General features: G+C 36.1%; 1 protein-coding gene and 2 pseudogenes across 1 annotated transcript; 2 read left to right on the forward strand and 1 right to left on the reverse strand.

The window, feature by feature from the left end:
* Positions 1-634: 634 nt before the first annotated feature.
* On the forward strand, positions 635-76,917 carry GFRAL (GDNF family receptor alpha like). The gene is made up of 8 exons (XM_037056631.1): positions 635-767; positions 3,425-3,577; positions 11,317-11,373; positions 12,417-12,747; positions 23,415-23,665; positions 76,070-76,122; positions 76,348-76,473; positions 76,759-76,917. The coding sequence occupies exons 1-8, from the start codon at positions 635-637 to the stop codon at positions 76,915-76,917; spliced, it is 1,263 nt and encodes a 420-aa protein (XP_036912526.1).
* On the forward strand, positions 73,565-73,664 carry LOC118994491 (uncharacterized; annotated as a pseudogene).
* Positions 76,918-109,899: 32,982 nt separating the features above from the next.
* On the reverse strand, positions 109,900-111,854 carry LOC118994085 (myotubularin-related protein 7-like; annotated as a pseudogene).
* Between the last annotated feature and the right edge of the window lie 32,325 nt (positions 111,855-144,179).

Consider the following 144,179-nt stretch of genomic DNA (forward strand, 5'->3'; position numbering starts at 1 on the left):
TACATTTGAGAATCATGAGTCTAGAGGTGTTAGTTGAACCATGAGAGTACATGGAATTATCCACAGAGAATGTGTACAATGAGATTGGAAAAAGTGTGAGGACAGGACCTAAGCTAAAAATGTACGTTAACAGAAGAGTAAGAGGATCCCAGGGAAAATTCTGAGTGGTCAGAATATGTCAGATCAATAAATATCAAGAGAACTAGAGGAGAGCCTTACCAAAGGGAAGGTGAGTTTGAAGAACAAAATGATAACAAATGCCCAATGACAAAAGTAGGCAAGATAAAGTCTTACAACTAGGAAGTGTGATGTTATGGAAATGATTAAGGTAGTTTAAATAGCAGTTTCCATGGAGTAATAGTCATAAAGATAAATTATAAATTGAGAAATAAATAGGCAGTAAATAAGAGAGAACAAATGCAGATTATTTTTTAAGAATCTTACGGAGAAGACATTTAGATCTAAAGCTCCAGAGGAGGTTAAGGTGCCTTCCAGTCTTGTAACAATCTTGTCACATTTTATTTTCCATAATGATGCTCTTTATTATTAATAACTTAGAGTTGAGGTAAATAACTGTTATACTGTAATACTGCAAAACTGCTTTTGTTGTTCTGTTACTGTTGCTGTTCAAGCTATGGGGCTGCGCTCAGAAAATGAATCCGCTTCCCAGACCACTGACTGCACATATTTAAGAGAGCGATGCCTGCGGGGTGAGAATGGATGTAAACAGGCATGGCGAAGAATGGAAGATGGCTGCCATGTTTCAGGTACAACACATTGCTTAAGATACATTTCAGTGACTTCCTTTTACTGAGGTCAGAATAGCATTCAGCATTATTTTTCACTGTCTGAAGCTCTAAGTTCGTCTTGCCCTAAATACTTTACTCGAATGTGAAATTTGAATGATGCACCTGCAGTTGCTTCCTAGGGAATTACAGTTAAAAATGGTATTCTTCTACTACTCAAGGGCCCTAATGCTTTGACAGTGTGGGCAGCTTTATGCAAGATTTCAGTCTACCTTTTTGCTTATCTCATTCTGCATAATGTTACAATTCTATATATGCTTCTCAGAAACATGACCACAATTTTTCAGATAAAATGTTGTTTTACTTATATGTTAATATGTTAATGATAAAATAGGAAAAATAAACTTCGTGATGATCAGATAAATTATTATTTATTTGCATTTATATCATATGTATTCTATATTCTCACAATATATACTGTACACCATTTTCCATTCCAACTGTGTCAAGAACAAGTAAAAGTATGTTATTACTTTTAACTTGTTCTACATTCCAAACATTTGAGGGGGGCCCATAGGGTAGAGAATATAAAGATTAGAGAGTCACTGTTACTTATTTAAAAGGGAAAAAAAATACATTCTACGGACATCAAGTAGCTGAATGAATATCAAATGAGGGCATTACAGGAAGACTCTCTTTACTAGAAGTAGATAAACTGATTATATAATGGGACATTGTTCTAATAGGATCATGACAAAGCTTTTCAAAAAAGTCAAATTGTAACATAATGAATAATGGGACATTGTTCTAATAGGATCATGACAAAGCTTTTCAAAAAAGTCAAATTGTAACATAATGATAATTTTTCATCATGTATATTAATATTATAATATACTATAACCTGATCAACTTTTTGAAATATTTAATAAAAGATATCCAAAAAGAAAATAAAAATATATTCTCTATGACTCACTTTATTTCTCCATTCATTTTATGAGGAGTACATTCTTTTTTTTTTTAAAAGATTTTATTTATCTTTAGAGGGGAAGGGAAGGAGAGAGGGAGAGAAATATCAATGTATGGTTGCCTCTCGTGCGTCCCCTGCCGGGAACTGGGAACTGGCCTGCAACCCAGGCATGTGCCCTGACTGGGAATCGAACCGCGGTCATGTGGTTTGTAAACCCACGCTCAATCCACTGAGCTACACCAGCCAGGGCGTTGAGGCGTACATTTTGTACAGTCAATATCTCTTGCCTATGGGCATATGCTTCTTCTCTCTCCCAAAAGATGCCAGATGGAGAGTGTAGGGTTAAGAGGCAGCAACCTGACAATGCCAGTGTTTACCATCCCTGCCAGCAGAGCTCCAGGAATCACACAGGCTGTGGAAAGGAGAAAGATTTCTTTCTTTTCCCTGCCTGTGAAGGAAGTACATAAAGTGTTCATTTTCCAAAGAAAGTTATAGCTCTCTAATCCAAACATTCTTAATAAAGATTACATTTAAAAAATAAAGTGGAAAAAACCAAAATGATGTATATACCTCATTTTAGCTCAATGTCTTTGGAATGTTCATATTTTGGAATTCTCCATGTGCACGTATTAAAATTTGATTTTCTCCTGGGTTTTTGTTTTATTTTGTCTGCAGTGTTTAGAATAGTAGATATTTATAATAATTAAACTCTTTCTTAATAATTCTATATTTTATCTTTTCAAAGTAAATTTACAGGGGTGAAAAAAGTTAGAGCTCTCTAATCCAACCATTCTTATTACTGTTTAGGAAATGATTTTCAAAGGCATAATTTGCTGAAAGTGACACAGTATTTTTAAGTAACAATGGGGGATAGTGACTAAAAACAATCTGTTATTTGTTTTGATTATGAAACTCCTAGTTACATTTTACACAGCAATTTAAAACATCACATTCATTGTCATGAATTAACTCATATTTATTTATTTCAGTATACAAGTAGCAGTGAACTGCAGTATTTGCATAGTTATCCCATGCATGAAACAGACATAGAAATGTTCTTAAATATACACATGAAATGACCTCAAGTAGTTTTACTCAGAAAATTGCAAAAAAGAAAATTTGGCGTAGATAAATGTAGCTTTTTAAATTAAAAAGAAAATGAATTATTGGTAATTATGAAAGACTCATATTTAATAGTATTTAATGAGTGTTTTCTAAGTGTCAGGACTACTTCAGTTCCCATGCTAATTTTAGAGCTACCTGTACCTCTCTTGTTATAATCAGTATGACGTGCAAAATAAAATAGCAGGTTAAGACAAAATAGCTAATGAAGTAGCTAAAGTGACAACAGAACTAAGATTACAGAGCAGTCTGGTCACCTCCTATAAGGGCAGCCTTGTTAATGAAGAGCAAAAATTGACATTATACATGGGGACAGAGCTATTCTATTATTATTTTTTCTTTTTTTCTGTTCTCTAAAGCTATTTTAATATATGGAAAATTTAAATATATTTTAGAAAGTAAATAGTAGAGGAAAAATACAGTGAAAACATATTTTTGCTTAGAAGTTACTTATATGAACATCCCGCAGCAAGCCCAGAAAATCTTATTATAATAATGAATTATTCAGGTTAATATGTTAAAAGTACTCTGGGTAAAAGTATATTCAAATTAATATCTAGAGTGCTGTATGTTTGATTGTGAACTTCAGGTAACCCCTGTGAGATGAAGGATCCATCAAGCTGTAACCTGGGCATCCGATCCTTAGTGGAAAGCAATTTCCAATTTCAAGCTTGTGTCTGCACTGATGACCTCTATTGCAGTGTTAACAAACTGCTTGGAAAAAAATGCATCAATGAATCAGGTAATACATTGGTAGATGGCACATTTAAAGTCATAAAAAAGAAAATTTAATCATATCCATGTAATTTTATTAACGTTTCCATAATTTGAGCTGTGACTGATATGGCTCAGCTGGCTGAATATCATTCTGCAAGGTAAAAGGTCACCAGTTCGATTCCTGGTCAGGGCACATGCCTGGGTCGCCGGTTCGGTCTCCAGTCAGGTCACTTACAAAGGGCAACTGATCAATGTTTTTCTCTCACATTGATGTTTCTGTCCCTCTCTTTCTCTTTCCCTTTCCCTCCCTCTAAAAATAAATAAAATAGTTAAAAAATAATAATTCGATTAATTCTTCATATAATTTAAGATTCTTTGGGTTGTAGATCTTAGTATATGAATAACATATTTCTGTAATTTCTAATCACAACTTCAAGCTTTATTCAATTATAATTTTTAGAATTATAGTTCACTTATCTGAACCCAATATCTGTGGGTCTCACTATGGCTTTTCATGAGACTAAATGATAGAAAACAAGTAAGGTATTATTTCTGTTGTTAAGAAACTCAGAGTCTCCCAAGAAAGACCAAAATATAACCACTTTTATAGAATTACACTTCCCTTTGACTAGGAGCATTTCATTATTTAATATGCATTTATTTATTTGCCTCTTCAAGGTACCAGGCTAACACTGAAGCAGTGGTAATCAAACTAGGCTGCCTATGTCTGCGAGGGTACATACAGATTTGCCAAAGGATATCAAAGGAAATCAATCCTATAACAACCAGTTTTGAGATCCTCACTGTCCCTCTGTACTGTCACTGAAAAGTGGTAGGTTTGGGAATGAATCTCATCATAGAGTTACTGTGATGAGATTCAGCACTTCTTTCACAATTGACTTTCTCCCACCTTATAAGCCAGATTCTCCCCTCATCTATCTTGAATGGTCCCATTGTCCAGCTCCTCCAGTCATGCATGGTGATCTCATTAAACAATTTTCTGTTCCATAATTTTTCCTTTTCCAGAATTTCATGTGAAGGGAATTATACAACATGTAGCCTTTTGAGCCTAATTCCTTTTGTTTAACATAACGGAGTTGAGATTCATCACTAATTCACATTAAGTTTGTTCCCTTTTCTGAGGAGTAGTATTCCAGTGTATGGTAGACCATAGTTAACCACTTAAAGTCACTTGCATTGTTTCCAGGTTTGTAGAGATTATAAACAAAGCTGCTATATATATTCACAGACAAGATTTGTATAAGTGTAAGTTTTAACTTCTCTTGGGTAAGAAATTGTTGGGTCATAGATAAAGTTTATGATTAACTGTATAAAAAATCTTCCATAGAATATTTCAAATTTGAGATAACCACCAATATATAAAAATTCTAGTCACTCTACATTATTGGAGCACTTGATTTTTTTCCATTCTATTACATATTTAGTGGCCCCACACTATGGTTTTCATTTGCACTTAAATAATAACATTGAGCCTATTTTCATGTGCTTATGTGCCATCTCTGTGTAATATCTCCAAAGTGTCCCTTCAAAATGTTACTCATTTAAAATTATTATTATATAACAAGCACAGATGTGCATATATATGTATGTATACATATGTGTACACACACACACACATACACATATACATAGTCCCTAAACAGATACGCAGTATATTTGTAGAATTAAATTTTCATGAGAAAGTAGGGGAATTATGAAAAAACTCTCTAACAAACGTTAAGATGAAATAATTAAAAAGTTGAGAAACCTGTTAGTATAGGTACATTTCTAGGAGAAAAAAGATTCATAAAAAATTATGTAAGAGAAATGATGGATTATCTTGTATGTATTTTAAATTACACATTACTTTTACCAACCATCATCAAAATATAATGAAAAGACAAAATAAATAATGAGGACAAATATTTTTTAAATTACAATTATATAGTTGCACCAACTATTAAAAATGTTTTATATATCAATTTTTAACAATTAAACATTAGTTGTCATACCACTCTGGGAATAATTTCAATGGTATTTGAAAGACTATAGATATTGACATATACATAAGGTGTCATATACATAAGAATGATATACATGTAAGAATACAAGATGTACCTATATTCTTTTCAGAAAGCTTATTAAAAGGTCATAAGTAAGTGAATTAATTTTTTCATTTATTTTACTTTATTAATAGAAGCATCAGCACTGTCCTCAGATTTGGCTTCAGAATCAAATATCACACAAAGGCTCCATCAGAATGACACATCACGAATGGTGGAAAAAACGAGTGACTGTGTTGTAGCAGCACGTGTCTGCCAGGAATCTGAACATTGCACTCTGTTGTATGAGAATGTTAAGAAAGCCTGTGGGAGGGAATCAGAACAATGCAAGACCCTTGATGGAAGCCACCTGTGCACAGCATTAACAGAAGGTCTGCAGAAAACGATCTTGTGGAATTGTCAGTGCAATGACCCTTCAAAAGCAGAGTGCATTGAAATTTGGAGGAGTTTGTTTGAAGACAATTGCATCCAGGATGCTCAGGTGAATCAAGTTCCAGCCTTCAGTGAAGACTATGAAGATGGATTCAACCAGAACATTGTTTCTGGTGAGTATTCAAAAGAATTTAGGATCATTGATGATGATCACAAATACAAGTTAACTAAAGAATAATTAATTTCTCTTTCCAGTTCTGTCATTTCTGTCTGTGTTTCTTCTAGGAAATTTAAATTTAAAAACTTAATTCTATGACTGTGTCCCCAACTGATTATAAAGTGTCACAAGCATCTGTTTGTCATATAGCCTTTCTTATAGGTTAGCTGAACAACTGTTCAGCTAGTTGCCTGCTGAGCAGCCCTGCACAAAGGAATAGACAAGAGTCACATGCAGTAAGTATGTTATTTGCTCAGCTTTTATTGAATGCAGGTTCACTCAGAGTAGAATATCAACATACATTAATGTCCTACTCACACTCTAACAATCGAAGAGGAATATAACACACACACAGCAATCAATAGGGGATAATGAACCGGAGACCCAGAGTCTCAGTCAGGTCCAGGAGATAGCATGGTGGGCAAGGGAGTTGTCAAGGTCTTGGGAAAAAAGGATCTCAAGCCAGGTGGACAGCAGATGAAGTCCTCAGTCCGGCAGGGCAGAGCCTCCAGTGGTCAATACCAAGGGAGATCAGTGTGGCGTGGAGCAGCAATGGTGTGTGGAGCTTGGCTGTCTCAGCAGCGATCTGGAACCTGCCTCAGTAATGCCTTCAAAATGGTGTATTCCACCCTTCTGGGTCTTTTTGGTAAAGGGCCTGGCACCCCTGATGCAAAGTGTGGAATTTGCTCAGAAGCCTATGGGTGATACATGGCCATTCTGCTTGACATCCCTGCTGGCAAGTGTGGAATTTCCCCAGGAGCCCATCTGCAGGTGGTCTTGCCCTGCAGACATGGCTGCTCTGACCACATGTGCAATGTGCAAGTGTTGTCTCCTTGCCAGACATGTCTGCTCTAACCATGTGGGTAGATATGTCTCCTTGTCAGATATATTTATCTGACTTAGGTAATTTTCCTCTTGAACCAAATTGTCATGGCTGACTGACAGCCATTTTAGTTGACATAAGTGACTACCTTTTGTTTTATATACTTTATGCTATCTTAATTGCACCAATGCCATTTTATTGTTCCCGCTCTCCACATAAGGAAAGAGGCAAATGCTAAAAAGTTGTAGCATACAGTTAAATTTATTCATTCATTGAACAAATACTTAAGGGCCATGTACAACGTGCTAGGTCCCGTGCAGCAGGACAAAAACAAAAACAAAACAGAAACTCCCTCTCCGTGATCAAAGAAGCTCGTTGGTTCTTAGGGAATTTTAAAAATTAAAGACAGAGATAAAAGTGGTAAGCAATGATTATTTACTTATTTAATAAATATTTCTTGTCCTGGCTGGTGTGGTTCAATGGATTGAGCACTGACCTGTGAACCAAGCAGTAGCTGCTTCAATACTCAGGGCACATGCCTGGGTTGCAGGCCAGGTTGCCAGTGGTGGATGAAAGAGAGACAACCATACATTGATGTTTCTCTCCCTCTCTTTCCTCCTCCCTCTCCCTCTGCCAAAAAAATAAATAAATGAGTAAATATTTATTTTGAGTGCCTACCTTCTCCTAAGCATACCCTAAGATGGGATAAAGCAGTAAATAAAGAAAACAAAAATCACTACTGTCTAGGGGCTTCCATTCTAAGTTGAGACAGAGGCTTGCACACAGATAATGTACTGGGCTTAGGTCTTAGGAAGAAAGAAGGAAGTGAGAAAAACAAGCTTAGGTAGAGGAAATTGAAATGCAGTAGTTGTCACAGCAAACTTAGCTGATTCTATGGAAACCTTGGACCTAGAGTGGCTTTTCAGAGGTATCACACCTATTGAGGCAAGGAAGCTGATCTTTAAACCCCTCAAATGGTCTAATGCTTAGATATGAGCTTTGCCCTGGGAATGTCTGTAACTTTGGGCTTGGCAGTGTTCATTGGATGAGGGTAGTGTCAGGAAGAGGACCAGTGTGACCCAGTACCCAAAATACTCCCAGCAGCTGAGGAAATTTATACCCAGATCATCGAAGGGGGACCTTAATAGTAAGAAATGGCATCCAATATGGGGACAAAGAGAAAATTAACAGGATAAATGACTTTAAGATTTGTACTTTAAATACTGTAGGTGCTAAGGAGAAAATTAAATATAGGTAAGGGATAAAAAAAGAAGTCTGAGTCGGCTTTGTAATTTTAATAGGATGGCCAGAAAGTTGCTCTGAAAAAATTAATATTTAAGTAAAGATAGAAAGTGGCAAGGAATGAGTCCCATGAATACATAGGGAAAGAACATTTAAGGCAAAACAAACATCTAACTAAAGGTCCTGGGCTGGGAATATGAGTATGTCCAGAGGTTTGAAGAAAAGCGAAGAGGCCACCAGCTAGAGTTGAGAGACCAATGGAGAGAAGTGTAGGAGATAAGATCATGAAGCATGTTGTCGATCACTTCAAAACTGTTGGCTATACTCTGAGTAACATAGGAAACCACTGAAGAATTTGGGTCAGGATAAGGACATGGTCTGCAATATATGTTTAGCAGGATGGTTCTTGGGTCCGTTTGGTTTTTTTGTTGACTGACTGAATAGGAGGAATGGCCCAAGTGGGAAGACCAGGTAAGAGCTTTTATAATAATGCAGTAAAAAAGATAATGAATGATGAACCCTTATGGAAAGTTGTCAGATCTGGGTATATTTTAATATTAGTGAATCATATGGGAATGCAAAGGAAAAAATAGAAATCAAAGTTGACACCAAAGTTTTTGTATGAAGTATTAGAAGGATGTGGTCACCATTATTTTTATTTACTAAAACAAGAACAACTACAGAAAAAAAAGATGCTTTGGCTGGGAGACAGGGGGAAGGTGAGAAGTGAGTTTTGGGTGTGTTGAGTGTGAAATGTTTATTAGGTATTGAAGTGAAGATACTGAGAAGTCAGTATCATATATGGAATTGATGTCTAAATCCCATGCATGACATGTAGAAGTGAGATTTATACAGAACATATAAATTGGGAGGGTTATTTATTTACGGATGACAAATAAGACCATGGGACTAGAAGACATCAGTAGAAAAAATGTACGATGTCCTAAACCAGAGTGGTAGCAGGGTGAGAAGATATCTGACTTTGCATATATTTTGTTATTAGTAGATCAATAAGAGGAAACTACTTTTTCTTAAGCATATGATCTTATAACTCGGATTTAAGTCTGGTTGTCGTATGATTATAGTTATATCCATGACATATTGCCCTTTAGCTCCTCTTCAGCAATTAAGCTACTGTTTAAAATGTCCTGTGGGAAAAATACATGTGTATATACATATGTATGTACCATATGACATTAGAATTTATGTGCAGAGAGTTTATATAATACATTACTCATAGCATATAAAATAACGTGCATCTAAGATAGACTTAATTTTTCCATGCTAAAAATAACTTTTTTATTGTGTTGGTACTAATTATACATATAATGAGCATATTACTCTGGTTGGGTTGCTGTAACAAAATGCCACAGGCTGCTAGCCTAAACAACAAAAAATTATTTTCTCAAAATTCTGGAGCTTCCTGGTCAAGTTCCATCAGGGTCGGTTTCTGGTGAGAGCTCTCTTGCTGAGTTGTCTCCTCCCTGGCTTCTTGTTATGGCCTCCCACGACCTTCCATGTTGTGTGTGCATGGATAGGGAAGATTGAGTAAAGTCTGTAATGTTCCTTCTTATGAGGACACCAGTCCCTCAGGTCAGATTCCCATGCCTGTGACTTCATTTGACCTCAGTTACTTCCTTAGAGATATGATCTCTACATTCAGCTGTACTGGGTGTTAGGACTTCAACACATGAGATTTGGAGAGCCACAAACATTCAGTCCGAACAGTCAGTAAATTCAATACTTATTTATGTTTCAGTGTTAGTTTCCTGCATGTGTTTTATTCAGTGGCACGGCCATACTAATCAGCTCCAAAGCAGAGGCATTAATCTATAAGAGGAGTTCCTGCCTAGACTTTTGTTTTGGTCATAAAAGTTACATGACTTTTTGGGATTTGCCCATTGGGGTTTACTCAATGTGGGATAGTAGCAGAGAGGAAGGAACATTCCAGGCTTCCTTGGAGACCCACAAGAGTGGACTCTAGAAGAGATGAAACCTCAGCTCAGTGATCTTTGAGCAAAGACTTAGTAAGTAGAAAAATGGGACACTGTCTAGTGCGAATAGATGGAATAAAGCAAGGAGTGTGGAAAGGCTGTGACGCACTTGAGTTTGACAAGAATTTTCTTGTGATTGTACCATCATGTATGTGCAGTAAATGAATAGCCAAGGAGTTTGGACAGACAGCTCAAGTAGGGACAAATTGTATGACAAGGGACAGTTATGCCATAACAGAAGTCAATATGTTAATCAATAACCAAAGAGAAAATTGAATTTGTATTTAAAAATAAAAATCTGATCCTATTATTCCACTCTCACTTTCCTTGTGTGTGTATGTATATGTGTCTATAACATGCATGCATATGACACACATGATATGCACATGGCAATATTTATATATGTATACACATATATGTTTGTGTGTGTGTGTGCGTGCGTGTGTATGTATAATATGTTTTTACTACTTGCCAGGCTTTGGAGGCTCCGGGGCAGGGACTACAGATTGTGTCTTCAATATGGCACCTGATATCGAGGCTTCTTGAATGAAAGATTTTAGAATTACATGGCCACCAAGTTTACTTCTAGCAGTAAGATTCTCCAACTCTGTAATTTTAATTCCTAAGAACGCTGAGAAGCTAAAATAATCAGAGGTGGAAATTAGTCTTCAAATTGCATTTCAATGTATAACACTACTGGGAAGAGTTGTCTTTTTTTTTTTTTTGGTCAGACATTATTCCTTCTGTTTTTTCTCCCCAGACAGATTCTTTGTTTACTTCAGTGCACATGGTGTAGTCATTAGCATTTGTTTAAACCTCCAAGTAACTGAATCCTCCCTCCCAGCAGGGCTGTTTAACTCACTTGAATGATATTTCTGGGGTTTACTTTTCTTCATCTGTGTGTCACTAACTTTGAGTGAGTATCAAGGGTTAAACAAGTATTACATGAGCCTCTATGGTTTTTTGCTTAATTACTCACTTACAGACGTAGTCCGCATTTTCCTGTTAAATTTAGAAAATCGTTCACTAATGAAGTCTTTGTTTTCCTTCTAGATAACATGAGAGAGGATAATAAATTCAAGTGGAATCTAACTACTCTTCCCCATGATGGTAATGTTTCTCATTTATAATTTTGATCAGCATTGTAAATACTGGACAATATAATTTAAAATGTAGTTACTGGAGTTCTTAAAAATATTTCAATGCAAAATAATTTGTGCAGCTCTTAAACAGTTTGAATATTACAAAATACAAAAAAATCATTGCATTTCTTCCACTAAAGTATCAAAGCAACTGGCCCTGGCTGGTGTAGCTCAGTGGACTGAGTGTGGGTCTGTGAACCACACGATCGGGGTTCGATTCCCAGTCAGGGCACATGCCTGGGTTGCAGGCCAGTTCCCAGCAGGGGACTCACGAGAGGCAACCATACATTGATATTTCTCTCCCTCTCTCCTTCCCTTCCACTCTAAAGATAAATAAATAAAATCTTTAAAAAAAGGACTTCATTAAAGTATCAAAGCAACTGATTTTCCCATTTGTCATCAATTTATGTTGTGCTGAGGGATACTTTACAATTAAAACCAAAGACTAGATCTTGGTTAAATGTTATGGGTATTTTGGTCACATAAATTAAGTTGTTCCAGACCAACTGTTTCTGTATTATGTTTATGGGTGTGGGGGGCATTCACATGTACCTGTGTTTTCTAGAATGTGAACAACTATGTGGAGCCTTTATTCAAGATTTCCACCCCCCAAATAAAAAGTGCAACAGAATAAGAATCATTTTGATATGAGCCAGTGAACTCATCATAAGCTATATAGTGCAAATAAAATTTCTGAAGATTTATTGTTTCTATTTGAGAAACTTGGACCCAAGGATTTTTCCTTTGGCTCACTTCTGGCCTACACACTTCCCACCTCCTCTGGATCATCCTATGTTGTATCCAGTAGAATTGAAGGATGATTCAAACAGTCCACTATTCAGGTCTCAGTAAATTCATGTTAACTCTAAAAAAGAAAGAAATGTTTGCCCCAAATAGAACATTACTACAAAGTTGTGTGTTGTTCCTAGACATCTCACAGTGTTTTTGCAGATTCTGTAAGGACAGCTTTATATTTACATTTTCATGACATGGCATGTCATTTGCTTTCAGAAATGAAAGGGATCCAGTCCTGTTTCGAAGTGGCAAAGATGTGTGTAGGGGATGTGGTCTGTAATGCACAGTTGGCCCCTTACCTTAAAGCTTGCTCAGCAAATGGAAATCTGTGTGATGTGAAACACTGCCAAGCCGCCATACGGTTCTTCTATCAAAATATGCCTTTTAATATTGCCCAGATGTTGGCTTTTTGTGACTGTGCTCCATCTGATATACCTTGTCAGCAGTCCAAAGAAGCTCTTCACAGCAAGCCATGTGCAGTGAACACAGTTCCACCCCTGACTTGCCTCAATGTAATTCACAGCTGCCGAAATGATGAATTATGCAGGTGAGTAAAAACACGCATACCTTACTTTCTTATTTCTGCACCTTATTTGTTACAGTCCAGTCCTAACACTTGATCTCATTACATTAGCTGAAGTTCCCACCATTATCCAACGTGATGTAAACAAAGCCAGACAATTTGTATTTTCAAATCTGTGGTACATATGTAGTGTCCTTTTTGAAATTCAAATGCAGAACATGTTTGGAATGAAAAAATCAGTATGTCAGGATTCGGTCACCCTGAAATATTATTACTGAAATTTTATATTCAAATTAGACTAATGAATAAGGAATTTGGTTAATAAATGTATCTTGTATGTCAGTTTTTTAATTTGCTTTTTGGTATAATCATAGAAGGTTGTTGAATGTCAAAGAATTTTTTTAAAGATTTTATTTATTTATCTTTAGAGGGAAAGGGAAGGAGAGAAGGAGAGAAATATCAATGTATGGTTGCCTCTCATGAGTCCCCTGCTGGGAACTGGCCTGCAACCCAGGCATGTGCCCTGACTGGGAATTGAACTGAGATCATGTAGTTCACAGGCCCACACTCAATCCACTGAGCTACTCCAGCCAGGGCTGTCAAAGAATTTTGACAAGGTGACTCTTCAAACTTCAAAATAAATCTTCTGCCTTACACTGATGACGAGGAAGGAGAAGTAGCTTGAGTACAGTTTGGATATCTCCTGTGCACATCTAAGCTGTGATGTCAGAAGTGCCTAGTCTCCTCTTCCTAGCTTTATATTCTTGAACCCAAGGAGAGTAATGTCAGTCATTTATTTATTTAAAAAAAATTTGCCCTGGCTGGTGTAGCTCAGTGGATTGAGCGTGGGCCTGTGAATCAGAGGATCGCGGTTCGATTCCCAGTCAGGACACATGCCTGGGTTGCAGGCTGGTTCCCTGCAGGCCAACTCCCAGCAGGGGACGCAAGAAAGGCAACCATACATTGATGTTTCTCTCCCTCTCCTTCCCCTCTAAAGATAAATAAATAAATAAAATCTTTAAAAAAAAATTATCAGAGTACTAGAAACAAAAATGCCTGCCCTGGAGAACTTATATTCTAATAGAGAACACAGGTAATAAATATAAGAATGAATATTATATTGTGAGGTAATGAGTGCTCTGGAGATGAGCAACAGCAACAATAGCAAAACAGAGTAACTGGGGAGTTGTGAGTGGGCAGAAAGAGTAGCAATGTAAATGGGGTGGTCCCAGCAGAGAGCATTTATCAGAGGTGAGGAAGTGAGGGAAGTAATGAACCTGTCTTAAGAGACATCCAAAAGAAGAGATACCAAACAGACCAGCCATTGTTGAGTAACAAAGGGTTGTGGCGGAGGCAGTGAATGCAAGGGGGAGAGCAATGGAAGAAGTGGTTAGAGCTTTAACTGCAGGGGGACTGGGCCTAGATCTCACATGGGGCCTTGAGGGACACTAACAACTCGGGTTTTGACTCCCAGTCAAATGGAGAAGCACCAGAGGATTTTGAGGAGAGGCATGAATGATCTGGTTTGCTTGTTAAAACATCGGCTTTAGCTGGTAGTGAAGACTAGTCTGTACTTTTGCAGGAAACTACTTCTGTGAACCATAACTCTGATCCGACATTGGCTATTTCTTTCCTCACTGTGGTCATTACTACATTTCCTTGTATATTCAGGATGAATTTATGTTTTATGTGGTAAAAAAAAAAAAATCCACAGTCAAGTGGGCCTCTTTGGACAAGAGTAAGAAAATGGAGGAAAAATGAGAATACTAAATAAATTTCATGAGTCAAACATTTTGTAACATTGATGTTAATGTTGAAGGAGCTTCATTTAATAGCCAGCATTAAATTGTACATATATTTTAATTCTTCTTTTGCTTCTTTTTTGAGTAATTCTTCATATTAAGTCGTTTGCTTGGTATCTTCTATCAGGGGCCATTTTATTTAATTTTATTTAAATGAATATAACTCCATATATAGCAAATTCATTTAAAGATCAAAATAAACATTTAGTGAGAAGGAGTAGCTCAGTGTGTTATAGCTCAGAACATGTGATTGTTCAACCTATCACATTTGTCACCTTGCTTCAACCTCTGGCAAATAAACTAAAAGATTCAATGATAAGTTTCTGAAAACACTGATTCTTGGTAAACTGTTTTCCTTTGTCAAAAGATAACTGTCAACTCTCTTCCCTCCTTTAATCTCAGTCATTATTACTTGAAAATGTAGCTCCAGATCTTGTAAACACACGTCAAAAGAGACAGCTGCTTCCTTCTAATGTGCATTCAGTAAGATAAAGGGTAAAGATCTAAGCAGAATGCAGGGATATTGGCATATTTTTTTGCTTCAACTAATCGTGTAAAGGCCAAAGACCCTAAGAAAGGTTTATTTGAGGATTCTGTCATGTAAATGTTTATCAGTTATTTTAAGGTCTATTAATAACTTCTCTTGAGTAAAAATAATATTAATTATAAATAATATTTTATAATGCCGTTTAAATTTGCCAAGTTCATTGATATCCCCAATGTTCATTTTAGTGAAATATTGTATTCCATTAATTCTAAAATGTAATTTTTTAAATATATTTTATTGATTATGCTATTACAGTTGTCCCATATTTTTCTCCCCTTTATTCCCCTTTGCCCTGCACCCCCTCTCCCACCAGCATTCACCCCCCAGTTCATGTCCATGGGTCATACATATAAGTCCTTTTGTTTCTCCATTTTGCATACTATTCTTAACCTGCCCCTGTCTACTTTGTACCTACTATTTATGCTGCTTATTCCATGTACCTTTCCCGACTCTTCCCCCCTCCTCACTGATAACCCTCCATGTGATTTCTATTCTGTGAATCTCTTCCTATTCTAGTTATTTATTTAGTTTGTTTTTTTAAGGTTCAGTTGTTGATAGCAGTGAATTTGTTGTCATTTTACTGTTCATGGTTTTGATTACATTCTTTTTCCTAGATAAGTCCCTTTAATATTTCATATTATAAAGGCTCAGTGATAATGAACTCCTTTAACTTTACCTTGTCTGGAAAGCACTTTGTCTGCCCTTCCATTCTAAATGATAGGTTTGCTGAATATAGTAATCTTGGAGGTAGGTCCTTGCCTTTCATGACTTTGAATACTTCTTTTCAGCCCCTTCTTGTCTACAAGGTGTTTTTCTTTTTCTTTTTTTTTTTTTTGGAGAAATTAGCTGATAGTTCTATGGGCACTCCTTTGTAGGTAACTGTCTATTTTTCTCTTGCTGCTTTTAAGATTCTCTCCTTATCTTTAACCTCAAGTAATGGAATTATGATGTGTCTTGGTGTGCTCCTCCTCGGGTCTCACTTTATGTGACTCTCTGAGCTTCCTGGACTACCTGGAAGTCTATGTTTTGCCAGATGGGGAAGTTTTCCTTCATGATTGTTTAAATACGTTTTCAATTTATTGTTCTTCTTCTTCTTCTGGCACCCTTATGATTCAGATGTTAAAACGTGTCAAGTTGTCCCAGATGTTCCTAAGCCTCTCCTCGTTTTGGGGGGGAATTTTTATTTCTTCTTTCTGTTCTAGTTGAATGTTTATATGTTTATTCTTCCTTCTGGTCCAAATTGTTGGTTTGAGTTCTGGTTTCCTTCCCCTTTACTGTTGGTTCCCTGTATATTTTTTCTTCATTTTACTTTGCATTGCCTTCACTTTTTCCTCTATTTTGTGACCATACTCCACCATTTCTGTGGGCATCCTGATTGCCAGTGTTTTGAACTCTACATCTGATGGGTTGGCTATCTCTTCATGGCTTTGTTGTAGTTTTCCTGGAGCTTTGATCTGTCCTTCATTAGGGCCATATTTTTTGTCTCACGGTGCCTGTTACATAGTAAGGGGTGGAACCTTAGGTATTCACCAGGGTGCAGCAACCCACATCTCTGTGTTGTAGCACCATAGGCCGGGGTAGGGTCTGAGAGGAAACAATGCTGCTTGCTGAGCTCTCAGCCATCTTTCAGTCACTTCCCCCACTATCTACAAGTAAATTGGGCCCTTCTGGCATTGATTCCCAGGTGGGTGGGTTTGTGTATGTTCTAAGATCCTGTGAGTCTCTTGAATGAACTCTCCTGTGAGGCTGGGAGTTTCTCTTGCCATCTCAACCCCCATAGGTTTTTTCAGTCAGAGGTTTTGAGGCTTTTCCCCCCACACTGGAACCCTGGGTTGTGCTGTCTGTCTCACTCCTCAGTTGGTCCTCCCAGTTTATCTGCACATAAATGTGGGGTAGCTTCGTCCACTAGCCACCTTGCTGTGAGTTCTTTCCACCCTGGCTGCCCACCTCTGCCTCTCATACTGGTCTGGATAAATGTTTCTTCTTTAACTTTTTGGTTGTTGGACTTCCGCACAGTTCAATTTTCTGGTCTTACATCCAAGATGGAGGCATAGGTAGATACACTTTGCCTCCTGACACAACCAAATGAAGGACAGCAACAAATTTAAAATGTTAGGTTTTATACATTTTAATATGCCTAACACATTTGGGATGTGTCTTAAGCTCAATGACAACAGAGCACTTATTAAATTTAATAACAATTTAATTTCAAACAACTGATTTTAATTATAAAAATAATATCTTCTAAAATTAATGAATGATAAAAATGTTTGAGTATACTTTTTGTATTACAACTAGAATTTTACCAACTATCTATTACCCATGTATACCAACAATGAAACAACATTTTAACTATCCAGAGGACACTTTTTAAAAAATCAATTCCTATAAAAATACCCAATGTCTGTGTGGGTACTTTTGGCTCATATCACTGAGAGGCTCCCGCTTTGGATCCTATCAGTGAAAGGGCCCTAAATATGCTACCTCATTATCCTAAAATATTCGTATTCAACCTTCAAAGCATGATACACCTAAGCTTCCCCACCATATTAAATATTGTAATGGCAAGTGGTGGTTTCTGAAGCACATGCTCTTGAAATAAATTCACCTTGGCACCAATATCTTCTCAGACAGACTGGTACATTTTTTGATCATTTTGTTCTACGAGGACTCCTGGGCTTAACCACCTCTCAGAAATGCTTGGTGCAGGATCTGGAACACAAAAGGACTCAAAAATTGTCATATATTTTCCTTCATTTTTGAATGCCTTGCACTTAACTTTTATAATTTGTTGCTGTACATATCCACATCTCCTCTTATGTAATTTCTAACTTTCATAGATTAGAGTAAGGACTTGTGTCTTCAATGTTGTTCCACTATGTGGAAATAGTCCCTTAATGAATACTTTATGAAAGTAATGAAAATATTATGCAATATTAGTAGTAATATTTAATTAAATAATTAATATTATTTAATTTAAATATTTAATATTTAAATATTAAAATTATGAAAATATTAATATTTTCATAATAACGAAAATATTATGCAATATTAGTAGTCTACTGCATATTAGTAGACTCAATAATGAGTCTAATATTAGTAGACTCATCAAAAGATGAGTCCTGTCATTTTCTCATGCACATCCTGCCTTAGGGAGATTTCCAGTATTTATGAGAAAATACCCAAATTTTTAGTTATTAAAAATGTGTATTTATTCTTACATGTTTAAACTTCAGTCACCTTCAAACTCAGCTCCACTTGATGAAATACACCTACTAAGACTTTTTAATATGTATTTTATTGTTATGCTATTACAGTTGGCCCAATTTTTCCCTTTTTCCCCTTCCATTTAGTATTCCCCTTTCCTCCACTTATCCTCCCACTTTAGTTTATGTCCATGGGTTGTGCATCTAAGTCCTTTGGCTTCCCTCTTTCATATACTATTCTTAATCTCACCCTGTCTATTTTGTTCCTACCAATTATGCTTCTTGATCCTTACACCATTTCCCCCATTCTCCCCCCACCCCCTCCCAGTGATAACCCTTCAAATGATCCCTATACCTGTGATCCTGTTTCTATACTGGTTGTTTGCTTTGTTTCTGTTTTTATTTTTTAGATTCAGTTATTGGTAGTTGTTAGTTGATTGTCATTTTAATGTTAATAGTTTTGATCTTCTTTTTCTTAAATAACTCTCTTTAACATTTCATGGCTTGGTGATGTACTAATGGCCTTTAGCTTTACCTTTTCTGGGAAGCATTTTATCTAGCCTTCCATTCTACATGATACCTTTGCTGGATAAAATAATCTTGGTTGTAGGTCCTTGCTTTTCATCACTTTGAATACTTCTTGCCAGTCCATTCCAGCCTGCAAAATTTCTTGTGAGAAATCAGCTGATGGTCTTCTGGGAACTCCTTTGTAGGTAACTCTCCGCTTTTCTCTTGCTGCTTTTAAGATTTTCTCTTTATCTTTAACCTTTGACATTTTAATTTTGATGTGTCTTGGTGTGGTTCTCTTTGGATCCCTCTTGTTTGAGACTCTCTGTGCTTTCTGGAATTATATGTCTATTTCCTTCACCAAATCAGGGAAGTTTTCTTTCATTATTTTTCCAAATAGATTTCCAATTCCTAGCTATTTCTCTTCTTCTTCTGACACTCCTATGATGTACATGTTGGATCTCTTGAAGTTGTCCCAGATGGCGATTATACTGTGCTCAGTTTTTGGATTCTTATTTCTTGTTATTCCTATTGGTAGTTTTTAATCTTCCTTTTGTTCCAAATCATTGATTTGATTCTTGGCTTCATCTACTCTACTTTTGTTTCCCTGTAAATTATTCTTTATTTCAATTCATGAATCTTTCATTTCTTACTGAATCTTTTTTTATACTGCTGAGGTCCTCACTGAGTTCCTTGAGCACCCTTATAACCAGTTTTGAACTCTGCATCTGATAGATTGCCTAACTCCATTTTGTTTAGCACTTTTAATGGAGATTTGACCTCTTCTTTCATTTGGGCCATGTTTCATTGTCTGCTCATTTTGGCAGCCTCCCTGTGATTGTTTCTATGTACTAGGTAGTGCTGCATTTGCTCTATGTCTTGTAGATGAGTCTTTGTTGCTGTTGGTAGATCAGTGGGAGGGATTTACCAGGCCAGTCAGCTTCAAGGACTGGCTGTGACCACTTACTACGAACCTTTGCCTTCTGTGGGGGACCTGTGTAGGGGCAGGGAGGCGGTGCTCCATAGTGGTCTGTAGCTGTCCACTGGATGCCTGGCCCTGGGGTTTCCCAAGTGATGCAGGCCAAGTTTAGCTCTCACCTGTGTTTTGCCCAGGCCACCCTTTCTAAACTATAAAGCAATCTGAGAAGGCTGCTGCTTGTGCTGGGCTTAGAGATGCCCAGGTGAAGCCAGGTTGTAGAACTAATCTGGCTGCTGCTAGTGCCCAGCCTGGAGCTCACTGAGGCCAGCAGTTGCTTGTTTGATAAGATTTAGGAAGTTGGGAAGCCTGAGGCAAGGCCACTCATATGGAAAAGTAGCTTGGGTGGGTGGGGCAGAGTCTCTGGGGATCTTGAAGGTGGGTCAAACAGTGTTAGTCAGGTTGATGGAGTCTCAGATATGGCACCAGCCTACCCACTCTCTCTCTGTGAGGTGAGGGCTCAGAAAAGGAAAAACAGCCTCTGGCTGCCCAGATGTGACACACTTCACCCTCTCCCAATATGCCACTCATGCTACCCCAGCTCTGGAGCTCAGAGGGAGTGAGTCTGAGTAGGTGAGTCCATGTGTGGGTTCTTCAAGAGGAACTGCTTGGGGCTCCAGCAGTTTGTTTCACTGACTCAATCCTCACCAGTTTTTGCAGCCATAAGTTGTGGGGGCTTATTTTCCTGGCAGTGGAACCCTGGCCTGGGGTACCTGGTGTGGGGATGGGCCTGCTTGCTCCTGAGATACCCCTGCCGAATTTTTATTGACCACACATGTAATGTCTGTAGCCCTCCGACCAGTCTGGATGCATATGGTTTCTTTAATTCTGTAGTTCTCAGACTTCTATTCAACTAGATTTCTGATGGTTCTGAGTGATGATCATTCTATATTTTAGTTGTAATTTTGATGTGATTGTGGGAAGAGGTAAGCCATGTCTGCCTATACCACCATCTTGACTAGAAGTCCTTGAGACACTATTTCCACTGCTAAAAACAGTTTTTGAACAGGTTGATTTTGATGATTTTTTGCTTCTTCCGTATTTTGTTTCACCTCTTCCACACTGGCAAAGTGTTTCCTTTAAGGCATTTTTTTCATTTGGGAAACAAACAAACAAAAAAGGCTCTCGGGGACACATCAGGTGAATAGGGAGGGTGGGGCATGGGGGTAATGCCATTTTTGGTCAAAAACTGCTGAACACTCAGCTCAGTATGGACAGATGTGTTGTCATAGTGGAAGAACCAGTCACCTTTTTTCCATTATGAAATGGGCAAAGATGTTGAGTCTTCCTAAAAAATTCACTGAAGCTCTAAATGCAGCCTCTCACAACAACGCCAGCTGGTACACTGATACAGATGGGTTCCTAGAACATGTACCTTGTGGGGGAAGCCTGTACTTTAAGAGGCCTGCTCTCCAGAAGATAGTTCTACTTTGGGGGATGTGCCCTCATATATTAAATTATTGCTAATATAATTCAGGTAGAGAAAAACAACTTCAAAAAAAACCCCATTGCTTCAGTGAGGTTGTTAAGCCCTTTATCACTTCCTTTTGGGGCCAAAGAGTCTGCACATGGGGCAAAAAAGAATAGTTGGTTTTGAATATACAACTGTTGTCCCTGTTCCAGATTCTTTAATACATAATAGGTTTTGAAAAACCTTCATTTATTTGAAAAGGACAAAAAGGACACCATAAAGACAATTTTTCAATTAATTGTGTCCAATATAGATATACATTGGGAGATGAGATTATATTTTGCCAATTATAATTGTTTAGGAGCATATTAAAATTATATTTTTATGTTTATGAAGTCACAAAAGTAGTAAAAACTCATTTGCTTAGAAAAAACTAATTATTTTTTTAAAGCAAAGTATTATAATGTACACATTTAAGTTGTCATTAAACATTTATAAAATTTGGCTATAAGGTTACAAAGGCAAATGTAATACATTTTGTGTGCAGAATTTATACACCATATTTTCTTATGTTTTGCAATATAACTGCAAGTGAATAGCAAAAATAAAAACAAAACAATCAACTACATCTAAGACATTACTTTTAATCACTTAATTTTTTGAACAATAAACCAAAATAGAAAATTGTGGAATACCAAGAAAATAAGAATATGGAATCATCATACACCTAAACATTTCAAACCCAAAACAAAATTTCTATAGTATAATTTTTAGCCATATTTAAAATTTTCTTTCAAATGATTTAGGTACTAGAATACCAAAGCATTTATATGATTTTTAATATTCAATTAAATATCAATTAATTTATTATTTTTGCAAAATTTTACAGCTAGTTTTCTGAGTAAATAACTGCTATGATAGATAAATGATTCAACTTAAAGCTTTTTAAAAAAAATGATTTCAGAGTGAGAGAGAGCAAGAAAAATATCAATTTGTTGCTCCAGCCTTTCATGTGCTCTAACTGGCGATTGAACCCACAACCTTGGTATGTCAGGATGCTTGCTGCTTTAACCAACTGAGCTTCATGGACTTCATGCAACTTAAACTTAGTAAAACACATATTTCTAAAACATGGTACCTAGGTACAAATTTATTCTCACTCAAGTCATAAATGACAATCAATACTGTTAATGCTTAAACTTATATAACATCTTACAAATAACCCATAATTGCATTAAAGGAACCTATTTGTTCTTCTGGCTCCAGAATTATAAGCTGAAAAAATTTATATTTCCTTAAGTGTAAATTAATTTTGCCAACGTATGAAAAAGCTGATTCCTTTAAGAGGATTTAAAATATGGGATCATTAGAAACTAATGCAATGTGTGGAGTTAAGCAGAGTAGAGTCATGTGCACACAAAGGCACATGACAAGTATTACGTGTGCAGAGGATTTCAGTGCAGGCTGCATGGAAACCTGTTCCAGAAAGGGTGAAAAGTAATTGTAGGTGATAAATATTAAGTAGGAAGATTAATATCCTTGGTTCCACAGAGAAGAATATCCTGTTACTGTGAAAGTTTCAATAATAAATTTATTGTACATTATTGAGACTTTTTCAAAGCTAGTACAGCACTAATCAAGTACATGGTCAGAAAAGTTATGAATGGATGTGGTTCTAATGGATTATTTTGGCGATTAGATAAACTCATAAATTTTTGCTTTATTAGCTCTTGCTGCCAAAGAATCTCAAAGCATTTTTTAAAATTCTAACTAGTCTGCTTAGAAATGTTAAGAAAGAGTGTACTACCTCCCATCCTATGAGAAAACTGGCTCAAAAGGTCAAGATTCTTATCTAAAATCAGTTGGTGTGAAACAATGGCCAACTGCTAGTCAATCAAAACCACATTCTGCTTCAGAAAATACTGCTAATAAATCTTCCAAGTAGTTCAAACTGCAAGTCATCAGCCATTGAAACAAAATTAGTAATGAAGGAAAATTTATCCAGGGAATCATAAACTTACCCTCTGTCTCTCATCACAAGAGGAATGTAATTCACAAGGTTTCTCTGCATTTTGTTCCACACTCTATTGCGATGTTTAAATGTATGAACTTGGGTTTCAGCTATGTGCTGGCATCTAGGAGGCATTTTGCTTTATGTCAGCTCTTCATTAGGTGAGGAAGCACCTCATATTAATGTGAAATAATATGGAAGAGACTAATTCCATTTCTTGACTCCTTCTAGAAGGCGCTATAGAACATTTCAGTCCAAATGCTGGCAGAGTGTGACTGCAAAGTGCCATGAAGATGAGACTTGCATCAGTATGTTGGTCAAGGAGGACTTCACTTGCTCAGGAACTGATGACTGCAAAGCAGCTTACATTGGTACCCTTGGGACAGTCCTTCAAGTCCAGTGCACCTGTAGGTCCGTTACACAAAGTGAAGAACATTTGTGCAAGATTTTCCAGCATATGCTTCATAGAAGATCATGTTTCAGTAAGTCATACATATTCAATAAGTTAGATATAATACATATATCCTTGTTTTGTTTGTACAGCACAAAGTAGTAATCCAATGCAGAAAATGTGTTCAAAAAGATCATTTTATTTACTATTCCACATTTTAAAACTATGTTCTATTATGTTTTGTGCATTTGGTATTTTACTCATTTTTCTGTGAGTGGTACATGTTTTTATCCTATATTATCTGTCATTCCAAGTTCCTATTTATTGATTTCAATATCAGCACTATTAAGGGTTTTTCCTACCAGATAGGAAAAACTGACACATTCAATTATCTATTGTAAGTAACTAACCAACCCAAAATATAAGGACTTGAAATGATCATTTATTTGCTCATAGTTCTGCACACTGGGCTTGGCTCAGTTGGGTGGTTCTTCTAATGATCTGTTTTAACAAGGGTCACTCATGTAGCTACAGTCTGGTGGCTCAGCTGGGGATGGACAGTACAAGATAATGTTTAGCAACCACTGTTGGCTAGGATGCATGGTTCTTCTCCCTGTAACCTCTTCAGCAGTGCACCCTGGGACTCTTACATGGTAAAGGCAGCATTTCCAGTGGCTGGGCCCTAATGGGCAAGTACTTAACAAGAGTTTGTTCTATCACCCAAGAATCAGCACCAGAAGGGCCCAGTTTGCTTGTGGGTAGCAGGGAAAGTGGCTGAAAGCTGGCTGGGAGCTGAGCAAGCAGCACTGTTCCCTCTCAGACCCTACCCCAACATACGGTGCTACAACACAGAGATGTGGGTTGCCTACCCTGGTGAATACCTAAGGCTCTCCACCTTACAATGTAACAGGTGCACAAAGATAAAGAAATATGGCCCAGATAAAAGAACATATCAAAACTCTAGAAAAAGAATTAAATGATGAGGAGATAGCCCTCCTATCCGATGCAGAATTCAAAACACTGGTAATCAGGATGCTCACAGAAATGATTGAGTATGGTCACAAAATAGAAGAAAAAGTGAAGGCTATACAAAGTGAAATAGAGAAAAATATATATACAGGAACCAATGGTAAAGGGAAAGAAGCCAGTACTCATATCAACAATTTGGACCAGAAGGAAAAATAGACATTCAACCAGAACAGAAAAAAGAAATAAGAATTCAAAAAAATGAGGAGAGGCTTAGGAACATCTGGGACAACTTGAAACGTTTTAACATCTGAATCATAGGGGTGCCAGAATAATAATAAGAAGAGCAATAAATCCAATACTTATTTGAACAAATTGTGAAGGAAAACTTCCCCATCTGACAAAAGAAATAGACTTCCAGATAGTCCAGGAAGCTCAGAGAGTCACATAAAGTGAGACCCAAGGAGGAGCACACCAAGACACATCGTAATTCCATTACTTGAGGTTAAAGATAAGGAGAGAATCTTAAAAGCAGCAAGAGAAAAAGAGATAGTTACCTACAAAGGAGTGCCCATAGAACTATCAGCTGATTTCTCAAAAGAAACCTTTTAGGCAAGAAGAGGCTAGAAAGAAGTATTCCAAGTCATGAAGTCATTCAAAGTCATGAATGTAGGCAAGGACCTACATTCAAGACTATCCAGCAAAGCCATCATTTAGAATGGAAGGGCAGACGAAGTGCCTCCCAGATAAGGTCAAGTTAAAGGAGCTCATCATCACCAAGCCCTTATTATATGTAGTGTTAATGGGACTTAATCTAGGAAAAAGAAGATGATCAAACCTATGAATGGTTTGTTGTCAAAAAGTGACAACAAACTGACAACTATCAACGACTGAACCTAAACAGAAACAACAACAAAAACAAACTAAGCAAACATCTAGAACAGGAACAGAAACTCAGAAATGGAGAAAGGGAGGGTTATCAGCGTGGAGGGAGAGAGAGAAGAATAGGGGAAAGGGTACAGGGCATGCAAGCATAAATGCATAAAATAGAGGGAGGTTAAGATATGTATAGGAAATGAAGAAGCCAAAGAACTTAAATGTATGACCATGGACATGAACTAAGGGGGAAATGCAAGTGGGAGGAGGGGTGCAGAGTAGAGGGGAATAAAGGGGAGAAAAATATGAGACAACTATAATAGCATAATCAATAAAATATACTTTAAAAACAGACCGCGTGTTCTGTCACATTGGTTTAAGTCTCATTGGAGAGGCAAGTAACATGGCCAAGCTCAGAGTCACTGTGACAGGAGGCTGTACAAGGATGTGTATATCTAGGTTAAATTCATCAGGGGATTGTTAATTTAAAAATCTACTCTGTCTATGTTAAACATATTGACTCTTGGATTTAGTATTTTTCCCCTCGTTCTTTAATATTCCTGCTGAGTTAGCTGTAATGATAGGATGGAAACAGATTTTCTAAAGTTATTATTTGTTCAGTTTCAGATAGAAGAAAAGTAAGGTTTGTGAATTTAAATAATCTGTCCAGAGTCTTAAAGTGATCAGGTGGTTGACAGGCAGTTGTTTGTGAGTCTTTTTAAAATATTCTATCCATTTTTATTTTTACAGGGGAAGGGAAGGAGAGAGGGAGAGAAATATCAATGTATGGTTGCCTTTCATGTGCCCCCCACTGGGAACTGGCCTGCAACCCAGGCATGTGCCCTGACTGGGAATCGAACCGCGATCGTGTGGTTTGCAGGCCCGCGCTCAATCCACTGAGCTACACCAGCCAGGGCTTGTTTGTGAGTCTTATAGAAAGAACCTAATGGAGCGATCATGTACAATTCAAGTCCTCGCCATTATCCATCTTCAGGGTTAGTCCATGCAGCCATCCAAACTTCAAAACATCCCCAGGCACCGAGGCCCCAGTTGTAACCACCAAACCTGCAAACACCATTTCTATGAGGAAGTAATAGATGTTTAATTATTTTACTGAAAACCACATCTTTATATTTATGAAAAATATTTGACAGATACAGCTAGGTATATATCTATACCTGTACCTATACATATACCTATTTAGCTATACACAAATACATGTCTTTTTATTTTTTTTTATTTTTTATAGATACTAATGTGATTAAAATTGTGATTTGTTGTGTATTAGGTAATAGACATACAACTGAGAGCATATGGTTATGATTCAAACAGTTCTCTGTGGAATTCTACAATTTTTATAATTAGCTCTATAGATATATTTCAACTGAAACATAAAAAAAGAAAAATGATAGTATGATATATGTTGAGTCATATTTTCTAAATAACTTTCCTCTTTGATTAATATTAGGTGGATAATTCTGTTGGAATTATGTTGACTGGCTCATAACTTTACAGAAGGAAATGGCAAATAAAGTAATTTAAAGCAAATGCATATAGTTACGTTATCATGGTTGTTTATATGTGGTTTCTCCACACTAAATAGTATCCAGAAAATAGAAATGTCAATCTTATAGGTCACTGATAACTGTTCCTTTGGCATAGGCCCCCTAAAATGCCAGTTCTGGCACCCTAATTCTAGTTCTAAGCCCGGTTTTCTTCCATATTTTTTAAATCTTTAAAAGTTTTTTATTGTTGACACTATGATTTGTTGACAGATGTACCAAAGTTTCTCATCCTTTTTCCCTCTACCCACCTTCCTTCACCACATTGCTGTCTGTGTCTATGGGCTATGCATATATTTAATTGCTGTTATCTTTTACTTATATTGTGCTCAGCTACTATAACTTGTACAGAGCAAAAAACTATTGGTAGAGAAACAGTATAAATGGCATTTAAAAGTCCATAAACATTGATGTACTATACAATGTTTTAGAAAAATAAAAGAATCCAAAACAACTTTCTTCACTCAGAGAAAGACTTACTCCTCAAACATAACCTACTAAAACCAGGGGTTTTCATTTACCAGGTGTATAGAATTAAAGGAACCTGAAAAGCCTTCTTCACAGTCTCTGTACTTGAATTAAGAGGGAAAGTTTCAAACAAAATCAAGAACCAAACCCTGAGGCCTGGCTAGTTCTAAAAATCCCTATCCCCTGCCCCATATGCTTGGGAAGTAGCACCAGGACACGTCTGAATGCACTGGCTCTCTAACCACTGCCTCCTGGCTTCTCACAGCACCCCGGCACGCCCATGCATTATCAAAAAGATCCCTACAGCGTGCTTCCAAAGCCCTTTAGCTTTTGCTCACTTTACTTGAAAGAGTCAGAGTTGAGTAGAATTGAGAGGACAACTGGGGAAGGGTTTCAGTTTGCATGTTTGTTTGGCCTAGAAGCATTGTTTTTCAAGTTCACTTAGCTTCAAACCAGAATAAGCAATTTTCCATTAGCTTTTTATGTGCAATGTCTTCTGGTTTTTTTTTAGAAAAATTGTTGTTATTTTATCTCATTAATTCTTTTCGGCATTGACTACAACCCACTGAATGGATTTCATAACTCACTAATGTGTTTCTCTCTGAAGTTTGGAGAACACTTGGAGCATGAATTCATCTGGAAATAATCTACATGGATGTATCAAAGTCAGAGTCTCTTAATAACTATAATTATAAAGTTTATTGAGTGCTTAATTTGGTCATGTTTTTTTACTTACTCTTAACAATTCCATGAGCTAGATGCTACCACTTTCTCCGTTTCACACAGAAAATAAAGGAAGCTAAGAGATTAAACATCTTGCTCAGGGTTCTACACCCAGAGTGCAGAAGACTCAGGGTCCGAAACCCTGGCTGGTTGACTCGAAGCCCACTATGTCCTCCTGACTGTGACAGATAGACAGCAGCTTATGTCCCCTCAGTGTCCTCTAAAGCCCTCTCCATCAGCAGCTCTTAGTTCTGGTCACAGAATTAAGCTTTGAAAATGCGCCGAAGAGATTACCTCGCCTGCAGGACCAGACTTAGGCAAAGGAGCATCATGAACAAAGTGTAGTCAGCCACAAACATCCCCTTAACTATGAACCGGATACATACTTTACATTTCTTCTTGTGTCTTGTAGCACAGAGCAAATCTGTGGCAGTTAGAGCTGACGGAGAAGTAGAGAGATGAGAGCAAAATTGTTTACTACAGAGAAGACCACAGAGGTGGAAAACATTAAAGGATTACTTTGTGTTCTCAGTTACACTGAGGGAGTCAGTACACAGGCGAGGGTACAGCTTGCTGACGGGAGTTTCCACCTGTCATTCCTTGTTCAAAGTTGTCTTTTTATGCCAGTTTTAGTCATCTCAAAGAGATTTGGAAATATCCCCATTCTGCTCATGAACACTCAATTTGATTCAGAATTACTTTAAAAATAAAAATGAAGAGATGACCTATCTCTATTCAATTCTACACAAAATGGAAGGCATAGCAATTTATGATATGAGCCAAAATATAATTTAAAGAATATAGAACTAGAAATAAATTAAATCTTCTCTGTATCCTATTCTCTAGACAGAGTCAATGTCTAGAAGTTTGATGTACATTCTTTTGAACCTTTTTAAACACATACTCATGTATGTATCTTGAATACCTTGTATATACACAAATAGATGTCTCCCTTACCCTGACACACACATACACATATTTTTAATGTAATAACACTATACATACTGCTTTACAGCTTGCTTTTTAATTTACAACTATTTGGCAGGCACACTTGCAAGTATGCACATATATGATAGCTTTATTCTTTATAAAGTATGCCTGGTATCCTATAGTGTGTGTGTAGGTATATATGTGATAATTTATTTAATTAATCTATTAATGGGGACATTTAGGTTGAATATGACTATTATTATAGACACTGCTGTAATGTTATTGTGTATTTCAGCTGGCATTTGAATAGAACAGATTTTGAATAGTGAGATTACTAGACCATAGGATTTTTGCATTTTAAAATTTTGTAGAAGCCCTGGCTGGTGTAGCTCAGTGGATTGAGCGCGGGCCTGCGAACCACACGATCGTGGTTCGATTCCCAGCCAGGGCACATGCCTGGGTTGCAGGCCAGTTTCCAGCAGGGGACTCATAAGAGGCAACCATACATTGATATTTCTCTCCTTTCCTCCCCCCCTAAGGATAAATAAATAAATAAATCTTTTTAAAAAATGAAAAAAAATTTCGTAGAAACTAAAAAAATGTTTGTTTCAATTACATTCTTATTGAGAAAAATTTTGTTTTAATTTGCATTTTTATTATAAATAATGCTGAGCATCTTTTGAGTGGTCTGCTACAAATATCCTATTTCTTTTTACTTAACTATGTGCTTTGCCTAAAATATCTGCTTCTTTTAGTACCAATAAATGTCACTTTTATTGTCCATATCAGACATTTGGACTGGTATGTGAAGATTCAGTAATCTGCATACCCCTTACAGCGATCCTGAGTTTGTGTTCTCTTATAGCAAAGTGATGACCTGGTATATATAGTCTTGGGCTCAGTTACTGGCCCTTCTGTGTGATTTCTGGCTTACATAAAGGGGAATTTTTTTTACTACTGTTTGAATAGCCAAACATCCATTCTCAATTAGATATTTTCTATTGCCATTCCAATAGATTTTTTTACATGGTCAATATTTACCAAAGAAAATATTTATAATTATAATACTTTTAGAAAATATTATATATTATATTTATAATATGAAGAACAATGGTATTGACCATTCAGTTCTAGTTATAGAACATGTCTTTATTTTTTAAGTGCTCTTGCATATTACATCCTTCTCTCCCCAAACTCAGAAGTAACCATGCCCTGATACACACATGAAACACAACTGATACACACATGCTGATCACATCGTCTAGGGCAGTGGTTGTCAACCATCACTGAAGATGAGAATCACTGAGAGAATGAAAATACTGATGCCCAATAAACTAATACAATCACATTACACAGGGGCAGGACCAAGGCATCAGCAGGGCCCATTTCATGGCCATGTGGCCAGTGCAGTCACACAGGGCTCTGGGCTCAGAAATTCCTAATGACTTCAAATGTGTGGTGTAAATGAAGTCCAGTGGAGCATATGTGGAGTTGGAGCCTTAGCTCTTATGTGTCCCTGCATCGTGTCACTTATCTGAGTCTGCCCCCGTGTGGGGCCCTGGGCCCCGCTCAGCACCCTTCCATTCCCCTGCCCTTCACCTGCTGCCAGGCATTTGCCTTTTTAAAAATGATACTGAGCTTTCTGATACATGGATGTAGTTTTTTAAATATCTTTCAAATAGTTTTTATTATTTTCTCAATAAAAATAACAATTTTCTTCAATAGCTTTGGTTGTAATTCTAGATATTACTAAATATAATTGCTAGTATAAATCACATCTTTTTAAGATTATATTTCAGATTATTTATATATGAACTTTAGAAATTTAATCGACTTTGATATATTAATTTATTTATAATGATATTATCGGATACTCATAAAATCTAATGATTTATTGAACTATTTTGCATTTCCTATGTAGATAATTATATGCTCTTCAATCATTAGAATTTTGTTTCTCTCCAGTGTTTACAACTCTTCTTTCTTCTTTGTCTCCCCAACCCCTACATCTAGGACCCCCAGAAAAATGCTAAATATAAATTGTGAGACTGGTCGTGCTTGTCTTAAAGGGTATTCTTCCCCATGTCATCATTAACTGTGATGCTCGTCATGGGTATTCTATAGACACTCTGTACCAGGTTAAGAACTTGTCCTCTATTCCTAGACAGCAATTCCCTTTAAACAGAAATGAATGTTAGATTTTAGTAAATGACTTTCAACATTTGAATATTTCATTGCAAACCCTGTTCAGTGCTTCACTGTGGAAAAGTGATTGGTTATGGTGTCACTTTTGTTATTCTGCAATAAGGAAGTACTCTCTTCATTTTTAAATGGGAGCACATTCTGTCCTCCCCTTCGCAGCCAAAGTTTCCCCGGAGAGTTGCCTGTGTTCCTTCCTTCAGTTTCTTCATTTTTACACACTGATCTCACTCAGGGCCCGCATCAGGATGGCTTCATGGTCTGGACCAGCTCACAGAAGTAGTTTTCCCACAAGTTACCAAGCACATCCATGTCAGAGATTCAAGAAGTCTTTGACTTTCTGGAATTTTAAGTCACAGTCAAGAATAGTTTAACATCTTTTCTTTCTTGACACAAACATGATAGTTTCACTTGTCAGGCTCTTATTCCTCTGCTCACTCTGAATGTTTCGTCTGGGGGTGTCCAACCTGCAGCCTGCAGGCTACATGCAGCCCAGGATGGCTGGGAATGCAGCCCAACACAAAGTCATAAATTTACTTAAAACATTATGAGATTTTTGTGATTATGTGTTACACTGTATTTCATGTGTGGCCCAAGACACTGTTCTTCTACAATGTGATGCAGAGATACCAAAAGGTTGGACACCCCTGTCAGACTGACCTCGTAGGCTTGTCCAAATGGACAATTCATACTTGATTTGCATGAGGTCCAACCATAGGCTCTCTCCTAGACTAACTCTTCTCATTTTCCCCTAGGAGATCTGAGCCGTGGCCACAGCATCATTACCCATTATGTTGATTTACAAGTTTTAGGACAAAACTCTTTTCTATGCTTTAGATCCCATTTTCTCCCACCTATTTGACATATGCACTTGGATTTTAAGACTGTGCTAGATCTTGGGCGATGTGCAATGCAGATGTTACGATGCCTTACAGCAGACAGGTAACCTATGAACTATAGAGATTAGTTACTCTCAGCCATCTTCCCCAACACAAACAGACAAAAACACACACACACACATTATGTATTGTAACAGGGACAACAAAACCTCAATAAAAATTCCCACTCAAAATAAGGGAAAGTGAGAAAGTTGCCACACACAGTAATGAGATCCTGCATAATAGGAAGCATTGTGAAGCCTCTCCAGCAGTGTGGATTTTCTTGGCTAACTGGGAAGGGCCACTTTCTGGGGACATGATTTTGCCCTCTGGGAGTTCTTCCCTGTCCGCTTGCTTTCAGAGTCATATCCAGATTAGTTCTCCTTGGGAACATGGTGTTCTCAGAGAAGGCATCCTGTTCACGAAGTGTGAGGGATTGAAACTTGTTTTGAAGTTTAGCAGTCACACACTTTTTGCAAGCACACTGGTGGCTTTAAAATGTGTTAGGTTTCTAATCTATTTCCTTTTAGTCAGCTACATGTGCCAGTATCCATAATAAAAAGGTGTTTTCTTGACTTAGTCCCAAACCTGCCTTATTTCCCAAGTCTGCCTTATTTCCTCACTGTCTCACCTCCAAGCCCCTCTCTCCAATTTAATGATTTAAAGTAATCTAAACAATAGACTTGAGTGAAAATATAGTACCCTTAATCTTACTTTTGCTGCATAGTTGAGTCCATTTCTTAAACTCAGAAATACTAGGCCTTTTACAACTGAACATATTGTTCAGTCTTGTCTCTTACTATGTGGGATCAAGAAGCAGCCAGCTTTCAATTTTATAGAGTCCTTATGTTAATCATTCTGATCTCTACTCCGAAATCTGGATCTGGCTAGTTTCCACCTGAACTCATCTCTTCTTATTGTAAAACTCTACACAATGCATTTAAGAATAATCAACTCAACTATCACTCTAGTGCTTTGGGGTTGTCTTGCTCTTTTGGGGACATGATTTGAGAACTGCATTGTAGAACTGTCTTCATGGCAGAAGAAAGGGAAAGCACTTACTCTCAGGACCCTGTCTCAGGCCTGGCCTCATGAGCCTTGTTTCTCTAGAAGCTGTGTGTAGAGCGCTCATGAATGCTCAGTGGAGTCCAAAGTACATTTCAGCCACAGGGGCAGAAAAGCACTGGGTGGGGGAATACAGAGATATATGGCACAAAGTGAAATACTGTCAAGTTGCATCTGCACGAAGATAGATTAGATGTTTGAGGAAGCCTCTAATTTTGATGGTAAGGAACAAAGGCAAATTCATATCCAGAGTGGGACTAAGTTTGGGCAGAAATGCATCACTTCCTTCTTCAGAGTGGACACGTTATATCATCAGTCTACCACCAACCTGCCAAACCAAGAGCTCGGTGTAGGCCTCTGCTCTTGCTGGGTGGTGTGGCATTCAGCACCCTACAGGGTGGATTAACTGTAGCAAGAGGTTCTGTGGTGCCCATGCATCACATCAGCCTTTCACCACAGCTACTCTCTTCATGCTCTCTGCATAGGCTTTAGGTGGCCTCCACTGGGTGATCACAGATTTATCGAATTGTCAAGGGCTTCCTCTGAGGTGGATGCGCTCAGCTAGGCATTAGCATGAACACAAAGGTCTGCTTACTTCGTGCCACTACTATGGGTCCTTCCACATGCCTCTTGCCCTGATTTCCTTGTCTACAATTTTCAAAGTTTGCTATTTTCAGCTCTCCAATCAAGCAATTTATTGCTGTGCACCAGACTTAATTTCTTATCTACTTCTTTCTCTGCGAAGTGAACTGCCAAGGGCACTGCTCATGCTCTGCCTGTGAGACTCAGCACTGTCCTCTAAAGTCACCGTTCATGGATTTGTGCTGCGGCAGCTGCCCATTTACACTGAGCACTGATAGACTCGATTCACCTTTCTAGGGACCAATAACTCAGTGCATTTGATGATACCCAGTAGCATGCTAGGAACTATATATCAAATGGCGAGTAGTCCTCCAGCGTGAATGACATAGCCTTGCTCCAGAACTTGGGGGGTCTGTGCTATAACTCTCCTATTAGGCCATGACAGAGGCTCCACAGTCATCCAGAGAATGTGAATGAGATTAACTATATAAAGTGCCTGTGACAGAACAAATACTCTGTACATGGAGTTGCCAATCTTTGTAAACCATTGTTTTAGGTTCTGGATTGAGGACTGGATCATTGGGTTTCTTTTTCTAATGTTTCAGTGAGGCCAGCTGGTTCTACAACTCTTTTAGGAAAAAGATCCATCATTAGGAACTTGATGATCACAAAGACAACCATAAAGTATGGAGAAGATGGACATTAAATTTTTGGTTCTCAAACCCGTTAACATGTGGAAATATATATTTGGCCCTAACCTCAGTTATTCTAATTCAGTGGGCCTAAGTGGAGTGCAGAACTCTATATTTTTTTTAAAAAAGCACCCAGGTGGTTCTGATTTTCAACCAAGTTCGGGAACCAGTGCTCTAACCCACATGTGGGAAACACCCAGTCACCAGCCGTAGGTCCCACAGCCTCTTTTCACTCACACCTCTCAGGGAATGAGAAACGTCTGTGCTCAGAAAGGCAAGACGGATACCATGCAGTTCTCAAGGTGGCCTGCTTCACCCCAGTACCTACAAACAGTTGGTACACATTAGCCACTCAGTAAATAGTGAATGAATGAAGGAGGGGAGGAAGGAACAAACCAATGTCCACTGTATCTCTTTGGCAGTACTGTCTTCTGAACACTGTTACTTTACTTTCTTTTTCTTTCTTTTTTGTTAGAACTCTTCTAATAATACAGCTTCCCTGTTAAGAGCCTCACTCATTTGTGTTTCCACTTACTCTGGAATTTTCAATTTAAATACTTGAGCAAAGGAATCGGGAATTAACAAGACCAAGCTGCTACTGCCCACTTTAATAAAAACATTTCAAGCCCCTTATATTTCCCAACACTTTTCCCCTTTATAGATCAACTTACAAAAAGTCTGAGTAGTAGGAAACTCTTTTACAGTTGTTTCTTGGGTGGTATGAACACTGTAAATAAGTAATGGATCCTAACACATATTTGCTCTTAAATGTGTATATATACTTAACAAACTATTTAATATGGTTTAGCCCTGTCTATTAATAATAAGGATGAAGGGGATTGTTCCCAAAAGATTTGCAAAACGAGCTGGCTTTGGTGAAATATTAATATAAGAATTCCTAAAAATATATACTGTTTTTTTAAGGATCTGAAGAACAGAGCCCTTGTGATTAGTACATATTTCTATTGCTCAGTTTCTTTTTTGTGGCGTTATTTCTCATCCATCTATTTTAAGGCCTCATCTTAGATATCAAGGTTGCTAATAAGACCCTTTTATTCACCTTACTTGTCTACATTCAAAGGATAGATTATTTGGCTGCATTTCATCTTGCCTTGCAACATTGTATCTATTCCCAGTGAAAGTCTTGACCTAAAAATAACATTCCACTAGTGAATATTTTTATAGAAAGTTTTTAAACACACTCCTATATATGGAGGTATACAATACATAGTTTAATAACTGTTTCTAAACTACATAAAATTTTACACTTATTTTAGCAAAACAATGTATACACTTGAAAAAATGGATTAATAAAGGCTCCAACTCATTTTTGTAAATTCTTGTTTTAATTTTTATTATTGTCTAAGAAAGAAAGATTATAGACTGTAAGTCAAACAGTGAGCCAAGTGAATTGTGAAAGACATTTCCATTGCAAAAAAGCAACCCCCCCCATCTCTCCCTCTTTCTCTCTCTTGTACGTGCACACACACCACCTGCCCTTATAGCCGATTCATACAGGTTAGTTTTCCAGGAGCTTTGTGTTGAATTCTGGCTTTAAATTAGTCACTTCATCTAGCCAAAACCACTGACTTTTTCTTGGTTTCCACACAAAACTTTAATTCAAGTTCAGTATCCTTGAAATTCAGCCCAGGTGCTAAAAAACTTTCTTGGTTTTCCAAAAAACATTCAACAGAATTTCCCTGCTCTGTATTCATATTTATAACATAGACCCCAATATTTTGTGTTTTCTGACTTAAAGGGGCTCAATGGTGAATTTGTAGTTCATCAAATTCATAGATACTCACTTATAAATGCATGTTTTTCCTCTTAGAAATTAGTGATTATTCCTTTAGGATCTTGTTTTTCATTATTTGAAAACTCTTGAATTCCTTAAAAAATAGGCATGTGTGTTATACATTAGCAATAAAGAGAATAATTTACAAGAAAATAAACCATTTTTTAGAATGACTTTAGTTACCACCTAATATGAAAATTCAAACTCTTGGTAAATTTTATAATTTTTTGCTTTTATGCTACTTATTTTATAGACTTCGAGATCTGGATATCTTGGGGGGTTTGGGCCTCAGGGATAAATTAATGTGTTTAACTTTTATTAGCACTCAAACCTAAAATACAAACAGGGCCTCTTCCACCTCCCTTCTTCCTCAGGTCCACTCCTGAATGATCAGCAATGATTACTCTAAAAATCAGATGCCATGTCTGAAACTGTAGATTTCATTAGAGATCATAGCCCTAGGGAGGCACTATGGTACCAGCATATCCAGTTTCAAAAAAATTTTTCATGTCTTTTACAAGATAATTAACTGTGAGCAAGTGACTCACCCTCTTTGTCTCAATTTCTTGTCTGTGAAATGTACAATATAAGTCTTAACTCAGAATGCTGGTACAAAGATTATATCAGGTAATTTATGTAAAGAAATATCTAGAACATAGGAACATTGAGTAAATAGTAATTCTTAACTAGAAGTTTTTACGGATTTGGAAACTCATGCAAGTAATTTTTGCATAATCATTATCATATCGTGCAGGCGGTGCTGGTGACAGACGCATATCTGAAAGGTTCTAAAAGGTCATATTATCTCAGGATGAGTGACTTCTTAACTATGATGTCTTTGAACAATGTTACGCTAGGTGATGAACTCAATTGGTCTTTGACTTTAATGCGTATAGGAATAAAGTGGTTTCCAGTTAGAACGTAGATTCTATTACAGTAGTTCTTGAATGGGGCCTGAGATTTGCATTTCAGCAGCTCCCAGGTGATGCTAATGCTGTCAGCTTGGAAATTACACTTTGAGTAGTGTGAGCCTACAGCACCTCTTCAGGAACTTTTAATATATATCAAATGATTTATATATCTGTGTGCTACTGAGAAATAGATCAACCTAACCAACTGGATGCATGGTGTCAGCCTATTAATGTTTTTATGGACACTAGGTACCTTAGTGTCATGAAAGAGTTCAAGCAGATGCCCTTACAATTTCCTAAAGCTCTCTCTGAGATAGTGACTTAGAGAAGAGCAGAGATGGGACTTGGGCATTTGCATTTCTAACAAGTTCCCAGGTGTCACAAATACTGTTTGTCCAGATACTACACTTTGACAACCACTGACTTGGAGGACTCATTTATTCTTTCCTGAAATCAGCCAGAGTCTAGCAAAGTTCTCTTACTTGAATCACCAATGCAGGTACATACTTGTGTGCCTCCATTGAAGAAGTTTCAGCATTGGTTGTTTTGAGATATTGTGATATATACTAAGAAAAATAGATTTGATTTTCAACCCTATTCCTGTCCCAGAGCTCCTGAATTTCCTGTGGTTAGAATAATGAGTGTGTCTCTTGTGTCAATGAAGTGACCTTTGGAAAGCTCTGGTGACCTAGGAATGGAGGCTGGTTGCTAAGGGAACCCACTAAATGATCAGAGGAAACTTTCAGTACCCATCCCCCACCACCAGGCAGGGGGAGGGGCTAGCGATTGAATCAATACCCAAGGGCCAATCATTTAATCAGTCATCCTTAGGTAGTGCTGCCTCTAAAAAGTCCCAAGGGACTGGTTTCAGAGAGCTTTCTGGTAGGTGAATATGTGGAAGTGCTGGGAAAGTGGTGTGCCTGGAGTGAACGTAGAAGATTCTTGCCCTCTTCACTTACTTTGCCCTACACATTTCTTCAGTCTGGCTGTTCCTGAGTTATATCCTTTCATAATCAGCTGGTGATCTAGTAAGTAAAATGTTTCTCTGAGTCTGTGAGCAGCTCTAGCAAATTAATCAAACCCAAGGAGAGGCCATGAAAACCTCTAATTTATAGCAGTTGGTCAGAAGTACATACAACTTAGACATACAATTGGCATCCTGAGTTGGAGGAGGTTGCTGGAAACTCTGATTTATAGCTAGTTGGTCAGAAGTACAAGCAACAATCTGCAATTGCAACTGGCGTCTTTGGGACATGGGGCAGGGAGGGTGGAAGCAAACATGGGGGGGTGGAAGCAGTATTATAGGACTGAAATCTTAACCTGCAGAATCTGATGTTACCTCTGGATAGGTAGCGTCAGAATGGAATTGAATTATAAAACACCAGCTGGTGTCTCTAAAATTGTTTGTTGTGGGGGAATCCCCCCTCCACACACACACACACACACACACACACACACACAGTGGAATTGGTCTCAGAACACCAAAAGAGATACCATCCCCAGAATCATGATTCTTAAATGTGTTTCAATTTGCTTACCAAGTCTGTTGAGCAAAAGATCTCATCACTTCCGATTTATCCCCATGCAATAAAACATCCCGAGTCAACAGAAAGAGAGGCACTGGTTTTCATTAAAGAATTGTGAGGTGATGTCTGCTTTTTGTTAAATATAAATAAATTATTAATATATCCCAGATGTATTAGTACCAAGATTGTCATGTTATAAACATAAAAAAGTAAACCTGGATCACTGGAAGAACTCTCATTGTCCCCACAGTTTTACTGTCCACATCGATAACCACTGATCTGATGGATAAAAATCATGCATCAGAAGAACATCAAAACAGTGTCATCACTTGAGTTTTATCATACCGCACACAGCATTCAGAAAGAAGTGCAGAATGTGTGCTCCTACCAGTTGAAATTAGAATTGGAGGTAAAGAACAACCAGAGGGGTGATAGGAAAAAGTCAGCTAGATAAGGTTACTTGTTTGAACCTGAATGTATGGAAGGAAGTCATATTTCCCATGCCAACTTTTTACAATTTTAAAGAACACTTTGTCTTGGCAGTTGGCATCTCATCAGAACTTCACACATAGAAAAATCTCAGAAACCTTAAACTCACCCTAGGTTTGCCTAACCTTCCAAGGATAGCAGTAAGTCAGTCTCAGTTACCAGGTTACACTATGAGGAATGGTCTAACTTCTCTGCTGGTATAGTTGGGGCTACCCTGGAAAGCACAAGTCTTTAGGACAGAGAGGTACAGCCTAGAGATGTTTAGTGCATTTAGCTTTCATGTATTCGAAATCACTTATTTTGGAAAGCGATGACTATCAGGTGTTGGTCCTCTTTGAGCATATTATCTATCACCCACCTCAAAGAAACCTCAGGAAGAGTGAATGACTCATAGCCAGAAACAGGTCTTTAAAATAGTGCATTAATATTAATAGTATCCAGATCTGGATAAACTCTTGAAAATAATCCTACTGTTTGGAAAATTGCAAAGAACATTTTCATAGATCTGCTTGCAAACTCATCTCAACATTGCAAAATAATAAATAACATGGAAGACACTGAAGCTAAGATGTAATATCCTTCAAAGGAAGGTTTAATATCCTTCAAATGAAGTGATAATGACATCACTTGCCAGCTCATAGCTGCAAACTGCTAGCTTGTCTTGTTGACTCAGTCCCGTGACCTACTTGAGTGCTATGTGTTCAATAGTATTCTATTCATTTTATGTTTTGATTAATTTAATTTTCAAAGAAATATATGAAGTAGGTGCTTTTTTGTTTTTTAACCCAAGGGGAAACAGGAGCACTTAGAAGTTAGTAAGGTGTCCACAGTCACACAGAAGGCAATAGAGGCAGAATTTAAACAAGGCAGTTTTGGGCATCAGAAACTGATTTTTTACAGCCATAATACACTCTTCTCATCTAATGATGTGAAATTTCTAATTGTCAATGTATTATAAAGGTTACATCTCCCAGGGAACATATGTGTGTATAAGAAGAGAATCCTCGGAAAATGTATGTTTGATTGAAAAGAGTATGTTGTAGTATAAAGAATAAACAAGAGTCTAGGGAAGGAGTTTGATCTCCAAAGATGCCAGGTGGTACAGAGGAAATGATTTACTCTTACCCTGGAACACAGGTTTCTGGCCTGTTAAATTTTGGCAATAGTTTAACGAAAATAGATGATCTCCAATGCCATGCCCTAATATTCTTGGATTAGTCTGCTGAAGATACATTTGAGGCCAGTACGTTTTCTGCAAACCTCCACGCTGCCTGTGCACAGGGCCAACTCTGGAGCAGGTTTTTATTCTTCATGCCAAAGACTAGTAGTCTGCCAAGAAGTTTCTCTTCCTAGTATTATACCAAATTTTTCAGAAAGCTTGTATCAGTTCTTTCTTTGCCCTTGGAAACATACTCACTCTTTCAGAGATGTATATTGAGATTTCCAGTAAAAGGGTTTTATCTCTTGTTGGATTACCTTTGGTTTTCCAAATTCTAAATAGCTTTATAAAAGATGTATCCTAAACTCACCAAATAATCATAGGAGGCCGTGTTTCTTTGCTTCTACTACTTATATATTTGCATCTACAAAATGGCATATTTTCAAGCAAGAAACATGAAAATTTTCATTTAAGTCATACTCAAAATATGATGTGGAACTTTTGCTGTATATAAAACCAAATATGTCAACCATTATTTGCCATTTTGAGCAGATGCTATTCTGTATACAGGTGAAAAAGTTTCAGTGATATCTGTGTGTTGTTGGCTTTTGTTTTTATAAAGACATGTGTATAGGGAGTCAATAGCTGTTTTAAATGGGGTAATTTAAAGTGAGATTTCAGGGAGAGACCCTGCTTCCTCTTACCTCTCTGAAGAGAAGCACCTGATTTGGTTGCACCATCCACCTTCACTGGCTAAAATTCCAATCAGACACTCTAAGGAATAATCTGGAAGTTTCATCCAGGACCTTTCAAAATTCAACACTCCCTCAAGGGAAGAGTTATGGGGGAGGGGAAATAGCCCCTGAAGACACAGCCCATTCCATTGGAGACAAATGCTGGCTTTAGTTTCACCACTAGGTTTACTTGTGCGCAAAAGTTCCCAATAAAATCCAGCTGGTTTAAATTTTGTCTGCTGACCTGAAACCCAGCAAATTTGGCTTGGCTTCCTATTTTGCAGAAAATGCTTCACACGACTGTAATCTGGAAATACTGCAGTGCACAAAACCTCAATAGGAACAACAGGAGAACAGCTGTCTCCTACCTTTACTTTCTCCAGCTCTACCCTTAAAGGCTTAGGTGTTGTTAAGGGAGGGGAGAGAGTCTGCCACTGAACATGAAAAATGGTATGAATCATCCATGACTACCTTTGTTGTTTGCTCAGAGCCAAAAAGAAAAGATTAAAGACTTGCCATTGATGAGTGAGACAATGCACATTTTGGAATCACTAGAAAAGAAAGGAGCATTTAAGATCATGGAAGGAAATAAAATAACAAAACAATACTGTTACAATTCAAACAATAACAGGCTTCAGTTTGTGAGAGCATAGTGTTATCTTTTCCATTTTCCACCCTTATGCTCTCACTGGCTTCATACAATCCCCTTGTTGCCCGTAATTGGAGCTGGAGTTGGTGCCAAAGCTGCATAAAATAAGCAGCCTTTCCTTTCTACTTTCTGCACATCATGATTGTGTATGTGAAGTCATAAAAATCATTTATTATGAGCATGTGTATTCTTGGCTTAAAGAGCCAAGTCTTCTTGTGACAACAATGTAATAGCATCAGATGTATTCCCATAAAACACCATATGTGGGCACTTAATAGTTATTGCCCTGGCACCTGCATGGTGGGCTATCATCTTAAAGGGGGACGCCTTAGAAGAAAGAACATTTGGTACTTAGACCAAATGAGATAGGTGAGCAAGGAATAGACATTTGTTAAGAACCCATTGATAATGACAGTTGTTTATCTTCCATTAGTATCAGATTGTCTCAAACAATTTGTTAGAGTTCTTTGCTTGGGTTCAAGGAAACCATTGATAGTGTGTCATGAGTCTATATTGGCGATTTAGCCTTTCCTGTAAGTCAGTCGGGCAGCTGCTTGGCTACCTGCCTATACCTTGTGTGCTACTCGGGCAACCCAGCACACAAGGTGACTGTGCTGTTCACTTAGCTTTTAGTGAATGCAGGTTCACTCAAAGTAGAACTTCAACATACATTAGTATCCTACTCACACTCTAACAGTCTAAGAGAAATATAAGACACATAACAATCAATGGAGAATAAGGAACCTGAGTCCCAAGTCTCAGAGAGCAGGTCCAGGAGACAACACAGTGGGTAAAGGAGCTGTCGGGATCTTGCAAGGAAGGATCTCCAGAGCCAGGCGGGCAGCAGGGCAGATAAAGTCCTTAGTCCAGCAGGGCAGAGCCTCTGGCAGCCTATGCCAAGGGAGACCAGTGTGACGTAGAGCAGCACCTTGGTTTGTGGAGTTCAGGTATCTCAGCAGTAATCTGCAGCCTATCTCAGTATACCCTTGAGGGTCATGCACTCCACCCTTCTGGGTCTCTTCATAAGTGTTTTGGCACCCCTGATGGCAAGTGGGGATTTTCCTCAGGAGACAGTATGGGTGGTCCTGCTCTGAAGACACAGCTGTTCAGTTGTGTGTGAAACTATCTTCAGGGTGTCTTCTGGCCAGGTGTGTCTAGCATAACCTACGTTAGCATGACAATTCTTGAACCAAAGTGTCATGGTTCACCGGCAGCCATCGTGGTTGACATGAGTGACTTCATTTTGTTTTATATACTTTATGCTATCTTGACTGGACCAATGCCATTTTGTTGGTCCTGCCCTCCACACAGTATTGCAAATATCAGTAAATATTTTCTCCATCTCAAAGTTATAAAAATGCTCTCACAGCACATTGATATCTAGTAAACTCTGAGAATAGGTACAACATAACTTTTGTTCTCACCTATTACTCTTTGGAATGCATTTATTTTGCTCCTGTGGTACAAATTACAGTAAACAAACTGCTTTCAAACTAGGTAAAAGAATGCAGAGTGGATGCTTTGGAGGGTAGAGTGTGTGCTTGATGATGCTTTGAAAGTACCTCTACGACAGACTATTCCTCATCTTTTTCTCTTCTGCCAGCTTCTAGCTTAGGGCAGAGTGGCTTCTTGTGGTCACCACTGAGGCTGGAGCCTGAGAACTCCCAATTCCAAATATGCTTTGAGTTTGCCAGAACTCTAGGACAGATGTTTCATTATTGCATTAGCCCCTGCATTGGTGGCCACGTACTCACTGTCAGTATATGAGAGAGACTTTCAAAACAACCCAACTGTAGACAAAGGCCAGAGCTCACTAGTTTCTGATTGTATGTCTGTTTTCGTTGGGAATCAAGGCAACCTGAAAGTTAGGGAACTATATAAATCGGGCAACTTATCTTAGTGATATACTGCTGTGTGTCACTGGGGTCTGGGTAGGAAGATGCAAATGTTGACATTTTAAGTTTCCATGCCAGCCATGAGTCACTACCTGCATCTCCATTCACCCGCTCCCTGGTGTAACAGACAGCCTGCAATGTACAATGGCATTTTGTTTAAAGTACATATGGTAGTTATTACATTGGAAATGTACACTAAGCATATGTCTACAACCCTAATTGTGCCTTCCAACGCTTGTACATGGCTGCTTTGACCCAGTCAATTTCTCTCACTGTTCTTTGGCCCAAACCTTCATTCCAGCAGCCCTCTACTACAATGGAAATATTGTTGCTTATAATTGTTTTTGTTCTTTTACTACTGCCAGGTAGCTGAAAGGAAAATTCTGAGGAAGAAAGATCTCTTACCAATCCAAATAAAGTTTTCTCTAATGGTTAAAACTGGCTTCAGAGTTACTATCCCATGTCTGGTTATTCTCCTCCAGTTATTGATTTTTTCATAAGTCTTCCTCTACTAAATATAACTCACTGACTTCCTCTCTCTTTCTCATTAAGAACTTGTATTCCACCCTGACACGTGTGGCCCAGTGGGTTTGGAGTTGTCCCACAAATTGTAAGGTCACTAGTTTGATTTCTGGTCAGGGCACGTGCCTTGGATGTGGGCCAGGTCCCCAGTTGGGAGCACACAGAAGCAACTAATCAATGTTTCTCTCAAACATCAATGCTTTTCTCCCTCTCATTTGCCTTCTCTTCTCCTCTCTAAAAATAAATAAACAAAATTTTAAAAAAGAATGGGTATTCCATTAGCCTACCATAATGTGGTTTGAAATCTGGTTTCTCTTTCACCTTCAAAATCATGAATTTTCAATGCTTTACCAGTAGTTCTCCACCTCAGTCATGCACTGGGAGGGTCTAGACAGCTTTTTGAAACTATGAAGTCCAGTGCTCTATCCCCACTCATCCCTGGGCACTGTGAAGTCAGCCCGAGGCCTCTTCCATTGTTAATGCTGCGTGCTCGATGCCGATATGCAACCACAATCCAACATACTTCTCTGACTTAAAAATATTCATAGCTTCTAGGGCATGTCTATCTTCTACAAGATATTTTATGTTTTGTCTCATTTAACTCTCATAATAAGCCAATAAATATTCTTTTTCTCATTTAATATAGTAGGAAACTGGGGCCCAGGGGACTCATTTTGTTGAGGTTTTTGTCTGTTTAAAGTATTTCAGGTCATACATTTAGCAAATTTTAGAATGAGGTCTTGAATCTGTGCCTTGCAGCCGAAGGCTGGCCCGATTTCACTCTGCCATACTACTCACTTCGTCGTGCTGACTCATTTCACTCTATTTACTCATTAACTCTTTTGTTTCTAATTCTCATCATGTCTTTGTGGGTTTATTTAAAGTGACAAAACACCTGGAAAATTCATACTTTCAATGGCCTACTTAATGTCTTGTATTGTAAATAATGCAACCTAGAGGTGTTTGAATAAAAATAAAGTATCCCTAATTGATTGGGATATAACTTAAATCCCAGAGGAGATAATGATGTTGCATCCACAGTTTTGACAATAACACGAAGTTAACACTTACAAGGAGAGACAACAATGAGTGCATATCCAACTGCCCAGCATTTTCCCCCAAAGCGGGAGGGCATTGCCATCACCTTTTTCAAGTTTACTCTTCCTTTCTCACCTTTATTAACCTTCTTTCTTCTCCTTCTACCTGAGATTCAACTGGCCTATAAGAGAAAAGATAGAACTAATATTTATTAAGCACCTATCATATGTCAATAGTTTTCATCTGTGGTATATTATTATCTTTTAATTACTTTGCTTTTGCCGGGTCATGCAGTTACTTACACTCTCCAAACTTCAGTGGCTTGATTTCTAGGTCATGGCACAAGGAGGCAGCTGTGGGTTGACAGCTGAGTTCCTGTGATGCCTTTCTAAACTCAGACTAGCGACCTCACTGCTATTTGGATGATACCACATTTATGGCAGAGATGTTAACAAAAAAAAGGAGCAATAGAATTGCTCTGAAGCTTCTGCTTGAATATAACATACATCACTGCTGATCACATTTTTAAAAGATTTTATTTATTTACATTTATTTACTTAGAGAGAGGGGAAGGTAGGGAGAAAGAGAGGGAAAGAAACATCAATGCGAGAGAGAAAAATCAATGGGTTTGCCTCGTATGCGCCCCAACCAGGGACCAGGCCCACAACGCAGGCATGTGTCCTAACCAGGAACTGTTGATCTTTTGCTTCATGGGAGGACAGTCAACCAACTGAGCCATGCCAGCCAGGTGGTTGATCATATTTTTAATAACTCAAGTCAAAGTCAAGCTTAATGTTAGTGGGGCAGTAAACATACTTCTCCCACAAAAATGGATGCTTTAAGTTATATGACATTGATAATGGGTATATAATTCATTACAGTGAAAGAGGAGTGAATTCTTGTGCCAAATAATACAATCTATCTCAATTCCCCTTCTACGTATGAGATGCATGAGACTCAGAGTTTGAACTGGCTTGTGCAAGGCTGTTACAGCTAGTGAATGATACAGTTAAGATCATGATAGAGTTCGTTCTGATTCTAAGGCCAGGGTTCTCCCTGAGCATTCAGGTTGAAAAGTGGGGAGAAGGACACCGCAGTTCTCTCCTCTAGGATTACATCTTTCATGCCAAAGCTGATCTAAAACATCATGCTGCATCAAGAGCCCGAGTCCTCCAATTTAACTCTTTGTATTCAATATCAAATCACACTCTCTATATTTACCAATATAATTTATTGAGCGCTTTGTGCCAAAACATTGTTCCAAAGTCTCTGTATATTGTCATATTTAATTTTTAAGGGTACATTTTGTGGTGGGCATTATTCCATTGTAAAGATGAGGGAACAGAGTTTCACTAAGTAGCCTAAGGTGGTGAGGCAGAGCTGGTTTTTTAATCCATCTCTGATTCACACTCCTGTGTGATTTTGCTCCATACCATTCTACTTTTCAACAAAAATCTCTCTGTTTTAAATATACCCTTACAATTTCTCTGTTCTCTGCTCCGGATTCCACCACCTGCTTTTAGTTGTCATCTTCTTATACCTGAACTGCTACTGTAGCTTCCCAGTTAGATCTCCGCACCAAACCAGCCTAACCTTGACTGGACTAATTCTTGAATTGTGCCTTGACCATGTTGTTTCTACATGCAAAAGACAGTTCTAGCTTGCCTTGGGTCCCATTTCCATCCTTCCCACAACTAAACTCCTTTTTCTGATTTCCAAGAACACCCAGAATACATACCAGCCTTATTTTCCACCAGTCCTCAAAGGTGTAACTTTCCCTTAATTGCACCTCATTTATTCCCACCTCACTTTATTCACAATCCTCCCCTTACCCAAAATTAAATTGAGAACTTCGTGATAGCAGGGCCATGTAGTATCCTATAAATATGCTCCATGTTGGCTGCCATAGTGTTAGCTTTAAAGTAAGAAGTGATTACTTAACTGGAACATCTGTATTTGGGTCCAAGTGAGATGGTTTCTGCCCCATGGTCCTGTGGCGTTTATAGGTGACTAGGTATAAATGATCTGTGAACTCCTTCTAGTTCTGCTGGAATAGCTCACCAAAGTAGAAGGAAACATTTAAATTTACCCTATTTCATAAGGACAAGTTAAGAAATCAAAGAATGGGAGATTACCTGGAATTAATGTTGTGTCACGCCAGCCTCTCCAAGGGGCAACAAGAGAAGTTGGGAAGTCAGGAACCTCAAGTCAGGAACACTTGTTTGACTTCCAGGGATAGAGAACAAGAAAAAATATGGTGCCAGGTCCTCAAGAATGTGTGTGAGTAGAGGAAAATATTATGAATTAATGCATACATTTACAGACATGAAATACTGTTACTATTGTGTTTTCTTTCTGTTGACTAAAGAATCTTCAATAAATATCTTATGCCCACCCAAAATATATAAATATTTGTCTGTAGATCACCTTTGTCCCAATTTTTTTATGGACTCCCAGATACGTTACATGGAGAAAATAAATTTAAGTAAAGTATGCCCCTCTACTGTAGGGGAAAAAACCACCTAGAAAGAAAATGTATATAACTTATTTTGTTTAATGTAGAATTTTTAGTCATTTATTTATGGGACCTTTTATTTATCTAACACATAAAAGTATTCTACAGAACTAGTATTTTATGGGACACAGTTTAGAAAATTTTGTTTTTTCCAATAAACATTGAATTTATTGTGTCCACTTAGATATCTCCTAATGTAATGATAAAGATGCTCACTCTTTTCCCATCAGCAAAAAAACCCAGACTTTTAGAATTACTGACCAGGAAAAAGTTTCTGAACACATGTTCATGGATTGAGTAACCATATCCATTGCAGTAGGGACACTGAATTTGTATTTTAAGAAATGGTAATAACATGTGCAAAGTATGGGATTCAGGTGACAGCCCTTGGCTGATGTCAGTTAAAGATGAGAAAGACCATTATACAGAATCATATACTGCACAGTGTATGTCACTATACAGTGACAGATGTGCTATTTTGAGTGTAAAAATTACTAATATATACTTTCTGACTATTAGATAATTGCATGGCCATGACATTGTAGTAGCCATATTATACTGTAAATTAGATAGTTATGGCCTCAATTCTCAAGAAGGTTACTGTCTAAGGAGAATTAACAACATATACCTTACTTTTATATTCAGCTTTTCCATGAAATTTGTGTACAGGAAAGAGTTTCTAAATTAGCTTATCATTCCAAATGAGTACTGAGGCTTTCCAAAATGTATTCCTCTCCTTTATTTCTCTAACTCTTTTTTCCCTGGTATTATTAATCAGCCTTGAAAAAAATTGCATAATCCAGCCAGGTAAAGTCTTACATATTTCCAAAAGGATAGACATTAGTAAATCATTCAATTCCAAATGGAGACATCAAAAAGCTATTTACAGACAATTAATACTGTTGTCACATACACTTTTTCATAAAAGTTCTGAATGTTAAAAACCTCTCTATATAAAAACATAAGTGTATGAAGTTGATAAAATATAGTGTAAAATATTCCAATTCTTATCTGACATTTGTCTTATAGCAAGCTCTCCTAGTACTTGCATAATATAATTCAAGGTAAAAATTACTTCAATTTTGGGAATATATTTTTCCTATTAAACTTATTCCAGACATAGGCAGTTTCAAACAGCAGGATTATTTTTATCTAAGACTCAGGTTATATCAATGTAGACCTAGATTCTAGCAACCAAAGTTATAGCCAAGTCTGTTTTTAAGCAGTTACACTGATCTTTTGTGCATTATTCTTTGTATGTCCTTTGCCTAAGGAATATTCCAGAAAGATTTACATATGGTCCTAACTCTACATCTGCAAAAAAGAGAAAATGATTTTGATATCATACTCTAAGGTAATCCACCTTAAAAATAGCAGCATTCATTTTTTATATTTCTGTTAAATCTCAGAGTTAAAGTGGTTGAGTTGTTTGATTACATTGGAAATGATGGATATATTTCAGAGGTGTATCCGAGTTGAACTATCTTATGGATGTGGTGAGACATTTCAGATGCTTTAGTTATTAGATTTTATGTCACCTCTTTATTGTGACTTTCAGCAACAGAAACATATACAGTCACGAACATTCCCAATCATATACTACTATTAAATGCTTCTAAGTGTACAACACCTTCAAAAAAACTAGTTTCTATTGTATTTCAAATGTATTTCCTAAGCCAATTGTCTGCCATATTGAAAAAATGCTGAAGGTATTTTACTTTTTTTGTGGTGTCTTTATATATAGGTAGTACTTTATATATAATTGGTAGGAGATTTTGCTTCAGTATTTACCAACTCTGTGATCTTGGAAAGACTATTTGAGTCTGAGATTCTTTGTTAGGTCGAGCTGAAAATTCTTCCCATCTTTAATTTTAAATTAAAGAGTGTTTCTCCAAGTACCTTGTAAATGTATAGAGGTAAACCGTTTTGTTTGTTGTATGAGTATATATTGGGTTGGCCCAAAAGGCTGTATGGTTTCAAAATAGAAGACATCTTTTTAATTTTACCAATAATGTTATTGGTTTGGATACTTTGAGTATGTCAGCTATTTCCCACATAGTATATAACATTCATTATTCTCAGTTAATATCTCAAATTGATCATTATCAACTTCAATTGATATACCCAACTGGGGAGCATTTTCCAGGGAGAAATCTCCAACATGAAACTCTGCAAACCACTTTTGACACATCTGATCAGTCACATCACCTTTTCCATACACTGCATAAATGTTTTTTTGTTTTGCATTTCAGTTGTGTTTTTACCTTTCTTGAAATAATAAAGCATAACATGCCGAAATGTTGTCTATTTTCTTCCATCTTCAATATTAAAATGGCTACACAAAAATTTACCAATTTTGATTTCTTTATATGCACACTGATATGACAGCTGTCACAATACAATCTAGTAAAATTGTTTAAATGAAGTTAAAGACAAAAACTTTTTGGCCAACCCAATAAATGCATTTCTCTCTTCCATTCTGTAGACATACATAAAATATATATATACAAATATATGATTATACAAATGGTCATATAGATACAAATTCATCCAGCAGCATCAGCATCATCTGCTTTGTCCCAGACCTATTAAATCCAAATTGGCATTTTAAGATAAACAGAAGATCCACATTATAGTTTGAAATGATAGAATTATGTGATACACTCGTAGTGTGATATCTCTCTCTCACACACTTTCTCTCTTTCTCCACGAACACACACGTATGTGAAGACACATATATTGCCAGGGAGCTAGGCAATGATACCAAAAAAATACATTTATTATTCTGAGTTGATAAAAGAACAATCTAGAAATTTTCTATTTTTATTAGAAAAAATAGAAAATTTTCTATTGTCTATTTTAGAAATGTATAAAGGTATTAAACGGCTCATTGCAGAAACGGTAATGACTATCTGTCAAGAATAAAGCAGAATGGACCATTACAATGAAAGTTTAAATTAGATTATCTAACAAGTGTCAGCCAGTCTTGTAATTCTACTATACATACACACTTTGTATTTATAGAAGTACACATATGCTCTAACTGGGAATATTCTATTCCTATTTTCTATCAATATCTTTAGGCATGTTTGAGCCCAAAGCTATGTGGTTTTTTTCAATTCCAAGATTTAAAATTAATTGCCTTCTAAAACCATAATACTTCATTGCTCTAATCTAGTGTTAGTTGTCAGAAATAGCATAATTTGCATTCCCATTGCCACCTCAGTGACTATTTCATTGTTTGCAGAAACTACTAAGGAGAACATAGAACATTTAGGAGATTTTATTAGTGCAGTTGAAACTCACTATAATCACCATGCGTATCTACTAGACATGTGAACAACACTGTCATTCAACCAAGGGTCAAAGAATAGTTGCCAGCCTTGTCAGTAGATGTTCCTAGACTTAGAATGGGGTTTGTTTCAACAAACCCATTAAGTAAAAATATCGTAAGTTGAAGATGCACTTGACACTCCTTACTTACCAAACCCCATAGCTTAGCCTCACCTACTTTAAGCGTGCTCAGGACACTGATTAGCCCACAGTTGGGCAAAACCATCTCCCTGCCACTGCCCGGTTCACTAGCCCAGGAAAAGAACAAAATTCCAACTACAGTTTCTACTAAACCTCTATCACTTTTGCACCTTTGTAAAGTAAAAAAATCTTAAGTCAAACCGTCACAAGCCAGGGACCATCTGTATAGTTATTTTTAAACCCTAAGCTTTTTGGCTCATGTCAAAAGATCAAGACAAATGTTCTGGAGTGTATACTTCCTCCTTGATGTGTTGTTGTTGTTTTTATTTTGTTTTTGTTGCCTATAGAAAGCTGTCCGTAGTTGATGCCCGCAGCTTGATGAGTTTGCAGATAAGGACACACAATGAAACTATCACTATATTCTATACCATAAACATATGTATTTCCTCCAAAAGTTTCCTTTCTTCCTCTTCATTATTTGTGTGTGTGTATGATAAGAACACTTAAAATGAGATCTACCCTCTTAGAAAAATGTTAAGGGTACAATTCAGTATTGCTAACAATAGACACCACAGCATACATGTCTAGGATTCATGCTCCCTGCATGACCGGAACTTTGCACCTCTGACCAATACCTCCAAGTTTCCCCTTCCTGCAGCCCCTGACCGGCAACCGCCATGGGTTTAGCCACAGTGTAGAAAGTAAACCTAAGATGTGCTGTTATTTTTATTGAAGATTGTGAGCTAAATCAATGAACATGCCTTATTGGCACAGATCATAATTGTTTAGGACAAGAGTATTTGTTAGCTGGTTTAGTTTTATAATGTAAGCGTTAGTGGCAATGGTATTATATTCCCATTTTCTGTGTTGAAACATTGGCCTATCACATTACTAATGTATTTTTTTCAGACTTAAAGAACACTTATGTATTTTTCTTTTTTCCCAACACCAGTCCTTCTGAGATCCATTTTAAGATGGGGGCTTTCAGACAACGATAATCAAAAGACTCCATGATATATGCAGTTTCACTCCTGATTATTAGATGAAATAATTCAAAACTCATTTTCTATTTGGGAATTTGTATACCTTCAGATAGGACAGGATTGAACAAATTAGAAATTTAATATATGAAGTCTGGTAAATAGCACCAACCCTTGGATATGCAAAAAGGTGATCCTTGGTTTTCATTCTCACTAAGCTATTGCCACAGTATTGTCACTCTTTCATTTAACTATGAAAATAAAGCCAAAAAATAACAATAACAACAAAGTCACATGATACGTTAACCACTAAAAAAAACAGCTATGGAATTTTTTCACTTATTCTATGAACATATTTCTTCTAAACAAAATCTTCCAGATTGTGTTTTAATTAAAATTTTAATTGGAAATTTATACATTTTCAGTTTGTAGCATGTTTAAAGTTTATTTCAAGAATTCTGACATTTATTTTTAAAACATTATTTCATATATTATCCACCACATTGTGTACATTGCACTTACCATTTCATATAAATTATACAAAGTAGAATTTTAGTCTCCATCAGCCACTTCTGCACAAGGACTTTGGAAGAAACGCATAGAAATAATCACATCTCTGTAGCTCATTTGAGGAGAATACTATTTAAATTTGTTCTTAATGTATGGCTGAAATTAATCTTGATTTCCCGTCAAATGTACAGGGATTTTACAATGTAGTTCATAATAGTGTTTAATTCCTCTAGGGAACAGGTCAAGATAAACAAGTCACTGACAGTGTTTATCTATAAATATAGCAGATGGTGTGGGACTGAGGTGGGTTATTAACTCTCCCGACTTTAATTTCATAGTTATAAAACATTGTAAACCTCACTGTTTATAAAAGGCTGGGGAAGAATTTCCAATGGGCTTCAGTAGCCAAGAAACCCTCTGTAACATTAATCTCACTAACTGATATTTGGTATCCTCCTAGGGTGCAATATTGAAGATTGTGGAGTGATTGCTAGACACATTAAAAATTTCACTGGGATCATTAGCTAGCATTTCTGTCATTGATCTATTATAACCTTGTTAATGAGTTCCATGTGAGCTAAATTTAGTGAATGTGATGATTCTTTTTAAACTTTGCTAGGTGAATGTTTAACAATTACTTTAGGCAGTTATAGAGCTAAAGGGTAGTATAATGTGTCAAAATAATACTTTCTTTCTTATGCAAAGGTAAATTACGATATCTAACTAGACCAAATGTACTTAGAGGTAAAACTTCAAAAAGAAAACGATAGCCTCATTTGAATAATTAATGTACATTAAATACATTTATATGTAGGCTCTGAGTCTGACAAAATGCCACTGAATTAAAAAGAAGCAAAATATTTCCTTTATTTTAAAAATTGATTTAAATATAATATTGTATTATAATATTTTATTTCACTAAATATCCATATGCTCAATTTGAATAAAAGTAATTCTTTCAAAAGGGGCCACTATTATAAAAATGGTATTATTTGAAACAGTTGAACTTTTTCATGTCAACATTACAGTGAATAACGAAATATATTTTGTAACCACAGTAATGAAATTTTCCACAAGCTCTACCTTTGTTACTTTTACATTTAAAAGAGATTGATTTTTTTTTTTTAGTTTTAAGAAGGCCGGACTTCTATGAATGTTACACGATAACCCAATATGTGAGTTGGGGATTAAAAAATCTTGAATTAAAAATGTCTTAACTGTGTTGAGTTTAGACTCCTTGAGAATGGGTTTTTTAATGACAAAATCCTCAGTTACTTTTCTAGCTTTTATATTAGGCTGCTTCTCCTAGATGCAGGGGGTGGGGGGGGGCTTTGGTTACTGATCTGAAACTGACTGTCCTGTGCTTTCAACTGATTATCCCTAGTATCAAACCTTGGTCACAGGGATCATCAAACCTTGGTAATAGAGCAACAGGGATAGTCCTTAACCCAAGGATCATCCAACCTTGGCTTCCAAGGAGTTGGCTTCCAAACAGCAGCAGGCCTGGGCAGAGAGAGAACTCACAGGGACTGTTGGGAATAGAGCTTCCCACCCTCCTCCTCCGAGCCTGCTGTCACCGGTTGTCACGGGCCATGTTATCCCGCTACTTGATATGCTCATTTTATGTAAAAAAACGGACTACTCATACTTGGACTTCCAAGTCCCCAAATGCATAAGGCACCTGAAATAGGGCAGCAAAGCCTCCATCAAGTGAAGACTTTACTTCATTTTTCTTAAGCCCCCAAATTTCCTCGGATCATTGTCATCAGGGAAATTGGTTTGGGGGTTATTGGTATGTTTGACAGTATTTCTGTTGAACTGAATCAAAACTAAGGCTGATTTCACTTCAAAGTGATTAGTAAAAGTCACTGAAATAGATCTATTGATTAATTTTAAGAATCACATCTTTTTGTCCTGTGTTTTGTGAAGTGAAGTAAAAATTTGTTTTGCAAACATGGCCATAAAGACTAGGGTCACAGAGTGGTGGAGAGGAGCCCTTAAGTGAGATAAAAACAGTAGCATCAATAGAGACTGAAGGGGTTAAAATGGGAAACAGAATAGGAGGAATATGTAAATCTGGATGTTGAAATATCTGAATAGAGGGGTGAACACAGTGGTGGGTTTAAGGACTCTCCTTTGGATTGGTGTTTCAGGATTCTTAGGATATACTCCTAAGAGTGGAATTGCTGGGTCAAAAGAACCTATGCACCCCAATGTTCATAGCAGCATAATTCAAGATAGCCAAGAGTTGGAAGCAACCTAGATGCCCATCAGTCAATGACTGGATCAGAAAACTATGGTACATTTATACAATGGAATTCTATGCCGCAGAAAGGAAGAAGGAGCTCCTACCCTTGGCAACAGCGTGGATGGAACTGGAAAGCATTATGCGGAGCGAAATAAGCCAGGCGGTGAAAGACAAATATCATATGATCTCACCATTAACAGGAATCTAAACAAACCAAACAAGCAAGCAAAATACGACCAATGACACTCAAATATGGAACAGGCTGACAGGGACCAGAGGGGAGAGGGGAGAGAATCACAGGGGAAGGGGGGATGGACTCATATGAACAAGTATAAAGGACACATGGACAATAATTAAGGGTGGGGGGCGGAGATGGGAGGGAGGTGGCAAGCACTGGGCGAGGGGCAGGCAGGGCTGGGAATATAAGACAGAAAACTGTACTTGAACAAGAATTAAATAAAAATTATATTTAAAAAAACATTCAAAGTTTGCTATTGTGATGGAGATAATGAATGAGACATAGGGGGGAAATGGTGTGTATAAATAAATAATAAAACAGAAGCAGGATGTTGCAAAAACAATGGTGATATTATGTTATGTGCTACCAACTAACAAATATGAGCAAGTTAATTTTTCCACCTGCAGCTGAAGGAGACTTTCTGTAACTGTTGACTGATTCCATATATTTAATTATAAAATTGGTAGTCTAAATGTCATCTTAAGGATCTAAAGTCAACTGGAAGGGTAATTGTGTCCATTACAATTGTAATTCTGGTCTAAATATATATTTTATGTCTTAAGCTATTTAAAACCCACGTATAAATAAATAACCACCCAAAATGATGAAAATGTATTTATTTCCACATAATAAATACTGTGTCTATATGTCTTGATACTATAAAACCACATATTTTATGTATTTTGTGATAGTTTTCTTTTCCTTAATTCCACATGACTCATAAGGAGGAGAAGTAATAGCAGAAGGCAGAGAGAAGATGAAGTTTCTTACTTCAGTGACTAGACTGAAACCTCAGGAGACAGGTTGCACCATCGTTCAAAAAGGTCATTGCAATTATTTAGTTATTTTGCAGAAGTGTTTGTACACTACCAAAGAAAAAAAAAAGAAAAGAAGAAATCAATAATTACTAATATCACTGGGGAGGTATATCCTGAGGATGAATCTCATTAACGTTATGGTTGCCTAGGAAAATACTAAAAACAATGATTAGGAAATAAAGCTAGGAGTTAAACTCAGAAGTTGAATGATTAAAATTGATTTCACAGAGTAGTAACTCTTACTCCGTTGTGTGCACAATTATTAAAGAAAATATGATGTAATTAGCATTAAATTTTGAAGAAAGTAAGAAATAATTTGGTATTAGATTTGTCCGTTTCTTGCTATGAGATCGCTAGCTGCTGTAGAGTCGACAGTGATGATCAAAATATAAATCAATGAAACATTAAAATATTGCAGAAGCAGTTAATCCATACTGAAGAATACTGAAGTCAGTATTCTTAGTGTTTCTGTCTTTAAAATTACACAGACCTCAATTAAAAAACACTTAGTGTCAGTATTTTAGTGTTTCTTGTATTTCTTATTATACGCATTTTGTGGCTAAAAGCATTCTTCTCTTTTAAAAGCCATGTTTGTTTTGCAAATCTTGTATCTTGATTAAATATAATTGTTCTTTCCTCTATACAACATAGTCTGCCTTTATTTTTTGGAAGTATACCCTTTAGCTTTAATAATATAAATCTAACTCCGGCTAGTTTGGCTCAGTGGATTGAGCCCCAGTAGATGAAAGTGCTGCTGCCCTGATTCCCAGTCAGGGCACATGCCTGGGTTGCAGGCCATGTCCCCAGTAGGGGGTGCATGAGAGGCAACTCTTGTGTATATTGAGTACATATCACTCTTAAGCAAGACGTACATATTGATGTTTCTCTACTTCTCTCCCTCCCTCCCCCTCTATCTAAGTAAATAAATAAATAAAAATTAAAAATATATAAATTTAAATATATATGACCAGAATGTATTTCTTAACTTTAAGATAACTTTAATAGGAAGGAACTATAATCAAATATCAGCTTTTCCATTGAGAATTTAACCCAAAACACATGCCTCAGGGATATGGTCTACAAAGAAATAAAATAATTTGTGTTGTATGAATTTACAAGTGTAAGAGGCGATATCTCATAGTTATTATTCAGTGGAAAGAGCCCTGAACGTAAAATAAGACCCAGTTTCCAAGTCTTAACTGTGGCACTTACCCATGATATGGCTTTGGACAATTAACTTAAACATTATTTATTATCCTATAAAATGATAATAATAAACACTATCTTAGGCTTTGTACAAAGTATTTTGCATATAACAGCAGTTTCTCAAATTCTATGATTATTTTACTGACAATCATAGGCCATTTCTCACACCTTGTAGGAAAAAAAATGTCAGACACGTAACTGGCAATAAAAACAGTGTCATTTTCCACAAATGTATTTTCCAAGAAGATAAAAATGTATTTCTCTGAATTAATTATTAATAGTTCATGAGTTAATTATAAGATTTTTAAAAGCCTGCTGAATTAAAAAAATGAGTGCATAGTATAAGATCAAACTCTAATTAAAACAAAGACTTTAAATATGTAATGCATATTATAACAATTCTACTAAAAGAATGTAAACATGTTGCTTAAAATTTTCTTAACATTAAATGAAGATCTTTTATAGTCAAGGGTTAGAAATTTTGAATGTGATTCATAATATTGACCATTGTTTTTTAATTGAGGTCTGTGTAATTTTAAAGACAGAAATTGAAACATTTCTGTTCCCCCATTTTTTAGTGAAATATTAATCTAGGTACCCTGGCAAAGAGATTTTGCAGATATAACTGAGGTCTCAAATTAACTGAAGTTCAGATAAGAAGATTATCTCAGTGAGGCTGACCAAATCAGGTAAACTGGAAGTATTGAATTTCCCCCTGCCTGGCGGAAAAGAGCAGTCTGAGAGAGTCAGAATGCAAAGAGTATTTGACAGACTGTGGTGGTCCTGAAGATGATGATGTGTGTGCATGTGTGTGAACGTGGCGAGGCAGTAAAGGGACACATATGAAAAAGAAGTTGGACAGCTTCTGGAGGCTGAGAGTAGCCCGGTGGATGACGGCAAACAAGAAAACAGGACCTTGGTCCTATAACATCATGAAAATGAATTCTGCCAACCGTGTGAATGATCTCAGAAGCATATTATTCCCCAGATATTCCACATATGATCCCAGCCTGGCTAACCCCTGGATTTCAGCCTCATGAAACCCTAAGCAGAGATGAAGTTTAGCTTGCCTGGATTTATGATTTAAAGAATCATGTTCTTTGGAATTGGTGTTTTAGGGTTCTTAGGATACAATCCTAGCTGTGGAATTGCTGCATCAAAGGGCAGGTCCAGTTTTAGTTTTCTGATAAAATTCCATACGGTTTTCCATAATGGTTGTACCAGTCTGCAATCCCACCAACAGTGGACCAGAGTCCCCTTTTCCCCACACCCTCTCCAACATTTGTTGTTTATTGCTTTGTTTATGATAGCCATTCTCAGCAGTGTAAAGTGGTATCTCATTGTGGTTTTAATTTGCATCTCTCTGATAGCAGGTGATATTGAGCATCTCTTCATGTGTCTCTGGATCCTCTGTACATATTCACCCCAATGTTCATAGCAGCACAATTTACAATAGCCAAGAGTTGGAAGAAAGCTAGGCTCCATCAGTAAATGAATGGATCAAAAATCTATGGTACATATACACAATGGAATTCTATGCAGCAGAAAGAAAGAAGGAACTCCTACCTTTTGCAGCAGCATGGATGGAACTGGAAAGCATTATGCTGAGTGAAATAAGCCAGGTATTGAAGGCAAATACCATATGATCTCACCTTTAACAGGAAGCTAAACAACAAAACGAACAAGCAAGCAAAATATAACCAAAGACACTGAAATAGAGAACAGGCTGACAGTGACCAGAGGGGAGAGGGGAGGGAATTTCAGGGGAAATAGGGGAGGGATTTAGAGGAAAAAATATAAAGGATACATGGACAACAACTGAGAAAGGTGGAAATGGGAGGCAGGGGGGAAGCACGGGGGGGTGGGGTGGGAGTAATAGAATAGTGTACTTGAAAAATAATTAAATTAATTAAAAAATAATGTTGCACTTGTAAAAAAAAGAATCATTAAATAATGAGTGGTATTGTTTTAAGCTGCCAAATTTATGGTGATTTGTAACTTAGCAATAGAAAACCAATACATTCATTCAACAAATTGTTTTTATGTGCCAGCAAGACTGAAGCCACTATTTGAACGATGTAAGCAAATGAACATAAATCAATTATGACATATGCTTTCAAAAAATATACAAATTATTTAAGCTAGTAAAATATATCAGTAAACAACTATGTAATAAGGTAAAAAGTTATTCTAGAAGATATATGGACAAATACTATGGATATAAATTTTTGGCCTGAAAGAAAAAAATAACAAGAAAATTGCTGTTTTAAGACTCTAGAGGAGCAACCAAAGTTGAACATAAAGACATTTTACAAAGATAGTCCAATAAAATACTAGATTATCTGAATTTCATACATCAATTGAAAGTAGTCATTAGTTCTGCATTTTTAACAATAAATCACAAAAAATGTGAGAAATACACTGAAAAATATAAATAGATATTATGTAGACATTGACTAAATTATCTAAGAAATGTGAACATTATTATTTAAAAAACAGTTAATGACAATTTTTATCATTTGAGTGACCTATTAATGGAGTATTCCTAGAAGAATTAAAAAAAAAGCATTATCAAGTAGATTAAAAAAAGAAAAAATATGTCCCCAGAAAACCAGGTTAGGTAACTACTTAAATAGCATGATAAGTGAGTTGTGGCCTTAAATGTATGCAGTGGCAGTTGGAATAAATAGGAACAAGTGACTTTGAGAGATAGTGCAAGATTATTTTTTAAAAAGGAAGTAATGTAAAGGGCGGGAAACACATATACATGCATTTTCTCCCTCTTTCATTTTTTTGGGTCTTTTTAAACCTCAGGGTTCAGAAACGGTATATACTGAGCAGTCAGACAGAAAGTAGTATCATATTAATGTAAATGTAAGCAGATGGAGGGTAGAAGTTTTCATTGTGGGGAGTGGATGGTTTTAAAGCAACTACTTCAATTTTCAGTGAGTTGATTTTAAAAAGTGTTTTGTAATTATGAAATTGTAGTTTTGAACTTCTCAGAGATAAAGAAGTTTTAAGTGTTTCTTTGAACTACTCTGAAGTTATATCTACAATTTTTAGTTCTGTAATGCATAAAATTCAACAATAGTATCACACTATCATACAAGGTTAGGAAGACAAAAAATAGGGTTCAAAACTCACAAATGTGAAACGTTCCTTTTAAACATCCGTAGTTACAATTTGGATCTTTGAAAGGCTAATCCTCAAGGAGGAATTCTGAATACAAAGAGACTAGGCCTTACAAAAACTGAAACTCATCCGAATATATTATTATCTAATCAGATTAAAATCTAATCACATTATTGGTCAAGAAGCTGGGCAGCTAAAATAAGTTTTTTGTAATCTCACAGAAAAACAGATATAAAAGTTCAAATTAATTGCTGAATAAGACACAAGGAAATTATAAAATAAATTTTTTGTAATCTCACAGAAAAACAGATATAAAAGTTCAAGTTAATTGCTGAATAAGACACAAGGAAATTATAAACCAGCAATTGTAATCACCGAAGGGAAATATCTTACTAAGTAAAGGGAATCAAGAAACTAAAAAGAGAAAGAAAAAATAACTCCAAAGATTAAAACTATATGAAACAATGTCAAATAAATACAATCTCAGATTGAATTTACAGAGCTGTCTTAAGAGAGAAAAATACTATCACGTTAAGTTGTCAGATATCATTACAGTTTTTAATACATAACATTCTGTATTCAGTAAAATAATATCAGAGGACAAATCAAATAGGCAAAAAGCAAAAAAAGAAAAAAGAAAGGAAAAATCGAATAAGCTCCGGTAGGGATGCTGAGATCTGAGAAATTCAAAAGTAACAGAACTGTGATCGGTGAGAATCTCAGCACAGAACTACAAATAATGATAGCAGCGTGGAGAAAGAAGAGAAGAAAGAGAAAATTGGCTGGAAATATTGTGAAGCAAAAAATTATAATAAATAAACTTAATGATCTACTCTATGATTTTTATGTAATAGTAAATATTTACAAGGACATAATTAATAAAATGAGATACAGATTGATATATAATATTTTGTGAGCGGAGAGAGAAAATATAAAACAATTCAAAAAATTAAAATCTCAAAAGAAACAATTAGGATGTATTGAAAGGTCTAACAAACATATGCCTGGCATGTGAGGAGGAATGGTCAGATACAATACAATGAAAACACTACTTGAAGATGTAATGGCTAGGAATTTTCTAATAATGGAGAAAGATATCAAGTCACATATGCAAAGCTGTTACAACTCCCAGGAACTAGTAAGAACGGCACAGCAAAATACGACCTTAAAAAGGAAAAATAAGAATTATATAAGGCACCAGTACAGAATCTCCTTAAAAATGAAATTGAAAAATCATCTATACTTTAAACACACTTAGGTACTCTGAAGAGATAAAACCAAATACAGAATATTTAGATTATTACAGAATGTTTAGAATGTTCTATATTTAGAATACTTAGAATATTAAGGTTAACTGAGTGTATTATCATAAATAGATGCAAATAATTAGAAAAAAGGATATTTTCAGATAAAGTGAAAAGCACCACATTTTGAAGTACAGAGGTGTACTAACCAATAGTAATGCCTACACAGAACAAGAAAAGTATTTTTTAAGAGTTCTAAATATATGTCGAATGAAAACTTGACAGGAATAATACCTGAGAAATAAATACCTGAATGTAAAACAAATGGATTCAATGTGTGTTCCAGTCCTTTTTTATCTATAAAGTATATTAAGTATAGGTGCTAATTTATATGAGATTTGAGTCAATGATGTTAGAATGTTTAAAATAAGTTTAGAAAATAAAGAAAGCATATGTAATCCAAAATTTTAGAAAAAAGGAAGATGGATATAAAATGACTAGTCTAAGTAGAAATCAAACTAGAGTATGGTAGATATGAACACATATACACTATTTAGCAAAATAACTATACTTTAAATAACCATCATTATAAAAACTAACCCACACCTTTAACACATTCCCTTTTTCAACCAAGAGATTGCCGGAGTCCCCTGTCATGACTGATTTCCCATACTGATAAATAGCAATCACAGGGGGGAGCCTATCCACTAGGCAGCCTTCATGGGCTCTGCATGCTTTTACCTGGTTTCTTTTTACTGTCATGGCAAAATATTTTCTATGCTGTTTAGGGTAACTCATGCCCTACTTTCTGGAAGTCTCTACTATTCAGGCCAATCAAATACCCCAAATAATCTAGCTCAAAACTATGGTGGGATATGAAGGTATCAGTTGCAATCTAATATTTCACAAGTACTGTCGTGATGCAGTTTTGAAGTCAGTTCAAACCTTTTAATTTTCCTTCACAGTCAGTTTCCTAAACTCCTAAACCAAACACTTTTCCTTACTGAACTTCTACTCTCGACCACAATGCACACACAACTGTCTCATGTTATCAAGATACCACATTGGGGAACAAGGTACTGAACTATTAAGGATGGCCTTTCTACACTTGAAATTTTTCAAATCAGCCAGTCATCAGAAAGCTTAGTGAAATCTGGCTATCCCTACCTGATTTGCCATGTATATATTGGGTTGGCTAAAAGGTCATTTGTTTTTTTTTCCATAACATGACTTTAGTAGTACTTAGTTGTCCTTTAACTTCATTTGAAGAAAATTCTATTAGATTGTAATGCAACAGATTTCATATCAGTATACACTTAAAAAAATCAAAATTTAGCCCTGGCTGGCATAGCTCAGTGGATTGAGCACGGGCCTGCGAACCAGAGGATAGCGGTTCGATTCCCAGTCAGGGCACATGCCTGGGTTGCAGGCCAGTTCCCTGCAGGCCAACTCCCAGCAGGGGACACACAAAAGGCAACCATACATTGATGTTTCTCTCTCTCTCCTTCCCCTTTAAAGGTACATAAATAAAATCTTTAAAAAAAATCAAAATTTGTGAGTTTTGTGTAGCCATTTTAATATTGAAGATGGAAGAAAAATGCAACTTTTCATCCTATTATGCTTTATTAATTCAAGAAAGGTAAAGACAGAAAGGCAAAAAAATGGTTCAGTGTATGGATAAAATGCTGTGACTGATAGAATGTGTCAAATGTGATTTGCGAAGTTTTGCGCTGGAGATTTCTCACTGGATGATGCTCCACCGTCAGGAAGACCAGCTGAAGTTGATAGTGATCAGATTGAGACATTAATTGAGAATAAGCAACATTATACAATGTGGGAGAGAGACAACATCCTCAAAATATCCAAATCAATACAGTTATTGGTGAAAAGGAAAAAAATAAATGGACTTTTTGGCTGACCCAGTATTTATATTTCCCCCTGGAGCTCAAGCTTGTTGGTTACAATGTCCTCAATTGCACATTCCTGCATGACCAGCCTTCTATACTTGGGATCCGTTAAGAGACAAGAATTCAGTCTTTTACTTATGCAAGTGTCATTGTGTTGTATCTTACCATAAAACAAATCTTTAAATCTTGTAAAATACATGATAGACATGGGAAGGGGAGCTCTTATAAAGTACCTGAAGCACAAATGAAATGGTATGGTGTTAGCTGAAGGTGGCTTTATTTCAAAATTTATACAGTAAAATTGAAGACAAAAAAATAAATAAAAACAAATGAAATGTCAAAGAGGAGACAAAGTGGAATCAAATACAATGCTTAATTAAAATTAGAGTTCCCACAAAAAAAGAGGTGAAAAAGAATGCAATGCATAGAAAGCAGTTACAAAGATGATCGATTTTACTCCAACTGTATTTATAATCCTTTAAATGAGGACAGTGTAATATAAGAGTTAGCAGCTGAAGTTTAACCAATTAGATTTTAAAAGAAAGACCTAAGTATTGAATATATGCTGTTTACAAGAATCACACTTTAAACATGAAGACTGAGATAGGTTAGAAATAAAGAGGTAGTAAAGTATGTACCATGCTATCCCTATTCAAATGAAAACTAGAGCAGCTATATCAATTTTAGACAAAGTGGCTTCAGCATAAGGAAGGTTATTGGAGATAAAGAAGTGTATCACATAATAATAAATGAGTCAATTCTCCAATATGACATAGCAATCTGAAACATACAAGCATCCAACAATGAAGCATCAACATTTAAAGCAAAAACTGATAGAAGTGAAAAGAGGAATATAGTTAAATCTATTATCGTGAGAGAATCCAACACACCTCTCCCAATAACTGATAGTGCGTGCATAAACATCTGTATAAGAATTTAGGTTATATAAATAGTCTTATCAATAAAATTTATCTGGTTGACATTGATAAAATACTATCTTGAACAATGGAATACACATTCTTTTCAAATACATGGAATATTTACCAAGAAAGACCACATGATGGACCTTAAAGTACAAGTTAGGAATAGTAAAAAAATAGAAACCCACACAGTGACAAATACTATATAATTCCACTTATATGAATTATCCAAAGTAGTCAGATTCATAAAAACAGAAAGTAGGATGGTGGCTTCAGGGGATGAGGAGAGAGGAAAATGAGGAGTTGATTACTAGGTATAGAATTTCTGTTTTGCAAGATGATGGATGGTGGAAATGCTTTCAAGGGATGATCTCATAGGTGGAGAGCAGGATGACAGATGGCAGGGGGAAGGAGGGCAGAGAGTGGAGGGATTTAGCAAGATGGAAAAAGGACTCATGGTCATGGACAACAGTGTGGTGTTTGCAGGGGAAGGGAGGATAGAAGAGTAAATGGTAATGGAAAATACAATAAAGATCGAATAAAAATAGTGAGTATACTTAATACCACTCAATTGTATGCTTAAACCTGGTTATTAAGATGAAAAATTCCATTATGTGCATTTTAACACAATCTTTAAAAAGTTAGGTAATTGCTAATAATCTCAGACATTAAATAGAAGGCAACACTGCAAACAACTCTATGCCCATAAATGTGCAATTGCAGATGAAGTAACCAAATTCATGAACATAAACTTACAAAATAAGGAATAGTTTTATTCCTAAAAAATAAATTAAATTATTAACAAAATTCCTTCCATTAAAAAAAAAGTCCAAATGTTTCTAACTGGTGATTTTGACCAAACATATAAAGATGACACAATAACAATACTATGAATTCTACAAAAGCTCTTTCTAGAAAATAGAAAAAGAAGAAATAGTTTCCAATCCATTTTATGAAAGCCAGTATTACTCTACTACCAAAAGAAAGACATTACAGGAAAAAAAACTATACAAAGAAATCTCTGTTGAACATCAATATGAATATTAAAATGTGTATGGCCTGTGAATTACCTCATGACTGTGCCAATGGTACTTAGTCTGGCTTAAATACTATAAATAGGTAAATAAGAACTTATAGAAGCCAAAAAACAAGAACAAGAAAAAGAAAAAATAATCCAAAAAATGAGGATAGTGTAAGTAGCTCTGGGACAACTTTAAGCATTCCAACACTCACATCACAGGGGTGCCAGAAGGAGAGGAAAAAGAGCAAGAAATTGGAAATCTATTTGAAATAATTAATTAGCCAATTAATCAATTAATTAATTACCTAAAACAACAACCTGAATTTGATGAAGAGGGCCTCCTTCTCTTGCTCATGTTCAAAGACCCTTGTGTCCTCATGATGTGGTCAGGTAGGGCAGGTTCAGTTTTGTCATTTAATATATGTAATATCACTTAAAATGTTAACATGAACATAGTAATCATAAAATAAATGTTAACTAAAGTTCATTATTTAAGCAAAAATCAATAGTTTCTCACTCTGTGCTAGGCATTGTGTAAACACCTTATTTTTTACCCATCAATATACAGGGTGGGGCAAAAGTAGCTTTACACTTGTTCCTATGTAAGATAATAAATAAATAATAATACAGGAATAAACCTTATGTTTCGCAGAGTCACAACTATAAATCTACTTCTGCCCCACTTTGTATATGCACTGGTGATATTATCAGGGAAGATATGACAAACTATTCTCTCCTAAGGAGGAAGCTGTTCTCTCAAACTTTTCATCTTTTGAAGATTTCACTTTTGTTTGCACATAGTAAATGCATATGTAATTGTTTTAATTAAATGAACTGAACGATGACTGAAGCAATGGCAACCTTGAGATGAACAATATGCCTCAAGTCTCTCAGAATCTCTTGGAGGATTTTCAAGATTGTTGCTACTATTCTTTATCTAGGATGAAAAATCTCCTTTTGGAAGTAGGGGACGGAGGCAAGAAACTATTAAAATATAATATCGACAGTTTAAAGACTAGGGAGATAAAAAATTAAAACCAAAGTCTCTTAGTCCTAGTTTATTCATTCAATAAAATGTATTAAATACCAACTACATGTCAAACTCTCTTCTTCTTATTTTGTTTATCATTCCTCAAAATTTGCTATGTGGTTGTAGAAATGCATAGGTACTTTCTCTATCTTTAAAATAATTTTCACCTGGAATTTTGATGATCAGAGCTGCTCAGGAGCATATAGTTTTTCAAAGTTCTCAATGTTTCGAGCATATGTGCAATGTAACAGCACACAATGAATTTTACTTAGAGTTTCTCTCTTACATTAAGATTTAAAAAACATACCTAAATCAATTTTGAAAGATTAGCACAAACCAATTCAATTACATCAGTACAAGCTAAATGTTGACTCTGTGAGATATGAGATTCTTCTTAAATACTAAGTAGTCTTGGTGTAGTTTATTTGTACTAATAAATTTCAATTTTCTGATATATTTTCACATAGTATGTTGTACGGATGGGAATATTCTCTCTAAACAAGTTTCTAGTCATACAGTTAAATTAATCATAGCCACAAGTTAATTTCTTCAATTTGCTTTGGCTGTTTATATGAACTCATTATTTTAAAAAAAAGATTTATGAGGGGAAAGGAGAAACCTTCATGTTTCTTCCTGATCTTAGAACCTGAAACATGTTAACCAAAGGCATTGAGCTACACTAATTTTTATCATTTGTTTGTCTTTTCTACATTGTACTTTTTTTCTTAGATATATATCCCAGTTGCCACTTCAATACAACCTGCATTATTTTCTAAAAGTTATGCAGCCTTATTTAAAAGGACACAAAATTTGAAGTAACTTAAAACCCTGCATAATTTATATTGCACTTTTATAAAAGCCTGTGATAATGAATTGAGGGATCAAAATACTAGGGCTTTTTAATTTAAAAATTAAATTAAAATACTAGGGTTTTTTAAATTTAAAATACTAGGTTTTTAAATTTAAAATACTAGGTGTTTTTAAATTTAAAAATTAAATTAAAATACTAGGGTTTTTTAATTTAAAATTTTTTTAAAATAAAAATTGCCAGAAATAATTTCCATGGCTTTTGGGCAGTAGCAGTTTAAGCTTGCTAAAGTGGAAGCTATAAAATTAGAAATGACTTAAGTAGCCACGTGCTGACCTTCTACTGCCATGTGCGTGTACCTCGCCATGCTTCAAAAATTCTTGCCATGGAAGATAGAGTCTGGCCATGCACACCTCCTACAACCTGATGAACTGAGAGTCCAAAACAGTGATTTTAATGAGGGCTTCACAATATTCTTCATTTCTCAGGATTCCCACCCAGAGATTATTCCCCTCCCCGCCCAAAAACAAAGCTGCGATGGGCTCCAATTAAAGGACAAACGGAAAATACACAACCGTTTTCATCCAGTTACTTTTCCCGGAGTACATCCCCAACAGAACATGGCAGGCTTATACCAGAGGATATGCACAAAATATCCAAAACCCATTATCTGTTAAATCCAAAAACTGCACACAACTCATATGTCTATCATACAGATAAAAAAATTGTGATGCATTTTACAACAAAAATAAATGGACTATGAATACATGCAATCACATGCCTGGTATCACAAATACTTGGTAAACTCTGAATATCCAGATACCTTCTTCTGTATCAGCACCATATTCTTCTGTATGTAATATCCAAAAGAAATGCAAGGTTATACCATAATGTGTTCAAAGGTACTAGGAATAGCTGATAAACTATACTCTTAAGACTAGTGCACTTTTCTGCATGTGTTTTATTTCACAAAATGTTTTATTAGACTTTTTAAAGAGTGAAGTACTAAAAGCTGCTGACAAGCTCTATTCTTTATATGAGTTTTATTTACTTATGGTTATATTTTTGAATATGACAATAGTGTCAGGATTTTGAATCAGATAATAACATAAACCTCACTTTATAATAAGGAAGTGAACATGCCATGTGATCAGGAGTCCTTAGGTCAGTTAGATTTCATGGTTTATTTACTCGGTGCTGCCAATTTCAATGGCCATTGGAGTTCTCTTGGTTTCTACTACATCTTATCCACAGTGTAAGATGACTAAGTCCCTAGCAAGCGAGACCCACTTTAGCCTCTCTGTGAATAAATTCTCAGAATTGATCACCTCTGTTCAAAATATGCTTCTCCATACAAAACAGAGATAAACCAAAACTTCATCTAGTTATTGCTTCTGGCTCCAAATCCAAGATATGTGCTATGTTGTATAGTTCCCACATGCATCAGAAAATTTATCTACCTGCAACAGACAATCTGACAATTATAAAAAAATGTCTTATTTGGAAAAAGAAAGGATAAAAAATAAAATACAAATAGAAATGTTGGCTCAAGGTTGTTTTAGTGTAGGTGTGTGTAATAAACATATGCGGCAAAGGGTCACATGATTTCCTGAGGGACAGAAATAGCAAGGAACCCCTTACCTGACAGTGGATAATTTTCCCTTGGTCAGCTACTTCATTTGGCAGCCTTTGGTTTGAAAATTTAGGAAGTGCTTTACATTCATTTCTTTCTTCTTATAAACACATCTGACTTGGGACTGGAAAGAGTGTCCTTTCCTGAGTATTGTGAGAATTCAGAATTCAGGGATATATGGGTTGCTTTAGCAGTTTAACAGTTAAAAGTGTATTGTTAGTCAACCTTGAGACTTCTTTGTCAATACTTAAAACAAATCCTTGTCATGGGATGTCAAACCAGAAAAGGATAGGAAGAGCTATTAAATTGGGGAGCTAGCCTGGAGTAAAACAAGGAGGGGCCCCACAGTAGAATAAGGTGCAGCTTAGTACCGAATATTAGAGTTTATACAGTTTGGAGAGTTTGCATTTCAAAAGCTGGTCTCCACATGGTGTGAGAGCACATTCAGAGTGAAGAAGTGTCCGGGATGGGGGACAGCAGTCCAGCCCAGGTTGTCAATTCAATAGAGCTAAGGAGGACAGCCAGACAGAAAGGGGACAGGGATGACAATAAGAAATGGATCACAATTAGGGTGTATTACAGTTGAATTGTGTCCTTCCTAACTCATGTTAGCCATAACCTCTATTACTATGGAGGTATCATCTTTACAGACATGATTAAATTAAAATAAAGTCATTAGTATTGGTCTAGTCCAGTATGACTGGTATCACAAGAAGAGGAAATTTGAATACAAACATGCAAACAAGGAGGGCATTGTGAAGACAATGAAGATAATTGTCTGCAAGTCAAGGAGAAAGGCCTGAACAGACCTTTCCTTCACAGCTCTGAGAAGCAGCCAGCCCTGCCAACATCCTGATTGCAGACTTCTAGTTGTGATAAAATCAATTTCTGTTGTTTAAGCCATTCAGTCTCTTTTACCTTCTTATGGGAGTCCAGGCAAACTAATACATGACTATTAGTTGAGCAAGTGAATATACTAAAAAATAACATTTTTCACGGTTAGATAAATGAATTATAAATATAAAAGGAACCCCCCCCTAAAATCAACCTAGTATCTTTGAATGAGAATTGGAAGTACATGAATTAACATAAGTCTATGTGTAAACTACCTGTCCAGTATCAGAAGGCCTACAAACTGCTCTACTACACTTAGTTACCAAATACCACCCACCTCAACAAAAAGCAAGGGTGCTTAGGGAAACAACTAATTCAAGTACAGCATTAGATAAATGGACACGACGAATGTGAGATATCTTTTTGCATGCAAGAAAGAAAATAATTACTCAAGAAGGTGATGGGGTCATGCCAAAGAAAGTCAGCTTGAGAAATTTCCAAGAGTCAAATCAAGCACAATTTGAGCACAATAGGACTACTACCACTTTAACCAGTTTTAATGACAAAGTTATAAACCAACAAGGAAAGAAATAAATATATTGATGAAGAAAAGAATATTACACAGATTCAAAGTACTTCTTTACAGGATATTTTTTACTCTTATTTTTACTTTTTATTATTTTATTTTTCCCCCTTTTATTTATTTTGATTGTTTATTCTATTACATTTGTCGCAATTTTTTCCCTTTGGACCCCCTCCAACCACTCCCTCTTCACCCACAGTCAATCCCTTTTCCACTGTTCATGTCCACAAGTCATTCATACATGTTCTTTGACTAGTTAGTCCCTTCCCCTTCCTTCCACCATTCCCTCCTCCCTCCTCCTCTCCTACAGCTACCAGTCTCTTCCATGTTTCCACAGAAGCCCCTTAATAGACACAGCATTCTTGTAAAAGAGAAAAAAAGTTGAAGGAATAACACAACCTGATATCAAAAAATAGTACAAGGCCATCTTATTCAAAACAACAAGCGACTGAGATAAAAACAGGCATAGAGATCAATGGAGCAGAATAAAGATGCCAGAAATAAGAAAAAGATGCCATTTTACACATTTATGGTCAAGTAATATTTGACAAAAGAGGGAAGGACATATAACAGGGTAAAGAGATCTATTCAAAAATGGTGTTGGTGAAATAAGCCAGTCAGAGAATTCAAATACCATATGATTTCACTCACATGCGGAATGTAATGAGCGATCTGAAATAACAAGCAAAAACAGAGACGGACTCATAGACGGAGGACAGATGGCAGCTGGAAGGGTGCAGTTAGTGGGTGGAGCGATTGAGCAAATAGGGAAAAGGACTCATGGAAAACAGTGTGGTGATTGTAGGAAAGAGGTGGATATAGAGGACTAAATAGTAACAGTAAAATAAAATAATGTTTTTTAGAAAAGTAAAAAAGCAACAACAGCACAATGAGATTTCACCTCACACCTGTCAAAATGGCTATCATCAATAAATTTTTTAAAAAAAACAGCAATTGTTGGTGAAGATGTGGACAAAAGTGAACCTTGGTGCAATCCTTCTGAGAAGGCAGAGCGGCATAGCCACTGTGGAAAACAGTGTAGAATTACCTCAAAATTTTTTTAAAAATACAAAACTTCCTTATGAGCTAGCAATTCAACTTCTAGAAACCTGAAACACTAATTCAAAAGAATGTATGCACCCCTATATTCATTGCAGAGTAATATACAATAGCCAAAATTTGGAAGGAGCCCAAATGCCCATCAGTAGATGAGTGGATACAAAAGCTATGGTATGTTTCTAGGATGGAATACTACTCAGCTGCAAAAAGACGGAAATTTTACCTTTTGGACAGCATGGATTGACCTGGAGAGTATTATGCTAAATGAAATAATATACATGGAATCTATTGAACAAAATTAAGTAACAAATGAAATAAAAACAGACTCACAACTTTCAATAGGAGAGGTTAGGGAGGCTGCGTGGAAAAAATGAAAGGATTAAGCAGAAAAGAAAGAAAAGCAAGCTCATAGACAACAGTTTGGTCATGACCATAGGGAAGTGGGGATGGGGGAAGCAGGAGAGGATAAAGGGGGATAAATGATGATGGAAAGAGTCGTCACTTAGGGTGCTGAACACACAATACAATAGCCAGGTGATGTAGAGTTATAAAACTATATAATTTTACTAAGCAACATAACCCAAATAAATGTAATAAAAATACCTTTAAAAAACACTTGCATGCAGAGAATGGTACTGCTCAAAGTAGCTTTAATTTCCCAGAGAAAATTATCTGATTCAAGTTTAATAAATATGCCTTGAATGCATCTCACCTAGGATAAAGTTGATTTCTGTCCCCAGAGAACAAACACGTCTCTTCTGGACATTTTATAAGCAATATATCAGCAAAAAATGATGAAAACTGTATAATGCTTTTAACACCAGCGATTGGCCTTTACGTTGAATATCAGGAATAGCTAAAACTCAGCAGCCTGTGATATACTTAGGATATACAGTTAATGCAACTTAATGCATCACATTAATCTGTGTGTGCATATTTTAATAGGTTAAGCTCTGGTTCCACCTGACTGCACAATATCCCGTATTTGAACGATTCATCTCACCCAAGTACCATGGACCGCTCCAGTGGATTTTTGCGGGGGTGGGGGCGGCAATCAGTCTTTCCGGGATTTACTCAACAATCTAGTTCTCTGGTTCTATAATGTTCTATCCAGTTTACAATTATTCATTTTTCTTAGCATAAATCAAGATGGTTGTCAAATGGTTTAACAGATAGCTTTAATTAAAGGAAAAAATTGATATTTAATACTGGTAATATAATACAATTTGGGACTCCTGTACAGTGGAGTAATTTTTTCTTGTCATATTAGTGGAAACAACTTCGTACCATGCATCCCAAAAAGGGCAGATTATACTACTTTGCCAGTGTCTTGCACAGCTCAGAGACAAAATAGAGTATCAGCATAGCAGCACTGAGAGAGAATTAGAAAAATCATGCCATGATGCAAAGCCAGGAATGTTTTTATAAAGAATATTTAAAATGTCAAATGATCTTCTGTTCCAGATGTGTGTTTTATGTGCATATGTACATGTGTGCACACTTTTGCACATGTGAACACATTAGCCACAGGAAGAGAAAGAGGCATACAAAAGCAACAAAACATACAGAAGGACTTAGAGTTGAGGCAATGAGCACTCTGTTATTTTTATTTTTAAAAAAGGCAATAAACAGTATTGTAGACAAAAACGTGTTTTTACAAAAAAGTAGAACAACCTGTGGAAGAAAAACACTGCACAATATCATACCAGTATTATTTTCAGCTAAGACCTGTTTTACAACAAATTGTACTAATTCTTGTTTTATACTTACTCACACTTTGTTCACGCTCTAAGTTCCTTGCTTCTCTGCCATGTTTCTCTGCAGGAAAAATATATTTCTCCCACCCATTGCTTCTGGGCTAGCCATAGAATTGTTTTCAGCCAAGGGCATGAAAATGGGTATGGCATATAATATGTCTATGCTATAATTACAAATGTCATTGAATAGCTTGATTATGCATTGCCGCTTGGACCCATCCTTGAGTGCTGGCTTTCTGTTATCATAACAAAATGAAAAGACATGCAGAACTGAGATAGGTCCAAAGAAATGCGGCCGAGAATTCCTCAGTTAAACCCAGAAGAGTTAAAGCCAAACTCAGGTAATAAACTCAAGGAATAAATGTTAATTGTTTTATGCCATTAAGATTTGGTGGTTTTTGTGTGTATGTGTGCGTGCTTGCTTCGGCAGCACATATAATAAAATTAGAATGATACAGAGAAGATTAGTATCGCCACTGATAAGATTATATCCTAAGAACCCTGAAACACCAATCCAAAAGAACCTATGCACCCCAATGTTCATAGCAGCACAATTTACAACACTCAAGAGGTGGAAGCAACCTAAGTCCCCATCAGTAAATGAATGCATCCAAAAACTATGGTACATTTACATGATGGAATTGTATGCAGAATTCTATGCAGAAAGAAAGAAGGAACTCCTACCCTTTGCAACATCATGGATGGAACTGGAAAGCATTATGCTAAGTGAAATTAGCCAGGTGGTGAAAGACAAATACCATGTAATCTCACCTTTAACAGGAACCTAAACAACAAAACAAACAAACAAGCAAAATATAACCAAAGACTGAAAGAGAGAACAGGCTGACAGTGACCAGAGGGGAGAGGGGAGAGAATTTCAGGGGAAAAGGGGAAGGGTTTGTAGGAACAAGTATAAAGGACACATGGACAATAACAAGGGGCAATAAAAACAAGGGAAGGAGATAGGGAGAGCTGGGGTGTTGGGCTAAAGTCAGGGGAAAAGGCAGAAAACTGTACTTGAACAACAATTTTTTAAAAAAATTGGTAGTTTTTTTATTATTGGTGAAAAAGCTGACTAATGAGTCTTAAAGGAGATGCTGGAAGTAAATATAAGCACTATGATTTAAAAAATAATTTTACATATATAATTATTTATTTACTTTCTAAATGTTGTTATTTACATATACTATCTAGCATATTGTACATCATATATTACAACATTCTGATGAACAACATCACATTTTTTGGTATGTTCTTTTTTTTTATTTCATCCTAGTTTTTCGATGTAGTCCCAAAGTAATGAGTTAACAAATCCCTTCGAGCGTCATTAAGGAAAGATATATAATTCCAAAGAACCCAACTAGTGATGCACAGTCAGCATTGTAATGCCCGGGTGTACAGTGTAAGTTAGCAATCTCCTTTACTGCAGAATGGAGTATGACGAAAGGTTTTTTGTTAGCTGAATTTGAAATGTCCTATAATATGCGCTATTTAACATTCAATTTCAATTTAGTTTTTTAATTTATCGTTGTTCACTTAGAGTCATCCCCCACTCTTCCCATTGTTCTCCCCACCCCTCCCTCAGGCTCCTATAGTCCATCTGTGCCCACGGGTCCTCCACTCATGTGCCTTTACTGCTCTTTTCTCTAACTCACTACTGCTTTTTCTTTTAAAATATGGAGATTGCCAGTTAATGACCCTCTTCTCAATATAAATAAAATGTAAATCATGATAAAAAATTCAGACTGAAGGGAAAATTGGTTAGTTCTTTTAAATTGTTAAATTTTTCTAATACCCTAAGTAATATTTGCCTGAAGGAATAAAAATAAGTTCTAATATGCCATGTTTGTTATTTGAAAACAGTCCAATGTACACAGATAATAGAGCAAAAAACTGAGTGTTGATTGTATAATCTGAAAAATATGTTTTTCTAATATGTGTATCGCAAGGGTAAATTTGAATTTTATGTTGCATGATCTGTGTGTGGAAGTTAAATATACAATTCAGTTCAGCATTTTTGATGTTCAGAGGAGTCCAAAGCCACTCATCTTCCCACACAATCAATGTTTAATTTTAGGTTCTATTACCACCAAACTCATTAGCAATTTCTCAAATGGTCAAAATAACAATGCTCCCCTCAACACCCCAACCCTGAAACAAATAAACAAAAAAGGAAGAAAAGGTAAAAATAAGAAACTCACTGAGACAAAATATACTTGCGAGTAGACTTATTTTTACAACAGAATGTAAGTAAATAATACTATCCTCTGCCACTGATTCCCTGCATCAAGTGGATACTACAAAAAATGTGGTTTAAATGTTTATGAATCACATTTTAGGGTAGATTAAGGTTATTAAAGTTATGAATACATTTAGGGTTATTATTCCCAAGAGGAAACCTTTGGGGTTTTAAAATAGTGCCGTGAAGTGATCCACGGTGTTCTATCTTATTTTCTTTTTTCTTTCTTTCTTTTGTATATAACCCAAGGGCTTCATGTAATTTTCCTAGCTATGAGTTTAAATGCCTGATCTATTTTTCTTCTAAACGTTTTGTTTTTCTGTGTTAACCTTTTTTTATCCATCTATATTTAGTTTGGTCTGTAAATACTAAAAGTGCTGACTGAACTATCTCCAAGGAGAATTCGAAAAATAAATAAATAAAAGTGGAGCTGAAAATCAAGGAAATAATTTTAACTGTAGTCATTTTTTAAAAATTATTTTATTGTCATTCAAGTACAGTTGTCTGCAGTGTAGTCATTCTTAAAAGAGTATTTAGTAGTAAAATAGGACAAGTTCTTAAATAGGTTGTCCCTGGAAATGATAGCATATGAGAACATTACATGCACTAACTAATGGATCCTTACCATTTCCCACAGCTTTAGAAAACATAGAATTAATTTTTTTCTCTTGATTTCATAGGAAAGAAAATCTTTCACGCTCACAGAGATAAAGGTCATATAACTAGTTCCTGGGTGGGTTAATACTTATCAAGAAGATACTCTGACTTCCACAGGAGCATATTTTTAGTTTAAAAATGTTTCCTTAGTGAACTCATGCATTCTTAAGAAAAACTTGGCTCATCATTTGAAATGGCATTTTGTATTATGAACTGATTTAATTTACATAAACATACGGCTAATATGTTTAAGGAATATAGTATGAGTCTCATTAATGTTTACAGTGTTTTTGTTGTTTAGATGTCGTCAGGACCTCCGATTTCTGCTCAGACATGTAACAAGCTTGGAAGTAATGACTTTCTTCCTTACAACAAGAAGAAAGCTGAACAATTTGAAAATCAACTCTTCTTAGATCCATCGGAGAATGTAAGTCCTAGTGCCGCCCTGAAAACTTGATAGGCAAATACAAAGAATCACAGTTGCCCATCTTCCCCGGCTGCTGTTGCCCTAGGCCTGGCGGCTCCTGGCCCTGTGACTCCTCCGGAGGCACCCTTTGAATCATCGCAGCCCCCAGTCAGTGAGGCTTTGGCCTCAATGTCTACAGCAATGTGGAAAGCTCCAAGGAAATTTTCCTTCACAAAGACTCCTGAGAACCCTATGGTACCCAGGCTGCCTGGGGCTCTTACCTACGGCCTCTTCTAATTCCACCAGGGTCAGAGCCAGTGCCTTCAGCTCATCTGGACACCCAGATCACACTCAGGCCTTCGTGGTCTGGCTGCATCCACTGTGAAGTCTGGATCCCGAGCCCACAGCCTGGACTCGAAAGCTCTCCTGAGATCGCACCCAGCCCCAAAAGCAACCACAGGGTGACTGGTCTTGCCACTAGATTCATCCCCACTTCTCCACTGAAAAGCTCTTGTTTCAATGGGGAGGAAGTGACCAATCAAGTAACACACAGATTTTTTTTGCCCAACAATCGCAGGGTCGGATCTGTTTGGGTGTTGCAGTCTTCTAACTCTGCCCCAACTTCTCCTCTCCTTACTTAATAAACTCTGATCCACTAGTAAATACTAACAACAACAACAACAACAGATCATCAGAAAGAGAAAGCGTTGCTAGAGCCAGAAAGTGGGAGGAATACTAAAAACTAAGCATTGCCTAGTTTGAAAGATAATGCCTCCGGGGGGCCCTATCTTGGAGGTAGGGGAGGGCCTCCACACTCTATGTTTTTGTTAGGACCAGAAGCCCCACCAAACTTTCAAGGTGAAGAGCAAATAAAAAGCCCCTTGTACTTCCAGCAGGCAGAACAGAAAAATAACCATTCTGAATTAAAGCCAGAGGGCTCTGTTCTCCTTAACAAAAGCCTTCCTTTGAAGGAAACAGTTTTCCCAAAAGTTGATTAATCTGGGTTTCACCAGAGCCGAATCAACCTGGGCAAGGGAAACACCCACCTGCTGTCTGTGTATGTTTATAGTAGCTTTATTCTTGATTGCCAACAATTGGAAGGAGCAAAGATGTCCTTCAGTAGATCCATGGTTGAAGTAACCATGATAAAAAAATAAAATAAAACATTATGACAAAAAAATCAAGTCACACAAAAAAGAGGGACCTTAAATGCATGTAGCTAAGTTAAAGAAAAAGGTCTGAAATGCTGCATACTGGGTATCTCTGTCCATGTAAAATTTGCACTGGACAAAGTTAAACAATCAGAGAGAACATAGGCAAGACTATTTCAATAGAGAGTGGCTGAACTCAACACCACTGAAACAAAAGTCAGAAGGGGTGTGGAGCCCAGGGCCTGTCTGGTGGAAAAAGCAATGGAAGAAGTTAGTAGAGAGATTGATTAGATGTATACAGAGCATCTTGAATTACTCCTGAGTAAATGTTATTCCTGATCAAAATGTTGTCCCTTTAATTAGACTGCCTGTGTTTGACCATTGGTGCCCCTAGAAGTCAGGCTCTTAGCCCAAGAGTAGAAGATAAGGTTGCTATGTCCTACTACGTTTAATTTTCAAAGAAATGGTTACAAAGTCTTTAATAAAGGTCTTTCCTGGGTTTGTGAAACTAGCCTGCATGGGGAAAGTTGTACATACATTTCAAAAGGGCAGAGAAAGAATTTATAATTACAAGTTATCTAAAATAAATGCTCTAAGAAAAGGAATGTTAGGAGGCTATAGTCAGAAAAAAACTGAACTTTTTTAGCTTAGTTTTTAAACTTATCTAAAACTTTAGTCAAGCTGAGAAGCATATGAAAGCAATGTGGGTCACTTCCAACTGTATGACATTTTGACTAAAAGAATAGAGATGGTAGAAGGACCTGTGGTTGCTGGGCTGTGGGAAGATGTGTGAAGACAAACAGGTGCAGCACAGAGGGTTTTCAAGGCAATGAAACTGTTCTAGATGGCTATCATGTTAAGGGATACAAGACACCTTGCAGAACTGTATCACACAAGGAAGAACACTAATGTACACGAGGATGTTTAGTTAGTAACAACGTATCAATATTGGCTCACTAATTGTAACAAATCCAAGTTAATAGTAGGAGGAATTGTGGGTTGTAAGAGGGCTAGAGAGTAGAGGTGGTGGATCAGCACACTTCACTCAGCTTTTCTGTACACTTAAAGCTGCTTCAAAAATAAAATGTATTTTAAAATCATCATAATCTTTTATATTACCTATTTGTTTCATGTAACTACTCTTGCCAGTCATTTTCACAAAGGAGTACATATTATTCTAAATATTTGCTATATTTTACTGAAGGTTAAATTACACTTAAATAAAACAAAATAACTCCATAACATTATTAATGTAATAATTATGAAAACAAATTTTAAAATCTATTTTATACATTGTATACTAGTAATTTAATGTACGCATTTCTTCTTCTCCATTTGGAAAGTTTCCTTCTAAAGCTTGCCTTCTCTGAATTAACTTATTTTTAATTAAATTTCCTATAATTTCACCAGTTTTCAAAGAAACTACATTACCTTCAGTGTGTTCTGTCTACAAATTTTGGATTGATAGAATCTGAGTTATTTTTTTCAAGGACAAATTATAAACTTTCTACTAAGCTATATATGAACTGTCAATCTAGAAAAATATTTGTTTCTTGTTAAATTATCTTATTACATTGATACATAGCTACTTATATAGAAGTATGAACACATTAAGATATGTTTTCTCCAAAATTAAAAAATAAAAATTATAATACTATGATAGGCATAAAGCAGGCCATTTGATAAGCAATGTTTGAGACTAGCCAGCAAAAATAGTATCTCTTTATGTCACTACAGGTCCCATTTTTGGTGAAGAAACTACCCAGTAAGCTACTGAAGATGATGTTCTTTAACCCATGGGTTACAAGGATGTGACATAGTACAAATTTATTTTAAGAGATTGTCTATACTTCTTCAAAACAAATGCAATTTTCTCCAAAAGTAAGGACGATAGGCTAAAAAATTCACATGGCAGTTTCTCTGAACCTGACTTTTCATGTGGAATGTTCACTTGAATTTGCCTCCTCTGCAATAGTATCTGGTGGTGAGAGTAATGTTCTTAGCCCTCATAACTTTGTCTCAAGTGTAGGTGGATTTAAGAACATGTATAAAGCAGCACTAAAAATAACACTTTCCCTTATTTTTCTTAGCTTGTTTTTCATTGCCTTTTACCAAATTATTTTTATTTGTCACTGAGTGATATAAAAAATAAATCAATGCAGAAAGTGCCAACTCTTCATAATGAGCAAGATATCCACATACAGATTGCTTTTTACCTTCAGGCTCCTACAATTTTATGCTTTTCTTGATTCTCACCTCTCAACTTATCTCCAACAGGGAAATAAGATACACATATTAAAAAAAAACCCAAGTCCCCATTATATGAGATAGATTTAGTGCTGTGCTACTCAAATGTAGGTTTCGGGACTCGTGTTGGTTTGCAAATTGCCTGTTATAAGTCTTTGACAAGATGGTGTTAAGTTTTATTTCATTCGGAATGTGTAGATAAATTATTATTCACTCTCTTAGCCATTTGATATAATAAAACATATTTTTGATAAATACGATAGAGTTTTATGGATGGGTTTCTATTTTGCATCTTTGTAGTTTTATTTTTCTAGTGTTTTACTTTTTTAAAAATTTGACTGAAAAGCTGTTGGTCATCAGCAAATGGTAAATTTAAAAAAAACACCAAAACCTTGCTGTTTGTAAGGCAGTTGTTCAGTGTTGATTTCCCTCTCTCAGTCTCGTGGAGTTCTGAACAACAGAGGCCCTGGAGCCAATTTTCAAAGTTCAGATCCCAGGTGTGCTCTTTCTTCCTGTGAGACGCTGGATGGTTATTAACTGTCTCTCTCATGATGTACATGTGGCATTTAGCTCTGTACCTGACATCAGCTAAATGATCAACAAATGCCAGTAACATCTACTATTGTTTTTCTCTGAGCCAAAGAAAAATTCTCATCCCACTTCCTCCCAAGTGAATCTCTCCATTTAGTTCTGTATCCTGATCTGAGGAAAAGAAAGCAACAACAAGAAAAACCCCACAAGGTTTGTTCCTGATTGACTTTCAGAACTGTGAGAAGAGGCAAAATTACATTTGTAAACTGAGACATCAATCCAGGGAGTAATACCTTTGAAATGTATAACTCCAGGTCATCATAATACCTTATATGTGTAATAACTGTATTAGGTATTTTAAACAAATACAGGGTTACCAGACTTTTACTTAAACATATAATGTCTGTCTTTCCCAGTATATGAAAACAGAGAAGCTTTATGATTTGTTCACTTATAAGTCTTTGTGGGCCTAATAATTCCTTGTAGTTAGAAGTGTCTAAATAAAAGTTTATTAAGTAGGTGAATGAATAAAACACAAAGTAAACAGAAATGATAGCCTTAATATCTATCCCTTCTTTTCTTTTTGATCTTTTTTCTATTACTCGTTTTAGAGGGGGGAGGGAAGGAAAAGAGAGAGTGGAAGAAACATCAATTTGTTGTTCCACTTATTTGCGTATTCATTGATCTTGTTTTGTGCCCTGAAAGGAGATCGAACCTGCAACTGAGCTACTTGGCCAGGACTATCCCTTCTTTTCTTCTCCTTTGTAGCTCACCTAATAGCAGAATAAGGGCAAGTGCTGAAATCAGAATTCTCTCATTCAGGAGATTGTTTTTGTTCATATTTGTTGGATTGTTACAGACTTTGTGTAAAACTATTACAAGGCATCTCCTGACCAATTAATTATACAAAGTGACAATGAAGTAAGACTCTTTGACTCTAAAACAGTATGCTTAAAGTTTGGTGTGTAAACAACCTAAATAATGATCATAATAACTAAGGGATAATTTAAACATGACTATATCGAGTCCTTAATATTTGAGATGCACGGGTACTCAAAAGTCTATTTTGGAAATGGCATGTCCCCATTTCCTTTGAGTTAAATGTTATATGTCTCAGAATAACCACTGATCTTTCCCCCAAATTGCATTTATAGCAATCATTCTTTAGAGTTCACAATTCTTGAAACAACCTGACAAAAGTTGTGGACTCACAATAAAAAATAAACAAATAAATATGCTCATAAAAATATGCATGAAGATCACACGAGTGTTTAATTTAAAGGAGTCATAGGGTCCCGAGAAGAAAATGGACCCCGAGTTTAACAACTCGTATCAATAAGGCATTTTAAACATGCCTCCACTGTCGTCACACACAAAATCATTTTTTTCTCTCAAGTGTGCTCTTTTTCATTGACTTTAACTTTTTATTTCTCATATTCAGAAATGTGCTTAAAATTCTCAAACTACAATACTTTCTTTAAAACATCTTTATAAGAATCGAACACAGAAGCTTCCCTTTCTTTTAACAGTAAGTTTCAGATTTAGATTACTGATATACCTATATTTTTGGGTATTATGTGTCATATTTTTCTTCACTCTTTTTTCTTCCATCTTTCTTTATATCATATTTTAAGAGCTTTCGTTCATTTTTTCTTTTTTCTCTACAAGTACTGAAATTATCATTTCATTATTTTTTCGTTGATACTATGAATGTTACACATCATTCTAAACATGAACAAAACATTGTAATCATTTTATTCTTGTAACTCAAGAAAATAAATTCTTTAATTCCAAATTTAATCTCTCATATTGTATGGTACTGTTGAAATTTTAAACCCCAAATATTAATAATTAATATATGGTTTTTACTCAACATTTACACAAGAACAGTCTTATAATTTATTTTCATTAACTCATCTATCAGCTGTTAATTTTAACTTTCATATCTAGAAATATTATTTTGCCCTTATTCATTAATGCTATTTAGGTAACAGCAATTTACAGAGATATTCCTGTTGAATTGTGGTAATGAAGTTTGCTAAAGAAAAGTCTTTCTTTTATAAGTAATTCATCCTGCTTTGATTTGTTTTCTGACAGGTTTTAAAATTTTATTTTTTCAAGGAATAGATGTGCATTTTTACTAGTATGCATCTTAACTATTATTATGTATGCTTATTATTATACATTTCAATTTTTGGAGATGACTTTTTCAATCATAATAAATTAATATTATATTTTAAATACTGTTTTTACTAATTTTCATATCTAAAAAGAATATCTAGTAGACATATGATATTTGTATTTTACTAAATTCTGTTTCATGATTTATATATTTTAACATTTCTGCCTCTTGAGTAGTTCTTTCTTTTGATCTATCTTTTAAAACACTATATGTATATATATATATATGATTTTTATTAAAAATTTCCTTTGATGTATCTTCTAAAACACTATATATATGTATAGACATGTAGTATAATTGCTAATATATGTAGACATATATATATAATTGCTAATTTTCTGTTCATTTAATAATTTTTTATTCCAATATGCTTATTCTTATATTATCATGCACTTTATGATTCTATTACTTCCTTTGTCTTATTTAGATTTTAAACTTTCATATTTTGGAAATGTTTTCAAATTTTTATATTGTTTCTTGTGCTTAGTAAGGAAATTATTCAAATTGTAAGTCAGCTGACTTCATTTCTTGAAGTTTTTTTTTCTTTGTAATTTATAATACTTTTTCCTTGACTTAACTTTTATTGTATTATTTTAATGGAAGATTCAGCTTTCTTCTCTTGTGTAGACACATATGGGATATTTTGTAATATATCAAGGGCCTTGATGTTCAGGGCCTTGATGTAATTTTACAATTAATGAGTTGGGGGAAACTGAACCAAGTATTTAGTGAGATTCCAGGTCCAACATATATATGTGTACTGAAGCCTGCTCTATAATCGCTTATTGAGAGTAAAAGTGTTCCCAGGGTACCCCTGAAGCTCTGATCAATAAGATCGTTATTCGCTGCTTCCCAAGAATGGTGGATGGGGAGTTTATCATCTTTGTTTCACAGATATGACTGAGATTTGCAGATCTGCTCTATACCGTTAGCTCAGGTGCAGGCTCAGTTCTAGCTTTCCCTTTCTGCAAGAGTCTAAGGATTAACATCACTTCGTAATTAAAACACCAACTCCATAATCGATGTCTTATTTTTTTGATCTTTGGTGAGCTAGTGGGCTACTCATTTTGGTTGCTACTCATCTGATTGGATTTTTGTCAGCTCTGTGTTCCTGTTTAATTTTCTTCTTTAACATTATTTAAAATATAGTATAAAAAGTGTTCAGTGTTTTGTGTTTTTAATAAAAGATCTAGTCCTTTAAATTCAATTCACTCTGCTATACTCACCAGAAATACTCATTAGCACTAATATAAATAACACATTCCTTAAAGCATAAAATATTTTCTCCAACATATCTATAAATATGGGAAGATTGGCATTATCCAAAGTTTTACAGTTAATTTAAATCTCAACTGATTAGCATATTAAGAGTTGTCATTTCCCAAACAAAATTTTGGTATTATAACTAAATATTGGCATAAGTGTACCAAAAATCTTTTTCAAAGACTATTTAGTTTGTATGAGCATGATTCTTTTGTTCAAATATGTACCTTGTGTGGAATGCCTAATCAGAAAAACTGAAGGATTAATGTACCTTCTACTACATATTCAACCATGCCAATTTTATCATAAATGTAAAAGCTATTATATTTGCATTCACTTAGGCTGTTAAATATTTGATGTAAGATGACAATTTTAAGTTGCAGTCTATAAAAAGGGACAGTGTTCCTGAATCCATGTCAATAAACAGTTGTAAAATTTCAAGGTATAATTCATGACAATGAACAGTTAGAATAAAAGAGAATAAATAGTAAAAGATTCTCTAGAGCCATACTGTACCATTGTGTTCTAGATCTAAGAAAATTTTCAGAGAAGAAAAGGAAGATTTAATTATTGTGATGAATTTTATGTCAGTTGCTTCAGCTTGAAGGAGTAGAACAGGATGAAAGTTCTCAATATCCTAAAGTTACATGTTTATCATCACTAACTTCCCTAATGTGAATCATTCATTTTATTATTTCTTGTAGATATATAATTAAATCAATTTCAAATATTTTTAAATGGTGTGTGCTATTGATTATACAGTATAATAATTACTTACCTCTATTTCCCAAAGCATAATGGTATTTAATTCTCTTTAGTTGAAAGTATGAAATAAGTAAGCAAAACCAAAAAGGAGAGGCCTTAAGCTCAGTTATTTAGTTTCGAGCAGGCATCCCCCACCTCAGGGTCACAGACCGGTACTGGTCCAGGACTGTTAGGAACCAGGACGCACAGCAGGGGGTGATTTTGAATGTAACTCACTTGAATCCCCTTGATTTTCCTCCATGCCACTGGTCCCTGGAGCCAAAAAGGTTGGGTACTGCTAGATTAAAGTATTGTCCCGATACACCAAGGTTGCTGGTTAGATCTCTGGCTAGGGCGTATACGAGAATCAACCAACAGCTACATAAATAAATGGAACAAGAAATCCACGTTTATCTCTCTGTTTCTTTCTGTCCCTTTCTCTCTAAAATCAATTTGAAAAGAAGGAGACCCATTAACTACAGACTTTGAAGATACTGGTAGGTTATGAAAAATTGCCTATTTACCCACTCTCGTGGTGCCTGGCTCTTTCATTTCCCCCCGCCCCTCAGATTGCATGTGACAGTGTGTGTTCTGTGGGTACACGAACTTCCCTGAGTAGCAGAATTCATGTTACTGTTGGGTAGGATAGTTAGTAAACTAAGGCAGGGAAGACGAGGGAGACATGTCTTACCCATGGATTCAGCAGTCTGGAGCCCAGGCTAGCATTCTGAACATTCTAGGCAAAGACAGCACAGGAGGAAGGGAGTTCCTGAAATTCTGTGAACTGGGAAAAGGAGCCTCTGTCGCAATTTCATTAACTAAGACCACAGAGCCTTTACTTCCTGAGAAAGAAAGCCTTCGTAGCCGTATGTAGGTTTAGAAGAGGGGAGAAGGAGGGGCACCGAGAAGCTGACTAACGTATGTAACCCCTGGACCTCAATTGTCAGTGCCCTCGGATTAGCTAAGTTACCACTTGTAGCAAGGTGCTCAAGTGCATAGGACAAACTTACTAACAGCTTCATCTCCTGCATACCTGGGGCATTCAGACTAGTCAGGTATGAATCTCATAAATAAACCTGCTGACTCATTCCACTCTATGTGCTTGTCTCTCACTTGAATTCTTCTCTTGCAAGCAAGACAAAAACTGAGGAGATGTGAGAGTCCCCAGCTCAGGTCTGCCCGGTAACATTCTCATCAGATTTTCTACAAATAGAAGGGATATTTTTAAAGCGACTTACAGGGGCTGACTAGATCAGTAGAATTATCCCATAGTCTGTGGTTATGTAGCCTAATAAACTTTTAGATTATTTTACAGTACAGGATTAGAGGGTCATTCAGGTTCTGATGTAAGTTTAGGGTTGAGGAGAGGTAAAATTAAGATGCTTTTAGTTCAGAAGAACAATTGAAGAGCTATACATTTACATATTTGTACAAAGTGCCTGCTCTTAAAAGTATACATTTCAATATACTAGTCCTTATAAGTATCCTGTAACTTGTCATGAGTTTTCTCATTACATGCCATCACTTTTTTCTTTGGCATGTAAGTGAATTTGGATGTCAGACAAAGTTGAGGGAGGGAGTTCTAATCAAAGAGAATATCTGATCTAAATTTCTTAAGCAACATTTCTGAACTGAATATTTACTTAAATTCTAAACAACAAAAAACTAGAGACAAAAGTAGAAGTCAAAATGAAACAATAACAGAAGTCAATCTACTTTCAGGTTTGTCTTTTCACCTCATTGTCTTGCTTCACCTAGAAAAATAATAGAAATCACTCTGGGAAGACATTTGCTGATTAACTGAACTGTTGTTTAATATTTACCTTAGCGTTGCCAACAGTTCCTATAACAAGAAATAAAACAGGGATCCATTTTATAATATAGCCAGAGTAGCATTAAAACAGAACTGGCCTCAGGCAAAATCACAAGCAAGGATCAGTCCTTGGAGGTTTTAATTAATCTTGCCATTTTTCTACTGCTCATTATCTTTCTCCAACAATCACATTAGAGGTTTTGAGTTGTTGATAAGGGTTTTACCCCTGGGTAGAATCTCCCAGTAACTTTAGTCTCACGGTCATTTCACAACATGATTGTAAAATCATGGTCCAGAATGTTTCGTGTGTTTATATCATTAAGTGTATCAATCTATACAGCAGACTTCTGCGGAAGTAAAATGGAGCAGGAAGTCTTTGTCCATACCGCTGCAAGGTCTTTTCATGGTGACTGGTAGTGGGATTGAGATGGAGTTAAAAAGAACTAGTGAAATCTGGAAAAATATATAGCAGGACTTTGGCTATGGGCTATTGAGTTGGTGTGGGAAATGCTTCGAAAGAACAAGACACCTTTTTATAAATCTGAGGCATTAGATTTTAAATCTGCCTATATGTTTAATAATAATAATAATAATAATAATAATAAATACCATTTACGTATTTCTAACTATTCACCAGACTCTCTTGTCCACTTTGAATACATAATGTTAATTCTACCAATATTTATACATCCTGATTCATTTTATTGGGAACACTGGAAGAGAAACAGAGAAAATTTTCAAAGTGAAAGTATTATTTCACTTGGACCTTCAAAAACATATTTCCAGAAAAGATGGTGATTTTTAACAAAAAAAATACTTACGTGAAAAGTTGAGGTAGTAAAAAAAAAAGTGGGAGAAAAAGAAAACTAAATCCTGGAGGGAAAGTTAAAAATGTGCGGAGGATCTAGTTGCACACAACAAATATACACATTATTCTAAAAGACAGCCGTTTCGAAAGAAGAGATAGAGGGAGAACTGGGTTTGGTTGGGAGGTGGGGGCTTTATGCAGCTTTCTGCCAGTTACCGATAATGACTCTGGGTTTATTAAAAAGGAAGTAGAGGTGTAAGGATCCAAGGAAGCTCACAGAACAAAGGGAAAGCTTGAAGTATCTGCCCCAGAAAATGCACACAGCCCAAGGGAGTCACCATGTAAACCCAGTCACTCAAACCACCGGCCTGGCCTTCTCAGAAAGCTTCCATGGGCTGTTGGTAACAGCGGCATTGCCAGAAAAGGCTTCGCACCCCTCACTGGACGCTTTCTACTGCTGCTGGTCTTCAACACCATGACTGCCTTAAATACTTCCAATTGTTCTGAACCCTCGGTAAGGTCCTCTAGTTGCATATCCTGCCTAGGAATATCTACTTGGTCAATCAATCTTGGTTCACATGTTTCTGTCTCGGGTCCCAGCATGCCATTTGGGATATTTTCAATCTGCTCACGTTTATCTTCTCAACATGTGCCCTCTTGTTTGGGAGGACACAGGGATCCATTTACCTCCCAAATCCATGCAATGGAGACATCCCGCATGTAGGAATGGGGTTGGGAACGCCAGAGCAGTGTATTAGAAGAAGGACTCTAAAATGAGGCTTAATTTTTTTTTAATTTTTTATTTTTTATTTTATTTTTTAATATTTATTTATTTAATTCTTGTTCAAGTACAGCTTTCTGTCTTATATTCCCAACCCTAATTTTTGATAGAGGCAGTCCTCACTTTTAAGATTCTGCTATGCTAAAAATTCAGTTAGTGAACTTTAGTGAAATCATAACCATTCCCAACAAACAGTTCAAATTTCAATTGGCACCTTTAAATTAATTAAACAAGGATGAGATTAGACTGATGTAAGTCTTCCCCTGGCTCTTAACCACATCAAGATTGGCACTGTCTGAATGGAATGCATTTTTACTCAAGTCACTTCTTAAAATTTTTAAGGCATGCCAGTTTGTCTTTTAACACCTCCTTAACTGTAAATAAATACATAAAGTAAAAGCTTCGCTGCTAATTCTTCAGCCCACAGATTACTACCTAAATAGCAAATGAGCACCAGGCTCCGCGCCCAAATATGTAACGTCTTCCGAATTCTGTCAGTGATTGGTCACTCTGCATCCGTTAATAGGTTCATAACAGACAGCACAGCATGAAGTCATGCTGCTTCCTCATCCGCCAGTGATAAACCCACATGTACTTGTGTGAAAACGAATGATTGAAAGAAGACACTGGACAACAAACGTTAAAGTGCAGTGAAGAGACAGTGAGGTGTACGTGTGCTCGGAGAAGAGACAGGTGACTGTGAGGATGTTGCTCTCATGCTTTTCAGGAAACTACGAAGAGGAGCTCCCTGAAGATTCATTTATTGATAAAATAAATAAAGTGTTTGTGAAGGAAAGAATGAAAGTTTCCTGAGGAAACGAGACCTGCAAAAATTAATATTGTAAGCATCTCATCGATAGTCACAACATTAAAAGAACATGGAATAAAATACAGGGGGCTGAACCAAACTTAGAGAGAAGTATGCCAATTTGCCTAGGCATAGAAATGATGCTAGCCCGTTTCACAAATTATAAGAGGAGAGGAAGAAGGTGAGCAGTGTTCAAACTATTTCAATATATTTTTGCAAAGAAATGTTATTCTCTTTTAAGATAATTAAATTATCTTTAATTTTTAATTAAAAATTAAAATTTTTAATTTTCAAAATTATCTTTAATTATCTTTAATTATATTTTAAGATAATTAAATTATCTTTAATTTTTAATTAAAAATTAAAATTTTTAATTTTCAAAATTTAAAAATTTTAAATGCAGTGTACTACATAAATACTTCAAAATAAGTCATAGAACAACCATGACTTTTCCATGGACCATTATGACACCTTTGTATGTTTTCAGCTTGCACAGTCATATTCACAGTGCAAAGTGGACACTGCCTTTAATTTTTACCACAAAGCTTTAAAAATGCCCCAGTATCCCTAATTACTTCAATTTGCATTTCATGAAATGGGGCATTCTTTTACCCGTCCAGTTGTACAATCATCCAAATCAGGAAATTGATATTGTTAGTAGTATTTTCTAATCTAAAGAGCTTACTTACTTTTGTCAATATTCCTGAAATTGTCCTTCATGTCAGAAGGAGGATGTTTCTCTGACCTAGCTTCTAGTCTAGGATTGAAATCTGCGTTTAATTCTCATGTGTCTTTAAGTATATAAATTTGGAACAGTTCTAGAATTTTCCTTTGCCTTTTATTACCTTGAAATTTCTGAACAATACTAGATACCTATTTGGGGTTTGTCTAATATTTCCTCATGATCAGATAAGGTTTATGTAGGTTTGGGGGGAACCTATCAGAAGAAACAGTACCACTCAGAAAGTCCCACACCTGGAGAGCCTTGATAAGTATTTGCTCCTTTACATGGCCTTGTGACCCACCCGTGAAACTTGTCTTTAAAAAAAAATGAATGAAAATGGTGACTTTTCCAATTCTATCACTCTTTCTGCATTCATCAACTGTCATTCTACTATAAGGAAGAACTTTTCCTTCCTCTTGGTTTATTTGTGTGTTCATTTCTTTTTATTCATGGGGACTCATGGATTCTTATTTCATTCTATGGTTTATAGTCCATTGCTATCATTTTTTTTTATTTTCACGCCCAAATCACTCCAGAATTACATAGTAGGGACTACTTCAGGGTAACTCCTGACACAATCTTATTCCCTTTGCACATGGCCCAATCACTCTTTGACTGTATTCTTACTTTCTGTCATAAGGTTTCTCAGACCAGTCTTGGATTCTCAGCCACAAAGCTAAGTAAATCAGCCAATTTTCCAAGACACTGTCTTTCACGTGTGTATGGGTGTGTTTTGTTGTGCACAAATTGGGAAGTATGTACAGATTGTATTTGTTCCCCTTATTTTATACATAAAAGCTACCATACCATAGATGCTTATTTGCATTGTTTTATATATGTGTATATATATATATTTTATATGTATATGTGTGTATACACACACACGTACACACACACACAGAATGAGAATTAATTTACAGCACTTGGTTCTAGTACTGCATAATGAGATAATCTCCCTAAGTCACTTTGAGCCCCAGCTGGGTGAGTATTCATGGTGCAAGGGACAAATTGTCATCTGTGGCATATCTCACTGTGTATAGAGAATCGCTTAGAGCTCAGTTTTGCATACTCTGTTTTAATCCCTTGAGATTTTTTTCTTGATGGTTTTTCTGTCTTAAATTTCCAATCAAGTCAAAGTTACCTAAGTGGTTAAGTTACAAACTTAAATGTGATTGCACATTTATTAATGCAATCTAAATTTGTATTTTGGTTTCCCATTTTTTATGTGTCTCAAGTGAAGTGGTTATTTCTACTAAGGATATGAAGTTTGGCATGTTAACTGACATGTTATGAGCTCCAATAATTTCCAATTGTTTTGTTTTATATAAAATATACTTTAAGAAAGTTACCATTCTTGCAACTTTATATCTCACATGGTTTCCACTCAATTAAAACATAATTTTGCACTTGAAGAAAAGTATTTTGGTAACAATGGGCAGACCTCAGAGATCACATCATGAAATTTTAAGTACATAAAAAGATGGTAGCAGCAGCTATTTATTGCTCTCCAAAGGGAACAAATGATGGAGAGAGAGAGAGGCCCAAGGCAATAATTTTGGCAGTGAGCAGAAAGAATTTTTCTCCCCGTTGTTGTGATTGAACTCTGTATTTAAAAATAATGTAGGTAGTAATTTCAGTTTAATTATCCCAAGAAATAATGTTTGAGCTCAGCTTGCTAATCTGTTTACAGCATAACTTTTAAAAATAACTGCAAATCTCTTTGAGGAAAGTTATTTTCTATTAATGAAAAATAAAAAAGTAATTATATATAAAGGAAATCAGCAGTATATAAATGTTAAATAGCAACGTGCATATCTAAATTTCCCCTCCCATTAACAGGATAACTAATGCAACGATTTTGAAATCTCTTCAATAACAAATAGATATTCTTCTTTTTTAAAGATTTTATTTATTTATCTTTAGAGAGGAAGGGAGGGAGAGAAGGCGAGAAATATCAATGTATGGTTGCCTCTCGTGAGCCCCCTGCTGGGAACTGGCCTGCAACTCAGGCATGTGCCCTCTCTGGGAATCGAACTGTGATCCTGTGGTTCGAAGGCCCCGGCTCAATCCACTGAGCCTCACCAGCCAGGGCACAAATCGATATTCTTCTTTCCCCTTAACTTTACATAGTTAACTGGGGAAATTGACTTGTATCATAAATTTAACAAATAATGGTTGAATGTCTGTTAGAAGTCAGACACTTTGCTAGGTACTAGAATTCAGAGAAAAATCCATCACTATTCAACCAATCCCATAATTGTGGTTCTATTTCTCCAATTCTTGACATTTACACAATATTTACCAAAACCAGTTATATGTGTTAGTGTTTGTTTTTGTTGTTTTTGTGTTGTTTTCTACTCATTCCTTTCTATCCCTACACTGGTGATCTCTACAAACTAATATTCTGAAGTCCCCCACTTTTACAATTGTGTTTCATGTATGTTGATGTTTTTACCAGTTTAATTGCATCTGATTTTCACTTCTGTGTTTAGTAAAAATGGTTTATAATCATCTCCTTCATACTGAACTTAACAAACTGGAGTGAGGTATCATGTTTGCTTTGTTACAATGTTAATCCCTTTGCACTAATTTTATTGTTAAGTAAATGAGGTATTCTTCTTAGTTTAAAAATTATTTTAAAAATTTTCTTATCATCAATAGTGTGATTGTGTTACCAAACAAGGGGTCCAGGGGGGCCAATACTTGGCCCACCGAGGGATGCCAAAAACTGCTACAGAAAACAGGGGCCCCTCCCAAGGACGATACACTAATATCTATAGGGCTCTTCTGTCTGCTGCCAATTGGAAAGACATCTCTCAGTGCCAGAGATGTGTGAAAAGGAAACAAAATGTTTATTTAATGCTATTCAGGCCTAATGCCTTCACTAAAATATTAAAGTCTTTAAGAGTATACACCTACACCCCCCCCCCCCCCACACACACACACAGAGCTCCCTTCTCCCACTGTCTCAACTCCGGGTACTGTAAATCAGGAAAAGAGCACACGTCTGTTTTTCAGGTCGCTGGCACGTGAGCTGTGTCACCTCTCTAGGCAGGATCTCCAATTAATCCACAATCATGTGGCACCTTCCACTGGCAAGAGTTCTTTGTACCAACTTCCAGTCAAAGTCTCTCCTGCTTTCCAGGCCACTCGGCCAAAGGGAGCACCCCAAATCCGCATGGGCCTCTTCTACTAAAGCTGCACTCCACCAAAAGCGCGTCTTTCTTCTTCATCTGGCCACAGGGATCTCCATTCGGGCAAAGCTATGTGGTTTTCCATTTTCTGTCTGGGAAAGAGGGGGTCCTAACTCTAGCAAAACCACATGGCTCTCTCTTTCATGACTAGAAGAGGGGGGTCCTAACTCTGCTGAAACCGCGTGGCTCTCCCTCCTAATGGCTACAGGGGTCTACATCTTTCCAAAACAGCATGGCTCTTCCCCTCACCTGGTCAAGATGGGGTCCTCACTCTGCTAAAGCCACATGGCTCTCTCGCAGGCATTCTCTCAGAGGATCAGCCCCCAGTTACAGCCTGGATAGAAGCCACTCACTTCTCCCTGGCCCAAAACTTGGCCACAGCTATTTAACATATCTATGAAACCAGTTAAAGGTTATAGATATGTTAAATGACCATTCCAGAGGTTAGCTGCAAAACTGTTGCTATGCAAAACAGCTCTCAATGGCCCTGCTCCATTTGTCCCTTCCCCCAACTGACACCTGGGGGTGGGGTGAGGACATCTTAATATTTCTTCCAGTATTCCTATACACCTTGAGTTCCATCTGGACATCTGGACACCATTCCAAATCTTTTGGGGGGCCACCCCAGCTGCACCCTGTATCAATTGTATATGACTCCAATCCTTTTCCAGAACCTTAAATCTTGCTTTTTTCTTTATCAGAAGTAGTAAAGCCCAGATGTAATTTGCTTACCTAAGAAAAGTATTACATAATATTAAGTTACTTCAATGTGAGAATAGACTCTAGCAACCTAAGTAGTTCCCCAACATTTTAGCATTCGGATTTTGATATTTGAACATTCCTGATAGGATATGGCATAGGAAATTGGAAGTTTTAAATCTAAATGCATCCGCCTAAATAATCCTAAAATAATCAAAACTACCTTTCAATTATATAGAATAATAAAATATATCAGCAATTAAAACATTGTAAGGCCAGCAGAATAGATTTTGATATGTTGATTTTCTGACATAAAGATTAACAAATGAAAATAACTACTTAAGTTTAATAATCAAAACAAATAAGGCCATATTTCAAGGTAAGCAATTTGGCTTACATACATGAGTGATCAATTTACTCACTTATTCAAACATATTTGAGTGCCGCTCCTAACCAGATTTGCCCTGATCCTGACCAAAGAGATCCAGAAATGAATTCCTGCCCAGAAACAATGAAGAGCCTTCTAATAAACCCGAGTCATCTAATTTTATTCACGTTCTCAAAAATAATTGACTACTTGCTTACTAGTTTTACTTTGTCAAGACTAGTTCTGTCCTAGTCTTGACAAGAAAAGATTCAGAAATGAATCTCAGCTGAGGAAAATGAAGAGCTTTCTAATAAACCTGACTTATCTGATGAAGCCATAACTACTGCCTCGTTTATAACCCTAACCTCAAAATAATTCTAGGTGTATACCTCTTTGTCTCATCATCTTATTTTATCTAATGCCTGTGGTTCTCAGATCCTCTTTCCAGGCAGAATTCAAAAGAATTGCCTACATATACCATATCCAACTTCTCACCATCCCTTCTATTACCTTTTCCACTCTTTTTCCTCCATTAATCTTTTCTTCTTAAGGTCACTACTAACCTTTATATTGATAATGCAATGGGCCTTTTCAGTCCCCGTTTTACTCAGTTCTCTGGACGTTCCCATATTGATCATGAGGTCCCATTCACGCTATACTCACCCAGGTTCCTTAACTCTACTGTGAGAGAAAGACCTCAAAATTTAATAAAAAGTCTTATATTTTTTATAAGCTGCAGTATGTAAGAAGGAATGACAACAGCACTAATTAGCCATAGCCCTAAGATACACATTCTGATTCCTTAACACTTCAAACTCAGGGACAATCTAAGACCTGCTTCAAAAACTGTGTTGAGATTCGAAGAGGATGGGCGTTGTAATATTCAATTAACTAAGATAAAACCTGAAGCTCAGCAGGAGAAGGAAAGTAGACAAAAGAGTTATAAGATGGGAAACTTTAAAGGGTATTTGAAAGTTATAGTAGCATATATTTGAAAAAGGTCACAGTGATGTCCGATAAATTCAGAATTTTTTGTTAATGGCTTTGTGGTGGAGTCCAGAACCTGGGGTGTCCAGGAATATAAGGCAATAGGCCTGGCTGGGGGATGGGACACATGGAGCAGAGCTATTAAGAATTATTTTCTAAGTCAATAAAATCAGATTAGTTTTCCAGCCAGAATGGAGCCAGAAGGTATGCATAACTTTAACACAGGACATAACTGAGAGGCAGCTTCCCCTGAGCACAGCACCTGCATAAGAGCTTGGAGAAGGTTCGCTCCACACCAAGGGGCCACACCTGCCCTGACTAACTACGGCGGCCAGAAAGACTGAAAATATGGGAGTGCTAGCAAATGTGGCCGGTTGTGGGAGGAGTTGGAAATGGGGTTATGGAGGAAGTTCCAGGCTGGAATTTAAACTAAAGGCAAGCCACTGAAAGGAGAGAGACAATGCAGGACCAGGGACGAGGACAGTGCAGGAGTAAGAGAGATGCGAGGACAATGTGAGACCATTAAGGAAGAAAAGAGGGGAAAGGATTGTCATTGGTAGGCCCTGAGAAGATTCCACATGGGGTTGGATTAAGAACTGGGGATTGCTGTGACAGTAACACAGCTGAGGGCGCTGTGAACCATGGGAGGCCTGCTAGCCAAGCATGGATTACTGGGAGGAACTGGGAGTTTGGCTGAGCCACAGACTTCTATTTCTTTTTCCTGAGATAAGGTACTCCAGACCGGCCTGGTTAGGCAAAAGGGGGAAAGGCAGGACTGTGCGTATGTGTGTTTATGGGTGTTTTCAGGAACTTTAGGCTTTTAATAGTGACGCTCCACCATCACTCTAAACCTATATAACTGTTGAATAAATAGTTCCTTTTCTTTTCACCAAACTCTGATAAAATCGTATTTGAGCATGTATTGAGAGCCGCAGTTCCTAACACCTGGCAGCACACAAGATGAACTTAGTACAGGGTTCATTCTCTAACAGTTTTAACTTTTATTATAAATGACATATACTTATGCTGAGTATGTAGAATGTTTTTTTCTTACACTACAACTATACTGGTTTACTTTTTATATATACTTGTTTCCTTCATTATCTCTTCACATTTTCTACTGAAAATTGAAGAATATCATTTATATCTATATGGTAAATATATATGAAATCAATTAATATTTCTCTAACCGCAATGCAACCAAGGTAGTTCAAGCCAAGTTGTATCTTGCTTGGACTATTGTGATAACCTCTTTCCTGTTTTAAGTTAATGTTTTCTCTCTAATTAAACACTATCCAGTGAGTATTTTAAAAATATCTTCCAAAAACATAATTCGGGCCATATTATTTTTCTTTACCACACTTGGAAAATATTCCAAATTTATTTTATGGAATGTGAGATTTTGCATAATTTGGCCTGTAGCTTCATCTTTAATTCACCTTATTCAACTTTTTCTTTAATCAGTGTACTCCAGGTACTCAAGCAATATTCAGTTCATAAAAAAGACTTGTGTCTTTCCTCCACCTGGGGTACTATATACCCTCATTTCCCATATCTATTTGCTTAAGACTTATGGTGTTTCAGTTTACAGAAACTAAAGTGAATTTTTTTGCCACTATCATTACAGTAATTATACCTTTCTCCATTGAAAAGTCAACATACCTGTGTTTATTATGATCATTATGGTAATAATCACTACCATGCATATTGTAGTCATCAAGCTTGCAAGATTTAGCAGCTTATATTTTATCTCCTTTAAGCAAGTTTTAGATGTTTTATATCTTAGCAACTTTCATTTCCATGGTATTGTTTAGTGGTATTATTGAAAGACCATGTTAAATTACTATCATGGCTAACAGAGTTTTAACAGGAATAAAAGACACTATTTTTTAATACACAAATACACATGTGTGTGTGTAGATGTCATTGTATTACCACATATAACTAATGGATAAAAACTATGACTTGAAAAAGAAAGACAATGAATTTTAAAATAAAATAAAAAATAAGATAAAGACTATGGATATATTTGTCTGCATTTTCTATATCAAAGCTTTGTAATTGAATCTTGTTTATCAATTACTTTTGTTATAATTGCTTTGTTCTTGCCTAATTTTTACTTTAATCTGCTCTATTTGAAAATAAATTAAAGCCAGCATAACATTATTAAGAGAACATATGCTTTTATTTTCAAATGTTTGATTTTTATTTTAGAATATTGGAAATTTAGAGAAATATCACAAGAACTCATATATATGTACATGTATACATATATATTCTCTATCACATTTTTTAAAAATTGGCAGTTTAATTGAAAGTCAGTAATGACTTAAGTGTTAGCAAGTGCCACACTGAATCTAATATATATATTTACATATATATGAACACTTGAGAAAAAACATTTAGTTTATTCTAAGAAAAAATATTGTAACAATTCCTAACCTTGGAAAAGTAGAAGCAAAATACTTCGCATGCTGTCAGAAAAGATAAAAATGAAAGCAACATATATTGAGAGGATCAACCATTTTCCCCCAAGTCTCTATTTCATATTATTTAAAAATATATGCAACACCTACATTACCGAGCCTCTAGGCATTTAACAACAAGAAATGGATATAACATATAAAATGGAAGGAGAAAAAGGAGAGAGTCTATTTGTGTCTGTAACACAAGGAAAAGGCTAGGAATAAAGTAGTAATGGTTGCCTTTAAAGAAGTTTCTAATAATATTTCTGACTTTGCATAAGTATATTTCAAAAATCTCAGCTTAGAGGGCAAGGAAGAACACTTCAGATTTTATCTAACTGGAGAGAGAAGGTCATTTTAGGTTGCTGAGGAAGTCACAGAACTTACACAGAAATTGCTAGTTGCTAATAGGAGCTTATTTTTTAACTGTAAGTTGGCAAAACTTATTTATCACTAAGATATTAAAATATAAATACTGAAGATTTTGAGTCACAGATATTTTAAATGGCTTGCCCATATTAAGCAGTGTATAAAAAATAGTCACAGGAGGGGGCGGGACTAAAAATACACAAAAAAGCCTGGAATTAGCTTCTGGAGGGTGGGTCCCTTGGAGTACAGGCTTCCCCTGCTAGATGGGTATTCTAGGAATCCATCTGTAACAGTGTGCTGGCTGGCATTGTTGTGAGAGGCTGCATTTAGCTTCAGTGGTTTTTTTTGAAGACTCAACATGTTTGCCCATTTCATGATGGGTGATTTTCTAGCACTAAGTGTTCAATGGTTTTTGATCCAAAACAGCATAACCCCTATGCCCCACCCTCCCTAAACACCTGATCTTATCCCAAGAAACTTTTTTTTTATTTCCACGGATCAAAAACTCCTCAAAGGCAAATGTCTTGCCAATGTGGAAGATGTGAAACAAAAAATGGCAGAAGCTTTACAAGGCATCAAAATCAATGAGTTCAAAAGCTCTTTTGAGCAATGGGAATAATACTCAGCAGGTGTATTGCATCAAAAGGAGAGTACTTTGAGGGTGACTGAAATTTAAACATGTAAGAACAAATACACAATTTTTAATAAATAAATTCCATTTGGAGGGGCCTCCCCTAGTATTTTACAGATGGGGCCAGGAACTGTTTTATGCTTATCTCTAGATATTTTTGGAGGGTTGGGTATTGACTACTGGCTAAGATAAGGATGAGATTCGCTAGCTAGTGATTCATAATACACTGTGAAAATTTGAAACCCCTTAGAGTTTAGATGAATGTTTGCATCTGGTTTAACCACTTACAGAGCTAGGCTTTATAGTGTGTTGACCGATGGGCTAGCTAAAATATACCTCATACACTCATGCCTGAGCTCCCAGAAAGTCAGATATGTTGCAGATACCTTGATTGTTCATACTTCAAAGGTACATTGGGTACCCTTTGACCAAGAGAGGACGCTGGCCTCTGTGCCTACAAATATGCATCTCCAAGACTGCTCTTATTTTTTCCAGTTGTGCCTTATTGTTGACATTTGGTAAAGCTTTCCGTGGCATAAATCTGAATCCTGTGGCGCTTTTCAGTTATCCAACCCTGTGTCATAAATGGAGGTAGTAAATCAGGAGATGACATAGAAATGTAATGTGATCATCCTACTTAATATACATATTTTAGCAATTATGTAGAGAAAATTCATTTTTAAATTAGCTTAATGTTGAAATACATGATAGATGCATATTTATAAGAATGATTAATTCATAATGATGATATGTGTTATTCAAGTATAAAAATGATAGCATACCTAAAATAAGTAAAGTACTGAATTATATTCTAAAGAAATGTATGAATAAATAATACATATTAAAATGTATTTTCCATTTCCCTCTTGAAGCATGAGCTTAATAAAATAAGTTCAGCAAAATTTGTTTAAAAAATAGACTTAATTTGGGTATAACATATGAAATGGGAGAAAATGTGTTAAGCATCTTAAAACTTTAGAGCAAAACATATTTTTGAAATATTTCTCTCCATAGCAACCATACTAATTTAGAAAACAATTATACTGCCTCTAATGTATTAACAATGGAAAAGAACTTAGGCTTATTAACTTTTGGAAATAGTATTTTTGACATTACTAGTGAGACACTTTCTTGAATGACTGAAAAAGATAACATATCTAAAGAACAGTTTATTAACTTACTAAATATTAATTATTGTAGCATTAAGTTATCCAAATATTTGATTTCATTAGACTTTTATATCTCAGTGAAAAGACTCACTATCTTTTACCAACTATTTAGACATTTTATGATGAATTAAAATAATTTTTCTAATACTTCTTTCTTATCACACAAGTTATTGTAGTGAGATCACCATGATTCTTGAATAAATTACAGAGATAAATTACCACTGCATGGGACATATCTGTGGTCAAGGTACATATATGTCACATACTCCTGATGCTATAAAATATCTATAGAAGAAATACATATTTGAAAAATAAGTAAATTAAAGAATGAATCAAACTTTAAGAAGCAGTTTTATTATTTGTCAGAGCATATAAAGCTTCAATTTAAAAATTAGTTTTAAAAGCAGTTTTTAAATAATACAGCTTTAAAGTATTGGAAATAATGCTACAATAAAAAATTGGAAGGAATGCTATCATAATGAAGAATCTAATAGCTAATATATAAACCCCTAAACAAAAGTGCTTTTTTAAAAAATGAAACTATCGGGATTTTTTTCAAGCCCAATGCTGCTCTCTGCAAAAGGCACCAAAGTAGTCCAAAGAACAGTGGCCTATAGAACACTCTCTGGTTCTGAATGTCAGATACTAGTTCAGTTTCTTTGTCCAGCTCATTTTATTTGCTATCCCTAGAGTCTATGTGTTGTTTTCCTATAATAACAACCATCAGTTATCCACTTAATATCAAATTCTACCTTGAGGTCATGTTTAACTCAATGCAATTGAAACCAATCCCTGGTCTATTGGAAATTGCATCCCAGACAACAGTTACATCCTGTGAAGAAGAATGCAATTCCCTCAGGCTGAAGTCCTGAGAACCCTGGGGCTTAAATACAGTGGAAGACATTTTTCTCCTCTTTGTATGTTTCTTGCTAAAGTAGCATGCTTGTCACAGCTATCTAAATGTGTAGATCCACAGACAGGCTAGACAGCTCTCGGCTTCATATGTCACGGAGGTAGACAGCATCAGCTCTCGTCCCAGGTCCCTACGTTGGCATATTTGGTTTCAGAGATATCAAAGCTTACTTGCCTTTTATTGACACAAAGAGCAATAAAGAAATGTGAGGCTTATTAAAAAATAAAAGGCTACCAAAATTAGGCATATATGTAAAATCTTTTCTGTCTGCTATTGCCAGAATTCTAGAATTGATTGCTCATTTTCATGAATATAAAGTCTATAAACAAAGGGAAGAAAAAACTCCCCATTTCACTTATCACCAAAAAAAAGAGACATTATTAACAATGATGCCTAGTGGTAGGAGAACACTGCCACAAAAGCTTTGTTAAATACATAGTCTAACTTAATCTGCTCCTATCATGATTTAACATGCGTGGCCTGTTTCATTTTCTGCTGCAGTGCAGTCCTGCATGCATTAGAGAATTTAGGGTAGGCCACACGTGTACTTATCCATGGGTTCTCTGTGGATGGTCTGCATCACAATAACCCAGGGTGCCTGTTTAAAATGCAAATTTGATCCTTCATGGTAAAGGCCAGAGACATCCTAAAGTGCCCTTCTTCCTTTCACTCCAAATATCATACACCTCATTTGTAGATGTCTGTGTATACTTTTTAATTTATCATCAAGGCAAATAAAGATGAAGTTTATTGTTTTCCAGTCCTCGAGGAATTCTCATTTATGTTGGAGAAGCAGAAGGATAAACAGTAAAATTACAATATTTGTGTAAACAGTAGATCGACAAAGGAAGGAGTGACAATATCCAGGAGTGACATGGAAACCGCTCACTGTGAAAGCTACATTTGAACTCATTTTTGATGACTGACCAGGAGAGTGTGAGATGATGACATGTATCAGGAAGGAAACAAGAGGTAGAAGAAAGGGCGTAAATTTGTCAGCAGGTATGTGGCATCAGCTGAATAATAAATCTGGAAGATGAACAGAATGCAGTTTATAAGAGGGTTGACGTGAGACAAAGGGACAAAGTGGCACACTGCAGTGTGATTTGATCACTTTCCATGTCCCTAACCTGGTAGGTTTTGTCAAAATGTAAAATAAATCCTTTTACTTATTTAACAAAAACTGAGTTTACATTCTTGCACAAGGAAGCTACCTTATGAAGAAAAAAGTTTAAAATCTATACATATCTGTAAGAAATGAGGGAATGAAAAAATAAGGGAGGAAAATGGAGCATATGCACAGAGGGAAAATAAATCACTCAGTGGGTGCCTAGTATGCATCCTACCATATTTGGGAGGATGGCAATACAGCAGTGCACCAAATATGTGGAAACCTGTTACACATAATCAAGAAAACTGAAAGAGAAAGTAAGTTCAGCGCAATTCTAGAAGAATGTCTAAATCTGTTAGAGAAAACTTCTATAGGTCATGCAAAGAAGTTTTAACAGATGAAAACTACTACTATAATCAGACACACACCAAAAGCTAAAGAAAAAATATGAATTATTGCCTTAGTTGCAAAAAGGGAAGTTTATAAAGAGCCCAAGAATTTGTGATGAAGTACTTAACAATAAGATATGTACTCTTGAACAACTATGTGCCTAGGTAGTCAAAAATCCATGTATAACTTTTGACTCACCCAAACTTAAATATAGCCCCTCAGTGTGTGAGAGAATTGGCTGCAGTACCCCACACAGACAACAAAATCCATGGATGTTATAGACCCTTAAATAAAAGGGCAAAGACAACACATACAATCAGCCTTCCACATCTGTGGGTTCCCTATCATAGATGGAAAATGTCATTTTATATATTTTTAATCCATATATGCATAACCATAGACTATGGAAGGCTGACTCGGTATTTATTGAAAAAAAGTTTGCCTGTAATGGACCACCACAGTTCAAATTGTTGTTCAAAGACCACCAGTACTTTTTTTAACATGATTAAATAAATAGAAAGATGGGCACATAGGTAGTTATGCAGATAGAGAGATATAAGTGAAAAGTGAATCTATCTTTATTTCCATATGATATGTCAGTGTAATCTCAATATTCTAAACAGGGCCAATTGAAAAATAAATTTACAAATCAAGTAACTTAAATAGGAACATATGAAATTAACATATAGAAACAGTTGCACATTGAAGTGTATATGTATTTATATATACTATAAAAATATAAAACTAGCTAGAATATATAACAAAATGAGGTCTGATATATATGTGTGTGTTTGTATATATATATATAAATAACAGTAAAATAAAATATATGGTCATAAATCTAGCATCACATATAAACTACATAGGGAAAATTATAAATATTTCTGAAGCACAAAAATACAAATAAAAAAAGTAGAATATTTGAAAGACTAGCACATATTTTAATACTTAATTTTGCTGTAATTTAATACATGTATAATATAATGCGACACATCAAACAATAAAGAATAGCTAGGATAATTCTAAAAAATGACATGTTTGAATGAACTAACATTACTACTTATTAAAACATTTTTAAAAATCTCCATAGTCAGAACAATATAGTAATATAGAGATACATGGAAATATCAATGTAAAAAAAAAAGAAACTCCAGATTGTGGAGTAAATATGGAAATGCAGCACACACAAAGGTGACATTAAATAAGTGTGGAAATGTTAGCCTTTTGAAAATTGATACTGAGCAATTTGATATCAATATATATTTTAGGTGATAAAGCTAAATCTGTTCTGTATACCATAAACAATAACAAATTTCAATTGAAATATGGAAATTGCAAATATAAGCAATAAAAATGTTAAATTGCTTTTAGTTGCAGACTGAAGAAAGTTTTCAAACAGACAAAACTCAAGATGTAATTTTTAAAAGTTTAATAAATCTAAAAACAGATGATTAAGAAAACATAAAGAAAAATATCTTAAAGTGAAAAATAAACAAGTGATAAAAATGTTTTCAACGTAAATCACAATCTAATGAATCAAAAATGGAAAAAAAATTGAATGACCTAATTTCAAAACCTGATAAAAGGTAGAAACAGAGAAATCTCAGGTAACAAATGCAGTAATGATTAAAATGAAACAGTGAAAATTAAAATTACAGAGATAGAATTTCTTATACATCAGAACAAATAAATTTTAAGTTAGACAAAAAACTCTTAGTGAGGTCATGAAGAAGACATACCATTTTTTGAGGGAAAGCAAAGTTTTCCAACAAAATGGAGAGAATTTTGGCAATATTGATCATAACTTTATAGTTATTCACACTTCAGATCAACAACATTCTCCTTTGGAAACTATCTTAAGCAAAGAAAAGTAAAAATACAATTTATGGACTATACCAAAAACAGAAAACAACCAAAATGTCCAGAAACAGGTAACCAGTTGAATAAACTGCTTGAACTCACACAGAGTGATGTCTATATTTACCAGAAAAATTGATGAATTATATCACCAAATATTGATATGGAGTGATATCTAAGATACATTATTAATGAAAGTGAGAAGATGTAAGGGTTTTTGTCCACAAAAAGAGGGGAATGAAATACATTCACACGCACATATAGAAAATACCCATGTATTTTTAAAAACATATTTAGTGTGCTTTACAAATGTGCATTATATAGATGCACATTCACCTTTTTATAATATAGAATCAAGGATATACATATATATGAAGTATATATATAGGATAGAGCTATCATTTTATCTTTATTAAATTCATCGGGGTGACATTGGTTAATAAAGTTATGCAAATTATGCAGGCTTCAAGTGAACAATCCTATAATGTAACATCTGTATATTGCATTGTGTGTTTACCACCCTAAGTTGAATTTCCTTCCATCCCCATATATTTGACCCCATTTACTCTTTACTGTCTCCCCCATCCTCTTTCTCTTTAACCACCATACTGTTGTCTGGGTCTATGAGTTTTTCATTGTTTGTCTTGATAGTTCATTGACTGCTTTCAGTTTTATAGCCCACACATAACTGAAATCATATGACTGAATTATACAATCCTTGATATTTTTTACTTATTTATTTCAGTAAGCATGATATTGTATGTATTATGTTTTTTTTAGTAAAAAAACAGTAGAAGGGAAAAAAGCAACTGTAAATATAATTATTACTTATAGAAAGAAAAAGAATACAAATTAGAGGGGATAATGTTGGAAACAAAATTTTTTGTGACAATATAGAAAATTATGTATCCTTTTCTCTTTTTTGTTGTTGTTCATTTACAGCTGTCCTGCCTCCCCCCGACATTGCTCTCTCCTGATGCACTCCCCCGATCCCACAGTCAATCCTCCCACTTGTCCATTCTTATCAGTCCTCTATTCATGTTCCTTGACTTGCCTCTTCCCCTTTTTCCTGTTATCCCCTCCCGCTCCCCTGCAGTCAATGTCAGTTTGGTCTTAATTTCCAAGTCTCTGGTTCTAGTTTGCTCATTTGTTTGTTTTGTTGATGAGGTCCCATTTATAGGTAAGATCATACGGTATTTGTCTTTCGCCACCTGGTTTATTTTACTTAGCATAATGCTCTCCAGTTCCATCCATGCTGTCGTGAAGGGTAGGAGTTCCTTCTTTCTTTCTTTCTTTCTGCTGTATAGTGTTTCATTGTGAAAAATGTACCAGTTTTTTATCCAGTCATTTACTGATGGGCACTTAGGCTATTTCTATCACTTGACTAGTGTATTTAATGAGGCTATGAATATTGGAGTTCATAGGTTCTTCTTTTATTTACTTTTTAACCTTTGTATTATTGAAGTACTATTTCTAATTAAAACCCTAACTATATTTATGAAGAAGAAATAAATTTTTCCTCAAATGCCATCAAATTTAAACAAATATTCGAATTTGTATTAAGTTTTGTCATGACCATAGACACACACAAAAACTTTTTAAGTGACTTTAAGACCAAGTATTTGACTGATTGTCTCTAATGGTTTTTATTCTAAAAAACAAAAAAAATTACAAAGAAATCTTAAACTTTATTCAGGCATCCATTTTGTTGGTGGTAGGAATTAGGTTCCTCCCCGTGATCAAAAGGGAAATATTCCAAAGACTCACAAACAGGAGATTATTTGTGTGTGTGTGTGTATTTGTGTGTGTGAGGGGGTAGAATGGTTTATTCGTGTGCAGACAGAAGCTGCCCCTGGGTTTCCAATGTCCCATCTCCCTCTGTCTCACCATGGAAAAAGTCCAACTGTGCCTTCAGCAAGGCCAAGACAAAACCCAGTGTCCAGAGTTTCGGCTCCATATTACACTGCAGTCCAACATTAGTCTAGCATGGTGCACGCTTCCAGCTGCAATCCACTGTTCCCTCTGAAGCCCACGCACTATGCCTCTGGCCGGGTAGCTACTACACCCATATGGTCTCATGTTCCTTACAAGAGAGTGCAAAACAAAGGAGGCCAGAGGATCATGAGGTGGGCAAAAGAGAAAGAGCTTTTTTGTTTCCCTGGGGCATAGGTTTGGGATAGACCAGATTCTTTCTCAAAGGAATCAATCGACTTTCCATACTTTTACCCTCTTGGGATGGGTTTATACCCTTGAGTCAGACTGACAAGGCGTTATAAAGGTCCAGTACCTCCCTTTGTGCCCGGAAACAGTCTGGTACTAGAAGAGGGCAGGGAGAAGTTTTAATCCACTCAGTGGAGAAACACTGTAATGCTTTGGAGTGTGAAGCTGCAGCTTTCTGGCTGAGCAGGCAAACAGGCTTATGCTTCCAGTTTATTAAACTCAATGTGTAGTTCATTCTCTTTGGTCTCCTTTCTCAGTGTCTAGCTAAACACTGAAGGTGCAATAATAACACTATTGTTAATTCAAACTTAATNTGAGTCAGACTGAAAAGACGTTATAAAGGTCCAGCACCTCCCTTTGTGCCCGGAAACAATCTGGTACTAGAAGAGGGCAGGGGGAAGTTTTAATCCACTCAGTGGAGAAACACTGTAATGCTTTGGAGTGTGAAGCTGCAGCTTTCTGGCTGAGCAGGCAAACAGGCTTATGCTTCCAGTTTATTAAACTCAATGTGTAGTTCATTCTCTTTGGTCTCCTTTCTCAGTGTCTAGCTAAACACTGAAGGTGCAATAATAACACTATTGTTAATTCAAACTTAATATATGTTTTTATTTTTTTAAGATTTATTTATTTATCTTTAGAGGGGAAGGGAAGGAGAGAAGGAGAGAAATATCAATGTATGGTTGCCTCTCATGAGTCCCCTGCTGGGAACTGGCCTGAAACCCAGGCAGGTGCCCTGACTGGGAATCGAACCTCGATTGCGTGGTTTGCAGGCCCGTGCTCAATCCACTGAGCTACACCAGACAGGGTCAAACTTAATATATGTTTTTAAGACAAAGCATGATAAGCAATGACATCAATGTATTTTCAACAACCAAATATATAATTTAAGTGTATAAGTTAAAATAGACAAACATATAAAACACAATTAAATGTAAACTGTGTAATAATAAGGAAGAATCTTCTTAAATACAAATAATCAACTAGTATTTTCTAAATATGTCCACTAAAAAGGTCTGTAGAGATTTATTCTTTCATAGTAAAAGAGGCATAATGACTGAATGGGATGCAAGGACATTATTTAATTCTGATTAGAACAAAACAACAGGAAATGGAGAATTTTGTGGACAATCGGCTAAATCAGAATAGGGCAGGTTATTAAGTGTCGTTAAAAATCCACAGTATGGTGCTTAAATTAAAGATTACAACCTTCTATTTGTGAGAGATACATAATAAATATTTGCAGATGAAATAGCAGATGACTCAGATCTGCTTTAAAATTGTCCAGGGGGAGAAAAACATATAATGGATAGATAAGAAAAAAAGATTAGCAGAAGATTAATTGTTGTTGAAGCTAAATTGTGGGTATATGAGAATTCAATATACGTTTCACCCTAACTTTGGATAATTTTAATTATTTCTATAATTAAACATGTTTTTTAAAATTTTAAATGGACAATGAGTTGTTTAAAATAAAATGTAAGACTGCACAAATAATATGTTAAAAGTTAATAATATATTTCTTTAAAGTATCTAAACATCTTTGCACTATCAATAAAATATAGTGTGTTACAATTTATTTATTTTTATTTAACACACATACACAAAATTATAAAAATACAAAGAGAATTGGTAAAGTACAGTTGCCTAGGCTACAACCTCAACTAATTCAGTCCTGGGCTGACAAATAGTGACAAAACATCCAGGTCACTGGATGTTTGCCACCACATCCAGGTCACTCTCAGTAAAATTGACGAGGATATTTGTGAGCATATTTTCAGTAGTCGTTAATTTTATCCAAAAAGACCAGTAGTTAGTTCATGTATCTTCTTTTTTACTATTTTACTCTTCCAGATATCTACTCATTCCCGGTTGATAGCTCTCATAGTGGGTACTACCTATGCAAAATAAAGACAGTTTTTAAAAGCAGTAATGCATGATTTCTACTGTTTATATTTACATATATCCTTTATGACGCAACTCATTTTAATTAATGTTCATTGAATTAAAAGCATTCATTTTGAAATAAAGATAAGGCAATGAAATAAGCAAAACTCTTCCTCAGGAAAAGCTATCATCTAGAGAGAAAACTGGACAATACGTAAGTGAGCCATTGATAAGTACTATACAGAAAAGTAAAGTAGGATACAGATGACACTGAATGGAGGGGGCCACTATGTTATACGTGAGGTCAGGAAAGCCTCTCTTACAACATGATGCTGGTGAAAACTCGAAGAAATGAAAGGACCATGCCGTCTCTTATCAGAGTAAAAGATTTTCAGGCAGAGATTACAAGGCAAACTCTCAGAGACAGCCACCCTAGCAGAGCTGATGAGTCAACAAGAGGCCAATATAACAATGGCAGAAAAAGTAAGAGGGCTGTGGGCTAGGGAGATAACATGGCTATCCAGAGGCTGCTTGATAGAGGACATAATAGGTAACTGCTTTATTTTTCATCCCAAGAGTGACGGACTTTAAGTCCAGGAATGATACATCATATCTTACTTTTAAAAACAATAGTTCCATTGTGTAAAACCTAATTATTAGACCTCAGCTAGGTTCTTGATATGACCAGGATACATATTTCTGTGTTCCATTTGTTATCTAATTTTTCTTAAAAATCCTTTTATAATCCTTATCCTCTAAACTCTAGCACCTTCTTCTTCATCATTATTCACAGTAATAATTCCACTCACTATCAGATTTAAACATTGAGACCTTCTTAGGAGTATTTAGGCACATGCCGGCTACCACCCATTTACCTGTATCTGTGATCATAAGTTCTGCCTGCTTTTCTGTTATTCTGTATTAATGGTCCAAACTAACAAAAGCCAAACTTTCCACCACTGTTCTAATGATGCCTTTACTTTTGCTATGCTCAAATATAGTGCTTCAGAAATTCTTCCTTCTTTCTTTGGCATCAACATTTTTCTATCCGTTGGGTAACTCTCATTATTGTGTCAATCAATACGAGAATATTTTTCTCATCTTTAAAAATTTTAAACAATCTCGATTCCACTTGTTTTTGAAGTCACCACTCTGAATCTCTGCTTTCCTTGATTGTAAAATTAAAAGAAATGGTTTCACTGATTACCTTATATTTATTTCCCTCCAGTTTACATTTGAATACCTTCCAAATGAGTGTCTCCATACCACTAATAAATGATGTGGGTTCGGTACAGAAGTGAAGGTAATTAATATTGTCAGATTCTTCATATAATTCAACAGTAAAGATGATAAAATTGGGATTTTAACAATGCAAAGACTCAAGAAGGCCAGATGCTGCTAAAACTCAAGCCTTACCTCTTCAGTGCTCTCTAAGGACTGTACATTCTTGGCATCTGCATTTTTCCCCCTAAGGCCTTTCTCTGAAGAAGAGTTACAGTACCCTGAGAGCAGTCAACATCCAATTCTTTTTTTTAACAATTCAGAATATATTACCTAAGAAAAATTTAAAGTGATCATCAAACCTAAAAGGTAAACTTAAGCAATTACAAAGCTCTTCAATAACAAAAATGTATCTATTAGCCAAGAAGGGTACCTCCCAACAATGACCTCTGTTATTAGGAATATTTATTAGAAACAGTCATGAAGATAAGGAAGACAACGTCAAATGCTTTAGGAAACAAAATATGAATCAGGGAGTGAAATAAGAGGGGAGATTGTAAATGATAACAGGTATACAGGGAAGGGGTGAGGGCACTTTCTGAGCTGAGCAGATGTGTCCTATGACACAGAAGGTCTGCAGTGATAACCTCAGGTGACGGTAGAAGCATTGCTCTGCAGTGAATAAGACTTTCATAGTCTAGAATGATTTCTGAAATGAGATAATTTCCTTAATATTTATTTGATGAAAAAAGTGCTATTTCCTGTTCTTCAACATCTAAGTAAACTAAGAGTTGGATTTTATCCTCCTTTTCCTTGCTATGTTTTATAATTCTCAACGACATATACCATATCTTGAGTTATTTTTTATCTTAAGTTGCACTGTTTACTTATTTTTGGAAAGTGTTTCTTGCGTGTCCTTTATGTGGAAACTCCAGAGGGAAGCTTCAGGTGAAACGGGGCTCCAGCAGAACCCCGGTCTTGGCCCCTGTCTTCACTGGGTACACAGTCTCCACCACTTAGAGACTGACAGCTCAAATCCTCCACCTGGGACTCCTGATCATTGCTGGCTCAGGTCTGGGTCTGAGCTTCAAGTTGTCCTGGCTTGATTAGAGCAGAATTTGCATCACCTTGTGGGCTCCTGTTTGGAAACTATTTCATAATTCTGGGGAGTGTTGTCTGTGCTACTGTCTGAGGTAGAAAAACCCTGAGTGTTTGCTGGGTTCACTTGGCTTACTCCTCACTTCAGTGACATTTAATTGGGCCTTTTGGATTTTTTCCAGCCTTTCTTCTATGGCCTCTAGTTCTTCCTCTAGCTGCTGGGTTTCCTCCTTCACTTCCATGGCATAATCTGTGAGTGATGGGCAGGGCTGCAGTCCCTTCTCCAAGTGGTTATACATTCCACTTCAATTATTGTATTGAATACATGAAGTTGCAAGGTGGTGCATGGAGGCAAAGATTTCCCTGGGTTTGACTGTGATCATCTCTAAAGGAAGGATTCACATGGGCACTCAATTCATCTGCTGGTGAGCCCATAAAGAGTATGTTCTTTCTTGAATTTTGAATTCTCATCTTTCCTTTTCATTGTTACATAGAAAGTTTCCAAGCTGTCATGAATAAATGTAATGTTGAATGTGAATCAGAAACTGCTCATTGAACTCAAACACACAGGGAAATGATTCCATTAACTGTCAGACACACTCAATAAACTGGTCGATAACTGGAGAGATTTTTTTTGAACCACATCTAGATTGCCATATCTGTTATTACCCTTAGGACCAAAGGAATTCTGGTCCTTTTCAATTAATACCACAAAGCCATTCAAAGTCCAGTTCTGTGGATCCAGCAGGAGGCTGGCCACTGAGCACACCTGTGCAGTCCTGCCCCAACCATGGAAACAGTGAACAAGTACACTTGCATCTTTCTCTGCAAATGCCTTGGCAATGAAGGTGCCTGCATCCTCAATGGCCTTAATGTGCCTTAACCAGCCAGAGCTCTCCAGTCCCCATAAAAAGTCACTCTTGAAGTGAGACTTAAGTTCACATAATTCCAGCACTTTCTGGAGATGTTTTTTAACCAGACAAACTGGCGCTTGATGTTGGAATAATTGTCTTCATTCTCATAGCCTTTCCCGGAAGCGTGGTTTGTCATGGCGTTAAGTTTAGGCTGAATGTCAATGACTTAAATGAAGTTGCTCCCTGAATTGGCTTTCCTAATGGTCTGGAGCATCTGCTAGTCTTCCAAGCACAGGGCACTGAAGCCAGACAGAGACTGGCTGCTCCGACAGATGGGGGTGAGGTTATTTTTATGGTACAATCATGAGAAAGTGCAGGAAATTGCCGTCTGCTCCAGAACCTGGAACTCTTTGTGTGCTGTGGCTTATCTGGGAATGTTTGGTGGGGTAAGAATCAAGAACTCTGCAATCTCTATTGGCATCACTGAGATACCAATAATCATTAGGTAGGCCCATGCACTTGTATTCACTGAGATTAATCAGTATCCAGTCTTGTTCTCTTTCTGCGTTATCCAGATTGGGGTTGAATTAAAGGCAGCATTACTCCTCACATTTGGTCTTGCAAAGAATGTAGAGAGATGTACCCATCATGGCAGTCTCTCTCCTGTGCTATGATGAGTTGCTCCAGCTGAAAGTTCTTGCAATGCATAGGCAAGTGGCATCCATTAGCAGCTGTTGCCTGTCTTAAGATTGTAGAAATCTGGCTATGAAGAATCCATGTTTCTTTTCTTGTGACAGGTACATTTTTCACAAATATGACATGAGTAGCCATAAAATACAAAGCACTTAGGGCTGCTTTTTCAGAAGACATTCGACCTACAAAGCTGTCATTTTCCCCCTTGGGCTTACAGATGTGCTCCATGGTAGAGCCATGCCTGCAAGGTTGCGGTGGTGATCGGGGCTCACATACCTACCCACATGTACAGTGCAATGGACAGGTCACCTCATTCAAATCTTGCTGGAGACATTTTGCAAATATCCTCAATTCCCTCTTTTATAAATGTGGTAACTCTGGAGCATATTGTCTGTTCCGTTGCCCTAGATTTCTCTGCAGAGAGAGTTCCACCTGCAGAAAGCTGGTTTTCAAACTCACATTTTATTTGCCACCTTCCTTCAGGGGTGTCCAACCTTTCTGTGTTAGGCTGCATTCATCATGACCCCTGCAGGATCGTGTTACTTCCTCACACTTTGCCAGTGATTGGTATGCATTCTAAATGAGCTCTTGCTCACAAATCCTTGTCTCATGGTCTGTTTCTGGAAAAACACAGGCAAAACACACGCAAAGATCTATGGTATTCTTAGGTTTCGAGAACTAGAGTTAGCTGGAGAGTATCCTCAAAACTAGTTTACTAGCATGAGCAGAAATAAAACAAATGGAATGTTACAAAAAATTCACTGATGTTCTGGCAGCTGAAGGATATATATTGTCTTCAACAATATTTTTATATGTCTTAAACATTATAGTTCACATCAAAAGGGGATAAGCATTGGACCCTGAGGGAGTCTCCATGGAGGTCACTGGGGCAGGAAGGATCATTTGAATTCATTTGAATTTCCATGATGGGTAGGACAGCAATATCTCCAGTATTTTCAGTGTGGAAGCAGTCAACTTAACTGCGCAACGCTGCAGCCAGAGCAAGCACTATGAGATTAAACAATGTCAGAGAAGCCTAGGGAAAAGCTTGCCAAATGTTTGAAATGGTGCGTTTATTGTGAGAGTGTAGCCTGGCAGCATTCGTCGACAGCTCCAGATCTTACATGGGGAATCTATTTCTTCAACCTCGGCTGTCACTGCCTGCTCAGCCACTTCCCTGCTGCTATAAACTCTCACTTTTTTTTTAGACATCTAGAGTGGCAAGTGAAAAAAACAATGTGATTTAGGTTTTTCAATAAAATAAGACAAGTTCAATGCATTGAAGTAGCAGCTTTGCTTCTGAAGAAATTTTTGCCACTAGATTTGGGTACAGAACTAAGCCCATAATAAAACTGGTGGGGGGAAAGACTAGGCAAAGTATTTCTGATGTAGTAACACACACACACACACATTCAAAATGAGCTGTGTTATGAGTCATTAAATTCATTTTCCATATCTAGAGAAATTAAGTAGTAATGCTTGATCTTTGGTACTTGATTACTACCCATGTATCCTTATTGTGATTGCACTGAAGTTTTAATATGAATACATCTGTATCATAATCTAAAAGAGGGTATGGATAATAGCGAACAATAAAGAAATATTTATCAATTTTGTCTTGTCAGTTTCAATAAAATAAAAATATGAATAAACTCATACTTGATACTTCAGATTACATCTAATTGGAAACACAAACTATGTTAATAAAAGTGTGGAAGAAAGAAATTGATATAAACATATCCTGTTCATAAGCTCTGGATAAACAGAGGATATTTTTTCCAAAGTCATGTATTGATCTTTCAAGATTGAAATATGCGGTAATGTTACAGAGCAGATACACACACAGGGCCAAGGCGAGTCACAATATATTATTACCAAAAGGACCCCCTACCAGGTTCAATTGTCCATCACCAATAGGAAAGACATCTCTCAATACCAGAGATTTGTGAAAAGGAAAGGAAACGTTTATTTAATACTATACAGACTTAAAGTAGTGACCTAATGTCTTCATTAAAATATCAAAGTACTTTTCCGTATGCTCAGACCCCCACAGTGCTTCCTTCTTCCCCTGCCCTAATTCAGGGTACCACAACTCTGGAAAAGAAGCAAACATCCATGTTTCAGGTCATTGGCACCATCAGCTGTGTCGCCATCTAGGCAGGATCTTTAATTAATCCAAAGCCATGTGGCACCTTCTCCTGGCCTACTGGCAAGAGTTCTTTCACCCTTCTTTCAGGCAAAGTGTCTCCTGCTTCTCAGGCCACATGACCAAAGGGAGCACCTCAAAGCCACATGGTCCTCTTCTACCAAAGCTGCAGGGGTCCCCACTCTGGCCAAAAGGACATGGCTCTCTTCTCAACGGCTGCCGTGTATGGGTTTTAAATCCCTGTGGCAATCTTCCTCTGTAACCCCATTTCTGACTCCTCCTACAATCAGTTACACCTGCCAGCATTCCTGTATTATTACAAGTTAATGGGCTGCCATTGTGACTCTGGGCAGGTGTGGCCTCATGTTATGGAGCCAATCTTCCCTAAGCTGTTGACTTTATGTCCCATGTGTAATACTATTCACTCAGTACATCTCCTAAAACAAATTGTGGACATTTCCATGAATTAACATTGTACAAACCCATACATTTATTATTCATCAATATAACTTTCGTGGTCTTTTTTCCAGTTTGACCTCCAAGCCGCAAGATCCATTTTTTTCCTTCACTCGTGCAATGGAATCAAATAATTTAAGCAGTGTTGAAGTCTTGTTGAAGGGAACCATCCATTCCAGGTATACTACCCTGCCCAGAGCTGTTTTATTTTTCCCCAGGTCAGAAATGTGTTGCTGACATCAACAGCCTAAAAGATTTTGTATTTCTTGCTCCTGAATCTCTAATTAGTCAGTCTGTTTCATCACTAGTGTGTTGTAGTTTCTTTCTAGGTCACTGTAATTATTTCAAAATCATGTAAAATTATTGTGTTCCTCTCTCTCTCTTGCTCTCTCTTTATACCAATTCAGCTACTGTGTGCAACTGTGCAGTAGGTCCCTTCTGCATCTCATCTCTCTCCCTCATGTTTTCTCTCATCCTTGGTAAGGTATTCATTCCAGTGGTTATGTAGAACACAACAACCTCAGCCATCTGGATGGCATATGGAGCAGAGTGAACAAGTGTTTTAATTCTGCAGAGCTGGAATATAAGCAGTCAGTCTCTTTTAAGAATGTTCACATTTTCATTAAAGGCAAAGGCAATTGGGTATTATGGAGAAAATTGGGGATGAGGAAAGGTTAAAGTTTCCATAGATGCACACTTGCAGGATGAGAAAACAACAACACTGAGCTATGGATGAATATAGTGAGGGACATATAACAAAAGTAAAGAGGCAGAGGTATAGGAAAGGATAGTTGAATTGTACTTTTATAAGCATATAAAATGTATATTATAAATTTTCTAAAATACATTTTTTTACATGACCATTTGATTTGGGATCATCTTTTATTTTATTTTATTTTTTTTATATTTTTATTTATTTATCTTTAGAGGGGAAGGGAAGGAGAGAGGAAGAGAAACATCAAAGTATGGTTGCTTCTTGTGCATCCCCTGCTGGGAACTGGCCCCTGCTGTGAACTGGCCCGTAACCCAGGAATCTGCCCTGACTGGGAATCGAACCTCGATCATCTGGTTCACAGGCCCGTGCTCAATCCACTGAGTTACACCAGCCAGGGCCATCTTTTATTTTAATACGTTGCTTTTATTTATTTACTTTTTAAAATTGTTGTTCAAGTACAATTTTCTGTCTTTTACTCCCATCCCAGCCCACCCACCCAGCGCTCCACCCTCACTCTCATTCCACCCACCCTGGTTTTTGTTCATGTGCCTTTTATACTTGTTCCTGTAAACCCTTCCCCTTTCCCCTTGAAATTCCCTTCCATCTCCCCTCTCCCCTCAGGACACTGTCAGCCTGTTTTCTATTTATGTGTCTTTGGTTATATTTTGCTTGTTTGATTGTTTTGTTATTTAGGTTCCTGTTAAAGTTGAGATCATGTGGTATTTGTCTTTCACCACCTGGCTTATTAAACTCAGCATAATGCTTTCCAGATCCATCCATGCTAATGCAAAGGGTAGGAGCTCCTTCTTTCTCTCTGCTGCATAGAATTCCATTGTGTAAATGTACCATAGTTTTTGGATCCATTCATTTACTGACGGGCACCTAGGTTGCTTCCAGCTCTTGGCTATTGTAAATTGTGCTGCTATGAGCATTGGGGTGCATAGGTTCTTTTGGATTGGTGTTTTAGGGTTCTTAGGATATAATCCCAGCAGTGGAATTGCTGTGTCAAAAGGCAAATCCATTTTTAGTTTCCTGAGAAAATTCCATACTGTTTTCCATAGTGGTTGTACCAGTCTGTAATCCCACCAACAGTGAACTAGGGTCCCCTTTTCCCCACAACCTCTCCAATATTTGTAGTTTGTTGCTTTGTTTATGATGGCCATTGTGACTGGTGTAAAGTAGTATCTCATCGTGGTTTTAATTTGCATCTCTCTGATAGCTAGCGATATTGAGCATCTTTTCATGTGTCTCTGGATCCTCTGTATGTCCTCCTTGGAGAAATGTCTGACCTGCCAATCAGTTAATTGTAGATTGGTGCAGAGAAGTCTAGGTATTTGTTAACAGGGCACTGCTTGTTAGCCGAAGGGAAATATATGAAGCATTTAACACTTCTTTAATATTTAATAATTAATATGTTTTAAATGCTGGGTATCGGAATGGATTCTTTTCTAAAAGATTATCTCTTATTGTATATATTTCAATTACATTTAAATTATTTACAAATAAAATATTAGTACTCATAACTGAGACAATAAAATGGAATAGACATTGATAAAGGAGTCACTTAACATAAAATCAGGAGGCTATTAATAAAATGGGGCCTTATGCACACTTTATACTGCAGTCTCGGAGCTGTTTTACTAAGTTGCTAAACCTGTTGCGAAGGTCAGCTCGAGGCTGAGCCATAAACACATTGGAACAGCAACTGCTACATGGACACTTTTGGACTTCCTCTCTTGTAGTTTTAACATCCCTCATTTGCATGTTGAAAGTAATCAACACTTGTAAACCTAGCTAGCAAGACTTCATTTGCATAAAAGAATTGCATTTTGTGTTTTTTTGCCTTTATAAACCCTTCTTTGTTTTGTTCTTTCCAGAGCTCATTTTTGGTTGCCACCTGAAAATTCATCTTCAGATTGCAATCTTTTTTGCTTAGATAAAATGGTTTCTGTTATTACAGTGTGAAAGTCTTTTTGCTTAACAATACTAAGAATAAGTGACTCAAAAAGTAAATATTAGTTTTCTCATCTTTTAAAGTAAAACTGTTAATTTAATTGAGTTCTGAAACTGAAGTTCAGGCCATGCAGAAATTTCATGTATCTTCTCTTAGTACAAGAAAAAAGAAAAGGATTTGGTCTGATCATTCAGAATTTCCTCTTTCTTTGAACTGACTGCATACATCTCCACTATATTATTATCTCTACAGCCTTATATAGTGGAAAAGCCCTAAAAGGAATACAATAACACATTTTATAACAACATAATAAACATTTTTCATAGAAATATTCAGCACAATGAGCAATCTATAAGAAACATTAACATCCACAATAACAAGGTTCAATTGGATTCAACATGCTTTGAAATACTCTACACTTTTGGAAAACAACGTACTACAGCATCATGCAGTATGGAGCAACATAGGTTTATGGATGTGACTATACAAAACACAGAGTTTATTCTTGTATTATTATTCATCCATTTTATATTATTTTCTGCATGAACAACTGTTAACCAACTTTTGTTCCATTCTATATTTCAACAGTAATATACCGTTGCAGACTGAAAAATTCAACTTCAACTTCAACTTGAAATTCAACTTCAACTTGAAATTCAACTTCAACTTGAAATTCAACTTCAACTTGAAGTGAAATAGCTATTCTTTCCATTAGGCTTTTTTTCCCAGTTTTCCTGAGAAACAGAGCAATTGAAGATAAGCTATTGTTTTAGCACACATATTAAACTATAGAAAAGTGAAACAGGCGTACGTCATGGCTTTAAATATCCAGGGAGAGAAGTGGAAACTTTGCCATGGAGGAAAGAGAAGAGCTACTAAATAAAGCGTTAGCACTGAGGGCTACTCTGAACAGAAAAAACTCTATCAAGCAGGATAACTTCCCATCTGATAAAGTGAATCAGCTGCTCTCCATGTCCAGCTGTCGCCCTCTCTTAGCTACTTTCACATCTCATTCTATCTTTTGCTTATCATTTGTTCAAACATATTTTATTTTACACATGTGCAATACAAGTGTATGGGAGCCATCTTAGTGCCATTTCCAGCATTGTGCAACATTTAGAAGAACTGTTAATTCAATGTTACGCATTTGAAATGTAATGCAGTGGTTAAATGCAGATTTATTCCAGGAGATGAAAAGGGCATTTAAAAGCAGGTCCTTTTCCCACAACAGTTCACTTGGGTTCCCTTTTCTCCACATCCTCGTTAGCACTTGTTTGTTGGTTTATTAATGATGGCCATTCTTACAGGTGTGGAGTGATATCTCATTGTGGTTTCAATTTGCATCTTTCTGATGGCTTGTGAGCATTCTTTCACACGCCTATAAGCCATCTGTAAGTCCTCTTTGGAGAAGTGCCTATTCAGGTCCTTTGCCCATTTTAAAATTAGATTGTTTGTCTTCCTGGTGTTGAGTCATATGAGTTCTTGATGTATTTTGAAGCAGCAACTGTGGAAAACAGAAGTAAAAGTGGAACTGCCTTTTGACCCAGCAATTCCACTTCTGGGATGATACCCTAAGAATACTGAGACACCAATTCAAAGGAACTTATGCATCCTTATATTCATAGCAATGTTACTTAAAATTGTCAAGTTTCAGTCTATACCCATACCACCCTGAAAGCTCCTGATCTCATCTAAAACAGCCCAGTGCTAGAAGCAGCTTAAGTGCCTGTGAGTGGATCAAAAACAGTGGTACATTTACACAATGAAATACTGTGCAGCAGAAAGAAAGAAAGAGAGAGAGAGAGAGAGAGAGAGAGAAAGAGAGAAAAAGAAAGAAAGGAACTCCTACCTTTTTTTTGGGACAGCATGGATGGCTGGAACTGGAGAATATTATGTTAAGTGAAATAAGTCAGATGGTGAAAGACAAATTCTATATGATCTCACCTATAAGAGGAACCTAACGAACACAAATATCAAACTAGCAAAATAGAACCAGAGGTATGGAAATGAGGAAGAGGCTGACAGTGACCAGAAGGGAAGTGGGAGAGGGAAAAAGGTAGAAAGAAGGGAGGGAAACTAGTCAAGGAACATGTATGAATGACTCATGGACATGGTCAACAGGGTGGGGATTGACTGTGGGAGCAGGGAGGGGGGCAAAGGAGGAAAAATGGAGACAACTATAATAGAATAATAATAAAATATTAGAAAATGAAAGTCCTTAACCTTTTCTTTACACATATCTCTCTTCACTGTTGTACTTTTCCTAAAAGTTACTCAACTTCCTTTTCTCTCATCTGTATATATTCCACTTTCAATTTTTTTCACTCCTATTTATCTCTTACTTTTCTCAAGAATGACATATGGTCTGTTCCATCAATAACCTGTTTGAATGGTTAAACCAAATCTTAAATGGTTTGCCAGAAAAAAAAAACTATTCTTTCTCTTAGAAGTTGTAAGAAGGATGAATCACAAATATTTATAATGTTTTTTGTCTCCATGTAGCATTTTCCTGTAATGGTACTGACGTCCATCCAAGAAGTGGGTTATATTGTTTACTTTTGGTACCTAGCCTCCCTTCCAAAGACAAAGAAATAATTTTCTTTTTATTTTTTACACACATAGTATTTATTAATCTAAAGAAATTACCTTCATCTGAAGTTAAAACTAAAAGTAAATAGTAAAATATGTAAGTTACAATCCCACATTTAAAAATACTACACATAAATATTTTTGTTTGTTTTTTTGTTTTGTTTTTTTCCAGGTTTATTGACATAGAATTCACACATGGGATTATGTAAGCCTAAGGTCTAAAATGTGATGATTTGATACATTTATATATTGCAAAATGGTTATCACCATAAGGTTAGTTAACACATCTTTTACCTCACATAATTACCATTTTGTTGTTAGGTCAAAGTGTACAAATTTTTTGATCCTGTCATTTACCGATGGGCATCTAGGTTGCTTCCAACTCTTGGCTATCGTGATTCTATGCTGCAGAAAGGAAGAAGGAAATACTACCCTTCGCAACATCATGGATGGAACTGGAAAGCAGTATGCTGAGCGAAATAAGCCAGGCGGTGAAAGACAAATACCATATGATCTCACCATTAACAGGAATCTAAACAACAAAACAAACAAGCAAGCAAAATGTAACCAAAGACACTGAAATACAGAATGTGCTGACAGGGTCCAGAGGGGAGAGAATCATAGGGGAAAAGGGAATGGACTCACATGAACAAGTATAAAGGACACATGGACAATAACTAAGGGTGGGGGGCGGAAACGGGAGGGAGGCGGGGAGGATGGGGTGGGAGGCGGGCATGGTTGGGAATATAAGACAGAAAGCTGTCCTTGAACAAGAATTAAATTAAAAAAATATTTTTAAAAAGTGTACAAATTTCCAGTTATAAGATAAATAATTTCTAGGGATCTAATGTACAACATGGTAACTATAGTTAACAAGATTTCTTCCTTTTCTAGTTGATGCTGGCCTACTTTTTTTTACTATTTGTATGTCTCTGGGTACCATGTCACCTGACTTGCTTTGATTGTCTTCCATTTGCTTTATTTTTTCTTTCAGAAGCTAAGGAATTTGGAGACATCCTAGAAAAAACAAATTTGCTAATTGTTTCGACCCCAGTCTCTGAATTTCTGCTTAGTACATACAGAGTACCTGGTTTGAAGCAGTGTTAAAACTGTACTCAAATACACAATTTAGATCATAACATGTAGTTCTGTATCTTACACAGGGAAACCTGTCTACTGGGGGTTCAAATTGAGTGCAGACTATGAAATCTTTGCATGGTCTCTGAGTTCCTAATTTCTGGCCCCTAAGTGGTCCTGACTCCATCATCTGATCTCTTGTTATGGTTTTTTGTTTTTCTTTTCTTATTCCCTCAGAGCAGCTGTGTAAAATATTTTCTCACCTTCTACAAAATTAGCTCATCTAGCATGTAAATTCAGTTGGCTGATCAAGTTTTATACTAGCTTGCTGTAATATAATTACCCAAAATACAATCCACCAAGTATTATAAAATAGTACAATATTCTCATAGGCTGAATACATACACAAATGCTTCTACTTTTGCAAGGAAATAATTTATGTGCCAGATTTATAAAAAAGGACGTACTCAACTTGCCATGCAGGTATTCTAGGGCTGTCATAGGAACAGGCATCAAAATAATAATCTTTGATGTTGTGATTCAGTGAATAATTTCTAATCTGATATCTTTCAAATGTTTACCTACCTTCCATCAGCTGTTAGTCTTTTAAACATTGTCACTGCTGTACCATTTTAGTAGCATGTTCAAATTACAGCTGAGCAATCAACAAAGATATTCATTTGTACTTTGTTCTTGCTTAATCAACCCTCATTTTTTCTTGCCTTAACTGTCAACTAAATTTATTTCCAAAATGTTTCCTGATAGTTGTGTTTCCTTGTTTCAAAAAGATTGTGCTGCAGAGAACAAAGTCTTTTATGACAAATGCCCTTCATAGCATTTGATTTTGAAAAATTGTTTACTACGTTTGAACAAGGGTTGCTTGCAGAACCTGGGAGAGGGACTGTTTCATACATTGCATCTTAGGAGGCTAGGCCACAGGTACTAGTTTCTAAGCCTCTAGATAAATTTCTATGGCCACACATAAGACAGAATATTCAAATGCTCTTCAAGGGTATATGAAATTCTTATCAAATTATTAGGGACCAAAGGCGAGAAGAATCTTCCTAAGTGTTCTGATATTGGTAAGAATCCAGCTTCCTTTCCAGGGCTTTGGGAACCTTATTCATTAAATATATTTTAAACCCTTCCTCTCCTGGTAAATGCTTTCCATATGCCTCTTGTGCTCTTCGGGACAAGAGTCCTCAACTAGTAGTTCCATTTCAGTTTTTATATTTTGTTCATAGTGGCAACACAGTCACTGGTAAGTTTGGCCACAGATAGTGTAAATGGGCAAGAGTCTTGAACCGTTTCACTTTGATATACCATACGCTATTTCTTCCATAAGTAAAATAGTCAGATTGCTCAGCAGTTGTGTATTAATAAGCTTAATAGTTATCTCTATTTTAAAAACTCATGAGAAATGTATTTAAAATCCTCCATCTAGATTATTCATATAGTTTTAGTGAGGTCTAATTATCTCACTAATACCTTGAGTCTATACATACTAACCAGAGGAGTTTCTGCAAGTTCCCTCCAAAGATTATCAGATCACCAAAAGCTAATATTAATTTCCTTGTAAGTAAGCCCAACTATTTAACAGCCAATATTATAAGTTTTTTTGTTATTACTTTTTTTCTTACTGTTTTTTTAATGATGTATACAGGTTCAGTTTGAGGCAATATCATCATCCTTAGTCAACTCATAAAGCAACTTGAATTTTCTAGAGCTAACTTTGTCGAGTGTTAGCATAGGTATGCCAAAAGGAGTACAGAAATAACTCCCGAATACTTACCAAATGGTGTGGATTGAATTGTGTCCTGTCACCCAAATTCATACGTTCCCCCTAGGTCTCAGCCCCAGTGTGACTGTATTTTGATATAAGGCCTTTCAAGAGGTAATTAATGTTAAATGAGGTCATAAAGGCAGGGCCCCAATGCCATAGATTCAGTGTCCTTATAAGAAGATAAGGAAACACCAGGACCCATGTGCACAGAAGAAAGGCAATGTCAGGACACTATGAGAAGGCAACCTCAGGAAAGTAATGCATTGTTATCACCACAATCTTTAATGTAAGTTATTGAGGCATTTCAAAGAAATATGTGCATACTGTAAAGTCAATCTGATTTTTCCAAAATCCCACATTAACTATTGAACTCTGTCTTCTTTTTCAACCATGTGATTCAGTTTTCTACTATATTCTCCCTCTTGTCTTATATGGTCTGACATACAAGGCTATTATACCTCAAACGAGGTATAATAGTCATCTGCCACAGTTTCTTCAAAAATTCTCAGAACTGAAGTTTACTTTAGTTATTCAAATCAGAAAGGTCATAGATCTTTTAAACATTAATAAAGATTCTCAAAAGATTAAAAGGCTGATTAACATATTAAGATTTTGGACCCTCGCTATAATACATGTCGTAACAAAAATAAAATAGAGCTGAGCAAAGCAGAGTTGTTCCCTCTCAGACCCCGCCCCAACACATAGCACCAAAATGCAGCTACGTGGGCTGCCCCACCCTGGCGAATACCTAAGGCTCCATCCCTTACAACACTGATAACCTCTTACCGTCTTTTCTAACTCTTCAGAATTCTTAAGAGTTGTAAAATGTTCATGATTATCATTATGGGAATGAAAAATAAGAAAGTAACTCTATAATCTCAAATGAAGGCAAATACATAGATATATCTCTTTAGAGACCTGAATTTTCCTTATCTGCTAATTCTGTTTTATTTTTGTAATGGCAGCGTTACTCCTCAAAGATGACATAACATATTTACAGAAACTACTGATTAAAGCTGCAAGTCAAAGAAAGTATTGAATACTTCTTAAAATAGACTCCACAAAAATGTGACTATATAACACCATTCAATTCATCTGTGTGGATACTAGTAATAAATGTTTAGGTGCTAGTAACAGTGACTCTGGAATAAAGGTTTAACCTGAGCCCGTGGGATAATCTAGGATGATTATGTTTAAACCCATATAATGGCAGAAACATCAAAACAGAAATATTAAACATGCTGTTAATCGTGTTTGTTTTTATCCTTTGGCCATTTTCAACCATGATATGTCTGTTTAATTATGAAGCTAATACTTACCATAAAAAGTATTTTCTTAATGAATACAGTAAAAAGTGTTTCCCTTTTAATTTACGACAAAGGGATTCTTGAGAGGGGGGGATCCTGTTGCCCTTTTTATTATATTATCTTGCCATTTTGTATTGCTTTTCTAGGTACCCTTGATCATACTTATCACCAATAAGTCACGCCCTTGTTTTTACATAATGCTATACCTTTCTGTAATTTATATTAGATATTATTGAAAATGTCTAAAAGGACCGAAAGGCCAAGTTTATATCTAATCAAGGGTGTGAAGTATTGAAATACCTGGAAATATTCTTAAGGACGTATTATGTCTTGGTAAGGTAGACAAAACATCAGTATAATTCTGACCTTGTCTTAGGTTGTTAAATATGAATGTGTAAGTTGCACAGCAAAAGCATCAAGCAGGATGCCAATTTGACAAGTGTTATTGCCTCTGATTTTCTCAGGAATGGAAATAGAATGAATGAAAAACCTAACTCACATTGTTTTTCAATAAATTTTAGCTTTCTTGTAAAATGTGTTCTCTGGGGGCATCTTAGTTTAAATTATAATAGTTTGACTGCTGACTATTACTGCAGCAACTTTTAAAACGGTATGTGTTGCTATAAATTGCCTATGAGTCAGATTCATTGCAAGGTGAGGAAGGGCATCCTGAATGCCCTATCTGTTTTTCTCATCTAATCCAAACCTAAAATAAAATAAGCACTCATGCATTTTACTTGCTGCATCCAGCTTTAAGAAAACAAAGAAAAACAACAAAAAACCCCACCGCACACTATATTCTTTAAGAAAAGAAGTAAAAGCAAGAGAAAAACATGTTTCTACAAATAAACAAAATTGTCAAGATTAGCTAGTATTTTATATAGCCTTGTGAAGTGTTGTGATTTGCATTGACCTTCCTCTTCACATGGAAAATTATGCTAGCCAGGTAGGAAATGAAGTCTCAAAGGTAAAGTAACAGGTCAGTAAAGTCAAACATTTAATCAGATAATGGAAGCCCATGCCATTAATAAGAGTGCCATTTGCTTCAATAAAAGCATCCCTTTAGGAAATCAAATCAGTCTTTTAATACTCTGTACATAACTCACACTATTCCACCCACAAACTCTTCCCTGGTCACTGTTACCTTTCTTCTTTCTCATAACACTATTGTCTGTATCCTTCATGTTGATTTTAAGCAGGAAATTTTATTATATTGCCATGTACATGCTTTACATATGTTTACTTTGCTCAGCCAGGTTATGTCTACTATAGAACTCTAAATGTGTCTTATTGCCAAGTCTTAAGAAAACAGAGATTTCTAATTTGCCTGATAGCATTATTAGCACCTAATGTGGATAAATGCCTATGATGGAAAAAAACTTTGAAAGTGGTAAGGAATAATATGATATATTCCTTAAATAACTAAAAATATTGAAATATAATAATATAGATTATATGTCACCAACGGATTATTAAGTCTGGTAGTTGGTTAAGTAAAGATTAAGGAATGAATGAATAAAATAAAAATAATTTAACTCTCACTTTTATCACGATAGGATTTGACAGATAAAAATGAGCAAATCACAAACTTTGAGTGTTCTCATGTTTGGAATTCCTCTGTACATCTTTCTGAATTCAGCAGGCTCTAGCACAGAATCTCCCATGCAAGGGGGGCGTTCTGCAATGGAAAGAGTACTGAACTAAAGCAAAACACATCTTGGTCTTTGTTTCTGCTTAGCAGTCTGTTGTGGGATGGACCATGGTAACTATTATATTTTTAAAATAAATTAAACAAAATATATCCTTGTGTTCTTTCAGCTTCAAGTCTTAAGTATTCGCGAGTGGTTTCTTTAATTTACAGTCTTATTCTCTTTGCACCAAAGATCACATTTAGTTCCATGTTAAGGCAACATGACATTAAAAGGAAGCTTCCCTGTAGTCCAACCCTGACAGGTGAACATGTTTCAGACTGAATGAAAGTTAAGTTCCCCGTAGCACTCTGCGACGTATCTCTAAGGCTGACCCATTTGATCTCTCTGTAAGATGGTTTTAAAAACTATTTGTGCTGTCTAACTCCATATCCATTAGTAAGTCAGTTATGTTATAGGAATTTACACTCAAATTATGTTTAGTCTTCTGACTAAAGTCCCCACACGTTAATTCTTTTACAGACATTAGACTTTGATATTATTCCCCCTTTGATATTATTCAATGGTATTGATCCCTTATGCTCTTTATCCTTGGAGCATGTGATTCCCTTTAAAGAAACAATCCACTGTCTAAATGCAGTACCTGTAATACTGAACTATGCAATGTCACTGCCATTTTAAAACTGTGTCCAAATGACTCTGTAAGTGCCTACCTCAAGAACTTTAAGAACTATTCAGATTTTACCACTTAAATAAATGATTTTCAGCAAAATAATGATAACATGTGCATATATATGTTAATACTTATATATATAAGTATAGGTTCATGCATATATTGATATGTATGTATACTCAAATTGAGATTATTTTTATATTTATTATATCTTTATTATTGGACTTCATTTGTAAATGCAGAGGCCCAGGTAATATATGGAATGTTTAGCTAATGGAAACTGATGTATAAAATATAATTGTACAATTCTGAGGAACCAAGAATTAAAAAAATTCTGATTTTAACTTTCACTGAAACAACCTGAATATAAGCATGTCGTTTTCTTTTAAAAAAGTATTTTTTTAAATTAAAAAAAAGTATTATCTTAACATTTTTCCTACTTCTATGTTCTGTCTTTTGGAGACGCAAGGTAATGGAAATGTAAGAGCATTATTTTGTTAAAAACAAGACAACAGGCCCAAATCGAGATTGATTACCCTAAGCCCCATGCCATCAAACTGAGATTTAACTTAATTACTGGTCAGCTCTCCAGAAATGGTATATAAACCAGTCAGTCAGGAATCTCATAATCAGAACTAGGTAGGTAACCTGCCTGATAAACTCTCGCCATCCCCGCAAAGGAAAACAACATTCCAGGTTATTACTAATCCGCTTTATGTTTACCCAGTATAACGTCCCTGTTTTGTTCCTGTTCCCTTCTACTGATAAAAGGCTTTCATTCCATACATTCTGCAAGTTCCTTTCTATCTTCTAGATTGGGTGCCGCCCAATTCAAACAGATTTTTCCTTAATAAACCCTCAAAATTTTTAATAAGCCTCTGATTACCTTTGAACAGTTGTGGTGTCATAAGACAGCACTGAAGTAGACCCCAGACACCCCCCGGAAGCCATGAGGAACCAGGGGTAGTTTCCTGTTGAGCCCCCCTGAGCCCTACTTTCTCACTGCCTCATGAAGGGGTGGGTGAGTCCCTCTGGAATCCCAGCTCCACAGCTGTTGTGTTAATGAGTTTTCAGAGTTTTCTGAGTGTTTCTTTTTCCTGGCTGGGTTCAACTAAAAAACAGGACAGACTCTGGGGTTGAGCTGGGTCTGAGTTAAAAACCAGCCTGGGTCTGGGCCAGACTGGGTCTGACTTAAATTGGATTGGGCCCAGTGTGAGGCCTTAGGTAAGTAATTTTTTAAAGGCTAAACAAACGGGTTAACTTTGCCAAAAATAATGATGGATTATGATGGCCACAGCAGAGAACTTTTAACCTAGATAAGCTTATCCATTTATGAGGTGACAGAGAAAAAGAGGTCTCAGCGAAACACTCATAACGTACAGGAATAACTATTTTTGTGTAGAAAAACTTTCTACTTAAAAGTTTCTATAGAAATCTACTGGGACATACCATTTGCTCTGGAACTTGTAGACAACAATCCTGAAGAAACTGACAGAAGCTAGAAAAAAGTGAGAAGTTTTACCAGGTAGAGAGGGGAAGGTAAATTTCATGTTGTCTTTCCCTTTCCAAATTTGTGTTTTAGCAGGCAAAACCATTAGTAAGAATTAGATATTAGAACTGTGACTTCTGAATTTGCGTTTGTGTATTCACTAGCTGTTGTTGATCCTTTCTCTCTAAGGAATAATTATTGCCTTCTTGTTTGTCTCATCTTATATCCTGAGAAGTTGGCTCAGTAACTATCAGGTTGGGGAATGAAAACAAATAAACAAATAAACAAACAAACAAAAACTACAGTCAGACAGAAATCTTAGTTGCACAAGTACATTGTATGGCGCAATGGATGGCAATACATTTTGCGGAAAAGATTTAAAAATATACAAGGGATGAGGAAGATCAGGAACATTTCTTACTGTTGATGGTACAATTGTCCTTAGGGTGGCCCAGGTAACACTCATTGAGAAGATAGCCTTTGAGCAAAGATTTGTAGAAAGTGAAATATTTGGTCATTTAGCTATCAAAGCTGTTCAAAGAACAAGAAGGCCACTGGGTAGCAGCAGACTGGAAGTGAAGCAGAGCATGTAGTGTACACATCACTTTACACACAGGAAACATTTATAAATGAGAAAAGATGCTGTTACTGGTATATGACAGACAATGGTTCAGAGAAAGCAGCAAAAAGGATATTGTATCCCTTTTTATCATTGGAAGAAAATGGTAAGGTAAAGAAAACCAGATTTAAAACAATTATGCGGATAGTGATTTTTTTATTTGACTTTATTTTAGAACGAGTCAGAGTGAGGCAAGTCGAAATCTTGGCAGTGAATATGGAGGAGTGACCTTTGGATTCCAGATGCCTGTGTTCAAAGAAGGGCTGTTTGTTGAAGTGTTTGATAAATACATAAATATTTGTTGAATGAACAAGATCAACTATAAAGGGGAAGGAAGCAGTTGTTCTATGAACAGTAAGGGAGAGACTGACTCCATTTCCACCCATCCAAGAGAACAGATCACCTTTTGAGTGAGCTACAAGAAATCATTTTCCTAAAGTGGTTTAGTGTAAATAAGACCAAGTACCATAATACATAAATTCTCAACAGCAGGGATTTAACATACTAATCTTATTATGCTCTCATATCACTGCTCCACATTATTAACCGGGGGCTCTGATCCCGCCTGTAAATTGGATTCTTCCACTGGGTAACAGCGTCACTTTCAACATGGGCATACAAAGGCACCTGGGAGGAAAGGCTGGGAATAACTGAGGGAGGCTTTTTAATAGTCCAGATGTGGAAGCTGGGTATTATTTCAGCCCATATTCCATTGGTCAGAAAGAGCCAATGATACCTTTTCATATTTTGAGTGAAGATTTATATTTAACTCTCTCTAAAATTATTTTAAACTTTGACATACAAAAATGCTGGATTTTTTGTTAGAAGGTTGAATGAACGTTGGGTAGAAGGTTAGATGAAGCATTGCTATAAGATTAAATGATACAGAAGGAATTGAGAATAAAGAGAAAGAGTGAGAAATATTTACTACATATCGTACCACAAGAGGAGGTATATTGCTTAAGTTTCTCAAATAGATTGTCATGTAAGCAAACAACAATTCTTCTTTCTCTTCTTCAATTAAATCACTTTTAAAATGCCAATGTATGATACACTAAGTGAACATAAAATGTAATAAAGTTATTAAATGATTACTTGCTAAAATGAAATGTTTTGCACTTATATTACATGAAATAACTTAAAATGTTTCTCAAATAATATGTGGTTTCATTATGGATTTGAGAGTCCACTTAGGAGATATATACACACATATTTATATATACATCATATATATTATTATATATTTATTGTTAAATATGTTCTAAAATAACATTTATTTTTAATATTTTATGATACTATAGAAATATTATGTTCCTATTCAGATTGTCTTGAACTAGGAACAGATACTGATTGCTGGTCATTTTTAATAAAACAAATGATTCACTAAGTTTTTGAAATGGAAAGAACAAGTGTTAGACCAGTTTTAAATTATTCTTGACTTCAGCTTTGAAATAACCTATAAAAGCAGATGTTTACATTTGTCCTTAGTAAATTTACAGAAACATATTAATGAGCTCCTCTGACATAAATGCAGCAGCTTTTTCCAAACCAAAAGGTTAACTGTTTTTTCATCAATGTACTTTCAATCCATTATTTTACATTTTGGAAGGATGCAGGAGGTAATATCTCTTCATAGCCTCCAGAAGTGAATCAAGAAGGTCAGGCTTGAAAAGTTCACAATTATATTGAATATATTGACATCCAAGAAAGACTAATGAGATGAAATAATGAAGGCTATAACAATTATAATGGAGAAGACAGAGGAAATAATAGTAATCACCACATGTAACATAGATAATTCAATAGCAACTTTCTTTTTAAACTATGAAAAGATTATAATACATATATAATAGCTAAAGTTATATATATGTGTGTGTGTGTGTGTGTGTGTACAGTCCTATATAAAATTCAGAGGAATAGTGTATTTTTATCAAATTTAGGGGAAAATTTCTATTTTTCAAAAGCCAGTTTCAACTGGTAAGCATCAATTTGTGTAAAACAAGTTTTTGGACTCTATAAAACCAAAACTTTTATTTCTTTATGTAACAAATGTGAGAATATATATTATAGGCAAGGAAATGGGCTAAAGCCTGTATCAATAATATATAAAAAACACAGTTCCAAGTTTCTTCAATAAAGTAGCAAGGTTTCAGAAAATGGTAAGTCTTGTTTGCAGTTTTCCCAGAAAAAAAAATAAGTCTCACATGTGCATGCACATGTGTGTATACTATATGCACACACAAACATACACAGACACACATTCATACATTTGTGTGTACATTCACACATATACACAAACATACATATGTACTGGCAATATACTGAGGGCTGGTTACTTTATATACATGACCTTCTGCCGAAGGTATAGAATTAGAAGACAAAGATAAATCAGGAGGAATAAAATAAAATATGAAAACTACTAAGAGGTAAGATCTTTGAGTGGAGGGATCATGCCTAATTCTAAACATCCCATAGAGTTACAAGATATGTATTAACTAAATATACCTTTTTATTTCTAATGGCATTTAATTGCTTAAGTTTCTCAAATAGATTGTCATATAAGCAAACAACAATTTTTCTTTCTCTTCTTTAATATCTTTACTTCTTTTTTCTTTGTCCAATCATATAATCCATCTTTTATAATGCAGGGTGCTTATGTTCTTTCAAATTAGTGTTTTGGGTTCCTTTGGATATATTCTCAAGAGTGGGATAGCTGTGTTGAATGGATGATTCCTTTTTAATTTTTTGAAGTATCTCCATACAGCTTTCCACCGTGGCTATTCCATTCTGTGTTCCCACCTATGGTGCAGGGGGTTCCCCTTTCTCCACATCCTCGCCAGCATCGCTGTTTGTTGATTTATTGATAGTGCCATTGTGACAAGTGTGAGATGATATCCCATTGTGGTTTACATTTGCATTTCTTTGGCGATTAGTGTGCTAGGTATTTTTTCATATATGTATTGGCCATCTGTATGTCCTCTTTGGATAAGTGACTATTCAGACCCTTTGCCCATTTTTAATTAGATTGTTTACTTTTGTTGTATTGAGTTGTAAAAGTTCTTTATAAATTTTGGATATTAACCACTTATCAGATATATCTGTGAATATTTTCTCCCATTCTGTGGGCTGTCTTTTTATTTTGTTGATGTTTTCTTTTGTGTGTAAAAACTGTTTAGTTTGATGTAATCCCACTTGCTTATTTTTTCTTTGGTTTCCCTCACCCCAGGGACAGTCACAAGCAGCATATGACAAATGTCTACATAAAATTTTAACTTTCCTAACCAAAAAATAGGTTATTATCAAATCATTGCAAATACATTCATTTTTTCTACCTTCCAAATCGAATGCTATTTTCTCCTTAATTCATTTCACACACTTTCCCTTACTAAAATACACCTGGATTATTTCAACATTCATTTTACCTCAGTGCATACCAGAGAGTTTACATTTCTCCGTGGAAAGAGTGGAACTGGCCACCAAGAACAACTTGCATTCAATTATTTGCCTTGAATTAAAACATTCAAATTCACGCTGATAAGAAGAACTGAATTACCTTGTGTTCATTGACAGGAGGGTTCAGGTACTGGGTTTATTCCCTGTTTCTATCATGCACTGATGGGGAGAACTCGTATTAGTTAACAATGACTGTTGTTTCTTCATGTGCAAAGTTTTTTTATTTTTAGGAATCAGTTGGTAAATTTATTCAAAATATAATAAATTCTTATTCCATGATCGGTAGAGTGGTCACCTAATTTATTAACCAAAGTAGGACAATTTAATATTGAATGTGTGTGCTTTTAATAGTGGTTCTTTGACAACAGATATAAAATGGGGCCATCCTGGGCAAACCAGGTTGTATGACCAAAAAACCAAATAACTATAAATTAAATATAAGCTGTATCAAAGATATGGCAAACTTGGTGTTTCTGATTTTGAATACAAGCACTGTCTTAAACATATTCAAGAAATGTAAATTAAATTTGTTTTTATTGCCATGTGTTGAAGCATTAGTGTTAATCAACATATATTTGTTCTACTCCACATGTATCTTTGACTTTTGGCAAAACAAGTAATTTCTCCAATTATTTTAGCTATTTCATGCATAATATAAGGAGTATGTTTTTGTCTTTTTATAAATAAATGTGAGAATTAAATGCACACATGTACACATATGTATGTATGAACATATAGGTACTTATAAATGTTCATACATGTATATGCACATGTGTGTGTACAGAGACCTAATAAAGTGACTAATAACAAAACACTCCACTTCATTTCTTTCTTTTCTGAGTCAAGTTAAACACATAGTGTATGTAAGCAACACTTCCTAATAATCGGTGATGATTTAGTACAATTATCCACACACCACTTGGTTTAGATTATTGCTTTAAGTTTTACTTAGAGATAAGTTTAACTTAGCATCCCCCCCAAAATGAAAGAATTACCTGAAAATTATAATATTTGTTATGCTATAAAATTACACATATGTTACAAAATAATTTAAGTATGAATATATATGGCAAATGCCACATAATACATAGGATGCTTGCTATATTTACAAAAAAAACACTTTCACCAGAGAATTTTAAAAGTCCTTAGGTTTATACAGCTAAATAAACATGAGAATATGGCAGATGTACTCAATTATTTATATTTGTATACTACCTGCTTAAAGATTATTGAAAAAAAATAGCAAAGTGATTTAAATCAAAGCATTAAAACAGATATGTCGAGTGTTTTATTCTTATCCCCGTAATTAAAACTCTGACTTGTATTTTCATATAATTTATATAAGCATGCCCTCTTGATAGAATGCTGTTTATTTTATTGCGTATATTTTATTTATTTTTTGCTTTTTGAGACTTAACTAGATATTATTGTTTTGCATTTTCTACTTTACTGATTATTCATTTTCAATTAGATTAAGATATACTCTGGTATTTTGATTATACTATGGTTTTTCTAAATTCTTGAATTAATTTTGATAAGCAATGAACATAGTTTGGAAGCTAAGTTTTCTAATGTAATATTGTATATCTTAGAATTTCTATGCCTGTTAAGTTTTAAGAAGAATAAATACAATTTTAGTTCAAATAAGTGAACCATGTAAAGATTTTCTAGTCATTAACATAAATAAAACACCATCTATATAACTGGGATTATAATCTATGAATCTCGATTCACCAATTCAAAAGAACCTATGCACCCCAATATTCACAGCAGCACAATTTACAATAGCCAAATGCTGGAAGCAACCTAAGTGTCCATCAGTAAATTAATGGATCAAAAACCTATGGTACACCATATGATCTCACCTTAAACAGGAACCTAAACAACAAAACAAACAAGCAAGCAAAATATAACCAAAGACACTGAAATAAAGAACAGGTTGACAGGGACCAGAGGGGAGAGGGGAGGGAATTCCAGGGGGAAAGGGGAAGGATGTATAGGAACAAGTATAAAGGACACATGGACAACAACTAAGGGGGGTGGAAATGGAAGGGAGGTGGGGAGCTGGAGGGTGAGCTGGGATGGGAGTAAAAAACAGAAAACTGTACTTGAACAACAACTAGATTAATTAATTAATGAAAAAATTTAAAAATCTATGGTACATTTACACAGTGGAATACTACCTAGCAGAAAGAAAGAAGGAGCTCCTATCTTTCATGACAGCATGTCTGGAACTGGAGAGCATTATGCTAAGTGAGATAAGCCAGGCGGTGAAAGACAAATACCATATGATCTCACCTATAAGTGGAACCTAGTCGACAAAACAAACAAGCAAGCCAAATAGAGCTGGAGACATGGAAACAAAGAACAAACTGACAGTGATCAGAGGGGTCAGAAAAGGGGGGTAACTGGGGAAAAATGGTAAGGGTCATCAAGGAACACTTATAAAGGATCAATGGACAAAGCCAAACTGGGTAGGATTGCAGTAGGAGGTGGGGGTGGGTGGGAAGGGGAAGTGGTTGCCAGAAAATGGAAACAACTGTACTTGAACAACAATAAAAAAGAAAAAAAAGTAAAAAATCTGGCAAAAATTTTAACCTAACTTTGAGGTAATGTCTTGAACCCTATAACAAATGTATAATCAAGGTATTCAGACAATGTTGATTCAATAAAATAAATGAGTGAAAATTTAATAACTTGCTCTAAAGTCACAAATGTGTCAAACTGGCCTATTGGAACACTCAACCTTTGATCTGAAAAGTGATTGGCATTGTTAGAGTCAATACCTAGCATAATTTGTTTTGTGTACCATGTTAAAATTTCCATGTAAATATAAGACTCTTTGCTATAGACTAAATGGTTGTGCCCTCCCACCCCAATTCATAAGTGAACTTCTATCCCCCTTGTGATAATATTAGGAGGTGGGGCCCTGGGTGGTGGTTAGGTCATGAGGGTGGAGTGCTCACAGTGGGATTAGAGCCCTTATAGAAGAGGCTCCTCCGGAGGGTTATCTTGCCCCTTCTGCCTTGTGAAGAAATAGTGAGGAGGGAGCTGCCATGAACCTTGAAAGAGATCCTCAGAAAAAACTTAATCTGCTGATGCCTTGATCCTGGACTTTCTAGCTTCCCAAACAGTGCGAAAAAACTCTGTTTTTTATAAGCCAACCAGCCTCTCGTATTCTTCTATAGCAGCCTGAATGGAATTGGCTGAAAACATTTAAAAAAAATCCTGAATTGTTAATGCATCAGTGTATTGTAGATGGCTGGAAATTTTGGGAAATCATTGGTGGTTATATTTAGGAGCTCAGTCCCCTGATTCATGTTCTGTTACACAAAGGCATGGACATACACAGTTGTAAAACTATGGCTTGTTTTTCTGATCTCAAAAACAGAACAATGATGACAGCTTTGATGTCTTGTCATCAGTAGCAGTGTTTGTAGGGTGCTGTAATGTTAGTGCTTTGTGTGGTGCATTTATAGCATCTTGAAAAACTTCAAGCTTCAAACCTAATAGATTTGTCTCTTAGCTTCATGGGAGTTAGCACACTGCATATTCTTAGCATTTAGACACCTTCTTATATTGTAGAATAACTCTATTTAAGTTACTGGCTTATATGGTTTGTAAATATGAATAAGTATTGACCTTACTCTGGCAGGTTTAGAGTCTTACTAGAGACTTCAAAGGGGCTTTATTGATCAGCACTGTAGGGACAGCTGGCTACCAAGTGACACACTACTGTTGGTCAGATAATTAATGTGCACTGAAGGAAACTGACAAAACTACAGACTGCAGAGTGTTAAGAAGGAAAAATTCAGATCTCTTGCCTGAAGAAACTTTACTACTATTAGGCTAGGTTTACAAATAGCAAAATATTTACTACGACTTATTATGATCTCTCAGAATCACAAAATCCAGTACAATGCTACTTTATTCTTCCAAAAAGCTCTGGACTGACTTATTAACCAAACCACAGTATTTTATGTTCTAGAACTTCATCAGTCTTCATACTTGCAGTTATAGAATGTGGATGAAAAAACTTCCCTTTGTTTCCACTCTCTCCCACTCCCCTCTCAGTTTTGGGGGAAATCCACTCCCCATTAACCTGCTTCAAGAAAGTTAAATTGATGAAGTGATAAGAAATAAAAGACAACATACACTTGATCACAAAGAAATAAAATACTTATATTATTTTCAAATTTAAAACAGAAAACATTTTAATAGATTGCCAAATCCAGAATACATATTGGGCTTAACCCCCTGGATTACCTTGGTGCCCTTGTTCCTGAAACAAGGGACATATACTGTTCCACGTGGTGAGGGCCCTGGCCTGCCCCCATGATGCCCTGGTCTCCATCACAACACGAATTCCTTCCTCCAATAACCGTGGGCAGAAGAAGGACTGGCTTGACCCCACCCAGCTTCTCTTATTCTACCCCCAGGAGATCAGTGTTGAGAGTAAATATGGGGACTCTCACCTCCACCCCGGAGCCCTTCCTGCTCCTGAGACCCACATGTACATCATGTTCCCCCACCTCACCTCTCTGAAGAGACACAGACTTGGGAAATGAGGAGGGATACTGGCTAGAAGAAGACCCTCTCCTCTCCAATGACATGCAGGAAAAAAAGAGGCCACAGGGGACCATCGGCCACTCCCCCTCGCTCCAAAATCCTAATGGGCCCCTCAATCAATATTTGAGTCCCCTGGTTTCTCATAAATACACTTAGGTAAATCTTTGGTGGTCGTATTGGCAACTACGGTAATAAATGTCATTTCCTTTTTTATGTTTATTTTTTATTTTTATTTTCATTTAATTCTTGTTCCAGTACAGTTTTCTGTCTTATATTCCCAGCCCTGCTCCCCCCAGTGCTCCCCACCCCCTTCCCATTTCCGCCCTCCACCTTAGTTATTGTCCATGTGTCCTTTATACTTGTTCATGTGAATCCATCCCCTTCTCCCCTGTGGTTCTCTCCCCTCTGGAACCTGTCAGCCTGTTCCATATTTGAGTGTCATTGGTCATATTTTGCTTGCTTGTTTGTTTTGTTGTTTAGATTCCTGTTAACGGTGATATCATACGGTATTTGTCTTTCACCGCCTGGCTTATTTCACTCAGCATAACGCTTTCCAGTTCCATCCATGATGTTGCAAAGGGTAGGAGCTCCTTCTTCCTTTCTGCAGCATAGAATTCCATTGTGTAAATGTACCTGAGAGCCCAGAAATAAACCCAATTCTCTACAGTCAATTAATATTCAACAAAGGGAGCAATAACATAAAATGGAGTAAAGATAGCCTCTTCAACAAATGATGCTGGGAGAACTGAACAGCTACATGCAAAAAAATGAAACTTGAGCACCAACTTACACCATACACCAAAATTAATTCAAGGTGGATAAAAGACTTAAATATAAGCCAGGAAACCATTAAAGCCCTAGAGGAGAAAATTGGCAGAAAATCTCAGATATTCCATGCACCAAGATTTTTACTGATACGTCCCCTAGAGCAAGGGACATAAAGGAGAGAATAAACAAATGGGATCTCATCAAAATTAAAAGCTTCTGCATGGCTAAGGAAAGCAGTATCAAGATAAAAAGAGAAGCAACAGCTTGGGAAAACATATTTGCCAATGATACCTCAGACAAAGGTTTAATCTCCAAAATATTCAAAGAACTCACTTGACTCCACTCAAAGAAGACGAGCAACCCAATTAAAAATGGGCAAAGGACTTGAACAGACATTTCTCCAAGGAGGACATACAGAGGATCCAGAGACACATGAAAAGATGCTCGGTATTGCTAGCTATCAGAGAGATGCAAATTAAAACCACAATGAGATACCACTTTACACCAGTGAGAATGGCCATCATAAACAAAGAAACAAACAACAAGTGCTGGAGAGGTTGTGGGGAAAAGGGGACCCTAGTTCACTTTTGGTGGGATTGCAGACTGGTACAACCACTATGGAAGACAGTATGGAACTTTCTAAGAAAACTAAAAATGAATGTGCCTTTTGACCCAGCAATTCCACTCTTAGGATTATATCCTAAGAACCCTAAATGTCATTTTTCAAGGAAAGAGAAATATATATTTACAGTCATACTCGGTACTCATTGGCTTCAGAAATCATCAAACTCTGTACTTGTCATATTTTTAAAAATATTCTATTTGTTTTTAGAGAGAGGGGAATGGAAGTAGAAAAAGAGGGAGAAAAACATCCATGTGTGGTTGCCTCTTATGCACTGCCTACTGGGGATATGGCCTGAAACCCAAGCATGTGCCCTGACTAGGTATCGAACCAGTGACCCTTTGATTCACAGACTTGTGCTCAATACACTGAGCTACACCAGCCAGGGCTGTACTTACCACATTTTGATGAGAAAAATGTTTCAGCACTCAGCAATTGCCCAGGACTTGTCCTACTTGCTAGAGCTTGTATGAGTCATGACATGGCCCTGCAAGAAAAAATGCTTCATCATTTTCTTGCTTCATCATTCGGTACTCGTCAGTTTTGGCACTCAACCTGATTTCGGGGACAAATTAACCATGAGTACAGAGGTACCACTGTATCTATCTAGCTAGCTATCATCTATCTAACATCTATCCATCTGCAATTATATGTTAATGTAAAATCTTACACATTACAATTTGCTACTTATCAATGATATTTTCTCACATTTCTTCTTACTCAACTTAAACTCTCTTGCCTTCCATTGGTAACACTGTGTACATCCCTTCAGCTGATTTGCCTTTTTTTCTCACTAGTAAGGTGCAATTCTAATTAAAGGCAGCTCTTAGTATACTCCATGTCTGCAATACATACATCTGAAACAAGCTGAAGAATAAGTCACCTTTTAACTTGTCTTATTGTAATTTCATGATTGCCATCCTCAAGTGAGACCTTAATGCTACCAGGCAATCACACTAATCACACTGCATTTCCTTCACTGAGTCATTTTCCTTCATTGTCATGATGCTGTAGTATACCTTGACTCCTTTTTCAAATTTTTAATAACTATGCCACTATTCACAGTTGTTAATTTTGTTCTCTATTTCACTTATGGGAGCAATATCCCTGAAACACCCTGCTATCGGTACCATCTTAAAATAAATAAAACAAACAAACAAAAAACCCTTGAAACTGTATCTCTTAAACAAAACAAGACTTTGCTAAAATCACAATGGCGTCCATATTGGTAAATTTCAATGACCAATAGTTGCTTTTTAATTCAATTATTAGTAGCATTTGATACACATGATCTCATTCCCCTCTTTAAAACAACTTCATTTAGCATTCAGATGCCATATCCTCTCGGCTGTCTTGCTGCCTCATAGCATGTTCATTTAGCTTCAAAATCAAAAACAAACAAAAAACAAAAAACCCAGCTCTTTGATCTGGGCTACATAAATGAGATGGCAAAGGGGACACCACTGTTTTTCGGGAAGTGTCCCAATAAGACATATGCATTGTGCTGCTGCTGCCATTCTACCGCCTTCGGAAGATCATACGTGGAAAATGTATCTCACCTGCTAGGTGCAAAGAGAAAGCGTAACTGGAGTGCGGAGGCTAAACAGCAAGATGACACCAGCATTGGTCAGGTGATGCATCTAAAGACTGAGTGCCCCAGATTTAAGCGTGAGTTTCCTGGGGGAGCTCCACCTGAATCCGAGGTTCGTCTTAAATGACTGAACGACGTAGTCACTAACCAAATATTCTGGGTTTTAAACATTTTTTATGTGTGTTTGCATGTGTGTGTGTGTGTACTTTTAAAGTACTTTGACATGTTTCTGCCATATACTTCTATTCTATGGGAACTTAGACACTAATGAACAAATTGAAAAAAATATTGAAATATGACCCTAAATTTTGTTAAAATTTCCCTAACATTCATATTTAAATTTAAAGACCTAATCAATGATGGTTATTATTAAAAATATTTTATACTTACCACCGTTAAAACAATTCTCAGGTAGCAGTTGCAGTCATTAAATTATCTTTAAAAATTATATATCATACATTCTTTTCTCCTAACCTTTTTAAACTTATTTAGGACACTCTCTGTCAAAATAGTCAGAGAATATAATTATATTTTAATATACGTTTAAGGCAAGCCATTAAGTAAGGAAGACTCAACAAATATTAATTAATGAATGCCAACCACATCCTGATGATTTAAAATCATCATGCTGCTATAGGCATGTTTAGTTTTATTTGTTTTTATTTCTTCTAAAATATCATTTAATATGCCATTGTGCAATATAATTTATTATTCAGTACCCTATGAAACTTTATATTCTTCTATAAAAAGGGTAGTAAGAATAGGATGGGTAAGGGGCAGCCACTTGTTACATGGATGTTGAAACAAGTTACCCATAAAATAAGAAACACAACAACCATCCATTTTTCTAAAATTTTTCTGGGTGTCATGCTGTTGAATGTAATTTTTTAAATTTCATTCATTGGACATCTGTAGAATGTGATAAAAAGAATGTGTAAAGAATTTCAGGTCTAAAAACAGCAAAAAAGAAGACGTAACTAATCCACTGTTTACTGACTGACTACTTTCACACTAGTAAAGAAATATGTTAACTACTATCATCTTGTTTCAAATCTAAATATGCAAAGCATTTAAAATAAGTAATGCATATTAATGTGTCAATATGCTCTCTGTGGTATTTGAGACCTAGTTAGCATTTTTATTGAACTCCTGTGTTAACATTTTCAGAAACGGACTATTATTAATTACCAATTTAAATCCATATTTTGATATGGTGGGTCACTATTAAATGGGTCATTTCAGCAGTAATAGCTCTTACTAACAGTAACACTTCAATTCCACCAGATTTCAGAGTTAATAATTAAAGTGTGCATGTACCACAACCTATTTTTCATGATAACTAGACAGCATAAGACATTAACATGATTTTGCTCATGATGAAAGACACCATTCTATTCCACTGCTGTTTTCAAAAGCATTTCACTTCTCTTAATCTACTCTAATTAAAGGAAACTGGTTATTTACCTGTCATGTAAAAATAATAATTTCATATCTTAACAATAATCTGGGGAGGTATGATTGCTAAATTTGCTAGTTGACTCTGTAGGAAATATTGCATATAATTTATTGTTGTTTTGTTGGTTCTGCAAAACCTACCATCACTGGCATCGTTAAGGACTAAGAGTATTCCTCTGTGTATATCCATCTTCAAGAAATCTCAAATATAAAATGTTGTACACATTTCTTTCTCTCCAGCTCTTATTTTCTTGCAGCCTACCTTGGATTCTAAGGATATAACGGGCAAATTTGAGCAGCAGGGTATGGGATAACAGTTCTGAGATTACAGTTTTGTTTCAATTAGTCTATTTCTGGGATCCAAAAGAAATTACCCACTCTCCCTGAACTACAGGTTTTTTCTTTTTCTTTTAAAAAATGTATTGAATTTATTGGGGCGATTTTGGTTAATAAAATTATATAGGTTTCAGGTACACAATTCTATAATACATCATCTGTATCTGTATTATATATTCACCTCCCAGTCTAGCCTCCTTTCATCACGGTTTATTCCCCTTTATCCTCTTTTATCTCCCCCGCCCCCTTTCCTGCTTATAATCATCATACTATTGTCTGTGACCATGAGTTTATTTTTTTTGCTTAATCTCTTCACCTTTTCATTCACCATCCCCCTAATTCTCCCCTCTAAAAGCTGCCAGTCTATTTTCTGTGTCTACGAGTCTGTTTCAGTTTTGCCTATTAGTGTATTTGTTCATTACATTCCACATATAAGTGAAATCATATGGTACTGGCTTATTTCACTTAGCATAATACTCTATGGGTCCATTCTGTTACACTGTCACAGAAGGTAAAAGTTCCTCCTTTTTTATCATTTAGTGGTATTTCATGGTATAGTGTATCACACCACAGTTTTTGTATCTATCCACTCATCTACTGATGGGCATTTGGGCTGCTTCCAAATCTTAGCTATTGTAAATAACAGTACAATGAACATAGGCTTCATATATTCTTTCAAATCAGCATTTCAGGTTTCTCCAGGTGTATTCCCAGAAGTGGAATCACTGGGTCATAAGGCAGTTACATTTTCATTTTTTTAAAGATTTTATTTATTTGTCTTTAGAGAGGAAGGAAAGGAGAGAAGGAGAGAAATATATCAATGTACGGTTGCTTCTTGTGAGTCCCCTGCTGGGAACTGGCCTGCAACCCAGGCATGTGGCCTGACTGGGAATCGAACCACGATCGTGTGGTTCGCAGGCCCGCGCTCAATACACTGAGCTACACCAGCCAGACCTACATTTTCATTTTTTGAGGTAGCACCATAGTCTTCTGCAGTGGCTGCACCAACCTGCATTTTGATCAACAATGCACGAGGGTTCCCCTTTATTCCTATCCTCACCAACACTTGTGTATTGATTTGATGATAGCCATTCTGACAGGTTGAGGCATTATCTCATTATGGTTTTAATTTGCATCTTCTAATGATTAGTGATGTTGAATCTTTCCATATGTCTATTGGCCATCTGTACATCTTCATGGTCTATTAATATTCAACAAAGGAAGCAAGAACATACAATGGGGTAAAGATAGTCTGTTCAGTAAATGGTTCTGGGAAAATTGGACATGTAAGTGTACAGTAATAAAAATAAACAAACTTTTTACACCACACATAAGAATAAACTCAAAATGAATGAAAAACTTAAATGTTAGAAGTGAAACCATAAAAATTCTAGAAGAAAATATAGGTGATAAAATCTTGGACATTTCTTACAGAAATATTGTTTTTTGCTGTCTCCTTGGGCAAGGGGGACAAAATAAAAAATAAACAAATGGCACTATATCAAGCTATAAATCTTTGCACAGCAGGGAAAGCTATCAACAAAATGAAAAGACAGTCTTCTGAGTGGGAGAACATATTCACCAATGACACATCTGATAAGAAATTAATATCCAAATTTTCTAAAGAACTTATACAATTCAACACCAACTCCCCCACAATAATCCAACTAAAAATGCACACAGGAACCGAGTAGATACTTCTCCAATGAGCTATAGTTTTCTCTTCAGTATTATTTAAACTGTTCTTCTGACTTTGGAATTCTATAGTTTTATTTAATCTCTAATAAAAGCTAGAAGAACACTAGAATTGGACAAAAAGCCTCAACTCTAGAAAACGTACTTAGAATTCACATAATAAATATCATTACGTATCATAAATATATTCATGGAATGTGTTTTCTTAATTTATATGTATTACAATATTACCATTCTAAGTTTTTGCACATACAACATGGAATTTTCTATTTTAAAATATTCTATGTGCTATAAAATGAAAAAGTATATATATTTTAACCCAGTCACCAATACTTTTTTTGAGTTAAGAAAGACCATTTATATTTATTATTTTCTAAATGTATTGAATATTATTTTATAGTATATCTATCAAGCAATCAGCTAGCCATACTAAAATATTGTGATATCAGCCATTATGATATGTTAATTAAATTCCTGAAGGTAGAAAGCCTTATCTACACAGGAAGGCACATATGAGACTGTAAAATTGTGGCTAGTAGGTGAGGTCAGTGGCATTGTTACTTATTTACCTGGCTTTGTTCTTAATTTTCTTTATGTGTGTTTTCCTCACTCACCTATGTGCCTCACTAGAAGATGATGTGACCCTGAGCGCCAGGGGCGGGTCTGATTACTCTGACACTCTCAGGGTTACTCTATTACTCTAAGGATTTTTCAGTCTCAGCACTATTGACATTTTGGGCTGGATAATTCTTTGCTGTGGGGGCTGTCCTACTCACTGTTAGCCGTTTCACACTGTTGCTGGCCTCCACCCGCCAGGTGCCAGGAGTGCTTCCCCAACTGTGATACCTAAAAAATGACTTCACACATTGTCAAATGTCCCCTCCAGGGCAAAATCAGCCTCGAAATCACACCACTACTCCAAGGACATTCTAAATATCTTTGCCCAAGATTGGCTCAGAAATGGGCTTTCAGATACAAGAAGACTTTCAGAAAGACCCTGGGGAAATAGTACAGCACTTGTGAGAGGGCCCATGGGGAGGAGCTTCTCTTCTTCCACCAAGGACTGGCGGGTCAGGATATGGCGCCTGGAACTGCTGCAGCCGCCACTCTATGTATCCGAGGATGAAGCCAAGGCTAAGGACAGTGAGGGAACATGTGGAAACACGGGTGGTGAAAGGCACCAGGTGTTAGACCTGTGGGGTCAGACCGAACCTTCGTTCAGCAACCTCACCACTGGAGTTCTGGCCAAAGAAGAAAGAGCCAAGAATCTAACTCTAAGGGAAAACTCATTTAGAAAGTCACAGGGGTTGAGGAAGTGAGTGGCCCAGAGGCAAAAACAGAAGGAATCCTTAGAGCTTAGGAGAGAGAAAAGTAACGTACCTGGGGAGAAAATGAGAGGGATGGGAAAGGTGCAGACATGCTTCTGAGAGGGGGAGTGAGCTGGGTCTTCCACCTGAAGGGCTTTTAAGGATGGGGCTCTTGGGGAGGTCCCAGGGGAGGATCGCAGCAGTATGTTTATCATGCTTCCAGGTGTGTCTTTTCCAGATCATGGTCTCCACTGATTGGCTGCCACGAGGGGGGGCGGGTCATCAGTCAGTGCTGCTGGT

Source organism: Sturnira hondurensis, unplaced genomic scaffold (assembly GCF_014824575.4).
Source record: "Sturnira hondurensis isolate 20B ecotype Veracruz unplaced genomic scaffold, ASM1482457v3 Scaffold0000880, whole genome shotgun sequence".
Taxonomy (NCBI): Eukaryota; Metazoa; Chordata; class Mammalia; order Chiroptera; family Phyllostomidae; genus Sturnira; species Sturnira hondurensis.

Excerpts from the sequence above, each read along its gene's own strand:
- GFRAL (XM_037056631.1), top strand. The coding sequence starts at position 635 with ATGGGGCTGCGCTCAGAAAATGAATCCGCTTCCCAGACCACTGACTGC. Across the intron at positions 3,578-11,316 it reads AAAATGCATCAATGAATCAG|ATAACATGAGAGAGGATAAT; the intron begins GTAATACATTGG and ends TTTTCCTTCTAG. Across the intron at positions 12,748-23,414 it reads CGAAATGATGAATTATGCAG|AAGGCGCTATAGAACATTTC; the intron begins GTGAGTAAAAAC and ends GACTCCTTCTAG.